Source organism: Polypterus senegalus, chromosome 9, assembly GCF_016835505.1.
Source record: "Polypterus senegalus isolate Bchr_013 chromosome 9, ASM1683550v1, whole genome shotgun sequence".
NCBI classification, from domain to species: domain Eukaryota; kingdom Metazoa; phylum Chordata; class Cladistia; order Polypteriformes; family Polypteridae; genus Polypterus; species Polypterus senegalus.
The window spans coordinates 160,230,144-160,341,983 of record NC_053162.1 but is presented as its reverse complement, the minus strand read 5'-3'; the positions used below and the strand labels follow the sequence as shown (position 1 = coordinate 160,341,983).

The 111,840-nt window shown below is 37.8% G+C and overlaps 2 protein-coding genes across 2 annotated transcripts; both read left to right on the top strand.

Moving 5' to 3' along the window:
* The first annotated feature begins 20,064 nt into the window (after window positions 1–20,064).
* LOC120534925 (sialic acid-binding Ig-like lectin 14) lies at window positions 20,065–44,157 on the top strand. The gene is made up of 8 exons (XM_039762429.1): window positions 20,065–20,107; window positions 23,056–23,358; window positions 23,919–24,209; window positions 25,828–26,139; window positions 30,504–30,581; window positions 39,808–39,883; window positions 42,635–42,826; window positions 44,028–44,157. Exons 1-8 carry the CDS (start codon window positions 20,065–20,067, stop codon window positions 44,155–44,157), a joined length of 1,425 nt encoding a protein of 474 aa, XP_039618363.1.
* Window positions 44,158–47,395: 3,238 nt separating this feature from the next.
* Window positions 47,396–99,104, top strand: LOC120535920 (sialic acid-binding Ig-like lectin 12). Its single transcript, XM_039764110.1, has 10 exons — window positions 47,396–47,674; window positions 53,432–53,734; window positions 55,181–55,486; window positions 57,212–57,529; window positions 67,517–67,609; window positions 68,645–68,660; window positions 74,614–74,648; window positions 92,165–92,224; window positions 95,522–95,610; window positions 98,040–99,104. Exons 1-10 carry the CDS (start codon window positions 47,602–47,604, stop codon window positions 98,154–98,156), a joined length of 1,410 nt encoding a protein of 469 aa, XP_039620044.1. The 5' UTR covers window positions 47,396–47,601; the 3' UTR covers window positions 98,157–99,104.
* Window positions 99,105–111,840: the final 12,736 nt, after the last annotated feature.

Sequence of the window (111,840 nt, the reverse complement as noted above, 5' to 3'; positions counted from 1 at the left end):
TAAAATACTCTCTAAAATCATAGCTAGAAGGATGGAGAAAGTGCTCCCTCAGTAATATCACAAGACCAAACTGGATTTATTAGGGGCCGACACTTATCTTCAAATCTTGACGCCTGTTTAATGTAATATACTCACCAACTAAATCAAACACCCCAGAAATATTATTATCATTGGATGCAGAAAAAGCATTCGACATGATTGAATGGAAATACCTTTTTACTATTTTGGAGAAGTTTGGGTTTGGCCCGAACATTTGTGCATGGATTAAATTACTGTATACTAACCCAGAAGCTTCAGTTTGCATCAATAACATTTGCTCAGACTACTTTAAACTAGAACGTGGCACAAGACAAGGATGCCCTTTGTCACCACTGCTGTTTGCAATTGCCATTGAACCACTGGCAATACATTGTCGAAATACTGATCAGATAAAGGGGATTAGCAGAGAAGGACTGGAACAGAAAATCTCATTATATGCAGATGACATGGTACTGTATATATCGGACCCAGAAAATTCTGTGCCTGCAGTCTTAGCAGCACTCACAGAATTTCAAAAGCTCTCTGGTCTCAGAATTAATCTGAATAAAAGTGTACTCTTTCCGGTGAATTCGCAAGCATATAATATTAGATTAGACACCCTTCCTTTTATCATTGCAGAACAGTTTAAATACCTCGGGGTAAACATCACAAGTAAACATAAAGCTCTTTATCAACAAAATTTATGTCTGTATGGAAAAAATTAAACAAGACTTGCATAGATGGTCAACCCTTCATCTCACACTAGCTGGAAGAATTAACACTGTTAAGATGAATATTCTTCCTAAGCTCCTTTTTATTTCAAAACATACCAATATACATTAATAAATCGTTCTTTAAGCAATTAGATTCAACAATAACCTCATTTATTTGGAATTCTAAACATCCACGCATCAAAAGAGCGACCCTACAAAGACAAAAGGCAGAAGGTGGCATGGCTCTACCTAACTTCCAGTTTTATTACTGGGCGCAAATATACAGTCGATAAGAACCTGGACACAAATAGAAGAACATACACAGGCATGGACCGCAATAGAAGTAAAATCCTGCAGTACTTCTTTGTATTCCTTGCTTTGTGCTCCAATAAACACACGTTATCGGCAATACACTAATAACCCAATTGTGCTCCACTCACTTAGAATCTGGAACCAATGTAGAAAGCATTTTAAGACGGAGAAGCTTCTTTCTGTGGCACCCTGCAAAAGAACCACCTCTTTCAACCCTCACAAACATATGCAGTTTTAATATCTGGAAAAATTTGGAATTAACTTGCTTAGAGATCTTTATATAGACAACGTCTTTGCATCCTATGAACAATTACATTCCAAATTTAACATTCCAGCTACAAATTTCTTTCACTATCTTCAAATCAGGAACTTTGTTAAACAGAACCTTCCAGATTTTCCTCATCTTGCACCCTCATCCACGCTGGAAAAATTATTGCTCAATTTCAAGGAGTTAGACTCCATCTCTACAATATATAAAATCCTTTTACAATCCCTTCCTTTCAAAGATCCAAGAGGACACTGGGAAAATGACCTCTCAATTAATATATCAGAAAAGGAGTGGAAAGTAGCAATGCAGAGAATTCACTCAAGCTCCATATGCGCAAAGCATACAATTATACAACTCAAAATTATATATCGAGCACATCTGTCTCGACTAAAACTCTCCAAAATGTTTCCAGGGCATGATCCAACCTGCGAACGTTGCAACCAAGCCCCAGCCTCACTAGGTCACATGTTCTGGGCCTGCTCCAAATTAACATTATTCTGGACAAAAATTTTTAATTACCTCTCAGACAGTCTTGGACTCACAATCCCTCCTAACCCATTAACAGCTGTGTTTGGGGTTCTTCCAGAGGGTCTTAAAGTGGAGAAAGACAAACAAATTGTGATTGCATTCACTACACTGTTGGCACGCAGACTTATTCTGATAAACTGGAAGAACCCAAACTCTCCTCTTTAAGTCAGTGGGAAACTGATGTGTTATATTATTTAAAATTGGAAAAAATCAAATACTCAGTTAGAGGATCTGTGCAGACTTTTTTCAAAACATGGCAGGATCTAATCAGTAATATTTTGAAATGATTTTATAAAGCACAGAGAATTTGTTGATTTAGGTATTTTTAAAAGCCTTAAATTTTACACCGTTTGGCTTGCTCTCTCTCTCAAGGGTGGGGATCGATCTGTTCTTAGCATAATTCTTTTTTTTGTAAAAACTTGATTGCTATGTATTGATTGTAATAAAATTAATAAATAAATATAAAAAAAAAAAATAAAAGTACAAGTCAAATATTTGAAACACATTTAAACATTGCACGCATCGTATAAGAATATATGCCATTGAGCATCTTCTCTCATGACAGTAAAGCAGAAATATTTATTGTTTAAGTTAAAGTTTATCTCTTGGCAAAGGTTAGTAACACATGCAAAATCTCCTGAGCAGATGGCGACCTGGGCACTTAATTTATAGGTTTATAGGATCAGTGTTGTCACAAATACCGAGTACAGTGAAATTCTTACTTGCATGTGCTAATCAGCATGCAATATATCTCCATACTGTTGTGATGTGATTAGTGAGATCCTATGAGTCAGTCTTATCATTTTTATAAGGGACCAAATGACTTTACTTCTTAAATATGTCATTAGGACAGTGGAAGTATTCTCAGTTCAGGGTTTAAAACTAACCTCCAGTCCTCAGTTGATAAGCTTGGAGAGGTGAGTGGAGCAAGGGCTTACCTACCTGAGAATAAGAGGAGGCCAAAAATAAAGGAGGAAGTTTAGAGATCTAAAAGAGAGGTGAAAATTAAGACATTGTCTATAGGAAAGACTGAGTTGCATAGTCAGGCCCTCAAGGGGAATAAAAGTTTCGTCACTTCAGCTTATTACTTTTTAGGTATCTCCTCACGTTATCCTTCTGTGCATTACTCTGGATCCCTCAATAAATCCCTCAATTATTATAGTATGTACAGGCAATAAAATGATATATAAGTAAATGCAATAAATACAAATAGCTGAGGAATGGCCTAATGTACATTTGCAAAACAGAACTGTACAGACATATAAACTGTATTAAACAGCAGCGGAAGAAAAATAAGGAAGGCAGTCATGTAACGTACAGTAGAATTAGACGAAAACTAGTGGGTGAGTACAGTATGGGGCAGGATAGATCAGGTTACTGGCAATTCAGTGACATTATGACCTGAAGGCAGAATGTTCTTGAAGTAGTTGGAGTGAGTGGTGAGGCTCTGGTAGTGTCTACCAGAAGGAGGAAGCAAAAATGGAATGAGATACTAGAGAGTGTACTATCCAGAAGATACTGGGTATAGTGAAATGAACTTGAAGAAAAAATAGAGAGAGTTTGGGGTTTGGGCAAACCAAAGGCATGACCACCTGGCCACTAGGTAGTAGCAGACTGAGGTCACAGAGGTCTGTCATCAGAACAGAGATGCTTCATCTGCTAGCCACAGCGCACAGCCAAGTACGGAGATTTTTTGTTTTTTCTGTAGAGACCAAGTTATTCAAGGTCTAAATAGGGTTCAGCGATGCAGAAACATCAAAACTGTTAGATGTAGTTCTAGACTAACCATTAGGACAATGAAGTGATTCCAGAAGGAGATGTACAGCTTTGATAAGTGACAATTCTACATCTAAGGGAGGGTTGGAATAAAGACTCACTGATGAGACAGGCATACCATGTGAGAGACAGAGAGAAATGTGAGGTGAGGACGTACAGTTTTGGCATGGTACCTGAGATTTGTGGAATTTAACATTTATTTAACAATGTACATTGTATCCATTGTTGAAACTTTCCACCCATCCATCCATTATCCAACCTGCTTTATCCTAACTACAGGGTCACGGTGGTCTGCTGGAGCCAATCCCAGCCAACACAGGGCGCAAGGCGGGAAACAAACCACGCCCACACACCAAGCACACAATGTACCTAACATGCATGTGTTTGGACTGTGGAGAGGAAACCGGAGCACCCGGTGGAAACCCACGCAGACACGGGGAGAATATGCAAACTCCATGTAGGGAGGACCCGGAAACAAACCCGGGTCTCTTAACTGCGAGGCAGCAGCGCTACCCACTGCGCCACCATGCCGCCCCTTGTTGAAACTATTTACTGTATAACCTGATCAGTCATACTGTTGTCAGTAGTATTTAGGAGATATTCAAACAATGTACTGTGTGCAGATGAAAATACATTTTAACTTGAAATTAGTCAAGTGTACAATTTAGGTATGGAAACATTACTAAAAATAAATAATTGTCTAATTGAATATATTAATTAACATTTTGTCCTAAATTAGACCAGCTCTGTCCAATTTAAACCCATTTAATTTTAGTCCATGTTCTCAAAGTGAAATAGTTTCATAGTTGCATCATCTCACAGTCAAATATATGTGGAGGACTAGCTAATGCTATTGGGCTCCAGTCAGATCTCTTCAAACATAATATTTAATGAAGGCACAAAGAATCCTAGATTGATCAAAGTTTTCTTTATTAAAAATGGGATTAATGGTATAGGAGCATGGCTGAAACCACTGCTGAATAATAAAAACATGAATGCTTACTTAAAGGTTTCCAAAACAAACTTAGAATACTATTCCAGAATATTTGTACATAATCTATGGTCAGATAAGTTAAATATGCAGCTTTTTGCCAACTCAAGGTCTTAATGAATGTGGAGAAAGCTAACATTGCATTCCACTGTAGGAACCTCTACTAATAATCAAACAGGATGGTTGTGATACTCACATGGTAATGGTTTATTAAATCAGAACCAGCTTAACTTGGTTTCATTGAAGGGACTGCGCATTCTCCTCTGAAACTATGGATTTTGCAGAGCAGTTTTAAGCCATGCATTCTCGATCTGGAACATCACTGGTTTATATCGCAGTACAATGATTTAAAAAATTAAAGCAAGTCACAAGCAGAATAATTAAAGAACAACCTACTAAACTATCCTTGCAGGATCTGAAATAAGCAATTGTAGAACTCACCAATACCACTGACATGAAGCTGTCGGTCAGAAATACTCCACAGTATATGAGAGAGAGAGTTCGAGAGACTGAACAGAAGTCATGAGGATACACTTATAACTGATAAAGGGGGTATAACCATTCAAACCTAAAGAGAAAACTTCATGCCTTTATAAATGGTGTTTAGCATTTTTATGATTTTTCTTTAATAAATAAATAAAGTATTAAAATTTGGTGGATTTTTTTAATTTATTCATTTACCTTATTTATTTATGTCACATTACTGTTTGGTTGAATATTACTTCACAATAATAGTAAAAATATGAAATAATGCATATAATTACACATGCAGTAAATTGTTTTTAACAGTTTGTAATATTACAGTTAATGCCTGAAATAACATGAAAGTAGAGCAAAAGACATTACAATGGTTATTGATCTGTGGTCCTGGAAAAGATCATTGCTCATACCATGAACTTGAAGATTGAAATGGACATGTCAGTTAGTTATAGACCTGATTACACCAGAGTGTACATTTCATTAATCTAGAGCCAAGTTAAAGCTCAATGTCACTTCAAGCAATAATATGAAAATTACTTCTACTTGAAGGACTTAAAAATTAATAAAGCAAATTGCCATGAATGAATAATATCATATGACATGCAGATCTGAAAGACATCAACACAAAAACACTTTGGACTACAAAAGGCTGTAAAACAGGAGATAACATCCTAATCAAAGTGTACTTACTAGAAGCTAGAAAAAAAGTAAGATTGGTTTTAGGCTAATAATTTTCACAATGCCGTGGATCTCTTCTTTTGTTTCTTCTCATCATTTAGACAAAGGTTACAATAAAATCTCAACTTTCTATTAAAACAGAAACTGGCCTGTCATTAAGAAATGAGAGGCTTGAATATTTCTTCTTGCTTTTGAAGATAGATACATAGATAATTTCTACACTGCTGTGAAAACTCTGCCCAGTGAGAAAATATCACTCATTTTGTTGGAACATGATGTAAAGGAGAGCGTTCAGGAAAGTGAACATCAAGAAGGCAGCAGGTTCAGATGGCATCCCAGGATGTGATTTTAAGAGCTGTGCCAATCAGTTTGCAACAGTGTTCATGGTAATATTTAATTTTTCTTGTAACACAGTCTATCGTACAAACATGTTTAATAAATTCACCATTATCCCTGCACCTAAAAGAAATCATATTCAACCTGACTGAATGACTACCATCCCATTGCATTAACACCTATAGCAATGCAGTGTTTGCAATGAAGTCCAGAATTATACTGTATATACTAAATATTTATCTTTGCTAAAGAATTAGATCCATTACATTTCACATATCAGTCTAGTAGATCCATGGATAATACTTTCACCTTGATCTTTAAAACAGTGCTGGGCCACCTGGACAAAAGGAGATGGAATTATGTTGCAAATGCTGTTTATAGGCTTTAGTTCAGTATTTAATGTAATAATAAACCCATTACAAGCTCATTACCAAGCTCAGGGACCTGAACACTTTGTTGTGCAGCTTTTTTTTTTTTACTTTTTCACAGACAGATCCCAGGTGGGAAGCCACACTTCATCATCCCCCATCCTCAATGCAGGGGCTCCACAGGGCTGTGTTCTGAGTCCTGTGCTGTACTTTCACTCAGTGTATGACTGCATGGCTGTCAAATGACTAACATCATTGTCAAGTTTGCTAATGACACAGCTGTGGTAGGCCTGATCTCTTAACAATAATGACAAGCTTTCCTAGGTAAAGTGGAGAGTCTGTCACAATGGTGTCAGGACAACAACCTTCCTTTGAATCTCATTAAGATAAAACGGTTGATTGTGGGGTTTAGGAGAAAACAGCAGAGGCACTACCACCCATGCAGTATTAAGAGCACTCAAGTGGACAGGGTGCTCAAATCACAAAGAACCTGACCTGGTCCATGCATATTGACACCTTGGTGAAGAAGTCATAACAAAGTCTTTACCACCTCAGATGCCTCAGGGGTTTTAGGCTGCCCTCCTAGATACTAAAGAGTTTGTATATATCCAGAAATTGTCCGGACAGTAAGTATTACCGCCTGGCTGCAAGGCTTCTGGTGGGGTGAGCAAAACATATCACTGGGTGTGCACTCCCCAGCTTCAAGGACATCTACGCCGAGCGGTGTTTGATCAGTGCAAAGCAAATTATCAGGGATACCAGCTATCTTGACAATGGCCTCTTCTCAGTGCTGCAGTCAAGAAAGCGCTATGGCTGCCTGAAGGCCAGTTCAGGGAGAATGAGGAGGAGCTCCTGTCTGCATCTTAAATGAGAACAGTTCCTCAGGCTACATGATGCCCTAGTGTTAATTCTCATATGTTGTGTTTGTATGCATATATTCATTTATTACATATTTTTACAATATTAATATAGTGCAGACTACAGCTGCCATTTCATGTAGCAATATTTGTAGAGCTGTGTATTGTTTATTGTCTTGTTATATTCTAATGCACAGTCTTGGAGTTAAGCAACTAATCATATTGTACTGTGTATGACTGTATGCCACAAATAAAATTTGATTTGAGACAGATTGACAGAAATTAATGTATTGGTCCCAAGGGCAAACTGATATTTTTTTTATTTAAGATAAATATAAAACAAAAACAACAACAACTCCTCTTAAACACAAGCTAGAATTACAAAAAAAGAAGAAGAAAAAAACTTCAGACTTTGCTAAAGATAATAAAGCAGTCAGAGCAAGGCATTATAAATGCCATCAGAATAAAGGAGCCCCAGTAATGTTTCTTGACACAGTTCTCCTGAATTATTTTTTGGCTAAAAGTCCACAATGTTAGTGTGTCCAAGGGAAGATGTGCAACCATTTTAATGATGGCCATCCATTTGTCCTCAATTACCTCTTCGCCATTACCTTTAATGGGTTGAGACTGCATCCGTTAAGTGACCTTCTCTTTTTAATCAGATTGTTAATTTGGTGGGTGTCTCTTGAAATGATGTTGCCAGTCCAACCCACCACAGTGTTGAAGATCACACTGACTACCACAGGGTTATAGAACATGTTAAGAATGTCACAACCCACATTAAAATAAAAAAAAGAGTCTGCTCTGCCCTCTCATACATTTCCTCTGTATTATGCAATAAGTCATTTTGTAAATTTCCAAGTACATGAGGAAGTGAACCACCTCCACATCCACTCCTTGAATAATGAAAATGCATAGACATGTTAATAACTCATACCTTGGTTTTGCTAATGTTGAGCTGCAGACAATATTCTTTGCACCAAGAGACAATCTGAGAATCTTTGCAGAAATAAATGCTCTTTTTGTACTTTTAAACAAATCTGACAGTACTTGTTAAATGCTCCCTCTTTTCGCAAGCTCTGCAACACTTCTCGCCATTTTGCCACCACATGTCAGGTGCTAAAGCCAATTTAACAACAGTTTGGTCACAAATTCTGCATCACTTGTATTGCAAATTGTGGTGTGCAGTTATAAATGTGATTAAATAAAATGCATTGCTTTTCTTTGACAGCACAACAGAATTATCTATTTGGATTTTTCTTTAGCGGAAGAACAAAGAAAAAAACAAAAAAAAAATCAGCGATGGGCAACTCATATGTCATATTTTCCATCCAATTACAAGTGGGCTTTGAGCAAGTGGTAAAAATATTTGCAGCCTCAATCATGTAAGACCTGTCAATAAACACTTTAAAAAATTATAATATTTTAACATTGCTAGTGGCATTTAAGCCTTAACCACTGATTGCAGGAGCTAAATTTAAGCATCAGTTTCTCTCATAGACATTGTGTGAGCAATCTGAAATGACCACCAAAACAATATCAATGGTCACTTTAACTCAAATTTAATGATATTATTTATTATAAAGCGGGGCTGTTCAATTGCAAATTCAGTTGGGCCAGATTTTCAAACCAAGAAATTTAGCTAGGCTGGTAGGCAGCAGGCAGCAATACAAATGAACATATTTAAAAACAAGTGATGTTTATTCATTATTTCCCTTTTAAATTTGGTCACATCTGCTGATTGTCGGTTTGAATCCCATAAACGCCAGAAGTGACTCTACTCCGCTGGGCCCTTGAGCAAGGCCCTTAACTTGCAATTGCTTCATCCTGGGTATGACGTTAACCGGAATCCAGCCTCGCAAGCAGGTCCTCCAACTTACAGGGAAAACTTGGGTGTTAGTGGCAGGACTGGCACTCCAGCCACCATAAAAAACTTCACACTGTTCCAGTGTGGTGCTGAGGTGTCACCCGCCACATTCGGATCCCATTCCAGGTTGTTCTTCATGTCTTGTGTGCGGCAACGTGCTGTAATCAGTGCACACTCCCAGCTTCACTCTGACACAGGCACATCAATAATGTATATAATAAATAAAGTATATACTGTATATACTAGGGGGCTGTGCAGCACGACGATCATTTAAAAGCCTGTACAGCAGTTGCTGCTGCTGTGCTGCATGATCTGCATGTCGCGCTGCGCGTTAATCATTTAAAAGCCTGTACAGCAGGTTTCCTACTACCTTTCGAAGTACTTCTGGTACTCAGTCTGTTGCCTCTAGGAAACTCTTTTGGGTTAAATAGGACCACTGGACCACAACTCCTATGCTGCCCTGCGGACATCCATAGCTGGGCCCACTAGAAGAGATGCTGCCACCCAGTGTATGGCGATATGATCTTTCCCATATTTTTGGCTTCCTGACCAGAAAAAAGACTGCCAACCAACCCGGCTGGGTTACTTCCCCAGCTGACATGTCCATCCGCAGATGGAAGTTAGCTCTAGTGCACCTGATGCCTCAGCATCCCTCCATGTCTACCTCTTGGCACAGAGGTGGAAGATTGCAGCTCCCTTCCTGACCATTCCTTATTTTAGTTTCCACCCCAGTTAAGGGAGCAGGGTCCAGGTTCATCACACAATACAGGGCCACACAGAACCAGAGCCTATCTCGACAACATTTTTCACAAAGCAGGAATCATACCTGGACAGAATTTACCTATAGTACATACATTAATGAGGGATTGTACAATGGTGCAGAGGGATGTGCTACTGCCTCGCAGATCTAGCCATTGTCGGTGTGGAATTTACACATTTTCCCAAAGTCCGGCTGGTTTTTCCTCTCACATTGCCAATGAGGTGTTTGTTAGGTTATTTAGCGATGATAAATTGGTTTTGAATGAGTGTAAGTGTGACTGTGTGTGTGCAAGTGGGCCTAGTTCCGGGTTAATTCATGCCTTGTGCCTGATGATGCCAGAATAGAATCTGCCAGCCCACAATCCTGAATTAGAGCTTTGAGAAATTTATAGTACAAATAACTTGTAAATTATTTTTCTCTATACTGTTAATAATAAAATTCATCCTCCCAGAAAAAGAATATTTGATTCTTAAGACCAAAACAATTAATATACCTTAGCATGTACAGTATATACAGTATAAAAAAAAAAGAAGCATAGAACGATACGTCTATCCATCCAACCTGCTATATCCTAACTACAAGGTCACAGGGGTCTGCTGGAGCCAATTCCAGCCAACACAGGGCAGGAAACAAACCCTGGGCATGGCACCAGCCCACGGCAAGGCACATACACACATACCCACACACCAAGCACACACTAGGGACAATCGCCAATGCACCTAAGCTGCATGTCTTTGGAAACTGGAGCACCCGGAGGAAACCTACGCAGACACGAGGAGAACATGCAAACTCCATGCAGGGAGGACCCAGGAAGCAAACCCAGGTCTCTTTACTGTGAGTCTGCAGCGCTACCACTGCACCACCGTGCCGCCCTACAACAATACAGGAATGCCAAAATCAGTAAGTAAGCAATAATTCTTTATTACATCTTGCCTGAAGAAGGAGCCTGAGTTGCCTCGAAAGCTTGCATATTGTAATCTTTTTAGTTACCCAATAAAAGGTGTCATTTTGCTTGGCTTTTCTCTATTATTGAAGATGGAATGGTGATATAAAACATGTTATTGTTTGATAAGAAAAGTTACTCTTTATAAAAAAAATGACATAGGATTACAATTTCAGAATCACACCCATGAAAAATTATAATTACTTTCATCCTACCACTCATTCATTTTCTTAATTGGGTTATTTAGAGCAGGGTTTCAGTGAAGCAGTACCCTATACCAGCAAATACAGGACACAAGGCAGGAACAGCCCCTGGAGAGTCAATTGCTTTCATTTGCTTTTTAATTTTTTATTATATTTTTGTAACCCACTTATTCAGAGCAGGGTCGTGAGGAAGCTGGTTCCTATCCCAGCAAGAATAGGGTGCAAGGCAGGAATAATCCCTGAACAAGGCTCCATCTCATCACAGGGTGAACAAACACATATAAATACATCAGGGGTCAATTTAGAATCACCATTAAGCTTAATGACCTTCAAGTAAATGAGGAAACTGGAACACCTAAATGAAACTATCACAGACAAAGGGAGAACATGAGGATACCCAAACTATCAACAATAATTTTTAGTCTCAGAAAAATACCTTCATTTGTACATTTCTTTTATGTCACTAAATATTAACCATGTTGTTAATACAGTACACAGGAGTGCATTTAACACATACTGCACTGAATTTTGATGTTGTCTAATTCATGCACACCAAACATGTATTAATATACACAGAGCTGCTGCTCTGCCACATTATTGACACCTGCCAAATTAATAGTTTTAAACTTGCTTTGGGGCATTTTATTTTATTGTCTATATATTCTGTATAAAGAATTCCTTCCCTTTTAAGCTTGATATAGTAAATGAGTTTCTAGAAAATGTCTCTGAAAACACATGCTTATATGATACAAAACAGTGGAAATCTTTCCACTTCCTTTTAAGAGCAAAGTCTCATACCATCATGTTGTCTCAACTTTTCACACTGCATTAACATCCTTCACTCAAAAGGTTCAGCCGTGGCCCTGTGTCTGTTTTCGTCACTGATTTTCCGATGTTGGTTCTTCAGTTGTGTTCATTTACAGGGCTGTGTCTTCATAAGCTTTGTTCACAGGTCCACAGTAGTGCTGAAAGGAAAAACAACATGTGAAGACATAAATGCAATAGCTTTTATTTCCTCTTTTCTAACCGATTGTTTGGTGGTTTCATAAGTAATTATCAGGTAAGTGCATTTTTACTTTAAACTGTAGTGTACATTTTTGACAAGGAGTCTGTCATAGAACCTTAACCACAGTTAATACTGAGCATACTGTGTAATTGTTTGTTTCAGTTTCTAAAATATTATATCAAGTGTTTATTAATGATTGTGAAGACAATTTGAGTTTGCATCAATGTACAAGTTTATTTATGTTTATTCCATAATTCTACAATAACAAAATGTAATACCATAGTGTTCCAGTTTAGAGTTATTTTTTTCTTTTACTGCAGAAGAAAGATAGAATGTGACACAGAATAGACATTCAAAATTCTCATTTTCGTTTCTTTATAATGCTAATAGTATAATAATAATGTTATCATCTGTGCAAGTTTAACATGTTATTTTCTATTTAAATTCTAATCCAATTTTTGGGAGACATTTACATGTATACTATGCATTTTGGTATGGCACGCTGGTGCAGTGGTAACACTGCTGTCTCGCAGTAAGGAGACCACGGTTCACATCCTGTGTTCTCGGTTTGTGAAGTTTGCATGTTCTCCCTGTATCCATATAGGTTCCTTTTGGGTGGTCCAGTTTCCTCCCACTGACCAACAACATGCAGGTTAGGGGAGTTGGTGGTGCTAAATTGGCACTAAGTGTGTGTGTGTGTGTGTGTGTGTGTGCTTGCCCTGCGATTGAATGACCATTTTATAATTTTGCAAAATGCACAAAATACTCACTGTATCATATCTAAAAAAATAACATAATACAGGATAATGTTTTTGCTGAATGCATGACATTTTTCATTTATTTAGCACAAGATGAATTGTGTAACTTGATATTTATATTTGGCTTTAACTGTTTAATAATAAACAATAAATATGTTCTCTAACAAGAATAATTTTAAACTAGACACATAGTACTGTCCAAAGGTCTTAGACCAGCCAAGAACATTATTTTTTAAGCAAAGTAACTGGGTAGTAAATGTTTATTTATTTGTGAAAACACTATATAACCTTATAATGAGCACAAATAAACATTGACTTCAAAACTTCAAAAAGTTTTGTTCTCCAAAATTTGTTTTACCGTAAGAGATGGACAGAACAAGGCAGGTTTGGTTCCTAAGCCTGTCCTCAACACATCCAAACCATTTATTCTCAAATTCCACCAACAGTACAACTGAGGTAGCAATTAGCTTACTCAGTTGTGCTAGTAATGCAATTTAATAAATAAATCACTGTACTAAATCTTAAGCTCTTATACTGAGGTGCTTACAAGAGATGATTTAAAACTGCTAGGCTAACACAGTTTGACAGATGTAAAATACAATGATAGTTTTGTATCAGCAAGGCTATAGTCAGCAAACAATAGCATACTAAACCAGATTTTCAAGATGTGGTGTTCCAACTGGCTTAAAGAAAGTTAAAACTGGGTAAACTGAAGACCAGAGATGTAGTGGGAAATCCAAAAGGTTGTTCGCTTCTAGTAAAGAGAACTTAAAAGGTTATTTCCTAAGTTTACAGAAGGGAATCCAGTGGTGCTTGTTCAGCATCTAACAGAGTCCTCTGGCACCAAAGTACACAGTTTGACCACACATAGACATCCTAAAATGGAATTGTTGTAATCTGGGTTAAACAAGAATTGGAGTCACAGTTAGTGCCAGGCATAGGTCCAAACTGAGAGATCAGGTATATAGAGAGAAAGCAACACATTGAAGTAAGCCAAAAATAAAAGTCAAAAATGGAAAGAAACAGAAACTAACCTAGCATTTGGCCTAATTGGAAAAGCATTTACCTGTGCTAAAGGTTTGAGTTTTATTCAACTGTTGTTCTGAATACACCACAGATGTGAAAACTGCAGTCACATGACCCATTACTCACGTTGCATATATGTCAGGGCAAGACAAAATAAAATAAATGTATCTTCTTCCTAAATGAGTTTCAAACAATAAAAACCTTTAAACATTAATGTGTGCTACTAGAGTACTATTTTTATTTGAACATCTTAAAACAGTTTTTTGTTATGATGACGACATCATCGTAATACTTTGTTTATCACATCCGCCACTATAATTTAGTTCTCCTTCATAGCCATGTCCATATTATTTGCAGCTGCTATGTCCACTGCCTGTCAGGCACAGGGCAGACAATAGCTCTGGGTAGAGTACCAGTCCACAGAAGGCCCTATTTATGCATACACTCTCAATACGACACTCACTTAAGGTCAGTTTAGAATTGCAGGTTCACCTACTCTGCTTATCATTGGGAATTTGACTGGAAATTGTAAGAAGATAGGGGAAACGAAAATTTTTTTATCTTTATATTAACTTAATACTCTTGGTTTAATGTTCTGTTTTCACCCATTTTACTCTATTGCTGCTTTGTTTCATTAGGCCTGATAATACAGTTCATGTTTTCTAAGAGGCTTGCTGTTACCTTAAGGTACAAAGTTTGGTAAAAGTTATTTCTTCATATTAATGTTATATTTTAATTTGTCACATAAAATTGTGTTGTAAAGTGTTCATTTTTTAATTATTAAAAAAGTAGCAAGCTCTTATAAAAACAAAAACCTTTAAACATGTTCAAGATGTCCACTTTGAAGCAGCAAAAATTTTCATTTAAGAAAACATGTCTGATATTACATGACTTTGGTTGTGTTAGTTTTGCCAACTGAAATGCCTACAGTATGTAATATTTACTGACTGAGTGCTGACATTCTAGAATGATCAAGCTCGCCTTTTTCTCTGTCAGCCAATCTGCATGTGGCTGACGAAGCAGGTACTGTATGAAGGGTTAAAAGGTATGGCAAATTCAGCTGCAGTCTCTATCCTATTGTTTCTGTTTTCCATTCTATAATGGTACATAACATGCAAGACATCAGACAGACAAGATTCTCTTCTGTTTGTGATGTTGGAAACATGTGCATTCTTTATGCTTCGTTATATTCATTGTACTTCCAGATGAGCATTCATTGGTTGTTAGTATTTATGCACACACAGCATGCCCTTATGACTGAAGACAAAATCAAACCTTTTATTTCAGTGTTGCAGATTATTTGGACTGAGTTGCTGGGCATGTTACATTCCTTGACCATTTACACAGGAGAAGCCAACTGCCCTGACTTGCTAAGATTTTAAAAATGAAGACTATAACTGAAAAATAATGCAACAACAAAAGTAAACTGGAAGTAATACATTTTGTCCCTGATTCTTGGTACTATTTACTTCAGGTAAGGATATGTTTCCTATTTGCTTGCCTGCTTGCAGTTTCCATCATGGACAGAGTTTTGACATTTCCCATGGGCACACCCCTAATAACTGAATCATATGGAAGCTTATTACCAACACTCCACGAACAATTGTGTTATTTTGCAAAGATATTGCCTGCTGTTGCTGTTATCATTGTGTATGTATGTGTTTTTGAAGTCTAGTGACATCTATTTAGAGAGAGGTTGTGCATGCACATACCATAGCATTCAATCAAGTGTCAAGATCTGAACAGACATTATAGGCATGCATTTAGTTATAATAAGGTTAAAGCTTTGTGAGTTAAGTGAATTTAGTAAAGATGTTTTAAGATAGGCAGAGTGGTAGTGCAGACATTCCTGCCTCACAGCACCAGGGTCTAAAAGGGGTTTGCAAGTTCTCTCTGTGAATCGACAGATTGATTGGAATCAGTCAGTGTGTATAACTGTGGAAGATTACCTGTTTTAACACTGAATACCAGAAATGTGTTAGTAACACACTTGTCAATTAGTAAAAAAGTTAACTCTAGATGTGCTGCGAAGCAAATTACATCAATCACCTTTTACACAGCTTGTCATATCTATAGAAGTGTAAAGACTATGAGTGACCATGTGCCTTTTTTAGTGATTATTATCTAGTTGTCATAGAACAGAGACAGAAATTCTCTTCTGTTTAGCAGCATTCAGTAATTTCAATTACAAAACCTGGGGATGATTATTTGTGATGAAAATATATATGAGTAGTTAAGTGAAACACACAGTCTTCTTTTAAAATGGATAAATCCCAGAAAACTGCTTTTCTTTTTGATTTTTCTTTCCTAAAATGACATTGGTATGCTGTATTGCAATATGTGTGTAACCTCAAGACACAGTTTTGAAAAAACTTCATTTTAAAGAGCAGTATCAGGCTAGGGATTAAGAAAATTATTAAAAATACTTTGTTTTAAAACATAGTTTCTTTTGGTTAATTAATATATACCATCATTATTAAGAAATAACTTGAACCTTTAGAAATGGTGAACTTATCCTTCAAGAAAAATGCAAGTGAAACATTTATTGTGAACTTAGAATGTCGATTTAGAATGAGTAGGGCTACTATTGAGCAGATGCAACAATGTCTAAGTAGGATACACTGGGATAAGCTTTTAAGTGCGGAGACAGTCGAGGAGCAGTGGAACAGGTTTAAAAATGTTTTAAATGTAATTCAGGACAGATACATACCTAAATTTAGAATTAATAGGAAATTAAAAAAACTCCAAGGTGGATTAATAAAAATTTAAAAAAGAAGTTGGAAAGGAAAAAAAGTGCTTTATAAGGCATATAAGACTAATAACTGCATAGAGCATATGAGAACATGAGGGCAACCATTAAGAAGGATATCAGGGAGGCTAAAAGACAGTTGGACAGTTGGAGTGGAATATAGCAGATAAGGCGAAAGAAGACCCTAAGAGATTCTTTCAGTATTTTAGTAGTAAAAAAACAGTCAAGGAGGAAGTGAAATGCATCAGAAATAATAAAGTGGAATTAAAAGATACAGACAATGAAATAGCAGATGCCCTAAACATGCATTTTTCTGAGGTGTTCACAAGTGAGCAAGTGAATAACTTCCCAGAGGTAAACGCGACTACTAAGGAGGTACTGAGGGATTTGGAAATTGTAGAGGGAGAAGTGCTGCTCAGATTAAATAAGCTGAAATCAAATAAATCACCATGACCAGATAATATTTATCCTCGAGTTCTTAAGGAGGCTAGTGAGTATATATATGAACCCTTGACACATATTTTTAGGAAGTCATTGTGCACTGGAGAGATTCCAAAGGACTGGAAAATGGCAAATATCATACCATTATATAAAAAGGGTGACAGGGCAGATCCAAGCAACTATAGGCCAGTAAGCTTAATATGCATCACTGGAAAATTAATGGAAGAAATTATTAAGGATAAGATTAAGCAACACCTGGCAAGGACAGGAGTTATTCTGAACAGTCAGCATGGGTTCAGAAGAGGGAGGTTGTGTTTTATTAACATGCCAGAATTCTATGAGGAGGCAACAAAAGGTTACAATCAAAGTGAAGCTTATGATATTATTTTTCTTGACTTTCAGAAAGCATTTGATAAGGTGCTACATGAGAGGTTGGGCATCAAACTAAAAGAAGTGGGAGTTCAGAGTGATGTTTTTAGATTGGTGCAGAATTGGCTCATACACAGGAAGCAGAGAGTGATGGTGTGAGGAACCTTATCAGAATTGGCCGATGTTAAGAGTGGTGTGCACAGGGGTCAATACTGGGGCTGCTGCTATTTCTAATATACAGTATATAAATGATTTAGATAGGAATATAAGTAACAAGCTGGTTAAGTTTGCAGATGATATCGTTATATCACTCCAGAAGGACTTGGATAGCATACAGGCAGATTTGTGGCAGATGAATGTCAGTAAATGTAAAGTATTACACATAGGAAGTAAAAATGTTAGGTTTGAATATACAATGGGTTGTCAGAAAATCGAGAGTACACCTTATGAGAAGGATTTCGGAGTCATAGTGGATTCTAAGCTATCGGCTTCCCTACAGTGTTCAGAAGCCATTAAGAAGGCTAACAGAATGTTAGGTTATATAACACGATGTGTGGAGTACAAGTCACAGGAGGTTATGCTCAACCTTTATAATGCACTGGTGATGCCTCATCTGGAGTACTGTGTGCAGTTTTGGTCTCCAGGCTACAAAAAGGACATAGCAGCGCTAGAAAAGGTCAGGGGAAGAGCAACAAGGGTGATTCCAGGGCTACAGAGGTTGAATTATGAGGAAAGATTAAAAGAGCTGAGCCTTTACAGTTCAAGCAAAAAGAAGAGGTGACATGATTGAAGTGTTTAAAATTATAAAGGGAATTAGTCCAGTGGATCGAGACTTTTATTTTAAAACGAGTTCATCAAGAACCCGGGGACACAGTTGAAAACTTGTTAAGGGTAAATTTCGCAAAAACAAGAGGACGTTTTTCTTTACACAAAGAACGATAGACACTTGGAATAAGCTATCAAGTAGTGTGGTAGACAATAAGATATTAGGGACTTTCAAAACTTGACTTGATGTTTTTTTGAAAGAAATAAGTGGATAGGACTAGCAAGCTTTGTTGGGTTTAACGGCATGTTCTTTTCTAGAGTGTTCTAATATGACATAGGGCTGCTTTTAACTGGTTCAGGTCATATTTAGCTGGTAGACACTTTTCAGTAACTTTTAATTCCTCTTTTTCATCTACTGCTCCTCTTAAATAATGTGTTCCTCAGGGATCCATTTTGTGTCCTATTTTATTCTCTATATACCTTCACCCTATTGGAGCGATTTTTAGGAAATTTAACATTTCTTTTCACTGCTATGCCGATGATACTCAGGTTTATATTCCTGTCTGCAACTCTGCAACAAATCAACTCCACAACTGTCTGTCTGAACTAAGATCCTGGATGGCTAAAAATTTTCTTGATCTAAATCAAAATAAAACGGAGGTGCTTATAGTGGGCCTATCAGCTAAAGCCCAAATTAGTCTTGGACTTCTCGGCTCTTTCTCTGTCTTTTCCAAACCTCAAGTCCGCAATCTTGGTGTTACTTTTGATAGTAACTTCTCTTCTGAGAAACAAGTAAATTCTATAGTCAAGAGTTGTTTTTTCCAACTTCATCTGTTAGGTAAGATAAAGCCTTTTTTATCGTCTAGGGATCTTGAGAAAGCTACTCATGCTTTTATTTTTTCCTGCCTCGATTACTGCAACTCGCTGTATTCTAGGATTAACAAATCTCTGATACACAGGTTACAGCTGGTCTAAAATGCTGCCCCTCGCTTTCTGGTTAGGGCAAGAAAGTCTGATTCTGTTTCTCCTATTTTAGCTTCTTTACACTGGCTGCCTGTCAGTTTTCAAATTGATGTTAAAATCTTGCTGCTAGTTTTTAAATCTTTACATGTACTTGCTTCTGCCTATTTAGCTGAATTGTGTGTCTTACACCAGCCATCCAGAATGCTTAGATCTTCTGGTCAGTTATCTCTGGTTGTCCCAAGTACCAAGTGTAAAACCAAGGGGGACAGGGCTTTTGCAGCTGCTGTGCCTCGTCTGTGGAACTCTTTACCTCATTATATAAAGGAGTCGTCTACAATTGAACTGTTCAAAATGAGATTAAAAACTCATTTCTATTCACTTCCGTGACCTGGCCTAATCAGTAATACTGATTGCTTCCTCTTTGTTATTATATAACATTATTTCTATTTATTATGTATCTTATTTTATGTCCATATATTTTACCTCAATTTATGTTTTTATGTTAATTGTTTTGTTTTTCCTTTTATTCTTTTATTGTAAAGCACTTTGGCCACAGCATTACTATGTTGTTTTAAATGTGCTATATAAATAAACTGACATTGACATTGACATATGGATGTGAATACTGTATGCCTTGCAATTGATTGGCATCCTTTCCAGATTTGGTCCCCACCTTGCTCCAGAAACTTCTGGTATAGTTTCCAGCATTCATGAACTTCAATGAATGCTGACTGTGAGTGTGGGTACATGAGTGGTGATCATGGAGCACAATATATCAGTATATTGATGCAACATTTAACTGGCATATCTCTCTCCCACAGAACTGATGTCCTTAGCTCCTGGTATGCAGTTCAGACCAGCTAGGTGTAGTTTTTCTATGATAACCAAAATGATGCTGTCACTTTTTTTTGGCAAATGTACAACTGATGCAGGTATGAAGCATGTGTCAAATAATATAAAAATGAAACAAAACAACTAGAAAATGTCTATGTCAGCATGTTTCTGCAAAAGGGATGTAATGCTTATGTATTATACTTGTTCTGATTTCTTTGAGTAAAGAAATTAATGTCCTAAAGGCCCTAAAAGGTCCAACCTAAAAGGTCCAACTTGTTGAAACTGGAATTGACAGCCTTTCATAGAAGGGAATAAGAGGATAGTCATTTGCTTAAAGTTAAAATATACCAAACAATTGCTAAACCAATAATCAAGGTTATAAAGAGAACAGAAGACTAAAATACAATTGTTATCCCTTTCCTGTCTAAACTAGATGTTGATGATTTTAGATTCTTCAGTCCAAAGACTGGATAAACTACTGACTGTACCTCCAAATTTTATTCATGAAATGTGCTGATATTTTAATGTTGAAACCTAAACTGAATAATGTCATGTACCATGTGACTAGCAGTGTGGGTATTGCTATAAGTAATATGTTTTTGCTTGTACAAGCAACTCATACAATGGCAGTGCCCACATAAAAAGAACCAAAAAAAAGGTGACACAATGAAGATATAAAAAGGAAAATGTTTAAAAAACAATAACACTTTCAACAATAGAACAAAATGACTTATGATGACATCATGTTCTTGCCAATAATTCCATGCTGAAAAATAAAAATTTAGAAAGGTTAAGTTTTACTTGTTAACCCACAGGTTTTTTTTTATTATTTTTGTTTTATTTATTTTCCACTTCAAAGGTTAAAAAATATCAGATACAAATAAATAGTGTTAATGAAAATGTTAACAAAGCCAGAGTGGTTAGTGCTGCTGCTTCACTGTTATGGAGTCCTGGTTTAAATATGGCCAGGTTGCTCTCTGTATGAAGTCTGCACCTTCTTTCAGTGTTTACATCAGTTTTACTCCTGATATTCCACTTTCCTTCTATATGCTAAAGATGTGTATTGGACACACAAACACGCATTCCCTGTCCAGAAGGGAGTAAGTCTGGATGTATGAGCGAGTCTTTCCAGTGATGAACTAGCTTCCGATATAAAGATGGGTTCTGACTTTCATCCATTGTTGCCAGGCTAAACTTCAGTACTCCATGAATCTGAACTGGACTAAGCATGACAATGGGATGATGGAAAAACAAATTAGTAAATGATATTGCTAAAGATAAAAGAGCAGTCACATAGAGGCATTGTAAATGTTTATTGCTGTAAGTAGTGTTACTTGACATGCATCTGCTGAAAAATTCTTTGGCTGTAAGTACTTAGTGCTACTGCGTCAGAGAGAGGGCATGCAGCATTGTTCATAACTAGCAACAGTTTGGTCTTTATTCTCTTCTCTGCTGCAAACTCCAACCAGTCAAGACTGTGTTCCATAACTGAGTCTGTCCCTTCAATTAGCTTGTTGATTTGGTGGGCCTCTCCTAAAATGATGTTACCAGCCCAGCACACCACAGAATAGAAAAGTGCACTGGCCACCACTGACTTAAAGAACGTGTAAAAGATGTCACTACCCATATTAACGGAATGTGGTCTACTAAGAAATAGGAGTTTGCTCTGCCTCTTTTTATATTGTTCCTCTCTGTTACTGATCAGTCCAGCCTGTCATCGATGCAGATCCCAAATACTGTACTTGTAGCAGTGCACAACCTCCTCATCTACTCCCTGAATACTCACTGGACATAAAGGCTCTTTGATAACAGCAAAAGTTGTTTGGTTTTGTTGATGTTGACTTGCAAGCAGTTCTCAAAGTTCTCCACATGACTCCTCTCCTTAGTTTCACCTTCTCTTGTCAATAAACCCCACTAGAGCTGAATAATCAGATAATTTCCGCAAGTGACATGACCTGGTGTTATACTTATAATTCGATGTATATAGGGTGTGGACGCTAGGTGGCACTGTTGCCCCTTTAAACCCAATAGATAGACACTCAGGGCACCAGGTAAAAGTACCAAGAAGTATTTTCATTCTCTTCTTCTTCTTAAACAGTGCCCTTGAAGCACCACAGCCACCACTAATGCAAGTAAATACAATAACAATAAACAAAATTATCTTTTATCTCCTTCACACCTCCCAGCCAGCTTTTTCCACCTCCACTCGACTCTAGCTTGCTTGCTGGGTTCCCAATAGTCCTTTAAATAGTGCCAGATTTGGGTCAGATGGAAAACTTGAATGTTCTTCAGCCCGGAAGTACTTCTGGGCTTTCATCCCCGTGACTTGGTAGTACTTCCGGGCTATGGCTGAGACATGACTCCCCAGGTTCTCTTGCAGTGTCCCCTGGCAGCACCCACGGTACCCAGCAGGGCTGTGATATTAAACTACATGTCCCGTAGTGCCCTGCAGGAATCTACAGTTCAGGGAATCTGCCATCTAACATCTTGGGGTAGGCAGTGTCCTGGAAAAGCTGCCTTCCCCCATCCTTCCATCTCTGGGGCATCCTGGCTGGGTTGGGCTGCCAGCCGTCTGTTACAAGGGTCAAGATTAAAAGAGGCAGGAGTGGTCCTTTGGTGCCCCAGTGTTGCTGACAGCCATATCAAAGACATAGTGATTGACCCTCACAGATGTAAATCTGCCCAACAGATCCACTTGCGTATCCCTGAACTCCTCCTTTAACAGGGATGGCTGGATGGTATAGAAGGAACTGGAGAAATAATTAAAACAAATAAAATCCTCACAGTGCTGGCAGCAGCTATAAGGTTCAATATTCATTTAAATAAAATCATTAAGCCACCAATTTGTTAAATCAGCAAAAAACAGTTTTAGGGTTGCAATATGCTGGACTCCTTCCTGGCAGCGTTAGATACAAGACAAGAAATCACCCTGGTTTGGTTACTGTTCATGAAATAAAATGCTATCTTCATTTTGAAATGAAATGCACTCATAAAATATGCATATTGTTTCTCAAGTTACAATTTCTTTTTTTCTCATCTTTGCTAGTTACTATACCAGTAATTCAACCAACTCACGTTTATGTGGAACTTGGAACAGCAGCTGTACTGCTTTGTTATTTTAACTGCTCATGTCCTGGTAAAGCATATGGAAGTTTCCAAACATCAAAGAGGAAAGAATATGCAAATATAACATGCATATCAGTGGGGCAAATAAGGACCTGTGAATCCAAAAGTATTATTGTCAATACCACATTGAATGATGAAAATGTTTATAGATGTCAAGTGAAAATACCAGGTGAAAATACTTCTTTTGAAGGTGAAGGATCAGGAACCAAGCTTATAATCTATGGTACAGTAGTTTAAGTTTATTATTTTGTTAACATTTCCTCAGATACTGTATTTTGTGGGCGGCACGGTGGCGCAGTGGGTAGCGCTGCTGCCTTGCAGTTAGGAGACCCGGGTTCGCTTCACAGGTCCTCTCTGCATGGAGTTTGCATGTTCTCCCCATGTAGCGTGGGTTTCCTCCCACAGTCCAAAGACATGCTGGTTAGGTTCATTGGCAATTCTAAATTGTCCCGTGTGTGTGTGCCCTGTGCTGGCTGGGATTGGCTCCAGCAGACCCCTGTGACCATGTAGTTAGGATATAGTGGGTTTGATAATGGATGGATGTATTTTGTAATTTCATAAAAAGTAACATTTATTTTACATTGTCAGAATTTAAAATATCAGTCTTAATGTAGAATAAAGTTGTTTCTGCATGAATGTAAAGATAAGCATGCATTATTTGTTTAGGTCTATGGTTTAAACTGTAGTTTTTCCTAACAAATTTTCCAACAGGAATGAACATTTGTATGTTTAAAATTATACTTTAAATGAAATTTTCTAGAATATGCATTGCTTATTTTTTAGCTGAGCCTTCGTCCTTGGAAATACAAGAAGCCAAGCCTCTAGTGGAAGGCACACCATCCAATCTTACTTGCCTTGTCAGAGGAAAGCATCTACCCAATGTCACATTCAGTTGGTTCAGGACCGAACCACGTGAGCTCACAAGCATACCGATTTTCACAAGCCTTAGTGAAATTCAAAGTGTATACAGCTTCACTCCAAGTATAAATGACCACAGGACTGCCTATTGGTGTCAGGTCTCTCACCCACTGTTTAAAAGGAGCATCATGCAGAAAATATCATTAGATGTCAAATGTAAGTTTAAAACTATTTATTTTTCACATTACTAATCATTTATTTATTATCTTTTGGCGTACTAATATTACATGACTCTAGGAGAAGCATGAACTGAAAGTTCCATTTCTACCTGTTTGTGTAATGTCTCAGTTCTGTTAAATCAGGTAAACATATTTCTGAATTCTCCCAATAGTGGATAACATATAAAATCTGCCACAAGAAGGCTCATATATGTTATGTCTGTCATGGCACTACAGTTTAAGTGCATTGGATTCAGAACGTGCTCAGACCCCTTCACTTTCTGCACACTTTTTTGTGATGTAGATTTCATTTTAAATGAATAAATAAGCCATTTTTGCAGAAATAATCTACATTCAATAACCTTTAATGAAAAAATGAAAACATGTTTTTGGAAAGGTTTGAACATTTATTAAAAATTAAAAACTGAAATTTCCCATTTCTATAAATATTGGCTGTGGCACTTCAAATTGTGATCAGTTGCATTCTGTTTGTTTAATTTGCTTTAATCCAAATCTACCTGTGGTAAACTAAATTGATTGGACATCACCTAGAAAGGCACACGTGTGTATATATAAGATCCCATACTTCACATTGCATGTCAGTACAAAAAACAAGCCCAAGGAGCATCTGTTGACATCTACGATCAAATTGTGCTGAGGCACAGATCAGGGCTAATGGTTTAAATCATTTTCTAAATTTTTCAGCATCAACAATTGTGAAATGCAAGAGGTTTGGAACCACCACGACTTGGCTATCAGGTAAAACTAAGTAACCAGGCAAGAAGGACCTTTTGGAGTTGACCAAAAACCCAACAGTCACTTTGATTGAGATTCATAAGTTCTCTGCAGAGATAGAAGATCTTGTTGGAATGAAAACTATCTCTGCAGCGATTCATTAATCAGGTATTTATGGTAGAGTGGCTAGGCGTAAGCCCCTATTGAGTTAAAGGCCTATGACAGCACACCTAAAATCTCAATGCATACAGAAAAAGATTCTCTAGTTTGATGGGTCAAAAAAAAAAACTCTTCAGGAAGAACTCTAAGCCCTGCTAATCACATGCCTAAAACCATACCTACAGTGAAGCCTGGGGGTGGCAGCCTCATGCTGTAGGGGTGCTTCTAAGCAGCAGGGACAGGGCAACTGGTCAGAATTGAGGGGAGGACGGATGCAGCCAAACATAGAGAGATCCTTGAAGAAAACCTGCTCCAGAATGCATGCCACTTCAGACTGGAACAACGGTTCACCTTTTAGCACAACGATAACCAGAAGCATAGAGTCAAGTCAATGCTGGATTGGCATTGGGACAAGTCCCTGGCAGTCCTTAAGTGGCCCAACCACTCCCCAGACTTCAAACATCTGTGGAGAGACTTGAAGATGGCAGTTTATAGTCACTTTCCCTCCATTCTAACAAAGCCTGCGAGGATCTGCCAGGAAGAATGGGATAAATTAGGGTGAAGAGGTCTGAAAACTTACTGAATCCATTGCATGATAAATCAGCCATTTAAATGAACAATATAAACAGAGAACCAGCAGTTTCAGTCATTCCAATACATCTGTTGTACCTAAGGGTTACCTTATTTATTAAGGTAAAATTTAATTTCCTTTTTTTTTTTAGATGGACCGCAGACTCTGAATGTGACATCTTTAAAAAGGTTTGGCAATCTAAATGACTCATGGAAATCCTTGGAGATTCCCAAACACTCCCACACTGAGTTGTTGTGCTCAGCCGATGGTAATCCTGAGCCTTCAGTTATGTGGTTTCATGAAAAAGAAGGCTATATAAACTCTACCAAGTCTCATGTGGGGAGTGATGGGCATATTTTGGTCATAGAACACATGACAAAAGAGAATGAAGGCTTCTACAGATGTGTCGCAAACAACAGTTATGGCACAATTAATGTGACTATCTACATACGGGCAGTTGAAGGTACAGATAAATTATTCATTTTTCAGAAAATTTGAAACAATTAAGAATTGTTAATGAATAGAGATATTCAAATTAAGCACATACTGATGCTGGTATGGATATCCCATTTTTGTTTTCTACTTTTTTCAATATGTTCAGGAGTGCAGAGTTTGTCAGTAACATATGAGCCAGTGGCATTCTGGTTTTGGTTGACTTCTTTTACATATTCATATTGTTTGGTGATATGCCAAGACATACTGTAGTTTCTGTATATCCCTTATGGTATCAAAATATTTATTGAAGAATATTGGAAAAAAATTAAAGTATAAAAAGAAGCCAGTAAAGTTAGTGTGTAAGTGTAGTGACCTGCTATTTCCTCTAGGAGTCTCTAGCTCCCTAGTTGGAATAAGTTCTTTTGTAATTTGTGCGTTTTAAGTAACCCAGATCTACTGTATATAGATATAATATTAAAAGGCGATACCTCTCCCATAGTGGTACAGTTATAAGAAATCACATTAGGGAAAATAACTTAGCTTTCTTTAATGACTTTTTACGCAGCATTACAGACGAGGAAGCCATAGCAAGACTTTTATCAAGGCGGGATCTCGATGTATACAGTCTGCCATTTTTCTTCGCTGCAATGGAAGGGTTTTCAGGACAGATGATGATAACTCCCATCCGTCCATCAGCTTCGAGGTGTTTGGCTGCTGTCCAAGTCTTTTATACTGTTTTCTCCACTTGCAGGCCCTTACTTAGGCAAACCATGCCATTCCAAACAAGGCAAGGAGATGATTCAATTTCATCTCTAACATACAGAAATAGTACAATGCCCATTTTCGTAGTTGTCTCTTTCTCTCTTCAAATGCTTGCCTAATAGTTCTAAATGCTGAGAGCCCCTGTGTGCTAACTTTGGCCTGCACATGTGAGTGGATTTATAAAATATTTTTTGTACAGAGCACAGTGACATTCAACTTAGATTCTGATTACACCTGCAAAGCCTGAACATAATTACACAGGGCATGAACCAAAGTTATTAGATTGGTAAAAGCACCCAGTAATGCCCACTTTCATTACAACGCCACATCAGCATAAGGAACTATAAATAATCAGTAGTAATGAGCTTATGCATTTATTTAATTATGAATTAATCAGTTTAAGATAGTAGATATTTAACAATTAATCTCCAGATTTATTAGGGTGAGCCACAACAGGATACCCCATGTAAATCTCATTTGATTAATCATAAAGTATTGACAGAATTGAAAATTCTGTAATTTATAACTAAAATGTAACCTGACACATGTTATTTGGATCTGAATCATAAAATAAAACAATGAAGTACTTTAAATCACTAATTTTTGCCCCAGTAAAAAGTAATTAATAAATCTAACATGTTAAGTGTATTGATAGTGGTCATTGGCGGACCATTATTAAACAGATCAAACAAAGATCAAAATGTTTTTAAGAACTCAAGTCTAATATAAGAGAAAAAACACTTCATCTGAGTATCATTCAATCTTGGTTTACATTTTGAAAAGCAAAATCAGTCAGCTGGCAGGTGCGACTCCAGTTAAATATGGGTTTCCTCAGAATATATTGCAGCAGCCAGTTATTCTTTTAGGTCAGTATGTAATTCTTATAGTATGTTATTAATTAACTGCTAAGATTAAACATTGGTTGAAATTACATTTCTTGACATCAAATACAGACTCTGTATCTTCAGAAATTCTTTGAAAATCATATTAACATGTGTAATTGCGTAATTCAAATCAGGATTGTGGATTCATGAGGTGATGGCAGGACACTGCCCATTGAAGTTATTTCATTGTGTGGTAATTTTGCAAATAGGAAGACATAATTGACAGCTTTTATACCAAAAGGCAAGAACTGCATTTGTTGCATTCCTCATTATGTAAAAGCAGCTGTCTTCAGCTTAGAAATGAAACAAAAATTAGGGTAGATTCTAAAAATGCAATTTGCTGAAGAACTTGAAGGAGATTTGGTATAAGTAATGCTTTAGTGTGAAGCTGTTCAAATCATATAACTAATCTACAGTTATTTCAAAGTACAGCAGCAAGGTTGACATCCAGGACCAGCATGTAGTATTATGTAATCCCAGTCCTAAAAGAGCTATGGTGTCTTTTAATTTAGTTTAGAGACAGTTTTGAAATTCTGAGATATGAAGTTTTAAATGGCTTACACCACCTTTTTGACCATATGCAGAAGATTAATTTAATTTACCTACTGTATATTCAAACACATATTCTAGACTTCATCTAAGTAATGGGTAAAAACATTAACAAATTTACTGTGTTTTTTTTTATTTAATGTTTTGGGTTATACTCTAGTTATCCATGATGTCTGTCTTTTTGAGCATCTAGACATATTTGAACATACCATTTTTTTAGAAATTGGAACTCAGTTAATCTGAGCAATGTTATAACAGCAAACTTTGGTGATTCAGTTTAGTATTATCCTATTCATACAACTTTCAAGCTGGTTCTAAGCTGTAAAAGGTAACTTTTCTTTATTTTGAACATTTTTTCTCCCATTATTTAATGTCATGTATGGTTACTGTTGCTTTCTTTTCACTTTGGATTACTTTACAGAACAATACAGCCTTAAGGTAAAATCTTGTAATTTACAAAGAACACTAGATTTCAGGGAATATTTAATCTCTAGAAAACTTAAAAATATCTTTACTTATCAATAGCACTGTTCTAGACTAGCTTTTCTTTAATCTACTAGATAAAAGTTTATTACTGTATAATCTCATAAATCTCCAGTGGTCTTTGAACAGTAAGGGTTACAGAGCTAAGCACTCTGAAAGAATCATGGTATCAATGTGTATATGGTTTCTATATCAGTCCTTTATCTATATTATACATTTGTAATTACAATTACAAGTTATTTTTGTATTGCGCTGTTGTCTGAGTGCGGGCGCATAGCACTGTGAACAACATTATACTAATTTCTAAATACAGAACTAGTATATATAAAAATACAGATTTGCTAAAACACACAGAGAATAAAGAAGAAATAGATTAAACAGAAATGGCAACCAACAATATCTGTTCATTAATTAATTGATGATCTACAGCCAGTTGACAATGGAAGGAGTTCAAATTGTAAAAAACAAAGTCAAAAACAAAGTCAGACATAATAAGAGTGAAGTTCTTGGCCCACTATCTGCCTACCCTCTCCTGGGCACTCTATAGTGAAGTCTGTGCTGGGCTGCATAATTTAATGAGAGAAGATTTCCATCCAGTGATTCCAATGCTCCTTTATACAAGATGACTTTTTCATAGACTGGCGAGCCGCCTGGGAGTAGAGCAGTGGCACCACACGCCACATCCAGATACGAGAAGAGAAACAGAATAGAGGAGGGTTAGTAAACGTTTATAAATATTGTATTACTTATACACATTATAACCAGAGATATGTATAGGAAGCATCTATTCCTAAAATAGCCAGATTAATTAAAATGGCTTTTAGTTATTAGACAACCATACTGCCCTTTCAGTTAATTTATTACATCAAAAATGAAGACCCGTTTTCTTAGCATAGCATAGTGCCGGTCTTATTTTATATTTTGTAATTATAGAAACCATTATCATTAACTGTGTCAAAATTGTCCCTATTTACTTTCTTTTCTTACTGTCCCTTCATGGCATTTCACATTGCTACCATTGTGTTTAATCTAATCACCAAGTGTTTGTAACATGAGTCTATAAAATCATTTACTGCATTTTACACTGTAGAATAATTGTAGAATACTGAATATTAAAAGAGGGCACAGATCACCATTTTGACTGGTCTTTTTTCTTAAGAATTTATTTTTTTTCAGATATGCTTTAAAAATGTGTTCTCTCTTTCCATGTCACTATACTTATAACTTATTAATATCTGGGTTATTTTCAAGATTCACCTCCTGAGTCCTTGCTGCATGGAGTTTGCATGTTCTTCCCGTGTTCTAGTGGGTGTTCTCCTGGTGCTTCAGTTTCCTCCTACAGTCCAAAGACATACTGGTTAGGTAAATTGGCAAAATGGATTTAGGCTAAATTGGCCCTAGTGTGTGGTTGGTGTGTGTGTGTTTACCCTCTGATGGACTGGAGCCCTGTCCAGGGTTTTTCTTGCCTTGAACCCTACGCTAGCTGGGATAGACTCTAGCAGACTCCCACAATGCTGTTCTGTACTAAACGGTTTTGAAAATGACTCAGTATTGTTATTTTGTATTTTAGTTTTCTGTATTTAGATAGAACATTATTTGTCCCCAGGGGGAAAATTGTGAGTATATACAACAATATGGGATATACAACACTGGCATATAAAAATGAGAGAATACAATTTAATATTATTAATTATATTTTTTTCTCTTTCCACAGGTAACCATTCACTTGCAATTTGTTTGATTATCATTGCCATTTCCAGTGTGCTTCAGATTATGGCCTTTATGTTTGTATGTTTGTATCTAAAGTGAAAAAGGTATGGCTAGATTATGCTTAGAAAAATTTAAAAAAAAAGTTGATTGGTTAAGTGACACTTAATGTACTACTAATAATATAATAGTAAGTGTCTTGTATTAACTGGAACAATACACATTTGGGATAAAGAATGAAAAAAAAAAGTGGCATTGGACATTATGTACCACAGGTGCTCAAAATCGGGTTTGTTTTATTATGCAAGCAAAAACTCATAGAAAGCCTGAACCTTCCTCATCCCGTAAATGACCATGACACTTACACAGACTCTGTGCCACCTCAATTAATATCAGCTTCATGGCTTTGCAGTGCTTTCTGTAATGATGGAATCTTATTTTGTCACTAACAATCATCATTAACAATCTTATATCATGTGATGCGGTTTCATTTAATCAACCTACATTGAACCTCTGAGAGTAATGCTTGTAAGTTTATTTATTGCTTATAAGAGTTGTGTAATATTTTGGCAGTATCATTATCAATGTTAAAACATTGTTATATCTTTATTTACTGTATAATAGAAAACAAATTAAAAGTAAAGGCTATGTCACATTACACAACTTTTCCAGGTTGTAGACTTCGCTTCCATAATTGTAGCGAGCCGGAGTGCATGCTGCCATGACTACCAGTCATGTAGTGTAACATACCCAATGACTCAGTCCAAGTAGTCTGTGATTCGCACTGCCAATGTCAAAAAGGTTTGATTTTGTCTTAAGTCATAGGGAGCACGCTCTGTGTGAATAAGAGCTGACAACCAACGAGTGCTCACCTGGAAGTTCTATGCGTATAATACACCCATGAAGAATAAGGAAGGTAGATGTTTTGAATGATTTTATGACAGATTTGCTTCTGCAGTGCATTCCATAGAGTTCTCTTTTCTATTTTAAGGCAGATAACAGTGCCACTCAATAATATCTAGCAGCAGTTGCAACTCTTCCTGACTAGGAACATTTTTAAATGGTTTAGATACTGAAGATCATTAGTTTGACTTTTCTCTAATCTGCTATATACGTATCTAAATATTTATCCTCTGCTAATCACGAGGCTGAAGTTGACTACTATTTCACAGCTCTTTATTTGACTGGCTATTTATTTGCTTCCAGACAGCTATTTATTCACAAACCTTGTGCAAAGCAATTACATATTCAGCGTTAACAGAAAGATAGTTGCTTTTGATGGATAACAGTTGAGTTTTGCTAGGCCCAATGTGAGTAATGACTGAGATTTACTATGATGTTTAAATGACACTTGTAAAAGGAACAGACTTGACACACGTAAAAAAAAAGTTTGGGGCAGCCACCCATATAATATTCCTAGCTGCAAAGGATTCTTTAAGTTTCAACAGTCTTGTTGATAGTACAGAGTCCAAGACAGAACTGATGAAGGTTGGAAAAGATGGCGATTTTAAGTGGTCAGACAGGAAGTGATGTAGGGTCATCGGAAGTGATGTTTTCCTGCCATCTGCTTGGGCGCCAGAACCAGAAGTGACGTTCTTCTTGGCGCCAGAACCAGAAGTGACATTCTTGGTTCAGATAAGTTTTTCCGCAGCTGGTCTGAAGAGATAACAGGAGAAGGTTTAGTGCACCCCGCCCTCCCCTAGCCTGGCATGGAATTACCTTTACTTGGTCCACACAATGTCCCCCTACTCGCAGTGTGACACACTATAATGAGTTAAATGTCATTGGGCCACCCAAATTTTAACAGTTTCAAGAAAAGTAAGATGCCTTTGTTAAGTTGCAGTTCAATTTTGTCCAGCTCAACAAGAAACGGTCTGGCAAAGGTGGCACAGTAATATCTAATGAATGAGATTTATTTTGATGATTGTGGGCACTGTAGAGGGTGTAAGATGCTAGAGGTCACTGTTGCCTCTTTCAACCCAACAGACAGACACATTGAACACAGGGTAAAATCATCAAGAAGGTATTTAATTATTTTCCTGCTGTTTTCTGTGCCCAGAAGTACCTCCACCAGCATAAACAGGCAAGTAACAATAATAATAATAACAAAAACAATACAATAAAGCACACAAATCTCTCTTCCACTCCTCCCAGCAAGCTCTATCCTACTACCTTCCAACTCCGGCTCTCTTGCTGGGTCTCTAACAGGTTGAACCGCCGGCCGTCCATCACAAGGGTTAAAAAGCAAAAATTCCACAATTTCTGCAAATTCAAGAAAGAGAGATGCATTTGTTAATTTTCACTTGAGATTTGTCTAGCCCAGGGTGGCGAACTCCAGGTCTTGAGTGCTGCAGTGGCTGCAGGTTTTCATTCTTACCATCTTCTTAATTAGTGACCAGTTTTTGCTGCTGATTACTTCTTTTAATTAACTTGACTCAGGCCCCATAGTTATTTCTTTTTCTTTAATTAGCAGCCAAACAATAATGAGACCCAAAATAAGCCACCACATGACCAGCTCCCCTGTGCCTATTACGCAATATTTGAAATTTAAGATGGTGATGGTCTTGGTAAGGTTGATCTCTCAGGTCACCAAAACATTTTGGTTTCTGCTCTTAGAAAGGAGAGAAAAACAGCAGTTTTTGAAATGTGTGCTGGGGCAGAATGAGAGCAGCAACAAGCCATGGAATTAAATAATGGGTTTAATTAACAGCAAGAATTGGCTTCTCATTAAGAAAGTGATTGGATTGAAATTGGTTGGAGTTTGAAGCCCCAGTTGAGCTGATCATCTGTTAGCTCGTTTCACATCTCATTTCTGATTGGCTGTCATTTAATGAAGAAAAGGAATCAATTCAGAGGGCTGAATCTCTTCTAACAGGAATAATAAAGTGATGGGGGGAAAATTAATTAGCAGTGAAAACTGGTCACTGATTAGGAAAAGGGTTAGAATAAAAACCTGTAGCCACAGTGGCACTCCAGGCCTGGAGTGTGACACCCCTGTTCTAGCCCAATGTAGGCAACTGACTCAAAAGTACTGACAAAGTTGTCACACTATAATATATAATGAAAGAGATTTCCTGTGATGTTTAAGGGTCACTACAAAGGGCTAAATACTATTGGACCACCAACATTTTCACAGTTTTTGAGAAAAAAGGAAACCTTTAATTAATAGTAGGTGCAGTCAAAGAATGATGCAGTCCTGTTGCCCAACTGATCGTTAAACTTTCTTTTGCCACATTTGTCTATTTTGCTAAGCCAATTTGATCATTATTTACTGCATTGTGACACAGTGGCAGTGCTACTTCCTTGCAGTAAGAATACTAGGGTTTGTGTCCTGGGTCCCGTGTGCATGGCCTGTGTGCATGTTTTCCCCGTTTCTGCATTAGTTTTCTCCTGCTTCTACAGTTTCCTCCCTCAGTCCAAAAGGCATGCAGGTTAGGTGGATTGGCGACACTGAATTTGTCATAGTGTGTGTGTGTGTGCCCTATACAGTGTGTATTCCTGCCTTGTGCCCTATGCTATCTGGGATGGTCTCCAGCAACCTCAATGACCCTGTTTAGGACTAAGTGAGTTAGAATTTAAAACCCATTAATTACATATGAAAGTATGCCAAATTTGCCAGTCCATTTGTCCAATATACCCACATTGGGCTGGGCAACTGCAGTTTAACAAAGGCACATTTTTTTTTTCAAAACTGTGAAATATTGGGGGGTTAAAATTCTTTTAACCCTTTACAGTGCTTGACAAAAAACAGAGGTAATCCCCTTTATTAGATAGGATACCATGCCATCTTTTCCTATCCATTTAACCCATAAACCCATGTTGGCCTGGTCAAAACCTAACTGCATTTTTAAACAAAGGCATCAGTGGTTTTGTCAAAACTGTAAAAAACGAAGTTGGCTCAATGGCATTCTACCCTTTACTGTGCACATTAAACATCACAATAAAATTCCATTCCTTACATATGAAGGAATGCCAACTTTGCAAATCCATTTGACTAACATACTTGCATTGTGCCAAGCAAGACCCAATTGAGGTTTAACAAAGGCATTCATGTTTTGTCAAAACTGTGAGATTAGGTGGCCCAATGGCATTTAACCCTTTACAATGCTCAATAACCATCAGAGGTAACCCATTCATCATTAGAAAGGAGAGTATGCTAACTTTGCCAGTCCATTTGACTAATATACCTCCATCGGCTATGCAAAACCCAACTACCCAACTGCAGTTTAACAAAGTCTTGTCATCCCTCTATTATAAAAAAAATCCCGGAGAGAAACACTAGGGTGTCGAGACGTGATCTTCATGTTAAGAACATGGAAGACACTTAAGAGAAACCGCAAGATGAAAGAGACTGGCCACAGAGCATCTCACAGGGACCTTAAACATTTAGACTTTGTGCCAAGAGATTGACCCAGGACCGTCTCGCGATGATATGGAACATGCAAGACATGCCCTACTTACAATCAATATCAAATAAGACAACGGGCAGCAAAACACTCAGTCGTGTAAAGGATTTGAGCACACACAGATCCAGTGCTCTCAGCGCATATAAAGCGTATAAGGGCAATACGTTATAAATGAAACATCGACGACTAAGCGAAGAAGAAAGCAGTGCAGAGAAAAGAGACTTAAAAGCATTGGAGATAAAAAGAGCAAAAAAAAAGAATAATCTAGGTGCAAATTCAGAAAATAAGGAAAGTAATTATCAGCCTGGAACAAATGGAATTGAAAAAAAAGCACGTCCAATCGGGCTCAGAATTAAAAGACAAAGTAGAACTTCATAAAGACATTCACAAATGTTGGCGCTAAACACATGCAGAACAGGTTAGGGATTATGAAAGCAGTGGAATTCGAAAGGCTCAAAAAAAAAAAACCTTGGCGCGATACAAATGCAGAGAAAGTTAAAGAATATGAAAGTAGGAAAATTAGAAAGTATAAAAAAAAGAAAGTAAAAATCACAGTATCGCAAACAAATGGAAATTATTACTCGAAAAAGGGAAAATAATTACCACGGACCAGGTGTCATTGAAAAAAAAGCAGGACAAAGTGAGGTCAGAAATAAAAGACAAAGAGTAGACAACAAAGTAAAACGTCATAAAGAGGTTAAAAAACAAGGGGCCAAACATGCAGAACAGGTTAGAGATAATGAAAACTGGACCTCAAAAAAAATGTAGGTGTGAAACACATGCAGAGCAAGATACAGAATATGAAAGCAGAAAAAAACGACAGTGTCAAAACAAAGAAAGTAAACATCACATTAGTGCAAAAAAAGAGAAATTATTATTTGTAGAATTAAAGAAAAGGTGAATAGAGATCGAATATATGGACATAGGTGATATGTCAGAAGTATGTAAATATTGTAAGGCTTTTAAGTTTAAGTCAAGGGAATTTCAAAAATGGAGTTTACCTCACATGCATTTATTGGTTACTTTGCAAAAAAAATTATTAACTGCTGATGCTGTAGATTGTTTTGTCTGTGCTGAAATTCCAAACAGAGAAACCTCCTGAATTATGGTACAAAGTCATTAAACACACGTCTCACTGACCTCATTAAAAAGATTCAGCATGTTGGGACTTAAAAGATTCCAAATATTGTTTTTACAGAAGTTCTGAAATAAAAGAGAAACTTAAACTTGAAATAGCAACAATTGAAAGAAAAAAAAAATCTGAAAAGTGTGTATCCGGAAAACCAAACACAGGGGTTGGCGAGTGAAGCAAGCAGGGGGCGAAGCCCCCTAGTAACTGTAAAAAATATGTTGGCACAATGGCATTTAACCGTTTATGGTGCCCATGAAACATCACTGCAAATCTCATTCATTACATATGAAACTATGCCAGCTTTGCCAATCCTTTTGATCTACTGTATATACTGGCATTGGTCTGGGCAAAACCCACCAGTAATTAAACAAAGGTATTTTTATTTTCTCGAAAACTGTGAAAAGTAGGATGGCCCAATGTCATTTAACCCTTCAAGGTAAATCTCATTTATTAGGTATAACAGTGTGTCAAATTTGCCAGTACTTTTTACTCAGCCACATTGAGTTGGGCAAATCTCAACTGCAAATTAACAAAGGCATTTTTCTTTTATTAAACTGTTAAAATAGGGGTGGCCCACTGACATTTAACCTGTTATAGTGCCACTTAAACATCATTGTAAATCTAATTCATTATCCACGTTGTGCCGGGTAAAACTGCTGTTCATCAAAGGCATCTGTCTTTCTTTTAACATTGAATAAGTAACTGCTTTGTGCAATGTATGTGACTAAGTAGAGGGCTGGAAGCGAATAACTATCTGCCGAATAAGGAACTACAAAGAGATGCAGGTTAGGTGCATTGGTGATCCTAAATTGTCCCTATTGTGTGCTTGGTGTGTGTGCGTGGGTGTGTGTGTGTGTGCCCTACGGTGGGCTGGCACCCTACCCGGGGTTTGTTCCTGCCTTGTGCCCTGTGTATGCTGGGATTGGCTCCAGCAGACCCCTGTGAAACCTGTGTTAGGATATAGCGGGTTGGACAATGACTGACAGACTGACTGACTGACTAATAAGTAGCCATCTTCAACCTTGTCTGCTAATCTAAACTAGCATTTATATTTAGAGCATTTCTCTTCCCTTTAAATTTACCTTGGGGATGACACAAAAAGTAATTTCATTGTGTTACACAATGACAATAAAGTGCTTGAACTTGAGCATTTCTTAAAGAGTTTCTAACCACAGTTTCATCTTGCTTCACCAAATCAGCCAGCAGATGGCATAAGTGTTCTTCTCAGGTGAAAGAATACTTCATAATGTCCTCTAGGTAAGCAGCAATATAGGGAGTTTGGCCTAAATAGTCTCTCCACTAGATGTTGAAATGTCACCAAAGTTCACTTAGGCCCATGGACATGTCCACTGGTAGTGCTCAATGTGGTTTTCTTCATTGCACTGTCTAATAAAGGAATTTCCCAATACACTTTTTGTAATATCTAGTGTAGTTAGAAAGCATAGTCCATGAAGACACTTGATAGGCTCATCTACTTGAGTAAATATAACAGGCTTCAAAACTAGAGACATAGTTGATTTGTTGGAAATCATTACAGAAACATCTGGACCTGTCAGACTTGAGCACAAAGTCAATTGAACTGGACCCCAGACATGGGCTTTCTTCACTATCTTGTTAGTCAATCCTCTTCTGTATTTCAAACTTGATTTTCAAATGCTTTGCCTATGAAGACAATAAGGCTCCTCACTAACAATGTGCAAAATCAGATGGGTTAGACCTGGATTATACAGTATTATATGGAGTCAGTTACCTTTTATAATATACTGAGAAACTGGTAACAAGTTTGTGAAAGTGGAGTCATAGGTGGAATACCCTCAGACGTAGAGGTGTCTCTTGTTAACCAGGTCTTTGATAGAGTAATAAATGTCTGTTCCTTGATGTCACCACTCCTGAGCCCTTCGTCTGCCTAATTAGGCCAGAGCAGAGAAGGCTCAGATTAGGAGATCATTGTACTTGTATTGAGAGTTGTGATAATTGCTGTTTTTCTTTGAATTTTCTGACTTTTGTCCACTTCTTGTTTCTGTTTTGAGGATTCTGATTTCTGGAATGTGTGCCGGAGTTGTTTGATGCAGGATTAAATTTTGGAAGCTCAATTTTGTCTCTTTTTGTCCTTTTCAGCATTGTTCTCTTATGTTCAAATTTCTGTCAAGCAAAAAGATTTTATTTATAAAGATTCTTTGTTATATATTCCATCTACAAGCCAGGGATTTATGGTCATCCTCTCCTTCCTCTTGTGATGCTTCAGCTATATTTTGGGATATTTTTAATTTGGCCAGCTCTCCTTGTTTAAAAGTTTGCAGATAGCAATACGGAATAAGATGGACTAAATGAACCTATTCTGGGCTAGTGATAGCCCAGGTCTGCTTCATGATCCTTTCAGAGGCGTGTAACCCATTTCTACATGTTTGTGACTCCTAATCACAACACCTTCCAGTATGTTTAGGGTTTGTCCTGGGTCTTCTTTCAGTGAACTGTGCCTTGTATGCCAACCATGGGGGTGTTTCGGTATTTGGTCCCATAAACTAAAAAAAAAGGCTGGAACTGTAGAACAGGCTCTGATAAATAAAGTTAGACATGGCCCTAAATCTCAAAAGTGGGCCTGTGACCTGCACACAACAAAATAGGGCAAGACTATAAATCTCAAAAAGGAAAGTGGAACCATATACTGTAATCCCCTGATCTAAAGAACAAAGCAGAGTTTCTTGTAATAATGGCAGTTTATTAAAAAAGGGATTAAAAACAATGAAGTAATTTTAAAAGAGATAGAGAAAATGCTAAATGTTAATTCAAGGAGTCAACTGAAATATGAAAAATTAAAATCACAAATAACAAAAACAACATCATTAGCCAAAGATAGAGTAGAAACATCCAAAATACAGAAGAATTAAAAAAAACAAAACTTACAATAGAAATAATCTGTGAGACTCTCCAAAAATAAGGGCCCGAAAAAATGAGAAGGTTAATACCTTGACTTTGGATTAGGACATGTCAACAAACAGGCCAAAAGCAGTCACAGTTGCAGCGTTTTATCATTGAGTTCAAAATAAAATTACCAAGAAAAAAAACAAGAACAATTAAAACTTAATGAATATTCTTCAAAAATTCACAATGATGCAAAAATAAGGAAACACAAAATATAAAAAAATAAATATTTTACAAAACCTAAGAAAAATAATGGCATGGGAAAATAACAAAAACAGTCAAGTCAAGTCAAGTGGACACAGAGCAAGGTTGAAGCCCTGATTAAACCCAAACATGGCCTTTATTATGCACATTCCATGACAATTACACAAATCCAGTGTCAGTTTACCACTCAGATTCAGATCAGGTATGTCATGTCTTTTGATCATTAACCTTCAAGTATCTCCTTCACTCTCTACATATCCTGTATAAGCATATAAGGCTCCCAGTAGAATCCAATGTTCCTAAAAAGGCAGAATACTCTGAACAGTTATTTATTGCAACCACACAAACAACATCCCATGTGTTATTCTCTGCAACTCAATGTCACATTGCAGCATTCCTCTCATCTACAGAAACAAACTCCAGTTGTACAAATTCGGTCCAGGGCATTTCAATTTCTTTACACCTACCAGAGGCACTTCCCCATTGAGCCAGAGTAAGAGAGAGGCTTGGTTCAAGAGGACATGCTATGCATACAGGTGAGATTAGCTGTATGTCTCTGGTATCTTTCAACCTACCACTCAAGTTACAGCTCCTTCCGTTCCAGATAAGTTATCTCCTATGTCTCAAATGCCACTTTCTATTTCCAGCATCTACAGTAGTATGCATTTCACCCTTGCCTGTTACTAGACTGACATCTGACTGTTACCCTTCATCTAGTGAATGGTGAGCCCACATGGTGACTCCATGTTAGCTTTTTCAGGTTGAGTCTAAATAGGCTATATGGGTCACCTGACCCCCAGTCACTCATTGGATATCACTGTTTTAGGTGAGGTCCTCTTCAATTTTATTTGTTCATTTATGAAAATCAGTATTGGATTGTTATTTGTCTGTCCTGTCCCCTTGGACCAGTTTGGCATGGGTAAAGCCAATGACTTCTAATCAGAGGGGATATCAAACTTGAAAACTGCAAACCCCAAGTATTTCAGTTTACACATCTAAAATTCTTTGTCGATTTCAAATTATATGACTGTGTAACAATTTTCCGGCACACTGTCACATTTCCAACATATCTCAAGCTCACCCATTTGTTAATAGCCAATAACAGGCTGCCCGATGGATGTAGTGGCTGTGTGAAGGGTTTATAGATACACAGCAAGTTCACTCACAACTTCTGCCTTTTTTTTCTGTTCTTTTGTGGCACGTAAAATGTGAGACATCAGACAGATGAGCCTTTCCTCTGTTTGTGAGGTCCAAAACACCAGTGTTCCTTTTTCCTTGTAGCTTCATTATAAATGAGCATTTACTGGTTGTCAGCTCTCATGCACACAGAGTTTGCCCCTAAGAATTGACAAGTCGCAAACTAGATGAACTGAATCACTGGGTATGTCACACTACATGACTAGAGGATATGGGCATTCACCACAACTGCCCCCTTACATGTATGTAAATGAGGTCTATAACTAAAAATTGCTGGGAAAATCATGCAATGTAATTTGGTCTGAACCTTAACAGTGGGACATATCTTCAGAAAAGAGAGCGCTAAAAAATGAATGAAACACACAAGGTGACAACAATTTTGTCTCTCTATAGAAGCCTGGTAGCACTTAACACTCTGGTATCTTGTGTTGAAAACAACTTTAAAACAATCTGATCTCGAGAAATATTTTATTGTAGTGGTGGTTTCATATTTCACTTAATACAGCAACTCAATTAACTGCTTGGAAAAAGGAGCTATTTCTGCTGTAATAGAAGCGTACATGTGTAATATATTCATCAGCATCCTACTTTAAGTACTGGTGACTTGATCATCATTAGCAGTTAAACAAAAGAAAGAAAGAAAGAAAGAAAGAAAGAAAACACACATCACAGATGCCCTTTGACAAACTGTGACAATTTTAACAGTTACATTTTGCACCTTGAAAAAAAAATCTTAGAATTGCATTGTTTTTTTACATTACTGATGTCTTTTAAGACTAAAATAGTAACTTCAGAGGCTTGTATTCAATAAGTCAGATGCTTTTAAAAACAGTGCATATAACAAGTTACAGAATACACATCAAGACAGGAAGTTTGAATTGACTGTTAATACAAGGTGTTAGGTCACTTACAGCGAAAGATACAGATACAGATACAGATAAGGTGCTAAAAATACTGAATTTCATGGCAATATCTGTCTTTTATAACATTTTGTTATTTTTCTATTTTTATGAAGAGTTTGCACATTGTGAGTGAGGAGTTTGCATCTTCTTTCCATGTCTGTAAGAGTTTTATTCTGGATACACTCTGTTTTCTCGTAAAGCCCTCTAAGTAGTCTATGAAATTCCAAACTGGCCCAGTATGAGTGAGTGTGGGTGTGCGGATGTGTGGATGAGTGGACCCTCTGGCTCCGTGAATTTGCCGGTTTGATATTTTGCACTCAATGCTGTCAGGACTGCCCTGGAATGTCTTAAATGAGTTTGAAAATGATATGTTAAGTTTATACATTTTACAGTGTTTTAGTTTATCTCGTTAGTTATACTTTATTTATGAAGTGTATTTGTGTTCCTGACATCATGCCTTATGCCACAAGCCATTGGCTCACTGGAAGTACCATGCTCATTCCCATTATCACTGAGGGGGCTTGGAGTGCTACATCTTTAATTTCTGATATACAGTACTTCTCCCACATCTACACCTTCTCTAACTGTCTTGGAGAGGGATGTTAATATGGTGTTCAAGAGGCAGAACTCCTGTAAAGCATTCATTGCCAAACTAAGTTTCCTCCTCCATATTAAAGTACCATGTTTAAATGGACTTAACAACTGTAGACCTGTGGCCCTGACTTTGGTGGTATTGAAAACATTTGATCATCTCATGGTTCCCTCTCTTGGGTCATTTGAGGGGATGTGCTTGCTAACGGCCTCACCTCTTTTTCTGGCCACACCTCCGAGAAGACACTCAGTGAGGACAACTGACTCCACCCCTTCTGCTCAGAGGACTATAAATGTGAAGTGCTCCTGGAAGGTGTTGTCTCATTTGAACGTAAATCCACCATAGGGGAGAGCTCTACCCCAGTCTGACTGCTCAGATGAGCATCTGTTTTCTATATGAGACACTGCTGCCTTATCATTTTTTGATCAAATCCACGGCAATGAACACTATTGCTTTTGTTTTCAAGACCATTATTAAAAAGGGTGACCCAGCTGGAGCCCCATCATTTATTCTTTGGACTTGTGTTGTACCTTACTTGACTGCTGTCTGTCACTAATTCACTTCAGGTCCCTCTTCAGTTTGCCTACAGAGTGAACAGGTCAATGCCCTTAATATGGCACTCCACTTCAGCCCTCAGCACTTGAATTCCCTTGGTAACTATGCCAGGGTCTTGTTTACAGATTTCAGCTCTGCATTTAATATTGTACTTCTAGGTTTGTTTCAGAACAGGCTGAATGTACCTGTTTCCATCTGTCATGGGATCACAAACATTCTGTCTAACAGGAGGCAACAGGTGAAGCTGAAGAGACATATCTCTGACCATTTGACTGTCAGCAATGGCTCCTTTGAAGTCTGTGTGCTGTCTCCACTGCTCTTCCAGTATATCAACGACTGCACCTCTGCCCATCAGTCTGTAAAACTCATGGAGTTTGAAAATGACACAGCCCTCATTGGGCTTATCTCTAATCGAGATGAGTCACCTCGGAGTACTGCATCCTCCAACCATCCTTCTGCCGATACCAGCATAGGTGAGACATCCCCACCCACAATTACAGCAGCCCATGTGAGCAGAGCTGAAAAGAATTTGTGCCAGCAAAGCAGCGGGTCCAGATGGCGTATCGCCACGACTGCTGAAGGCCTGTGCGTTGGAACTGGGGAGTCCTCTACAGCGCATCTTCAACCTGAGCCTGGAACAGGGGAGAGTCCCAAGGCTTTGGAAAACATCTTGTATCCTGTCGACATTTATCTAACTCTATATTTATTGTTCTAGTATCAGAATGTAGTTTAAGTTAATTTTTTTTTGGTTTCAACAGATGTTTTTTTTCATATTTTTGATTCTTGTTTTCTTTTTTTCACATTTTCGTGCCCCCCTTTTGTTACTTCACAGCCCGCCCCACAGGTTGAGAACCACTGGTTTAGGACACTTCCAGCAAGAGAATGACTTCTAGCATGACAAAAAACCTCATACCACAAGAACAGCTCTTTCTCTGCTGCAATATTTCATATATGTGTGTGTCCTGTAGAGTTGTTTATTCACTCATAGTGTTTAACGGATGTTTATTCTTACTTATTTTTTATGTATCTAACATCAAGTGCACCAAGTCAAATTGTATTTGGCTAATAAAGTCCAATTCCGATTTACCTTTTACAGTGTCTAACATATTTTTAGTTTCTATACTCAACACATTTTCTCAGAACTAACCAGGTTTTGTAAAATAAATGAATTCATTGAAATGTTCATAAGTAATACAACAACATTGATGTGCGCTGTTGAAGTGTTTTAAAGTACAGCAGTTAGTGAGTTCTAAAAGTAGTCCAGTGGTCAGCAGAAACTTATATTTTCAGATTACAGAGATTTTCTTTTTTTAGAGGAGATCAAGTATTCTGTACTAATTATACACTAGTCATAACACAGAAGACATTATTTTTTATCTTTAATAAAAACAGATTTTATGAGACAATAGGGTATGTACTGTATCCGGCCAGTTAACCACATAAATGCTATAAATACTCTGTACATTCTTTTTCCGCAGGTATGTTTTTTTCACCGTGTTAAATATAATGTTGGTTTTTTTGAACCTTCTATTTGACTCACTGTGTAGGTGACCATATCACTTCTCCTTTAAGTGTGTTTTTCAAAATGATTGTTTTCTGACCTTCTTAATCAAATTTTCAGCTGCAAGTGGAGGCAGAAGTCTATTCCAGAAGCATCAAATGTAAGGAGGGAATTGACACTGGATGGATCTCTAGGCAGTACAGAAAATGCAAGAAATATTAAAGAAAGCAAAAGCAATTTAGAAAAGTAAAATTGATCAATAAATAGGTATAATTATCAGATATAAACATGCAAAAAGTGTCAAACAGTTAAAGCTGCATTTAGAAGGTACAAGTAAATGGGGTATGAGGACAGCCTTATCATTGGAGCAGCCATAAAACTGCACCTCAAACCAGATAATTCATCTAAAGCTAAGTATGCTTGGACCTGGCCAGTACTTGGATGGGAGATAAACCGGGGAAGCTGTGGAAAGAAGTGCTGATAAGGCCAGCAGACAGTGCTTACCAAGTGGTCTGTGTACATATCCTAATGCACCAGTGCAGTGATGGTGACACTGTGGTGAAAAAAGGTTCCATACTTCAGATGAGAGATGAAACTAAAGAAATGACACATTTTGGTTATAAAAGATTCTTGGGCATCCCTTGTAAAAAGTAGGTTGTACCCTGATGTCCCAGCTAAATTGCCCATCAGAGCCTCACCAGTTATGATCCCCTCATCATCTCCTGTCTCTAATTATCTGTCTCTCTTGTGGCAGAAATTAAATTTATGTAAATAATCGCCCCAAAGAAACAGCCAGGAGGGAGCCTGTTATCTGTCCTTATTTATTTTTGTGAAAAGGGAGAACCCTGAAGCAAACAGATTAACAGAAGGAATGGTCACTAAAAAGAGGGTGAAGCCCTTATTTGCACTCTCAGCTTACATAACAGCTTTCCATCCATCCATTTCCTAACCCGCTGAATCCGAATAGGGTCACGGGGGTCTGCTGGAGCCAATCCCAGCCAACACAGGGCACAAGGCAGGAACCAATCCCGGGCAGGGTGCCAACCCATCGCAGGACACACACAAACACACCCACACACCAAGCCCAATTTAGAATCGCCAATCCACCTAACCGGCATGTCTTTGGATTGTGGGAGGAAACCGGAGCGCCCGGAGGAAACCCACGAAGACACGGGAGAACATGCAAACTCCACGCAGGGAGGACCCGGGAAGTGAACCCGGGTCTCCTAACTGCGAGGCAGCAGCGCTACCACTGCGCCACCGTGCCGCCCTCATAACAGCTTTGCATATCTCAATTATAATATAAAAAAATACATCTTATGGCTACAAAAATAAGGCACCTTGATAATACTTCACTGATTTGTTTTACTACAAAAGTCACACACTATACACTTCATCTTCTTTATTCTAACTGGTTAAAGTCCATTCCCCATACAGGGCCCTCAAACCTTCACAGTAGGTACATGCACAGCTGCTCACTTTCTCTTGTCAGCTTGAGGTCTGTGTGTATGAAATGTACAGCCTACCCCTTCTCCAGAACTGTTTAAATGAACCATTCCTCCACTCATATCTTGTGTACATGCTTTAAACGTGAACCATTCTTCACCTTACAGCTATAGCCCTTCTACTAAGAAGACAGTTTTCTAAGCAAAGGCTTAAGTCATTTTCAGATTTTTAACCATTTAACTCTTTAGCACCCACACCCCTTTCCCACCTAATAGCTAATTTGTGGTGGGTGTTCGGGTGCAAAATGGCTGCCATTGCATCATCTATGGCAGAGGTACTCAGTTACACTCCTCAGTTGACTGCAGGTTTTCACTTTATCCAATATCTTAATTTGAATCATTCACTTACTAATAAAACAACATTTTGGATGTTTAATTTTAGTTAACTTGCTTATTAAAATTTAGAACCCTTCATTGCCTGTTCAGCTATATTTAGGTTTTTATTGTTGCCTATTTTCTTACCAGCATCAGTTTATAATAAGTTGCAAATGGCAAAGGAATGACCAGCTCTCCAGCGAACATGCCTTCATGTAAACCTGTGTACATGCTTCTTGAAGTATTTGTGTTAATACAATGTTTTGAAATAGCTAAGAGAAAAAGGAAGGACCACAAAGTTCTCAGAAAATAAAAAATATACAATTTTTACCTTGGAAGAATGAAACCACTTACAAGCCATGTAACTGACTACTGTATCAAATTCCATTATCTGTTAAGTCTGGCTTCCAATTACAAAAAAGTTTGGAATGAAAACCTGCAGCCACTGCAGACTTTTGGAACTGTAATTGAGTACTGCTAGAATCTAGGTGGATGTTGCACATTGGCGATGGTTCAGGTGGTTCTCTCTGTCTATGAGAAGTTTTTTGAGTGTCAATAAAATCACCATATCTATCTATCTATCTATCTATCTATCTATCTATCTATCTATCTATCTATCTATCTATCTATCTATCTATATTAGTGAATACAAATTGATGCCATAAAGGAGTCTTGAAACAGGACGAGGAGATGATTACAGTTTACATACAAACTGCAAGTCTTCTGGCATGGATGTTGGAAAACAAGTTGTTATTAGGGTGTTTGGGTCTGAGATTATGGGAAAGGGTTTCTTCAGAATCTCTTGCGAGTTGGATGGATGCGTGGCTCTGGTGATTAACTGGTCTAGTGTAACCATCCTTGTAGTCAACAGTACAGCTGCCATATTGTCATACCAGCCTGTCATGTTGTTAGGAATGCTCTCCACTATGCCTATGTAGGAGAAAATGAGAATCCAGGAGCAATGATTCTAACTTGCTTTAAATAATGTTCACTATCTTTCCATCTACTGAATCCATTAATTCCAAACGAAGGTTAAATGAATGCTGAAGTCTATCAAGGCATGACAGCATTACATACAGTACAAGACAAGAACGAATCCTGGATAGGATCGATCTAATAAATAGATAATTGGTTAATGTTGATCTCTTATGCTCTGTCCAATTTTCCTACCCAGCAGAATAAAACTGCATTAATGTATTCTTATAAAGCCCACAATATTTTTTTGACTACTTGCATAGCTGGTTAGAGGAAAAGTAACAATCCATCTCTAAGTAATGATATATTTCCATTATTCCGTTTAATGTTAACAGAATAAATGTGCACTGTGAAGTTATTAATGCCATATACCTAATAAATATTGGGTTGAAGTTGTTGTTATTGTGGGAGTACTTGCTTGTTTAAGCCATGTGTGTACTGTAGACCACAATCACAATTTTTTATTCCTGATATCTGCAAAAGTCACCAAATTTACATTTGCTTTGGTCAACACTTTTGCACTTCACGTTATCTTTTTGTATTCTTATCCTCTTCTTGTATTCTTAGTCTTACTGTAGTTTGCAGATTTCCAGAAAATGTTTCTGAAAGTACAAATGATATGCAAAGTTATAGGCCTTCCCCTTCCTTTTAAGAAACAAGGGCTGGTCCTCTCAGATTGTCTCATTTTTCTGATTGCACTGACATCCTCTCTGCTGTTCATTGAGAAACGTCTCTCATGTGGGGATACTCCTTATTTCTCTTAGTGATCTTCCAAACTGCATTTTCCAAGAGTCTGCATTCACAGTGGTCCCACTGCCACAAGCTTTATTTCTATTCTTTTTTTTTAAACTGAAGTACACTGGTGCAGGAAAGTGATCAGACAAACAGCATATGCAGAAATGATGACTACAGCATCTTTCATTGTTGTTTCCTTCTACCTGCTTGTTTGGCTGTTCAGTAAGCATTTAGCGAGTAAGTACTTTTTTACTTGAAGGTGCTCTGCTACTTTTTTGTAATGAGATATTTTTTTTATTAGTTTATTAGAGAGCCTTAACCAGAATAACATTATATTGTATATTTGAAAGTGTCCTCCAATATTGAATTTGGGGCAAGTGTTAAATGCTGCACTCTAGGTTTCTTTAACGTTTCTTTACAATAATTATAAACATTTGTCATAAGGCATAAACATGTAAAATTAAAAAAAAATGTATGTAGTGCATTTTATTTAATAATTAAAAATTATTTTCAAAAAATATTAAGACCTGCATATACAATAGGTAGACAGACAGAAATATCGAGCTTTTGTAAAGTATATGGTAAAACTGCTCACCTGTGCCATTACAGTATTTTTGATTTCTATTTCAGTTCTGTTTAACTTTGATATTATTCTTGGTCTGACCTTCTTTTCTTTTTGCATTATTTTTAAGTAAACAGTATTTCAAAAGGTAACTCTTTTGCTTATTTTATACTTCTGCTTATTTAGAGAAAAGCTTTTAAAGAATAGACCAGTATTTTAGTTTAAATTCTTGAATAAAAATGTCATAAACATTTATATCTTGCAAAGTTATTTTGGTTCAGACATACTGTATTTATGAATTTGCCACGTCTGTATGTAATATTTATAATTTATATAGTAGATTAATAAATTCAGTATATGCAGATTTCACAAAAATATGATTGTCTGTAGTGAAGGCAAATAGTGCGGCATAGAAGTTTAGGCTTTAGACTTCAAATCCCGCTTCTGACACCGTGTAATCACGAGCAGGTCACTTCAGTACTGCCTGTGCCCCAACTGGAAAAACAAAAGAAATGTAACCACTTGTATCTCTAAAATGTTGTAGGTCACCCTGGAAAAAGGTATCAAAGAATACTGTAAATGTTGTTTTATTGGTTAGATGATATTCACTGTGGCTCTTGAGAAGCGGTTGACAACCCAAATAATTCTATTTGCTTAGAAGGTTTACAGTCACTCAACTTTACTGATAAATAGCACGATTCTGTTTACAAATTCAGAACAGTATGAACAATAAAATAAAAAAAATAAAAAAATAGAAAAAGTTGAATGAAAAACATCATTCAGAACTTGATGGATTTGCATAATATAGATAAAAACTAGAATAATGCTGGTCAGTGGATTATTCTAACCTGAGTCACAATAAAAGGTATTTGAATAAAGAAAATTACAGTTAAAACACATTTATATCGATGGAAAATATAAACACAACAAATTTAGAAATAAAAAATATGTTGTTATTTCTCTGCCATCTGAGCAAAAAGGTGGAAATGAGGCATTTCAAACTGGTAAACACACAAAAGCTTGTCTTCTACACTCCAATTTAAAATGGCCCAAGTGCAATAATACTTCAGCAGGTCACCTTTGAAATGGCCGTAATTCGTAAGACAAAAGCCACACTCATTGCATTCTATAATTACTGAAATGCCACAAGATGTAAGGGAGAAGGCCATTGACCTGCCATGTGGCAGTGCTGCCAGACACTCTAGATTAAGCTCCACTGTGTTCTGACTGCAGCAAAGATTTTGGCACACCAGCAGAACACCTAACTGTCCAAGATCTGGTCATCCCCAGACTGACTACACAAAATCAGGACCAACACATCACATTGGTACATCTGACAGATGGTTTCACATCTGCCAGCCATATAGCTGGTAGACACAAAGTTAGCATTAATGACAGGAGGATGAGGGACAGGCCCCATGCTGCTGTCCTTAGAGCATGATGACTTGTCTGGGTCCCTCTGCTTATATCTACAGCAGGACAAAGCCAGCCATACATGCACACACACACAATGCTATTGATGCAAGTGTCTCAGAGGAATGAATAGTATTGTGTTCAGGTGCTACTTGCCCTTTTCTCCTGACCTTTTGGACTACCTGAATTACAGCATCTGGAGAAATGTCCCTCTGTCTGCCACTGCCCAGCCACTTCACCAGAGACTTTCTACAAAATGAGATAACTTAGTTTGACACTGAAAAAAAATAACGAAGCACTGCAAAATGACTGTTGTTAATTGTCACAGTTGGTATTGGCATTCCTGTTGTTTTTATTTCTGCATGGTCCTATTTTTCTTAAATTCTCATTTATTTATTATTATCATTGTAGTAATGAAGGTTCTAATTTCAGTCTAACAACTAGTGTTGCATTTTTTTCTGTCAATAGATTTTTTCATCAGTCTATGCGTGATAAAAAAAAATTCCCTAGTCAGAGTATTATCAGCCCCCATAAATAAAAAAGACCATTTACCACAATTTGATAAGATTTCATCATGTAACACATTTACTATACTTCCTTTCAACGTATTGAATACATCATAATGTAGATTATCAGTTATCAAGAAGACAAATTTTGCAACTTGACGATCAAACATATTGTAAGCTCACAGATGTAAGCATTATGCTGCTATATAACTTTTGAATTTTCAGAGAAATTAAGATGGGACTAGTAGCGGATTTTCATCAAATGATCATATTAAAAATTTGCTGTGTGTTGCTAATTATCTTTGTAGTTTCGTGCTAATCACTCAAATGTTTATGAATATATTATACTGCATTATATTATAATCTCTCAAATATATATTAATATAGATTGTATTGTATTATATGATGGTATGTATTTGTGAATATTTGTTATTATTATTTTTATTTCTCTTTATTGGTCTTTCAGGCCAACAGCATTATGTTTAAATCCCAGAACTGGCTATTGATTGTGCTCATATTGTCCATGTGAGGGCTTTGCATATCAATTCCAATTTCTTCCCACATTCTATGTAGGATTGTTAACATTTATTTGTCTTAGTATGAGGGAGAAATGTGTCCTGATCTGGACGTGCATCCTGGCTCCGCACTCAAAGCTGCCGAGATAGGTTCGGCCTCCTTTTTGCCATACAGCCTAAAACACATACACATCCAGACATGAAATCCATTACATTTTATGGTAGTTTTCTTTTTCATATATAGTACATAGTTTAGTGAATCACAATCTATCAGGTTAAAGAAACAAGTTCTTATGGGGTCGATTTATTCTCACAACGTTGATGTTCTTTCTGAAAGGTGTACACTTAGTCTATTATCACGTTTTGTTTGTCATGGTAATGTTTTACTTCAGTCTAGTTCTTTCCTAATGTGAGATGTTGTGTGTCAAATCACTAAAGTTATTCTTTCCATATTCAAAAATTTAATATTGAAAAATCTTTTACTTTATTTAAAACTAAAAGATTCCTACCTTAAACCTGGCAAAAGAATTGCTTATCACATCCAGTTTTTTGAGAGATAAAGGTTTAAAATGAACAAACACTATTTTAAAGACAAAACATATTTTCAAATTAATTATTTATACATGAAAATGATGAACTACACCGGTAATTGTATTGTATATAATGTTTACTTAAAAAAGTATTAATTTGGTAGTTATTATAATCCTCTGAAATCCTCCATGGATGTCTGCTAACAAAGGCTCATAATGTTGCTCCATTTCAGACGTGTCCTGCCTGAAACGCTTCCCATGTTCTCAGGAAAAAAAGTCTAAATGAAAGTGTAGGAAATGGATGCTTGATGATGTGTTGCACCCAAGTGCTTGGTAGGTAGCACTAGTTCCTTGAAGTTTTCCCAAGAAAATTGCGGTCACATTTTCAGTAGAGGAAGGCTTTGTATTCTTTTACCCTTTTCTTACCTGTTACCTGTTTAAGACAATGTATGGATCAAATTGACCTTGCATGCTTCTGTAAAGACCTTTTACATGACAGTTTTCTGTCTTGGGGTTAATAAAAAGGTATTCTGAAGGAATAAGAATAGAGAAAAACAAATACTGATTGAGAGCAAAACACGTTTAGCAAATACTTGATTTTAAGCCATTTCCACCTGAACTAATGTTAAGACAGAGGAAGATGGCCATTTTTCAGTACAAAATACATTTCAAATAATATTCTAAACATGAAAAAGACGTATGCCATGGAGCAAATGTAACTTACTTAAAAAAAAAAAGCAACTTTTTTTTCAAAATGGTTTTTAACACTGAATCTAAGAACTTATGGAAATGGTTTATGGAAGAGAAATTCCAGTTTCAGGAATGGATTTAGCACAACAACTATAAATCTATAATGTACAAAGGTATTTTTTTTACATGGGATGAGGGTGGTGCAGACCATTGTAATGAGTTTTTTTTAATCATTAAGACAAATTTAACAACAGTATGGAACAATGCAAATACAATGAATTCACACAATAACATTACTTAAGCATTTTCTTATACTCTGTACATATCTGGACAGTATTTACAGTATTTTCAGGTGTTACACTGTGGTACAGTGTATTGTATTAATGGGATGCCAGGTGAAAAGCCCATATTGACAAATGGAAAAGGGGCAAGCTTCACACCAACAGTGAAAAAATATTGAGTAACTTATGTATTTGTCATGTCATGTCATTTTCAATCCCACCTAACAGCATAGGGTGCAAGGCAGGTACAAACCCCTGATAAGGCGCCAGACCATCACAAGGCAAGCACACACCCCCACAACAAACACACACCTGGGTCAAGTTTGTGTCTTCAATCACCTAACCTACATATGTTAGTACTGTGGGAGAAAACTGGAGCACTCAGAGGAAACCCACGCAGGCACATGAAGAACATGCTAACTCTGCAGAGGCAGGACTCAGAATGTGAACTCTGGTCTGCTTACACTTTGCCACCTTGTGTTTTCTTTTTCTTTTTTTTTTAAGTATGACAAAATTAAATAGTTTGTGGCAGAAGCACTTGGTTGGCTCCAACCCGGCACAGACTGACAATGGAGGCACATATAAGAATAAACAAAAAGATTTTATTTTTTGTCTTCAGCCGTGGGGCACGTCTTTCCTGTGTCCCACAGGCCCTACTCAGTCCCAAAAACACCAAAATGAAAACACCCAAAACACACTCTTCTTTCACCTCCACTCCGCCCAGGCAGCTTTGTCCTCCTCCTCCTGACTGGCGTCTCGAGTAGTGGCTTTAGGCTCCTCTTATAGCCCACCCGGAAGTGCTTCAGGTGGTAATTAACCTAATTCAGGCTGCACTTCCGGGTGTGGATGCATTCCAGTCCACACAGGCTCGTTAAGCCATGCAGCTCCTCCTGGTGGAGGCCACGGAGCCCAACAGAGCTGAGCTCTGGTATTCCAAGACAGTGGCCACAATGCAACCCAGGGGGCTGCCACCAAGTCTTCCAGGGGACTTAGTTTGCATCCCATGGCTGCTCCCCCGGATCCAGTGTCAATGGGGCATCCGGACCGGATATGGGACCTGGCCATCCGCCACAAGTTTCACTAAGTTTCTTTTGGGAAACTGAAATTTAACTTTGTGTTTCTACATGACAGATGACTCAATGCCAAAATCAAACACTTTAAACTGTTTATTGTATCTGTGACTCTGGGAAGATTGTAACAGGACACATATCAATGCCTTTTCAATGTATTATCCTGTAACTTAAATATTAAATATTCAGTTTGACTTTTGTTAATTGAAGAAAAAAATACATTTTATATACTGTGGCACATAATTTCCATAATCTTGGAAATCAATTCTGGAAGCATTAAGTGCAGGATAGGAACCAGTACTCAACTACCTGCTGCTTACTTATATTATATAAAATGTTAATTGAAATGTTTTAAAGTTAGTAAACTTGTAAAAATGTATTGTTTCTTAATATATTGTCTTTGGTTCTTTTCTGTGATCCTTGCTAGCTCATATACCAGTAAGTCAGCCACCTGAGGTTATTGCCGCTCTGGGAACACCAGTCAAACTGCTTTGTTTCTTCAACTGCTCATGCCCTGGAAGAGCATATGGAAGTTTCAACTCTTCAAATAGGAAAGTGTTTGGAAATGTAACATGCACAACTGTGGATCAAGAAAGGGTCTGTGAATCCAAAAGTGTAATTGTCAATACCACACTGGATGATGAAAATATTTTTATATGCAAAGTGAAAATACCTGGTGAAAACATTTCCTTTGAGGGTGAAGGATCAGGAACCAAGCTGATACTCTATGGTATGAAAGATTTGATTTGTACTTTTGTTCAGATCAAATGCATCTCTTGTATAAGTTAGACTTGTTTTATTTATTTTTATGTAAATTGCTGGCATAATAATGAGGTGTTTATTTTACTTAATCAGATGCTACAATTCTAATCTTAAAATGACTTACAGTTGCTCCTGTGAAGACTCTAATGATGTATATATTATGGCTTCACAAGGAAAACCAAGGGACAAAATCCTGTAAAAAAGTTTGTACTCCAGAGCACCTGAAAAAGATAAATTAATATGTCATGTTAGCAAAGAGCTCTTGTCTTATTTGTTCATCTAATTCAGGGTTACAGTGGAAGCCAGAGCCTATCTTGACCGCACTGGGCTCAAGTCAGGGCCCATTACATGGCCTATTGTGACACATTTCAGTGGAAAATTGGGAGCTACAAGTTAACCGGACCTACACGTCTTTGGGGATGTAGGTGAAAAACCCAAGCAGACATAAAGCGAATGTGCAAGCTCCACATTGATAACATTCAGGTGTGGAATTCATACCCAGGACATTGGATCCACATGGCATTCACTTGGTATTTACTGTACCACAGTGCTACCCTAGCAAAGACTTTCCATTTTCTAAATTATTTAAAAGCTGAATGTCAAATGATTACAGCATTGAATCTCTCTACTTAAAGTCTTTCCTCAGATCTCCACTGAAGAGAGTAATATATTCAATGGAGGTTTGTCTCGGGCAGTTTCAGTGCTTGTTAATTTTTTCAGGCAAACTGCCCTTTCATTATTCATTCTCCATTTTAGCATGAGTTATGTGACCAATTTCTGCTTTTCTAACCTCATTTTAACAGGTTAAGCACCATTTCTTATTTGTTGTGATGCCCTCTCCCTCAGTATATATATCTTATCCTGTGTCTTTTCTTAACTCTTTAAACAGAAGCAGAAATAACTTCTGCAGTTCTCAGTTCCCTTTCTTATGGTTTCCATAATACTTTCAGCTCATTTCTCCCAGGGAGAATTTGACAAAGTATTTGAGTAGTTTTGACCTGACACTTCCTTATTGATACATCCATCCATCCATCATCCAACCCGCTATATCCTAACTACAGGGTCACGGGGGTATGCTGGAGCCAATCCTAGCCAGCAGGGTGCACACACACACACACACACACTCACACCCACACACCAAGCACAATTTAGGATCGCCAATGCACCTAACCTGCATGTTTTTGGACTGTGGGAGAAACCGGAGTAACCGGAGGAAACCCCCACAGACACGGGGAGAACATGCAAACTCCACGCAGGGAGGACCCGGGAAGCCACTGTGCCGAACCCTTATTGATACAGTTTGAATAATATCTTTATAGTCCATTTTGTTTAAAGAATATCTTACCGTTATATTTTAAAGATAAATAATTCCAGTATTATGAGATGTTGATTTGTGCCATTTCTCAAATTTCAGCTGAACCTTCATCTGTTGAAATCAAAGAAGTCAACCCTGTAGTGGAAGGCAGATCAGCCAATCTCACTTGCACGGTCAGAGGAATGTATCCACAAAACATCATACTCAGCTGGTTCCGTAATGATCTTTTCAGTGCTTTACCAAGTGAACTCACAAGTACACGAATTCTCACAAGCTCTGGAGAAATTCAAAGTGTTCTCAGCTTTACTCCAAATATAAATGACCATGGAACTTCTTATTGGTGTCAGGCCTCTCACCCACTGTGGCGAAGAAATGTTACACAGCATAAATTACTAGATGTCAAAAGTAAGTTTTAAGTTACTTTTATTTCAGTATAATTAATTCATTTTTGTTATTATTTTCTGGACTAAAGTACACATATAACTTTATGTTCAAGGTTCAATGCTGTCAATAAAGTGCTATACATATTACAGCAGATTTCAGAGTTGTCATTCATGGTGTCACAAATCCCCAATTGGCTTTGTTTATGTTCATTGCCTGTTGGGGATTTGGGAGAAACTACTTTACTGTTGTTTTACCACTCACTACATTTACAAAACAATTAGAATTGGTCTCTTTTTGTTTGTGAAAATGAATGCATTAAACCAACATACCAACATTCCAAGTACTCAGTGCCTGCAAAATACTGTATTCATGTTTTCTGACCTAATAGCTATATATGACTAAATGAGATGTGAGTTGAATCGTTCCTTCCTCTTCATTCTAGGCATCCTACCACTTCCATTTCCTATTTTTTCTAATTGTAGCTGAGGTCTCTGCTCAGGACATGTTGACCTCCTCTCACTTCCCCTCTTCCAGTTCATCCCCAGTACTCATTTGTACAGTACTCATCCTCTATGTCATCTTTGCCCTCTTTAAGTCCTTAGCACCTTTTTCCATATTTTCTAATAATGTTCTCCAGCTGTGGCTCCCTGGCACTATGTGGCCCAATCCCTCTCCACCATTCTTTCTCTCACTATTTCTTTGTCCCCTTAACTTCTTCTCTCTTAAACCTTTCTTCTGTTTCCTCACTTTTTCTCACCCAATGGATGTTTTTAATGACTGAAACCATTACAGTTAAGTTGATTTTAGTCTTTCACTGGAATCCTGCTCTTGTCCCCCCCAGCAATCTTGAAGACAATTTTCTGATCTTACCCTTTTTTGAACTTTCTGCATCTTTGATCAACTACTTTTCCAGCTCTACTATCTAGAAAAAGCTTCATGTTTTTCATTTAGTAAAGACCTGGCTGGGGGTTGCTCCCTGAGGCAGTCCTTTCTACATTTCCTTCTTTTTTATTTTTTTTTCCTTACTTTGCCACTTGCTCCTGCATGTCATGGGTGTATGTGTGTGCGTGTGTGTGTGTGTGTGTTTGCCAGTTTAATTTGTCATTCTTTTTATTGATTTTCTGCTTAACTCAACTATATATTTCTGTAGCCTGAAGCTTCTACCCTGGAGCTCCTAGGGTAGAGCTCCAGGGTAGAGGCTCCACCCAATTACACAATTCCTCCAGAGCTCCACCCAATTACACAATTACACTGTGGTTAACATTAGGTTTGTGTGAGGGTTATCTGATTCAAGTAAGGATGACTATCCATTAAGTCAAATCCAAGTACTCTGAACTTCAGGGAGGAGGCGCCTGGCTGCAGACACACCACACTGTGGTATGTCTGAGTGCAAGCATGGGGTGCTTTTATTTGTTCTTACATAGCTTAAGTTATTGTTGGTTTCCCTATATTGTACTCATTTTTCATTTTATCAATAAAAAATTGGATCACACAAAAAAATGAGATGTGATTTCAAGGTGATATGACAATTTTGCAAAATAAAGCAACAAAATTATTTCACATTTTCCACATTATAGATACCACTCAGACATGACTGGAAACTTAATTTTGCAGGACCTGACTAATTTAAAGATTTATAGTGTATACAGTACAGAACCAGCAAGTTCAGCCAGTCAAAAAAGCTTGTTTTTACCTAATGCTAAACCTGCTTTATTATACTGTACAATTTTCCAATTTTATTTTTAGGTGGACCTCGAGCACTGAATGTGACAATTTTAAAAGGGCTTGAAACTCTAAATGATTTATCAGAATTTTTGGTGATCCCAAAACACACGTACATTGAGTTATCTTGTTCAGCTGATGGCAATCCTAAACCTTTAATTATGTGGATTCATGAGAAAGAAGACTATAAAAACTCCACTGATTCTTCTCTTGTGATTCACAAGCACATTTTAGTCATTAAAAAGATGACAAAAGAGAGTGAAGGCCTCTACACATGTGTCGCAAACAACAGTTATGGCATGATAAACGTGACTGTCTCCATAAGTGCCACTGAAGGAACAGGTATGTTCATTTTTTCATAGAAAAATTACAAAATGTAGTACTTTTAGTAGATGGGGGTATTTAAATTCAGCACAAACCTATAAATGCAAGGATCACCCGTTTCTATTTTATTTTAACACTGGGGTTATAAAACACTTAATAAATTAATGTAGCTGATCTATTAAAGTATCTTTTTGGAGTATTTTTTTAAATATTCAGTTTTAAGCAGTCCATTTTAATAAGTACTATCTTTCTAATTTGTGATATTGTGTTATCCTGACTTGACAAATACAGAATATTTTATCAATGCAGCAGCATTCTTTTCTGAACTGAAGGTCTTGAGTAATGCATTGTTTGTTGGGCAAGGTTGGCTGTTGCTCACCCAATCAAAAATTGATAGAAGACGCATTCATTCCTTTCTGATTGGTCTGAAGATGGAACGGTCCAGAAGGAAGCTCAGTGTGACTTCGATTAGTTGGACCATCAATATTTAGCAGTAATGACTTTAACAGTGATACACCACTTCAACCCATCTTAAATGCTGACCCTAAGCAAATATTCAGTGAACACACTAGGTCATTCAGTCTGATACAAGTTCCACCCTTGGCCAGACTAACTATTCAGTTAAGTAGGATGCTTTTTGTTTTTGATTTCCCTACCACTGTAGTGAAAAATTCAGAATTCATCTCTCATCTCTCACTGACACATTTGAAAGTTCATAAAGTAAAGGAGGGGCGGCACGGTGGTGCAGTGGGTAGCGCTGCTGCCTCGCAGTTAGGAGACCCAGGTTTGCTTCCCGGGTCCTCCCTGCGTGGAGTTTGCATGTTCTCCCCGTGTCTGCGTGGGTTTGCTCCGAGTACTCCAGTTTCCTCCCACAGTCCAAAGACATGCAGGTTAGGTGCTTTGACGATCCTAAATTGTCCCTAGTGTGTGTACTGTGTGTGTCCTGCGGTGGGCTGGCACCCTGCCTGGGGTTTGTTTCCTGCCTTGCGCCCTGTGTTGGCTGGGATTGGCTCCAGCAGACCCCTGTGACCCTGTAGTTAAGATATAGCGGGTTGGATAATGGATGGATAAAATAAAGGAAAAATTTGACTTCCATGGTGATCCTGATTTTGGCGTTTCACATTATTTGGACGCATTCAAAAAACATGGTTTTACAAGTTGGAAACTGGCACTGTAACGTGACAGAGGGTTTCAGAAACATGCTAATAGCCAGTGCCATTTGCAGAGTACTGCAGTCTGGACAGAATGTAGATATACATAAAAAACAGAAAGAAATAGATATTATGTAATTGTTATACAGTTTATATGCAGTTTATATCTATAAACAAACGTTAATTTCAGGAATATCATGATAGAAGTCAGAAGAATGTGGTTTATTACCAGAGATGTGCAATTTGCAATAAACAAATTTAAAATACCTTATCTCTAAAATGATTCTGATAATTATTCTGTTGAAGATTCAAGCTGATTTTAAAAACTGTTTAAATTTCATATATCCTAAGTCTGACTGACTGATATACTAACTAAGCTCCTTTTTGTTACTAGACATATGTTTTATTTTCATTGAATAAATAAAACTGAACAACATTTGGAATTTGGCTCTGGTATTTAAGTCTATATCCTTGATTTGAATTCTAACTGCACCCTGGTGAAATTAAAGAAATAGCAATAATTGTAGTTTTCTTTAGCAAATGATTTTTTATAGGTTTCCCTTTAAAATATACTTTAGATATATACTGTATCTTTCGTTATGAAAAACAATTCATGTGGCTTTTCCGATGTTTACATACAATATTTTGACAAACAGAGCACCAGAATATTCAGAATGACACAAAGTGTAAATGATGAGGACTGAAACTGTGTTTTTAGGTAATTGTTCTTAACTCTTCAATAATTTGTCAAAACATACTGTAGTGTCTACTACATTATCAAGCATGTGGTCATGTTTTAAGAATGTCAGATTTTTTAATCACAATATTATGTGAAATAGAATAAGAAAGCTTTGAGTAGAGGTTGAGGATTCTTCTAGTTTTTACTTCAAACAGATACTAACAACCCCTTAAATAAAATGTAAGCTCATGTATTTCTTTAGTTATAAAGTGGAAAGTTTAAGATTGAATATTCATCAAGTACAGTAGTTTCCTGATCTAGTACTGCTGCACTACAACAGGACATCCCATGTGCATTAAATGTTAGTAAATTTAACATTTTGATAAAACAGGAAATTTGGTGATTCATTTCTGAAACAAAACCTACCACCAGCCCCTTAAATACACAGTAGCTGTAACTAGGGCATTGTTCCACTTCCCATCCACATTGCTTGCATTTTGACAAACAAAAGCCAATATCAAGAGTTTGTACACAGTGAGTGACTATTATAGAAGGTGCAGTTAGTAGGTCAGTGTTTTATACTCTACATTTAGTTATAGTGTTCTATTTGAGTTAATTGCAGGAGTTATTTCACTGCTTTTTTTAAAATGTTTCCTTTAATTAATACAAATCGAAAACACAATGCTCCTTTTTATGCTAGCTGTTAAAGATAAATGATTCTTCTTTGACTACTGTTTATCATTAAATGACTGGCATAAAATAGATAATACTGAAAACATCCATCCATCCATTTTCCAACCCGCTGAATCCGAACACAGGACCACGGGGGTCTGCTGGAGCCAATCCCAGCCAACACAGGGCACAAGGCAGGAACCAATCCTGGGCAGGGTGTCAACCCACCGCAGGACATACACAAACACACCCACACGCTAAGGCCAATTTAGAATCGCCAATCCACCTAACCAGCATGTCTTTGGACTGTGGAAGGAAACCGGAGCGCCTGGAGGAAACCCACGCAGACACGGGGAGAACATGCAAACTCCACGCAGGGAAGACCCGGGAAGCAAACCCAGGTCCCCTAACTACCACTGTGCCACCATGCCACCCTCTGAAAACATTTAAGTTCAAAAAATCATAAACTTTAGTTTGTCAGAACAGAACATGTAGGTGTTATCCTTTGATAATGATCTTCCATTTAAATGTTACCTTTCCACACTAAAATCTGCTTAGTCCATCTTAATAATATGACAAAATTAAACTGGCTTCTTAATGCTGAATAGATTCTTCTCTAATACAACTGATTAAAGCAATGCACGTGAAGCTTGATAAATCCGACCAGGTGGCTGAGTTCCCCATGACTAGAACTACGTCTGACTTTCTCTGTTATAAGACCATGGACTGCCAAGAGGTTTATTTTTACCACGGATACTGCTGACTGGAGTTTTTGTTTTCCTCCCCACCTTTGTCAACTGGCCAAAGTTTAACAAATGTGTTAATGGTAATGATATTGCTAGGTTAAATTTATCTGTTTTGAACTGCTTTGTTTTTCAGTCTTTTTAAACAAATATGTGTCTTTGTATGTATTTGGTAGTTTGTACATTTTGTAATTGCATTTGCCTGTGAACATGTTACAGTGCTCTGAGCCTGCCATAAGTGAAGAGCGTTTTACAAAAGTAAACTAAATTGAACTCAGTCAGTCATTATGTTAGCTGCTAAGTCCTGAACAGGATTGTGGGGGTCTGCTAGAGCCTCTCCCAGCTAGCATAGTGTGTAAAGCAGGAACAAGCCTTGGACAGGGTGCCAGTCCATCACAGGGCAAAAACACACCTCAGCCACACACTAGGCTCAGCTTAGGATCGCCAATTCACCTAACCTGCATGTCTTTGAAATGTGGGAGGAGACAGAAGCACCCAGAAGAAACTCATACCGACAAAGGGAGAACATGCATACTCCACACAGGGAGCACCCAAAATGTGAACCTTAGTCTTCTTACTGCAAGACAGCAGCACTACCACTGTACCACCATGCCACCCCTGAATTGATCTCAATTAAAAAATCAGTTACCATTATTTTCCTGATGTTTGAAAGCACAGCTGCAAGAATAATAACCAGAATTTCCAAGTATTTTCATGTATCTCCAGTTATCAGATAGATGTGCTGGCTTCTGAAAAAAGCCACTTTTAAATATAAATATAAATGCATAAATGGTTTAACCAACTAAAATAATATTCCAGTTTTTTTCTAGGATATATTCTAGGCCTTGGCTGTGTCCATACTACTATACATTTTCTTTTTAAAAATGTATACATTTATCATCCACACTACTCAAGGATTTTCAGGTCAGGTCAGGTCAGTTTGGCAAACATACACTGATACAGCATGTTGCCACACACACCACACGACAAAACAGCTCGGGATCCCAGTTGGTAACTCCCCAGGCAGACACGCGGTCTAGTCCCACCCTCTGGAAATGACCCTCTGTCTGATGCAGCCAGGTTTTACTTGGGCATCCCCTTGGCTTGGTCTTGCCACTTGCGTCCTCAGCAATGAGGATCCTGTTAGCCAGATCACCCTCTGGGAATCGTGTCACATGGCTGTAGTGCCATAGCTGATGCTCCCTCACAATGCAGGTAATGTGCCTTATTTGGGACTCTATGAGCAACCGCTCATTTGACACAAAGTCAAACCAGCGGTACCCAAGAATTCTCCAAAGAAACACAGTGATGAATGAGTCCAGTCCATCTCAGGTGACTGGATAGTATCCATGTCTCAAAGCCCTATAGACAAGCAGGGAGCACCAGGACTCTAAAGACTTGGACCTTTGTCCTTTTGAAGAGATAACAGGAGCACCACACACTCCTTTCCAGCGACCTCATGATCCCCCATGCTCTCCCAGTCTGTCTATTTCCTTCATATGATGAGTCACCAGAGACAGACACACTACTGATGGCTGTTCCAAGAGGTCATTAAAGGCCTGGATCTTGGTTTTTATCCAGAATACTCACAAGCCCAGACACTCAGACTCCTCACTTAGTCTCTCGAGAGCACTGATCAGAGCCTTCATTAAATCGACAAAGATCACAGCATTGTCCACAAAATCAAGATCAATGAATCTCTCTTCACGAACAGTTGCCCCACAGCTGCTGGCCCCCACGACCCTGCCCAACACCCAATCCATGCAAGCACTGAACAAAATAGGAACAAGAACACACCCCTGATGAACCCCAGAAGCAACTGGGGAAAATGTAAAGGTTCTGCCTCCTCTCTCTACAGCACTCACAGTACCAGTATATAGGCCTTGATGATATCCAGCAACTTTGGGGGGATACTGCAAAGTCTCAGGATGTCTCAAAGGGAAGTTTGATTGACTGAGTGGAAAGTTTTACGAAAATCGACAAAGACTGAAAAGAATCTCTGGACCTGGCCAAACTCCAAGATCACACTGTTTGTAATCAGTCTCCAAACATTTTGTGTGAGTAACTTGCAGACTTAGGTGCGACTGCCGATCCTAATGTGATGCAGGAGACCTTCTGTGACTAGACCCTGAAGGTGGCTGAGGGCTGTGTTGGTGTTGGTGGTGTTCCCAGAAGGAGGTATTTCATCTTGCATGGCTCCCTGGATATCATTGAGAGAAGTTACTATGCATGGCTTGATGGCAACTCCGGTCTGTACCGGGAACAGTGAAAGATAGCTGCAAGAGATCTGAGGGCAGATAAGAAGGTATTTATTTGAGGAATCAGTGAGCAAGTGACACACCATCTACGGTCTAACGACCCACATCCTGTTCACAGAGGAATCAAAGCATTACACACATGCAAATCTGTTCCTCGGGGAGTCACATTCAGGGAGGCTGATGGAACGATCCTTACGGATGACACAGCAGTTATAACTCACTGTGCTGGTTACTTTGAGCAGCCGTTTAAAGCTCATCCTCTGGCTAGGACAGTGGTTCTCAACCTGTGGGGCAGGCCCCCCTAGAGGGGCATGAAGTAACAAAAAGGGGGGCGCCAAGATGTTAAAAAAAGAAAACAAGAATCAGAAATATGACAAAAACATCTGTTGAAACCAAAACAAATTAACTTAAACTACATTCTGATACTAGAACAATAAATATAGAGTTAGATAAATGTCGACAAAAGTTAAGTAGGTATAATAAAATATGCATCTACATTTTAAAAAAATGTTAGGGGGGACGCGATTAAAACTGTTATGACACCTCGGGTCGCAAACACTGGGCTAGGACGTTTGACATCTCTGGGTCAATGGTTCTTAAGGTTCATCTTCTAATTATCTGTAAACCACCCAATCTCACTGAGATTGCACAGGTGGTGAACCAGCTGAGGTTAGGGAAGGCTGCAGGGATCTGTAGTGTATGAGGTGAACTTCTCCATGCTGGTGGTAAGGCTGTCCTCCAGACATTGCAAGCAATCTTTGTTTCCATTTGGGAGGCGGGCATAATCCCAACTGACTGGAAAAGGGGACTTTTTGTGCCTCTCTGGAAAGGGAAAGGTGATCGCCTGGACTGTGACAATTACAAGAGGATATTACTGCTCTTGGCACCTGGTAAGGTCCTTGGTAGGGTCATCCTCAATAGGATCTGTGATGACTTGCTCATCTACCAGTGAAAAGAGCAGTCTGGTGTTACACCTAAGAAGTCTATCATCAACCATATCCTGCCACTAAGGGTTCTCATCGAATGCAAACATGAAAGGGTTTTCAAATCAAGGAAACAAGTACTTCTAAAAAACGCTTTCCTGACCCTAATTAATGCTTTTTAAAAACTCTGGTGCAGCTTTTCAAAGAGGACGGGCAAAAATGAAGATTTCTAAAAAACACAGACTCCAATGTTATCTTGTTGGTTTGTGCTTATTAAGTAGCTCTTCCCTAACTGGATCCTACACATTACAACATCTCATTTTCTGATTAATCACCCTTCATGGAAAGACAACATATTCCGACATAGTGGGCATAAAAGAGTTGCTTTCAATGGCACTTGTTGTTCTGCTTACTTGTATGTGTCTAAATTGAATTTTGTGCGATTTTAGAAATCATGATCAAGCGACGACTCACACTGCATGCTAGAGTTGCCAGTCACACATGTGCTTAAAATGCACAATCAAGTTAGCAAACTGATATGCTACAATGTGGGTGCTCGGACTACACATGTACATTGCAGTCGCTGCACAACGAATGTTGGAAAAAAATGATGCAGACATTAGAGAATCAGCTGATGAGACTTCAAATACTACAAGACAACTGTCTGAAATTTCTGACATAATAGAAATTCTTTCAATCATGTAACAACCCAGTTGTAAGATGCAAACAGGCATTACAGCACCTGCTTGTGAAACAATTCTGTTCAACACAGAAAGTTAGTCAATATCTGCAAAATTCGCACAATATATGCCCGGTTAAAGGTGATTTCCAGAGTAGGTGCATTTCTGTTGGGACACTTTCTTGGGCATTTATGTTGGGGTTGTAATCAGGCATGGATAACTGGAAAAAGACTCAGAGCAGTCACAGGACACAATGGAGGGGTTACACCTCTCCTTTTGTTTGAGAGCATCCAAAAATTCCCCAGGCACAGATGAGGCTGGCTCCCCATTCCAGTTTGGTATGTCACCATCATCATCCCCATTAGGTAAAGTAGAGTGAAAATGAATGAATGAATTATAGTAATGCTGGCTTCTATGGTGTCAGTTTTTTGTCATTTTTTCTTGCTCCCCTTTTTGGAATAGTCCATAGTTTTGCTCTAAGAAATTTTACACACACCACCTTGATGATCTAAACAACAAAAAATCACCTAATTTACATTTTTGATACTTACACTTACAATTAGCACACTTACAGAGAAATGTTGAATTTACTGTAGAAGCATGAAGTTGTTTTTTGCTCAATAATAGCAGTGTCCTAGACTACTGTCAGTCATTTTAATCTGATACTGGTTTTTATTTCTGTAAGAACACATACATTTCTGTGCTACCAGGAAACCCTACATATATAACTCTTGATCTCCATACAGTATGTACTGCTTCATTTATCTCTTTTTTATCAATATTATCTAGATAATACCTATTTATACATAAAAACATCTGCATGTCTTCCACCCACCACCTTCAGATTAAATAAAACAGTGGTAAACCCAAAGTATTGCTAGAGTTTACTAAATTGTGCCTTTTGGCTGTCTTGTGTAGAACACTGCGGCAGCTATATATATTATTTGAACCACAAGTGTTAAATCTGGTGACAATAATATTCTTTTATTTGAAGTATGCAGCTTTTTCAGATCTTTTATATCTTTAGTGGACAGTGGACATAAAATTGGATTATTGTAATATCCTATTGTATAGGCTTTCAAAGGCAGTTTTAAATAATTTACTAATGGTTTTCCTGGAAGAGTAAAGAGGAGAAGAGAAGAGTGGTAGAGAGATGTATTGTTGTAGGTATAAAGGAGCCTCAGTAGTATTTATATTAAATTTGGAAAATATTACACCAATAATAAAAAAAACTGTTCCCTATGAAAGCTAAATTAAATATTCTATACCAAATAATTTTGGAATGCTTCAAAGGCATTGCATAATTTTTAACCACTGTATCTTTCCAGTTTTCTCCAGTTAACCTTTGTGGCAAATGTCTGGGGCTGCTGCCCAGCCGGGACGCCCAAGAGGATCGGAGGAGGGCTTGCACCTCCTCCAGTCCATGAGGCGGTGGCTGCCCTGGTTGCTTTGGGGTTGCTCAACCCTGTAGGGGCCCATGGTCACCACCAGGGGGCACCCCGCTGCCTTTGGAGCCCTGGACCTCAGCACTTCCGCTACACCCGGAAGTGCTGAGGGGAAAAGGACCTGGGACACCCAGAGTGCTTCCGGGTGTGCAGCTGGCACTTCCGCCACACCTTGAGCATATCCGGGTGACTATAAAAGGGGCCGCCTCCCTTCATTCAGGGCTGGAGTCGGGTGAGGAGAGGACAAGAGCTTGGAGAAGAGAGTGGAGGTGACCTGAAGAGTAAGGCAGAATGTATGAGGCCTGAACCTTGGGGGAGTATTTTGGGGTTTAGTGTGGCACTTGTGACTGTGACTGTAAATAAACGTGTGGTGGTGATTAAACATGTCTACCTGTTTGTGTCTGGGGCTAGTTCAAAACCTTCTTCTTCTGAATGGATTCCTTTAAGGCTATGATATAGTACACACATTGCTTTATTCACAATCTCTGGAGCAGTTTTGTGACATAATCTTTATAACTGCCTTTGCAAACTTGAATCTTTACCTACTTTTAAAAGTAGGCTTAAAACAGATTTACTGTGATTTTTTTGTTCTGTGCATTATTGTAAATAATTATCGCAGACATTTTTAATATCTACATTCCCTACAATACAATGCATTCACGCAACGTAAGTCTTCGTAAAATATCTGGGATGAATAAAATTACTTTGAAAGCAAACATTTTAGGTGTTGGACCTCCAAAAAGTATCAATATTAGAAATTCCTCTCCAGATTCAGCATTGTTATTTTACCATAGCCTTTTCCTGGTGTATTTACTAATAATGTCAATTGTTCAGGTAGGGTGTTTCAGAGTTTTCCCATTTGCTTTGTGTTCTCAGTCCTGCTGGTAGTACATGCGATGATCAAATGATCCTTCCTGCCTAATCACTAAAATAACTGACAGTAACATACACCGTAGTAAAACCGAGGAATGTTGATGAAGGAACTAAGTAGATGGTACCCTACTGGATTTTGATCTGCCTATTTCCTAATGACCCAAACACTTCCTTTTGTTAAAATGTATTTTGTACTGGAATTTAGCATTTCGCTTCTTCCTTACCAGCTGATGTAACTAATCCATAAGTTGCCATACATTAGCATATTTGCGTGTATGTGTCCTTTTGCTTCTAAATGTTGCATGTTTTGATGTTCTTTGATTCTATCACTGAATTTAATTAACTATTAGTACATCGTTAATGTCTCAAAAATTAAGGAATAAAATAAATTCAACACATTATGTGTATATTTTAGTTGGTGTTTTGTGTTCAGTGTGCTGTTTTTTGTTTTACTGTTTCGTGTTATATTTTCATTTTTACTTTTATTAGTAAGTGTGTTAAGCACTATCAACTTAAATATAACAGTGGACTAAGTAAAAATATGTTAACTTAATTTAATTATCTTTTTTTTCTTTCTGCAGGAATTATTTTAATTTATTTCACTATTATTGCCATTTGCAATGTTCTTTTGATGATGGCCTGCTTGGGATTTTGTTTGTTAGTGAAGCAGAAAGGTATGGTGGCATTATACTTTGCAAAATATTAGAAGTTTAAGTTTTCCAAGAATCTTTTAATGTAACAAGTTAAATATTTTAAACAAAGAATGCTGTAATCTATATTCCTTAAAATGTATGTTCTCTATAGGATTTGTTACGTTTAAATAAACCAATTGGTGACAAAGACCACAAACTAGTGTTGTCAGCTAAATGTAATTGGAGCTGATTGATTCCACATTACACCTTTGTTTGCCATTCACTATAATAGCAGGGCAAGTGTTATGCGTTGAGTTTTTAAAAATTTACCACTTAACTTTTAAAATTTGGCGATGGACTAGCGCCCTGTCCAGGGTTTGTTCTTGCCTTGCGCCCTATGCTGGCTGGGATAGGCAGGACGAAGTGGTTTAGAAATCGGCTGTTTTTGTATTTTATAGATTTGTATTGATCATTTTAATTCTCCTTTAATGATTAAAGACATGTTTCCTGTTTCAACAGGATTTTTTACACATAGAATAATTAAAATTCTGAAAGTGTGGTAGGTGCACTGTATTATTCCATGAAGCAAACATTCATAAAGATACATTTATAGCGAAAACATATTTCCACATTATGTTTGACTGTTTGACTTGAAAAATAATATGTAAAGAAAATAAATGAAATATATATAGAAAAATAATACATAAAGAAAATCAATTAAATACATATTTTCAGTCACAAAGTAGTTAATCTGACATTTATCTGTCCATCCCTGAATTAGATTAATTCATTTCAGTATCGTACAGGCTGAAGCCTTTCCCAGCAACATCATTTGCAAGCTTGACATTCATGTTGAAATTCACAGCACTGCTAAGATGTTGGATGACATAAAAATGCATAAAATATAACTGATAATTAGATATTCACATTCTCAAGCATGCACAAAAAGTATATCTTTTAAGGTAAATATTCTTCATTTAATCAACTAACTTTGTACTTGGCAATATAGAAGAAACTATTAATGCAAAAAAAGTTTTGATATTTGAATTTCTAATATATATATCACATTTTTTGCAGGAAACAAAACTAAAAGGTAAATATATTGTATATTTTATGAATATCTATATATCCATTTTGAGCGGTGAAGTGTGCAGTTAATACAAATCAATACAATTTGCTAAACTTTTACATTTTTTGAACATCACTTTTTAATTATGCCCTGTTTTCACTCAATGTTTGTTTTAAAGTTTTACATTAGCAAATAACAAATTTCATCCTTGCTCATGTACAGTATGTTCTAAATGACAATAATTTAATATCTGGTGTTATCTCATGGTTAAATTATAAAAGTTCATCACTGCCACAATTTCATGCTAACTTTTGAAAGTCTACACTGTAAAAAATGTCAGTAAATTTAATGGTAAAAATACTGTAAGTGGTGAAAGTAAAATACCTTTTCTGAAAAAAAGGAAAGTTACCTTATGTTTTTCTGAAAATTACCTGTATATCTTAAGCAATACATTTCATTATTTGTTACAGCTAAGTTCTGTTAAATCAATATTTTTCTGCCTTCAGAATATGCTACAATGCCGTTTACTGATACATTACAATTACACTGAAAAAATCTCTTAATTTTACAGTGTAAAACTGTTAAATAGAAAAAGCAAACAACTGTAAAATGTAAAACAGTAAAGTGCTGTTTCAGTAACACTGAAGTTATGATATTTGCATAAGGAAACGCCCCCTTTTACCATATTGTTCCTGGTGAACCACATACCTCTGAACAATAGAGAAAAAAACTTAAATAAAGTTAGAAGACTTATTTTTCCCTGCATGCTGAAGGTTTTTTTTGGTTATGGAAGCTGATTTGTGGTGGGTTGTATTCGATAAGCTGGCACACCTATAGGACACCATACACCACAAAAGCAAAGTTTTCTTTTCCACCAGACAATGTGCTGTAACATCCTTAAACACTGAGTTGTTTTCAATGTGTATAATTAAATGGTGCATGTTTGATATTGTCGTTGTTACTGTGTACTAGGGTTTTATCCTGACAATACTTTCTAATGGTTTATTGTTTGGTATATTATTACAGTGCATGTATTTCTGATTATGGCTAAACATTTCCTTCTGCTGGAGTTTTTTGTAAAGAAAGGTATAATTCTGGCAACTCAGCTGTCAGTACATTACCATAAATTTAACTTTTTTTTTTTACAGTGTAGGCATCCCAACATGTGTTACAAAGAAGTGAAGAAAGCAATAAAAACACAATGAAAAAGAACTGTAGACTCCAAATCTGTTATTGTAGAGTGTAAAGATACCATCTGTCAGAAATTTATGTTAGATTTAAATAGATAATAAATGTTGCCACATACAACACACATTTTCTATCCAACTAACTATTTTAGATTAAATATGTTATAATGTATCTGAATAAATACACTGTGATCTTAGTCCCACAAGCTCCCACATACACAGGAGTATAGTAACTTCATACTTAGCTCACAAATGATTGAAGTTTCCTTGAAAATAACAGACGTCTTCCCTTGAGTTGCTCCATTGCTAATTCTTATTTTAGTTTACATGTAGTGTCAGTCAGATTTATCCGTAAATGCAGTATAAACATAGACAAAAAAGTACAAGCAGACATCAGGACAAGGGAACTGCATAATTGCTGCCAAGTGCTCTTTTGCAATTTATGGAAATGGATATTTTATCAATATTGTGCATATACACATTCACAAGTTTCACGATTAATATATAAAAAAGACAGACTTGTCCATGTCAAAACAGATGCTAGAAATTATATATTCAAGTTGCCACCATCCAGACGGTGGACTAGATACCTATGTACTGCAAAAGTAACTTAAACAGAATCGATTGCAAACCAAAATGCCACAAGAATGAGTGTGCAGTGGCATTGAAGCTGTTGTGCTTTAGACACACTATGTATTCCACAGAAACTCATGGGTTTTATTTGTTCACGTGCAATAGGAAAATAATCAAGAGATTTGTTGTTTAGGTTTTTTATATACAGTATATTATATTGAGAGGCATAGGTGAAATTTCTTTTGGATTTGCATCCATTTTCCTTTTAATACCATGATTAATGATAGTTAAACTTGGCATTGAATCTGCAAAATAATCAAATAAGTCCACATTTACAAAATGACCTCTACACTGGTACAAGCATCTAGCAGACAAAAGGGAGGCAAGAACTCCACCTTTATAAACCAAACTACTTAAGGAAGGAGGAATGTAAAGCACACCTAATACATTTTGAGTTTAAGTGATGGAGCTAGTTCACTTGAAGTCACACCAAGCACTCCCCTCTAGATTTTCCATCCCCGTCTCTCTCTCTTGTCTCCATCTCCTTGTTCTCTGACACCATCTATCTTTCACAAACCAATTCACCTTATTCCACAAATGTTTCTCCAGGATTACAGACTCAATTTCATCATGAGTCAGGTTCAGAACCCCTGTGGGATTGATTAGGAAATTAAATTAAAGTCACCAGTCTACAGTGCACTTTGGAAACCCCTGATTCTTTGTAGCCTTGAAAAAGCTGCTCATTTAGGCAGACCTTGAGTTTACCTTACTTTAATGACAACACAATCTCTCTCTTTTTGCTCCAGAACTGTGTTCTACATTTGATGAGCTAAAAACAAACATAATCCTCCCAGATCTGACGTTTAAAGTCACCCCAGGAGCCTTACTCTTTTTCATCATGAGAAGCTCTGGGCTTGATGCTTTTGTAGAAGGAGTAGCTAAGCGTGGATGGAGTAGCAAAGCGTTCCAGTTCTCTCCTGGTTGTCTGGTGTTATAAGTCAGATATTGGTTAAATGCATCAGGCATAATTTTTTTTCAAGGTTATTCTTTATCATTTTCTGAGACTTGGAATATTTTAAAATAATTTTATATAATTCTTTTTGTCATTTTAAACTTCTGAAATTATGTACTGTATATACTACCTGTTCTACCCATTTAAGGTGACCTCAGCATTAACATTTCTGGTGCACCATGTAACAATGCATATGCGTCTATTATATCCTTCCATCCATTGTCCACCCATTATATCCAAACACAGGGTCACGGGGGTCTGCTGGAGCAATGCCATTTGGTAAAAGCAGTGCTAATGTTGGTGCTGCGCCATCTATTGGACTGACAAATGCAATGTAGTATATTGCTAAAAATGTTTGTGATGCTTTGTCTTTTGGAATGACAGAGATATGGCAACCAGACGGGCACCCAGACAGACACAGAAACACTATAATCTAAACAAAACAACAATCAAATAGATAACCTTCCAAACCTGCTTATAATTAAAAATAATTTCAATTTAAGACTTTTTGAATTATTCTCTATCCTTTTTCATCTTACATGCCCAACTAATCACAATAAACACAAGCAATTTGGTAATGTGCCATAAGTGATGCCTTTAGCATTATGTTGACTCATATTCACAAGAATGATACCAGGTGTCAAATTTAATGAACCTCGCCGCCTGTGCAGTTGGATGTAATTGGTTATGATTAATTTGTAAACTAGAAATTAAATATGCATAAAATCTTGATTTATGACTTCTTTTTTAAAGCAATACCATGAAGCTTTATGTAACTAATGTTACACTATTTTACATTATTCGTTAGGTATCTTAAATAAGAAATCTACATTAATAGTATAATTTTACATGACATATCTGTGCTTAATTATGCTGCATGCATGGAAGATCATACTGTACAATCTAGCACAACAGCCCACTTGCACAAAGAACAGACCACACGGCAATGTCTGAAGGAAGCATTATCACAGAATGTGGCCGTCGAGCACTGAGGATATATTTTACTTCAACTAACTTATCTGATAAGCAGACATTGCCGTGTGTTACAATACACTTCCTGTGATGTGCATTTTTTCAGTACTTTGTTAAAGTGCAAATACGTGGAGGCAAAATTAAGGTCAATTTTACAGGTACTGCCTTAAAGCACTCTAACATGTTTTTACGCATCCATGATATTTACAGACAAATTGTGTAATTTCAGTTATTTGCTAAATATGGAGACACACATGCTGTATACACACACTTGCATACTTTAGAGATATTATATAGTAAACCACATCACATGTGTCTGTGAAAGAGAATGGAGAAACCTGGAATCATATTATAAATGTGTGAGATTTAATGTGGTATAAGGAGAGCAAAAAGTATTATTAATTATTCAGACCCCTTCAATTTTTTCACATTGTTATGTTGCAGACTTATGCTACTATCATTTGAATTCATTTTCCCCTCTTTAAGCAACGCTAAACATCCCAGAATGACAAAGTGAAAACAAGATTTTAGAACTTTTTGTGAAAACATATATCAAATTGAAACAAGCATTCAGACATTTTTACTCAGTATTTGGTTGAAGCACCTTTGGCAGCGATTCCAGTCAGGACCAAGACCATCAGAAGACAGCTGTTTTTAGGTCTCTCCAGAGATTTTCAATTTGGCTCAAGTGTGAGCTCAGGCTGGGTCAGTCAGGAACATTCCCAGAGTTGTCCCTAAGCCAACCCTGTGATGTCTTTGTTTTGTGTTTGGGGTCTTTGTCAAGGTGGAAAGTGAACTTTGGCCAACACTTAGGTCCAGGGTGCTCTAAAGTAGGATTTCAATGAGGATGTCTCTGTGTTTTGCTCTATTAAACTTCCTCTCAATCCTTTCTAGTCTCCTGTTTCCTGACACTGAAAAACAACCTCACAGCATGATGTTGCCACCATCACGCTTCACCGTTAAATTGGTATTGCACAGATGATGAGCAGTGTCTGGTTTTCTCCAGGCATAACACTTAGAATTAAGGCAAAATAGTTCAATCTTGGTTTCAACAAACAAGAGAGTCTTGTTTCTCCTAGTCTGAAAGTCCTTTAGGTGCCTTTTTGCAATCTCCAGGTGGACTTTGTGTCATCTAACCATCTTGCCATAAAGCCCAGATAAGTGGAATGTTGCAGATGTGCTTGTCCTTCTGGAAATTTCTTCACACAGGATCTCTGGTGCTCAGCCAGACTGACCATCAGGATCTTGGTCAACCCCTCTTTCCACAGCCATCTCTCCCATTCCCTCTGTATTGCCAGTCAGCCAACTCTAGGAAGAATCATGGTTGTTCGAAACTTCATATATTTAGAAATTAAGGAGGCCGCTGTACTCTTGGGAACCTTCAGTACTGCAGGAATGTTTTATCAGCATACCCAGATCAGTGTTTCAACACAATCCGGTCTCAAAGTTCTGTAAGAAGTTCTTTCAACCTGATGGTTTGGTTTTTGCTCTGATTCATATTGTCAACCATGGGACCTTCTATTCAGATATGTATCTTTTCTAATCACGTCAAGTCAATTGAGTTAACCACAGGTGGACTCTAAACAAGATGGAGAAACATTTCAACAGTCTGAATATATGTGTCAATGTGATATTTCAGTTTTTACTTTTAAAAATTTGCAAAAAATGTTTAAATCCTGTTTTCGCTGTATTATTATGGGCTACCAAGTGTTGCCTGATGAGCGAATAAATTAATTAAAATGATTTTGGCTCAAGGCTGCAAAACAGCAAAATGTGAAAAAAGTGAAGGTGTCTGAATACTAAAAGCATTTTATCGCATGCACGTTTATACCCTTTTCAGAATAATATTCTCTTATTTAAAATATATTTGTTGATAAGCTCTATTATGACATAGAAGAAGATGTAAACTAATTTTAGTGCAATTGGTTAAGGATCCAGAATGATGGTGCATGTCCCAAATACTGTAATAAGAAATAATGCCAGATTGATAATATGGTGATTTTTTTCTTACATTTCAAGTAATCTGTCACTGATACAAATAAGAAGAAAGTAATCTAAGTAACTGAAGAGCGTTTGACATCTGCGTACCAACATCCAACTTTTACCTATGATGATGTCCTGATTAAATAGTCTTATCTCAACTCTAACACATTTTAAGTAATTGTCAAAAATATACAGTAGAAGTTTGAAGTCATTAATCTTTAAATTATGTTTCTCATTTTTACTTCTTCAGCCCAAAAGAAAGCAGGACTGCCACAGAGAGTGAAGGTACAATATTATTTTTACTATAATTGAAAAAATGTTTATACTGCCTTATATCAAAAGTATGCTAGTCTTACTCTTACAACTTTGTCCTGCATTTATAATGCACAAATATCCATTTCCAAAACTTATTCATTACTCAAGGAAAGAAGTAACCAATCTCAGTTACACAAAATGTTGAGCACCGCAAATTTGCACATTTTTTTCGGTTTTACGGGAAGCATCTACTTTGCTAAATCAGTTGATTTATTGAACAATATGATCATGCACTGTGTACATTTACTGTATTGGTTCCCAGTTTTGAACTTCTGGGTTGTTTTTTTTACATGTGGAATTCTTTAGGTTTCAGTAGTTTACTGTTGATTGATTAAGTTATTGCCAGCAATTCAGACACATAGTTCTCTGTTTGAAGAAAAACTTTGCAATGCTTTCATAAAATCTATCCTTAAAATGTCCATGTTCTTATTGAAGAATCTATTATAAAGTAACAACCATGATCCACTATATTAATTCCCTTCCAAATTTAAAAAATGTCAATCATTTCACTTCTTAATATCGCTTGTCATAAACTGAAAAGGGTGTAACTCCTGAAAATCTTTGCTCATAGATCACGTGTTACAGTCCTGAAATTAGTTTAGTTGCTCTTCTCTGGACTTTCTCTAGTGCTGTTATGCCTTTGTTTGTACTATGGAGAGCAAAACTGCACAGAGTACAGTACCTCAGCTGAGACCTTGCATGTATATTACAAGGGTTAAGCATAAACTCCCTTGGTTTGTGCTCCACTCACTGAAATAGATAACCTCATATTCTGTTAATCTTCTTAATTGTTTCTGTAAACTGGATTTAAAAAGCAAAGAGATCACTGTGACTTCTAGGTCCTTCTCAAGCCTTGTAAATTCATGTTTCAAACCTCCCATTGTTTATTCAGATCTTTACATTTATTAACATTACATCTGCCTCTAATCAGCCCAAGTCAGTATTCATTCTAGGTCCCTGTGTAATCTTTATTGTGATTCTACATTATCTGTCATTCCACCTGGTTTAGTATTGACTACAAAATTAATTGTTTTGTTGTACAGTATATATTCTTATAAATGTGATTTATGTGTAGTGCAAGCACTTATCTCTGGGGAACATCACTTATAGTGTCAGATAATTCGGAGAGAACTTTCTACACCATTGTCCTTTGCTTCCAGTATTTAAGCCAAATTTGCATCCATCTACTCACTGCACCTTGACTTCCCACGTCTTATAGTTTGATCATTAGTCTTTCACTTAGGAGCTTATCAAAAATTGTCTGAAAATCAAGACAAACAAATCAACCTCTCCATTCAAATCCTTTAGTTGTTTCCTCATAGAATTCCTTCATATTTAAAAAACAAGCTAATGGCTCACAAATATACCTGTCCTTGACAAGATGATGTTCTACCTTTTCTGTAATAATTGTTTTCATTAATCTACCCATGGTACATGTTAAGCTTATTGACCTATAGTTACTTGGGTCAGCCCAATCACCTTTTCATATAATGAGTTAATATTTATTAGCTTCTAATTTAATCTAAGTGGCAATTCTTCCTCTCTCTCCAATTTTCAAATCACTAAATACCTCCTTGTTAGTTTTTGTAACTGCTGAGAATTTAACAACTTCCATACACATCAAAACATCAAAAAAATTCAAATTTAGGGCATTTCTTATGTCACCATTAGTATATGTTTGTTTGCTCTTTCCATTTGTAATTAACTTCACCTCCTCCTTTACCGTCGTTTTACTACTAAAGTATTGAGCAAATCTTTTCTGGGGCATCTATAACATTTTCTTGAATAATTTTCTCTAATTGCCTTCAGGTGTTTATAATTTCCATTTTAACCAATGCCCTCATGCTCTCATAAGTAGTTATAGGCAGGCTACTGTCAAAATCGCAATTAGAGCTGTCAATCATAATGATTAATGACTTTTAAGCCCGCCCCTCTGACGTCACACGGAAGTGCCGCCCCGCTGACGCAAGACCGGAAGTCCCGCCCCGTCGCCTCCTGATGACGTCACGTCGGAATTCCCCGCCCCTCCACGTGACCTCTCTCCGCCCGTTGGTGCCGCCTCCCGGTGTCGGATTGGTGTAAGGCCTCCCGTCCCCTCCCCGACTCCTCCTTGAACCCTCCCTCGGCCCCTGATTGGTTCCATAAACTGTCAAGGGTCCGTTTGACGGAGGCCTGACCGCTGTTTGAACCCGGATTGCACCTGCCGGGCGAAATAAACTGTCAAGGGTCCGTGTGATGGATGTCTGCCCCTGTTTGAACCGCTCCCACCCCACACCCACCTGCCTGCCCAGGAAACTGTCAAGGGCAGTTTGATGGATGTCTACCCCCTCCTTGAACTCCCCACGCCCCCTCTCCTGAAAGACAAGCCCGGGCATGTTACAGCCTTTACCTCGACAAGCTCGGGCATGCCCGGGGCCTGTCCTGACCAGCTCAGACATGCCCGGGGGATGCCTCGGCCCCCGCCCTTTCTCCGGCACAAGCCCAGACAGGCCCTGGGGTCTGTCCTGACCGGCTCAGACCAGCCTAAAGTCGCCCCAGCACCGACCGAGGATGATGGGCGGCCTCCCACACTGCCCGGTCCCCCCAGAATTCCCAGTCCCCCCATACTTACCGGCCAGTTCTGAAAGGCCATATAAAAAGCTAAGCATTTTGTTCTATCTACGATTTTAAGACATGAAAATATCTCATCTTGGCTTCAAAACCTGCATTTTCCAGCTCACACACACAGATAACAAACTGTCAGATCAAAGACACGGTCTGAGTCAGGCCGCATTTAACCATAGGCCCCACACTTCCCGGTCCCCACACCTCCCAGTCCCCACATTTCCCTGCTGAAAGCCTAAAAGCTAAGCATTTTGTTCTATCTACGATTTTAAGATGAGCACACCATTAAAACATCTCATCTTTGCTTCAAACTAAGTCAAGCTGCTTTTTTTTCCATCTCGCACACAGATAACAAATTGTGAGATCAAAGACACGGTCTGAGTCAGTCAGCGTGATCGCACCCTGTTTCTGGGCCCCCCGGGGCTCCCCACCACTTCCCAGCCACTTCTGAAAGTGCTGTATAAAAAAGCAAAGCATTTTCTTCGGTTCTATCTATGATTTTAATATGAACACGCCATTAAAATATCTATCTCATCTTTGCTTTATCACTTACAGGTCCATCCTTTTCCATCTCACAGAAATTCCTCAACCAACATTGAGTCAGGTTCCCAGTGACAGACTCCCAGCAATGGAGCCGGTTTCTCAAAAGAAATCAAGCAGCCCCGCTTTTAGCAGACCCCCCTTGCAATCAGGCCTGTGTGCTCTGTCTCTCTCTCTCTCTCTCTCTGAGCGCAGACACGGGCTCGAGACCGCGCAGACCCTCTGCCCATGACGGATGGATCTTTTAAAGTTAAGGGATTTTTAAAGATTAGCTTGTAAAGCTTGAGATAACTGCTAGTTCAGCCCTTTAAAAATCACACCTAGTTAAATAATATGCCGCAGTTCCCTTTTTAATCACGTTTGAGACGTCTAAAAATCTAGCCTGGGCTGATTGGTGGCTGATATCAAAAATGTTCTCTTATATACAGAGCTTAACCTTAGGGTCCCTCTCCATTGAGAATATTCAGGAGTGGCTTTAAAGCGCAGGCCGGTGGTGCAGTAACTCTGACCTAATAAAAGTATTCTGAACTACTTGCAGAAGGGACCCGCTTGTGAAATGCCTACTCTTTCGAAACGGCCTCTCTCTGTACGGCCGCCTGTTTTTAAAAGGTTGAGATAACAAAACATTTTTGCTTTATAAACTCTCATTTGGACAGCCGGTTAGAGACAGACTCCAGGAACTTACTGTAACGGTGTTTTCATTCATTCATTTCGCTAAATGTAATTATTTTAATACAGGATAGTAACCCAAAATCCGGGTGATTTTAGACGTGTGAGTAATATAATGAAGTTATTTTTAAAAGTAACCCCACACCGCACAAGAGAGACAGATTCCACGTGTGTTTTAGGATTTGCTGCGGTCAGTGATGAATTTTATTTTTTTTTTTTGCTCAGCTCATTTCTATCACCTAGGAGCCTTTTGACAAAAGAAACCTCTCTAAATACACTTGTGCATTTAAGCGGAGGTTTATAAGGAAGCAGGTTTTCTACCTTATCCCAGTTTTGTACATGCATGTAAAAGCACTTACTGTTACACTAGCACAAAATTTTGATATTTTCTGTCTACTCAAAAAAACTGAAATTATTTCTATTAACACAGATGATAATTAGAAATCATTTTACTATTTTTAATTAAAAGTTAAAACAGAAAAGCCCAATTATGATTTTTGTTTTGTCATGGGAGGGCCCTAGGGTGACACTTTTCCCCTTTATACTCTTACTTATGTAGACCTTAAAACATATTCTTACCAAAATAGTTCATCACTTCCCAATTCCTGTAACTTCAGGTAATTAGACAGAGCTCCATGACAGGCAAGAGAAGATTATAGGTCAAATACACAGTGTCATAAAATAAAATAAAGTGTGAACACCGCGCAGACCCTCTGCCCATGACGGATGGATTTTTTAAAGTTAAGGGATTTTTAAAGATTAGCTTGTAAAGCTTGAGATAACTACTAGTTCAGCCCTTTAAAAATCACACCTAGTTAAATAATATACCGTAGTTCCCTTTTAAATCACTTTTGAGACGTCTAAAAAATCTAGCCTGGGCTGTATAATTTGTAATTATAATACTTAATATAATTTGTATAACAATCGATCTAAAACAAGCCCTTTTTCTCTTCAAACTCACCCCACATTTTAAATACAGGTATCTTCAGCTGACCCTAAGGAAACATCTTGTGGAAGCAAGCGGCCCGCATGGCTCAGGGAGGGGCTGATGGTTCCAGCAGGGGCCGTTTCACACTTCCGCTAAATCAGGTTTCCCAGTGACAGACTCTGCAGTAAAAAACAGTTTTAGCAATGAAGCTGATTTCCCAGAGAGAAAGACCAAGTGGCAGACCCTGTCAGCTTTTAGCCGACCCCCTGCGATCAGCCCCTGCTCTCTCTACACACAGAAAGTAAAGTCAGGCTCTGCAAGCACCCCAATCGGGGGAAGGACTCTGCGAGTTCGCTTGCAAACAACTGAGCCCGCCCGTTTCGAGCACCCACCCCCCGCTGGGTGACCCTCGGAGAGCTCACCGGCTGCTAGTCTCAGGAATTTGTTAGGATTATGTCATGTACAAACCTAAACTTTGATTTATTACCTTTAAAGACATGGAGCAGTCTCGTGCTACAAACGCCTTGTGTCTCTTTTTAACACTTCTGCCTGTAAAAGCTCTCTATTCCTTCTGTGGCCTCAGGTTTAATAGGGGCTTGCACCCAGGCTAATGAACAAGGTCCTGTACATGTCGAGATGCCGGCCCATGCCTGTCGTCCCTTACACTATATAACATGTTTGGTTATTCATTTTGTAAGTATAATATAATGAAGATATTTTTAAAAGTAACCCCACAACGCACAAGAGAGACAGATTCCACGTGTGTTTTAGGATTTGCTGCGATCAGTGATTTTTAGTGTTTTGCTGAGCTCATTTCTATCACCTAGGAGCCTTTGGACAAAGGAAAACTCTGTAAATACACTTGTGCGTTTAAACGGAGATTTATAAGAATGCACAGGAGGCCGTAGTGAGGTGTGCTGGTTTAACTATAGTCAGGGGATGTAAGTAGCCCTTTTTTGCCCCTCCGAAGTTCATAGAACTAAAATCATGTTTTTAAAATCAGCAGCTTTAGCTCATGCTAGTGACCTCGTAAATGGGAGCCAACCGCTCAGCACGCTTGTATAGCTCACAAAATAGCAGAGCTAATTACTCTTTCTTCTTAAACTAATGATCAGATATTCGGGTAATTCTTAATGAAACACTAAAGTGCTAGTGAACAAAATACATGTTCAGTAGCCAAGTAAAAGGACCGGTTGCTTTAACATGAAAATAAAGCATCTTTAGAAAATAAAGCATCTAAAAGCATCTTTATAAAGTCCGATTTTAAAACGTTATAAGAAAAAGCCTTGTTTCCAAAGAGTTCTTTGGAACCATCAGTGCCTTTCTGATCACATCCACCCCAAACATAGCATAGAACTTAATTTCTGTACTCCTTTTAAATGAGAATAGCCAGTATAAAGTCCCTAAAGGAACGGAGACATCTGATATCTTTTACCCTATATGTTTTCTTGCCGCCCAAGTCATTCAGATTCTGCTTACAACACAAATGTACGATTATTTTTTCTCAAATGGCCAGTTCTTTGGCCTGCTAATCATGAAAAAAATCATATTTTATTCTCCTGACACTTTATTTGCATATTTTATTATACCTACTTGTATCGACATTTATCTATCTCTATATTTATTTTTCTGTATCAGAAGGTAGTTTAAGTCAATTTGTTTTGGGTTCAATAGATGTATTTTTCATATTTTCGATTCTTGTTTTCTTTTTTCACATCTTGAGTCCCCTTTTTGTTACTTCGCGCCCCCTAGCGTGGTCAGCCCAGAGTTTGAGAACCACTGTTGTAGGGTTTTATTGGTAAAACACTCTGCGGCATTTCAAGCTAAGTTAGATTCCCTTGTTTATTCAGCCGTCCATCGGTGTTCCATTTTTGTTATAAATTGTATTTAGTCTCTCTTTATTTACTAAGCATTTTATATGATGATTAGAAAACAGTTATCTTGTTCAGGCTTTACTTTAAATCAGCATTTTCATCAACAGGTTATAAACACTTTGGTACTCAGGGTCTTTGTATAATACAGCGTTTTAGAAATTCTGTGAATGCTTGGTAATAGCCTTCCATTTTACAGCAGTTATGAGACCCTGAAAATAAGAACGGTTATAGGAGGTTATAGGAACACTGTAGGGCTGACTTTGGACAGGCCAATCAGGATGGAAAATGTTTTTAGTGAATAGTTACATTATATCTATTATAGGCGTTAGCACAAGGATTAAAATTTTACTAAAACTATGAGGATTTATTCTTTCTTTTAGGTAGTCCAGGTGACATAGGACGGGTTATGGAAAACTGCTTTTCCCCTCTGTTTGTGAAAAAGCATCCTTGGTTTTAGTAGCATTCAGGGTCAAGGGACGTAAGTTTGAACTGTGATTCCAAGAGTCAACAAGTGTCTGCAATCTTCTTGAATACGAGTCACAGGACCTGGGTTTGCGCAGGGATCATAGTCAGGGGCAGAGTTACGCTAGACATTATTATTCCAAAATGAAACATTGACTCGCCCCTATCACAAAGATAAGACAGTACAAACTAAAATGTACAAATACTAAGTGACAGAGGAGATTAAAAACATCTTAAGACCGGATCACCCCAAGCTCACACACTACAACAGAACCTACGTGTTCTGCGGTATATTATCAGCTAAATGGTCATCTATGTAGGCAGTTCCACGGGATGGCAAAGAGTTGGGGAAAACATTATTGAACATCTGCTAGTATGAGGCTGATTAACATGAGCCGGTTATTGTTAGAATCTTATCTGGCACTAAAAGTCAGGCTTGTGTTCCTCCTGATTCAGGAAGAACATTAAATATTGGAGTTTAGAATATGAACTAGACTGATAAGGACATGTGTGCCAAAATGAATAAATAAAGTAAATAACCACATGAAAAAGTGGAGTGATTACAATTTGAAAAACTGCCGTGATGTATCAAAACATTTGAAATAAATAATAAGCTTTTTGACATGCAGTCCGGAATAGTCTGAATGTGTCTTAAAGAGTTCATTTTTAAATAAAACTTAAAAGGCAAATTAAAAATATTAAATCTGAATAAAACACAGAAGTATCATTTAATGATATCAATTAGGGTTAAGTATTATCAAGCACGGGATCTATTTATCAGGTTTATTTAATTTAGTTATAAACAAAATGATTGTTGGCATTTTGCTTTGAAATGAACAATAGTCTGATAGAGCTTTAAGAATTAGAATGTAAGACAAACCTCTACACTCTATAACAAAATGTTGCTGTTCCAATAGGAATATCTCGGATCTCTGTTTTATTTTAACCTTTTGACAAGAATCCCCTGGTCTTGGAAATATACCACCTATGTTGAATATGAACAGTGCCGACATGCTAACTAAATAGATATAATCTAAGATATTTTAGAATATGACCCTAGGCGCTAACCCCATGATTCTGACCAACTAAAGGGTCTTCACTTCATTGTCCAACTTCCTGCGGGTGCTATGGATCTTGTAATGGAGACTGCAAAAGATTCTCTAATCTTTACTCTGTAATGGTCCATATGATGGAGATCTAGCGCCTGGGTCCAGGGGTTAACCGGTCATAGGACATGATGTTCAAAATTCAACTCGGGTTTTTCAAATGAGATAGGACGAGTGCGGCGTGTGTTCTGTATTCACTATTCACAACGACCATAACCCCGAGACCTTAGGTTTTTTATGCCGAAGTACCTTTCACTGACCCAAATAAGAGACATCCATCAAAAGACTCTTGACAGTTTCCTGAACCAATCAGGCCGGTGGGGCGGGAGTCGCTTTTCAAAGAGTATAAAAAACGTTTTCAACGACGTGTTTTGAACGGTTAACAATCAGCATCTCTCCAGCTATGTTCCTGATCAGCCACGACGGTCTACGGACCAGACGGCCTCCTACAATGGCCTGTTTTGACCTGAGGCTATCGTGCCCGACTCCGAGTACTCTGCGCCTAACAGCTAGCCTGCAGACCAGCCTTCTCGGCCGGACCATCTTATGCCTTCAACTGCCCAGATCTAGGGGCCTGAGCCTCAGGTATCTGCCCCTGGTGATCTATATTGGTCGGATAGTTTCCTGGAGAACCGCGCAGTACCTGACATTTTTGTACCTGCTCATGATGTTCCGGGGTTCCTAGCAGGGTCTGAGGAGATAGCCATTCAGGCCGTGCAACAAGAAGAGGCCGTGGCCGACCCTACAGAGGCTCCGGCCGATTGGACCCTATCAACCAAGGATGGGATTATGCGGGCATGGCCCTTGAACAAACTGACGGACCCTGGGTGAAACATTTCGAAAGGCACTGAAGCTGGGCAAGTGTTGGATGGCGGCTCTGCCGGATAGAATAATGGATCGGTACCTAAAAAGTACCGGCAGGGATGTTGTACAGACTGACCCTGCCAGACACAGCCTACGGGTCTGTTTGAGACTGCTCGGCTCAGCAGCAACAGCGACTATCTGTTTTCCACAAACCTTGGCTCAGGAGCCCGGTCATCAAGACTCTGGGCGGTTTCCACATCTTTCTGCCATTTCACCAGCTTTTTACAAAATGCTGTTGACCAGAAAAATGAACATTCTATTCAGGAGTCGATTGTATAAGCCTTTTATCACACGGACGCTGACTCTTACTCAAAAATACGTGAAATTGCCAGGCTTTCTCTAAATGCCATTTTCTGGACCTGATAGGTTTGATGGACCTTAGGGGTATACGAACTGGAAAATCAGATGAAGTGTCTGAACTGAATGTTTCGGTGAGATCACATGTTTTTTGTCGGCTTTTAATCACGCTGTTTAGTTGTAATGTTTTGAAGTGGTTGGTAAAACCTCTCTGAATTTTTAGATTGTTTTTGAAAATGACCAATAAAGGACCAGTTGATTTTTAAACCCTAATTTCTTTCACCGTCGAGGATAGTGGGTCGTTGAAAACGTTAGAAAACGAAAGCGCTAGATTTCCATCATATGGACCATTACAGAGTAAAGATTAGAGAATCTTTTGCAGTCTCCATTACAAGATCCATAACACCCGCAGGAAGTTGGACAATGAAGTGAAGACCCTTTAGTTGGTCAGAATCATGGGGGTTAGCGCCTAGGGTCATATTCTAAAATATCTTCGATTATATCTATTTAGTTAGCATGTCGGCACTGTTCATTTTCAACATCGGTGGTATATTTCCAAGACCAGGGGATTCTTGTCAAAAGGTTAAAATAAAACAGAGATCCGAGATATTCCTATTGGAACAGCAACATTTTGTTATAGAGTGTAGAGGTTTGTCTTACATTCTAATTCTTAAAGCTCTATCAGACTATTGTTCATTTCAAAGCAAAATGCCAACAATCATTTTGTTTATAACTAAATTAAATAAACCTGATAAATAGATCCCGGTGCTTGATAATACTTAACCCTAATTGATATCATTAAATGATACTTCTGTGTTTTATTCAGATTTAATATTTTTAATTTGCCTTTTTAAGTTTTATTTAAAAAATGAACTCTTTAAGACACATTCAGACTATTCCGGACTGCGCATGTCAAAAAAAGCTTATTATTTATTTCAAATGTTTTGATACATCATGACAGTTTTTCAAATTGTAATCACTCCACTTTTTCATGTGGTTATTTACTTTATTTATTCATTTTGGCACACATGTCCTTATCAGTCTAGTTCATATTCTAAACTCCAATATTTAATGTTCTTCCTGAATCAGGAGGAACACAAGCCTGACTTTTAGTGCCAGATAAGATTCTAACAATAACCGGCTCATGTTAATCAGCCTCATACTAGCAGATGTTCAATAATGTTTTCCCCAACTCTTTGCCATCCCGTGGAACTGCCTACATAGATGACCATTTAGCTGATAATATACCGCAGAACACGTAGGTTCTGTTGTAGTGTGGTGAGCTTGGGGTGATCCGGTCTTAAGATGTTTTTTAATCTCCTCTGTCACTTAGTATTTGTACATTTTAGTTTGTACTGTCTTATCTTTGTGATAGGGGCGAGTCAATGTTTCATTTTGGAATAATAATGTCTAGCGTAACTCTGCCCCTGACTATGATCCCTGCAAACCCAGGTCCTTGGACTCGTATTCAAGAAGATTGCAGACACTTGTTGACTCTTGGAATCACAGTTCAAACTTATGTCCCTTGACCCTGAATGCTACTAAAACCAAGGATGCTTTTTCACAAACAGAGGGGAAAAGCAGTTTTCCATAACCCCCGTCCTATGTCACCTGGACTACCTAAAAGAAAGAATAAATCCTCATAGTTTTAGTAAAATTTTAATCCTTGTGCTAACGCCTATAATAGATATAATGTAACTATTCACTAAAAACATTTTCCATCCTGATTGGCCTGTAGTGTACAGGTTCCTATAACCTCCTATAACCGTTCTTATTTTCAGGGTCTCATAACTGCTGTAAAATGGAAGGCTATTACCAAGCATTCACAGAATTTCTAAAACGCTGTATTATACAAAGACCCTGAGTACCAAAGTGTTTATAACCTGTTGATGAAAATGCTGATTTAAAGTAAAGCCTGAACAAGATAACTGTTTTCTAATCATCATATAAAATGCTTAGTAAATAAAGAGAGACTAAATACAATTTATAACAAAAATGGAACACCGACGGACGGCTGAATAAACAAGGGAATCTAACTTAGCTTGAAATGCCGCAGAGTGTTTTACCAATAAAACCCTACAACAGTGGTTCTCAAACTCTGGGCTGACCACGCTAGGGCGCAAGTAACAAAAGGGGACTCGAAGATGTGAAAAAAGAAAACAAGAATCGAAAATATGAAAAATACATCTATTGAACCCAAAACAAATTGACTTAAACTACCTTCTGATACAGAAAAATAAATATAGAGATAGATAAATGTCGATACAAGTAGGTATAATAAAATATGCAAATAAAATGTCAGGAGAATAAAATATGATTTTTTTCATGATTAGCAGGCCAAAGAACTGGCCATTTGAGAATAAATAATCGCACATTTGTGTTGTAAGCAGAATCTGCATGACTTGGGCCGGCAAGAAAACATATAGGGTAAAAGATATCAGATGTCTCCGGTTCCTTTAGGGACATTATACTGGCTATTCTCATTTAAAAGGAGTACAGAAATTAAGTTCTATGCTATGTTTGGGGTGGATGTGATCAGAAAGGCACTGATGGTTCCAAAGAACTCTTTGGGAAACAAGGCTTTTCTTATAACGTTTTAAAATCGGACCTTTACAAAGATGCTTTTAGACGCTTTATTTTCTAAAGATGCTTTATTTTCATGTTAAAGCAACCGGTCCTTTTACTTGGCTACTGAACATGTATTTTTGTTCACTAGCACTTTAGTGTTTCATTAAGAATTACCCGAATATCTGATCATTAGTTTAAGAAGAAAGAGTAATTAGCTCTGCTATTTTGTGAGCTATACAAGCGTGCTGAGCGGTTGGCTCCCATTTACGAGGTCACTAGCACGAGCTAAAGCTGCCGATTTTAAAAACATGATTTTAGTTCTATGAACTTCGGAGGGGCAAAAAAGGGCTACTTACATCCCCTGACTATAGTAAACCATCATACCTCACTACGGCCTCCTGTGCATTCTTATAAATCTCCGTTTAAACGCACAAGTGTATTTACAGAGTTTTCCTTTGTCCAAAGGCTCCTAGGTGATAGAAATGAGCTCAGCAAAACACTAAAAATCACTGATCGCAGCAAATCCTAAAACACACGTGGAATCTGTCTCTCTTGTGCGTTGTGGGGTTACTTTTAAAAATATCTTCATTATATTATACTTACAAAATGAATAACCAAACATGTTATATAGTGTAAGGGACGACAGGCATGGGCCGGCATCTCGACATGTACAGGACCTTGTTCATTAGCCTGGGTGCAAGCCCCTATTAAACCTGAGGCCGCGGAAGGAATAGAGAGCTTTTACAGGCAGAAGTGTTAAAAAGAGACACAAGGCTTTTGTAGCACGAGACTGCTCCATGTCTTTAAAGGTAATAAATCAAAGTTTAGGTTTGTACATGACATAATCCTAACAAATTCCTGAGACTAGCAGCCGGTGAGCTCTCCGAGGGTCACCCAGCGGGGGGTGGGTGCTCGAAACGGGCGGGCTCAGTTGTTTGCAAGCGAACTCACAGAGTCCTTCCTCCGATTGGGATGCTTACAGAACCTGACTTTACTTTCTGTGTGTAGAAAGAGAGCAGGGGTTGATCGCAGGGAGGTCGGCTAAAAGCTGACAGAGTCTGCCACTTGGTCTTTCTCTCTGGGAAATCAGCTTCATTGCTAAAACTGTTTTTTACTCAGAGTCCGTCACTGGGAAACCTGATTTAGCGGAAGTATGAAAACGGCCCCTGCTGGAACCGTCACCCCCTCCCTCATGTGGGCCGCTTGCTTCCACAAGATGTTTCCGTAGGGTCGGCTGAAGATACCTGTATTTAAAATGTGGGGTGAGTTTGAAGAGAAAAAGGGCTTGTTTTAGATCGATTGTTATACAAATTATATTAAGTATTATAATTACAAATTATACAGCCCAGGCTAGATTTTTTAGACGTCTCAAAAGTGATTTAAAAGGGAACTACGGTATATTATTTAACTAGGTGTGATTTTTAAAGGGCTGAACTAGTAGTTATCTCAAGCTTTACAAGCTAATCTTTAAAAATCCCTTAACTTTAAAAAATCCATCCGTCATGGGCAGAGGGTCTGCGCGGTGTTCACACTTTATTTTATTTTATGACACTGTGTATTTGACCTATAATCTTCTCTTGCCTGTCATGGAGCTCTGTCTAATTACCTGAAGTTACAGGAATTGGGAAGTGATGAACTATTTTGGTAAGAATATGTTTTAAGGTCTACATAAGTAAGAGTATAAAGGGGAAAAGTGTCACCCTAGGGCCCTACCATGACAAAACAAAAATCATAATTGGGCTTTTCTGTTTTAACTTTTAATTAAAAATAGTAAAATGATTTCTAATTATCATCTGTGTTAATAGAAATAATTTCAGTTTTTTTTTGAGTAGACAGAAAATATCAAAATTTTGTGCTAGTGTAACAGTAAGTGCTTTTACATGCATGTACAAAACTGGGATAAGGTAGAAAACCTGCTTCCTTATAAACCTCCGTTTAAATGCACAAGTGTATTTAGAGAGGTTTCTTTTGTCAAAAGGCTCCTAGGTGATAGAAATGAGCTGAGCAAAAAAAAAAAAATAAAATTCATCACTGACCGCAGCAAATCCTAAAACACACGTGGAATCTGTCTCTCTTGTGCGGTGTGGGGTTACTTTTAAAAATAACTTCATTATATTACTCACACGTCTAAAATCACCCGGATTTTGGGTTACTATCCTGTATTAAAATAATTACATTTAGCGAAATGAATGAATGAAAACACCATTACAGTAAGTTCCTGGAGTCTGTCTCTAACCGGCTGTCCAAATGAGAGTTTATAAAGCAAAAATGTTTTGTTATCTCAACCTTTTAAAAACAGGCGGCTCCGTACAGAGAGAGGCCGTTTCGAAAGAGTAGGCATTTCACAAGCGGGTCCCTTCTGCAAGTAGTTCAGAATACTTTTATTAGGTCAGAGTTACTGCACCACCGGCCTGCGCTTTAAAGCCACTCCTGAATATTCTCAATGGAGAGGGACCCTAAGGTTAAGCTCTGTATATAAGAGAACATTTTGATATCAGCCACCAATCAGCCCAGGCTAGACGTCTCAAACGTGATTAAAAAGGGAACTGCGGCATATTATTTAACTAGGTGTGATTTTTAAAGGGCTGAACTAGCAGTTATCTCAAGCTTTACAAGCTAATCTTTAAAAATCCCTTAACTTTAAAAGATCCATCCGTCATGGGCAGAGGGTCTGCGCGGTCTCGAGCCCGTGTCTGCGCTCAGAGAGAGAGAGAGAGAGAGACAGAGCACACAGGCCTGATTGCAAGGGGGGTCTGCTAAAAGCGGGGCTGCTTGATTTCTTTTTGAGAAACCGGCTCCATTGCTGGGAGTCTGTCACTGGGAACCTGACTCAATGTTGGTTGAGGAATTTCTGTGAGATGGAAAAGGATGGACCTGTAAGTGATAAAGCAAAGATGAGATAGATATTTTAATGGCGTGTTCATATTAAAATCATAGATAGAACCGAAGAAAATGCTTTGCTTTTTTATACAGCACTTTCAGAAGTGGCTGGGAAGTGGTGGGGAGCCCCGGGGGGCCCAGAAACAGGGTGCGATCACGCTGACTGACTCAGACCGTGTCTTTGATCTTACAATTTGTTATCTGTGTGCGAGATGGAAAAAAAAAAGCAACTTGACTTAGTTTGAAGCAAAGATGAGATGTTTTAATGGTGTGCTCATCTTAAAATCGTAGATAGAACAAAATGCTTAGCTTTTTAGGCTTTCAGCAGGGAAATGTGGGGGACTGGGAGGTGTGGGGGACCGGGAAGTGTGGGGCGCCTATGGTTAAATGCGGCCTGACTCAGACCGTGTCTTTGATCTGACAGTTTGTTATCTGTGTGTGTGAGCTGGAAAAATGCAGGTTTTTGAAGCCAAGATGAGATATTTTCATGTCTTAAAATCGTAGATAGAACAAAATGCTTAGCTTTTTATATGGCCTTTCAGAAATGGCCGGTAAGTATGCGGGGACTGGGAATTCTGGGGGGACCGGGCAGTGTGGGGAGGCCGTCCATCATCCTCGGGTCGGTGCTGGGGCGACTTTAGGCTGGTCTGAGCGGTCAGGACAGACCCCAGGGCCTGTCTGGGCTTGTGCCGGAGAAAGGGCGGGGGCCGAGGCATCCCCCGGGCATGTCTGAGCTGGTCAGGACAGGCCCCGGGCATGCCCGAGCTTGTCGAGGTAAAGGCTGTAACATGCCCGGGCTTGTCTTTCAGGAGAGGGGGGCGGTGGGGAGTTCAAGGAGGGGGTAGACATCCATCAAACTGCCCTTGACAGTTTCCTGGGCAGGCAGGTGGGTGTGGGGTGGGAGCGGGTTCAAACAGGGGGCAGACATCCATCACACGGACCCTTGACAGTTTATTTCGCCCGGCAGGTGCAATCCGGGTTCAAACAGCGGTCAGGCCTCCGTCAAACGGACCCTTGACAGTTTATGGAACCAATCAGGGGCCAGGGGAGGGTTCAAGGAGGAGTCAGGGAGGGGACGGGAGGCCTTACACCAATCCGACACCGGGAGGCGGCACCAACGGGGCGGAGAGAGGTCACGTGGAGGGGCGGGGGAATTCCGACGTGACGTCATCAGGATGCGACGGGGCGGGACTTCCAGTCTTGCGTCAGCGGGGCGGCACTTCCGGTGTGACGTCAGAGGGGGTGGGGCTTAAAAGTCATTAATCATTATGATTGACAGCTCTAATTGCGATTTTGACAGTAGCCGCCTGCCTATAACTACTCAGAATACATCAAAAAGACACACACGAGCCCCGCAAGCCTGATGGTGACCCTTACGAGAATGGATGCTATAACAAAAATCAGCAGTTTCTCACAAGCTGCACACTTTTTGTAGTACACTTGTAACAATCGCCCGATACGGGACGTGATTACTGCACTTCACCACCCGAGAGGGAAGTGGACGATATTTGAAGGATTAAATATCATTAACATATTTAGTCCTCGGCCCCTCTTCTCCCCTATACACGCCCTTAAATAACTGGCAAAAAATCAGAAGGATGTGGGACTGGTAAATATACTAAAATCCAATTAATACATTTACTTGCCCAGTGCCTGAGTGCTCATTTGTGAATCCCTTTCCCCAGATGTCCTCTCCAGCGGCCAATCCTGAACGCCCAGTTTGAAACAGACATAAAAAGAAAAAGAAAACAACAGATCTCAGAGGAAACAAAAAGAAAGATTTAATGTAGTCCATAAACATGGTGAAGAAACCTGCTGTACTGTTGCTACTATAGGATGGAGTGAGGAAAACAAAAACAGTCCTCCAGCGAAAATGGCTTCCTGGCTGGCTATACCAAAGAAACTCAATCACAAGTCTGACTCAGCAAATGGGAGCACCCAGAGAACACCAGCCTCTGGCCTCTTCTTGAGGATTCGTCACACTCATTCAACTTTGGGGTGGCCACCCACAAATAGCAAACGTCCCTGGGTGAAGTCTGATTCTGACGATTCTTAATGCACAGATAGTCGCCACCTTTCCTTCTGCCTTTTCCTTTTTTCCTCCTCTCCTCGATCCGCCATTCCCCTTATAAAGAAAAGCTTCCCGCCGAAACATTCTTTCCCTGCTTGGTTGTTACAGTAACATGACATTGGCAACTGGCAGCTGGAATATTTACTGGGCAGGATCCTCCCAGCACTTGGTCATCCACAAAAGTGCCTGAAGGTCTATTCATAGACACCCCCAGCCACATTATATAGTGACGGACAGACCAGAAGGCCAACCCACCTGACAAATTATGTAGCCTTGCTACATACTATGTGGTAGGAAAGGTTCCTTAAGAGGCTAAAACACCAATTCAACGGGGCTAAGAGATGAACATATTGGCAATCTCCACATTTCACCACTTAATAGAGAGTGCATGCTGAGCATAATGGTGCAAGAATGGCTGCCTTTGCATGATCTGGATGGATCCTGAACATTGGTGGTGTCTGAAGTGGCTTCCCCATCTCTAAGTAAAGCACTTTAAGTAGTGAGAAAAATGCTGTATAAATGTAATGTCTTCTTATTCTTCTTCTACCTGGCCATAGATTGTTAATTTTATTCTGCAGCAGACATTGCCTCCAACTTTGTCATATTTTTTGTACTTAATTCAGAAGCAGATATTTATGCTGTGCCACAAAAGAAAAGGACCAGAACATTGGATTCAGTCGTTGGTAAGTGATAAGCAAAACTCTGATAGTTTTTCTATGTCAATGTGTGTGTGTAAAAGAGTTCATTTTGAATATATTTTAGTTACAATATACTTGAAATTAATACATACTTGTCTGTACTCATGGAAGCAATTTTATTAAGTGTGAATAAAAAATGTAGTCTGTTTCATTTTAAAACACAAGTTTATGTCCACAGTGGGTTTCAGTTTCTTTCATGATACTGTGTTTGCATTTAATGTCAACATAAAAAAATTAAAAAATTTAAAAAAACATTTTAGAGCAGGGAGCTGTATTGGCCTGATGTATGTTAAGGAAAACAATCTTCATCCTGGATTCTTCTTCTCAATCCCTGGTTCATTTCAGTACCAGTGTACAAATGCTCTTGGGACTTCAGCAAGTATATACAAAATTTATTAACTATGACATCTAAGGAGCAAGTCATGAAAGAAGTTAGTCCTTCGCTGCATTCACAGCTAAGCTAACAATGCTTCGTTCAATCTAAGCTTTTATAGATGCGACTATAGAAGAGCATCTTTATCATGTAGTGGATAGCATGGAAATCTTAAGCAAGCACATGTTATTAAAAGGTAAAGTAGGATGATCTACAACTTAGTAATGTGAACTATTCCTAGTACTTAGACTCAATGTCAGAGACTGGCTCCTACAGAAGTGTCTGCATACTTTAAAGCAGATAGAACAATGTCAGTCAAAGGCACCTTTGGTATATCGTATTCTCATGGCACTCTGGTTATGTTCAGACTAGCTTCATCCTTTAGAATAATATTTGCTTATGTAATACAATTTAACTAATCTTGTGAGTATTAGATTCTAAGATGCTAAAGTGTCATAAAAAGATTTTCTCTAGCATATGCAATCCATGTTTACTCTCTATATTATTCTCAGTGCTACCAGGACAGATTCCAGAACTTTGTGACCCTGAAATGGAAAAAGCTAATTTAAAATGAATAGCTTAGATGGAGAGACGTCCAACCTTATTCAGTCATTTCAAAAACCATAGCATTTTAAAAATTTCAAGATTCAATAAAGTAGAAGTTTCTTTTGTAGTTTTAGCTGTGCTCTTGTGTTTCTATTGAATAATTGCTTACATCAACTGTGTTTATTCTTTAACAATACACACATATTATTTGAATATAAAGCTACATATATTTAAAATAAGCCTAGTCTTTTTAATCCATTGCCTGTTCCATAAAGACCAAGAACTCATCATCTTTTTACAATTTATTAAATACTAGCAGTTGTACCCAGGGCTGATCAGAGCAGGGCACTAACTGGGCGTTGCCAGGGTTTGGACACCAAATAAATTTTAAAACAGAACATAGTGTGTGAATTTCCCCCGTACAGAAAGTAAATCTGTGCAGAATTTGGTGATGATGTGGTCAAACATTGTGAATTTGCATACCCGACAAACACACATTGGTTTTTATATTAAATTTGACTTTCTCTGCTGGTTATATGACCATACCATACCAGTGTTTACAGAGTGCTTTTCTAAGAGGTCACATTTTATACCTCTTTATATTGAACAGAATTCATTCAAATGTAATCTTAAATTGCAAGTAACAGTTTACTTCTTGTTTTATTATACTGTCCTAAGGATACACATATAAATTTAGTGATCATTATCAGTGAGTGAATCAAGACTTCAAGCTTTATCTGTGCCATTAAGTATACAGTACGTCTTTCATGGATTTGAGAAAACTAATATCATGGCTATATGAGAAACTGGACACAAAGGAAGGAGAAAAGCACTTGTACTTACTGGCCAGGCAGAGGGACTTAGCAGGTAAGGATGTGCTGCAGGTCAGGGTGATAAAGATAGAAATTTGCTTATAATTAGAAAGAGTGTGTTGAAAAGGTGTAAGAAGTACTTTGAAGAACTTATGAATATAGAAAATACAAAATAGTGTAAGTTAGATGAAGTGGAGATAGTTAATCACGAAATTCTGTGGATCAGCACGGCTAAAATGAAATAAGCTATGAAGAGGATGATAAGTGGAATATCAGTTGACCTGGACAATATACAGTGGAGGCATGGAGATGTTTAAATGAGACGGCTGTAGAGTTTCTAACTAGTTTGCTTAGCAAAATCTTAAAAAGCGAGAGGGTGCCTGAAGAGTGAAGTATAATAGAACCAATTTTCAAGAATAAGGTAGGTGCACAGAGCTGCAGTAACTACAGGGGTATAAAGTTGATCAGTCACACCATGAAGATATAGGAAAGAGTGATGGATGCTACGCTGAAAGGAGAGGTGGAGATCTGTGAGCAGCAATATGGTTTCATGCCAGGAAAAAGTGCTACAGATGCAATGTTTGCCTGTTGATAGAGGAGTACAGAGTATGTCAGAAAGAATTGCATTGCGTGTTTGTGGACCTAGTGAAAATATATGACAGGGTGCCAAGAAAGGAGTTATGCTACTATATAAGTAAATTGGGAGTAGCAGAATAGAATGTGAGAGTGGTGAAGGATATGTATAAGGACAGTGTGGCTTTGGTCAGGTGTGCAGTAGGAATAACGGCTTGGTTCAAGGTGAGAGTGGGATTACATCAAAGATCAGCTCTGAGCCCTTTCCTGTTTGCAATGGTGATGGACAGGCAGACAGATGAGGTCAGACAGGAGTTTCCATGGACTATGATATTCACTAATAACATTGTAATCTATAGTTAGAGTAGAGAGCAGGTTGAGGCAAACCTGTAGAGGTGAAGGTAGAGATTGTTGAGGATGGAATCGGCAGGGAAGAAGTAAAGCAGAAGGCCAAAAAGGAGGTTTATGGATGCAGTGAGGGAAGACATAAAGGCAGTTGGTGTGGCAGAAAATGATGTGAAAGACAGGGATAGATAGAGACTGATGATTCTCTGCGGCAGCCCCTAATTGGCAGAAGCCAAAGAAGAAAAACAAGAAGAATACCATAGGTAAAGTATTTTCAGAATGGCCTCAAGAATTCTTCCATACACAATTCTCTGTTCAAGTGCATAACCTGTGCTATAAGCTTTCAGTCGTTTTTTAGACCTCAGAGTTTCATCTCCAGTTTGAAGCTACTGTGCATATGTTTTGCATAATAGTGATCTGTTTTTCATTTTGAAAGTGTACTGTAGTATATCCACCTAAACACCATCTCTTGGATTTATCCATATGTCTGTTGTTATTTGCTTATTGTAATAATGATTCTGTCTATACTACTACAGCTCATTTAGTTTATTTTTTATACTTCGAGTTACATTTGATAGTAAAGTATGTCAAAACCACACAGTAATTTATATATTTATTTATTTGTTTTACCAGAATCTGTCTCTTATGTGGAACAGCCTCAGTTGACCTATGCAGACATCACATTCAAGAGGGAACCCAGGAACAGCAATCTGACAAACAAAGTAAATATTAAGATTAAAAGTGGTAGATTTAGTTATATTTACTTGAGACAACAAAAGGAAACATAAAATTTACCAGCTTTGTAAACATAAAAAATAGATGAATATATACTGTATATACAGTGGATTCAGAAAGTATTCAGACTCCTTTCACATTCTGCAAGCTTTATTGTGTTGTAGATTTAATTTTAAATGAATAAATTTGACATTTTTGCCTATCTGCCCAGATACAATGACCCATAATAGCAACGTGAAAACATGCTTTCAAAACAGTTTCCAGCTTTATTAAAAATCAAATCTGAACCCTTATCATTCATAGAAGTATTCATACCCTTTACTGTGCCACTCCAAATTGTGGTCAGGTCTATCTTGTTTGCTTTAGTTATCACTGAGATGTGTCTACTGTAGAACTTGATAGGAGTCCATCTGTGGCAAAAATAAATTGACTGGACATGTTTAGAAAAGAACAGACCTGTGTATGTAAGTTCCATAATTCACACTGTATATCAGGACAAAAACCAAGCCATAAAGTTCAAAGAACTCTCTGTTGACATCCATAGCTAAACTTTGGTGAAGCATAGATAAGGGCAAGGGTGTAAAAAGATGCATAGCTCCCAGCAGCATAATGGCCTCAACAGCTGTGATATGCAAAAAAAGTTTGTAACTATCAGGACTCATCCTAGAGTTAGTGGTCCAGACAGACTGAATAATTAGAAGGGCTTTGGTCAGGAAGAACTCAATGGTCACTGCTACTAAGCTTCAGAAGTGCCCTTCTGAGATGAGAGAACCTGCCTGAAGGTCAACCATCTCAGCAGAACTCAATCAAGCAGACACATATGACAGTTCACTAGTTTAACAATATGGCATTTAAATGACTCCAAGAGAGAGAAGAGAAAATGATTCTCTGGTCCGATGAGACAAAGATTGAACTCTTTGGCCAGAACTCCAAGCACATTGTCTGGTGACGACCAAACACTTCTCATCACTTACCTATTGCTATCTGTGCGTTGAAGCATGGTGGTAGCATCATCATGCTATGGGATGCTCTCCAATGGCAGTGAAAGAAAGACTGGACAGAAGTGAGTGAAGAATTAATGCAGCCAAATACACAAAGACCTTTGAATAAAATCTCCTCCAGAGTGCATGTGACCTCTGACTGGGGTGATTCACTGGGAGTTCATTTTTCAGCACGATAATAGTATAAAGCATACAGTCAAAACAGCTCTGGTGTGGTTTCAAGACAAGCCTCTGACTGTACCTGAGGGGCCCAGCTCAATCCCAGGCTTAAACCTCATACAACATAGATTTGTAGAGAGACCTAAAGTTGGCACTTCACAGACACTTCCTATCCAAAGGAGCTTGAAAGGATCTGCTAAAGCAAATAGGATAAACTGCTCAAATCCAAGTGGGTGAAACCTGTAGAAATGTAACCTGAGAAGAACTTAAAGCTGGTTTTGCTGCCAAAGGAGCTTCTACAAAGTGCTCAATTAAGGGTCCAGATACTTATATGTGTGTATATAGTTTTTGATTTTTAATAAACCTTTGTCCTCATGGGTTATTGAGTGAAGATTGATGGGCAAAATGGCAAATTTCTGTGTTTAAAATGAAATCTACAACACAAAAAAGTGTTTAGAAAGTAAAAGGGTATACATATTTCCTTAATCTACTGTGTATATATATATATATATATATATATAATTCATAATCAAAGACAAAAGCTGCACACAGGAGAAGTGCTCTAGTGTTCAATAATACTGAAACAGAAAATCAGCATGGTCAAATATCCAATAATAATTACTTTGCTTGTATTGTTTTCTTGTGACCACAAAAAGAGGATTGTGCATCAAGTTTACCACAAAAAAAAGTAATAGATAAAACATAAAGTCAGAGTAACCAAATGACTGTTGGGCAGCTTGCTCAGTACACCAGGAATAACTTGTCAATATGTTCATCAGCTGTTCAAGTGAGTTGGACTGTGGCTGAATCATTGGTCTACGTAACAGCCAGTAGTCAGTTTGATGTACCCTGGAACCTTTATTTATTTATTTATAAAGGTGTTAAAGCAGGAAGATGCTGTTGACCATATGGTACTACAACTCTCAGACCTGTCAGTAAAGGTCTGGAAGACCCAGAGAAACAACACCATGAAAGAACCAGGAAATAGTGCATCATTTTGCATTCTGTTCGCATGTTCCACCATTTGGTGTCCCAAACAATTCCTGGATGCCACAGGTGGTTCATCAATTGCTCTATTCTGAAACATTGCATGATATTCTGTCTTTAGTTTTGGCATTGTTTCAGTGTAAATTAGAGCATTTGGTACAATGTACTTTTTTGTTTCATAAGGGAACATTGTCATCTTGAAAACTGAAAAATATAGTTAAATCCTTAATCCATATTTGAAATGTAATATACTGTACTTCTATTTCTAGGAAACTTTGATCTATCAGGAATTACAATCAACAGAAGACTCCATTTTATACAGATATACTGAACCAGATGAGCCTGTGTCCACCATTTACAGTGTTGCCAGAATGCCATCACAGTAGAGCAATACAACAATGAAAAACACGGATGTTTCTCTAATGAGATGAATTTCTGTGTAACTGGTTAATAGAATTGGAAAAACTGAAGTATTTAAAAATGGACATCTTGACGAATGAACATAAACTACTTCATGGTGGTCTTGTTTTAGATGGGCTTGAAAAGTAGCTGAAACCTTTAAATGATAAAATGAGAACACAGTTAACTAAGGATGTCAGTTGCTTGTTGTAGAGAGTAAAGACTGCAGAGAGACATTGTTTGATATCCTAGATATCTCATATTGTTTAAATGTCTGCGCTTAACTTTTATTAAACATTTGTCAAGTACTGAAATGTTATAAATCTAGTCAACTTGGTTAACGTCTGTGAAAACAAATTATCTACTCTTTCTTTTTTAACCCTTTTTTCAATACAGGAATGTAGGAAATGTAATTACAGGCACAATGTAGGAAACCATGCTAAATGGGATGTAATTAAAAACTAACCTATACAATTTTAGAAGAATGGTAAATATATATATATATTTTATTGTGCATTAGATGGTCATATAAGCCGCCACAGAAGAAAAACTGCTTGAATCCTAATATCTTTATAAAGTCATTTTTCAAACTAACCCCCAACAGCCCAGCATTGGAAAAATAATTCACCTAACCAGCAGCATTGGGAACAAGATATAAATGACACCCATGTGGCAGGGCACACTCACATGCACATCCACACCAGCCCACTTTACAGTGAGCAAATAACCTAAAATACAAATCATGTTAACACAGCGAGTATGTTAAAGGTCTACACTAACCCTAACCCTAACCCCTACCTGGTATTAGAGCCAAAGTTTCTAGAACAGGGGTGCCCAATGCGTCGATCACAATCGACCCGTAGATTGCAAAGATAGTGCAGGTAGATCGCGTTGCATTCAAAAAAATTTTTTTTAAACATTAGTCTATCATAAATCCTCCCTATGGCATTTGCCACTTGATTGACATACAGGGCGGCCAGTCTGAGATCTCTTTTCTTCTAAAACACTGGTCATCCCGCACGCACGATCAAACCCGTGAGCTACTGCAAAACTCCGGCTGTGATTTAAAAAAAAAATTGTTTGGGGAGGGTTTGGGCTGGATGTGGAATTGGAAGAGGATTTTTTTCTCACAATGTCACAATCAAAGTGCTTTTGTCTGATCTGTCAATCTATCATTGCTATTCCAAAGAAGGAAAATGTGGAAAGGCACTTTCAAACTGTTCATAAAAACTACGAAACTGACATCCTTACAAAAAGCGATCTGAGAAAGAGAAAGGAGAGGGAACTAAAATCGCAGTTAATCGGACAGCCGTCATTTTTCACTTGGCTGAATTCAAAAGCTCCTTGACTGCATTATTCGGCTCTACTTATTTATGCGAGTCAGCCTTTTCCCACATGACGATTATTAAATTCAAATACTGTAGTGACCATAAATGTATTGAATTGTTATTGTGCCATAAAGGTTATTCAGTTATGTAAAGTACGACAACATACATTTTATGTATAAAGTATACTCAGTATATATATATATATATATATAAAGCATTTTTAAGGTAGGTAGATCATTTCGACCTGGTCATTTTAAAAGTAACTCGCAAGCCGAAAAAGTGTGGACACCCCTGTTCTAGAACTATGAGTTAGGGGCACTAATCAGTATATCATGGTCCAACTCTGAATTCTAATTCTAAAAATAGTTTAACATAAATATAAATAAATTATATTTTAATTCCCAAATGTACATTACATTTATGAGGAGGACAATCTTTGAAACACCAATAAAGAATGAATACTTAGAAAAGACGCCATCAAAACAAGGTAGACTTGAATTATGGGTGTCTTCCAAATTTCAGAATTGCCTCTTACATACATTTTTTGTTTTGATGGAGGAAAGAACAGTAATTTAAAGGCTGGAGACTGGATAAGCAGGTTAGAGAATTGGCTTGTTTCAAAACTTGCTTTCCAGTCTACAATTAGCACACAAAATGCTTACTATTTGCAAGCAGTAATGGTGGGCTATGGTGCATAGAGAAAAACTCTTCACTTTCCTTCTTTGTTCTTATTTTCTCACATATTTAGATGTCTTGCTGTTTTAAAAGATGAAATGCATGTTTAAGGTATAAATTATATTTATCAAACCTCCATGAATAGAGAACCCACTGGGTTGCTGACTTTTTTTTACTTTGCACGCACGTACATTTCTTTTTTATGCCTTGGTTTTTATGACCACATATGCCCTTGATCAGCCAGGGTGAATACATAGTAGAAAGTGTGAATGTGTCAACCACATGGCTGCCTAACAGTAAGACTTATTGAAATTCAACTGAGAGTGCAGTTCTTTGTTTTTCTTTTCTTTTTTTTTAAACTTTATTACATTAATCAGACAGTTCTCATACAGTACATGCCAGACCATATTACAAAAATAAAACATGTTTAGATAAGAATGTGGTTTTGAGGTGCAAAAGGAATAGATCATAAAAATAAAAAACAATTTTTTGTATGTTAGATATAAGGCCTGACTTGAGTCATTTGTGGTTTGCGCCCGCCTGCAGTTCTCTTGAAAACCTAACCTCCTATACTCTGACTAACATGCAAATGACATTTTATAAAAATTTCTTTTAATATGATGCATTAAAATTGTTTAAATGGCCTGGAATGGGGATCATATGGCTAGTGGAAATTAAGGAAAATGTATTAAGGACTGAAGTCAGGAAGCACTTCTTTGCGCAAAGAGTTGTGAGAATCTGGATCAAACTACTGAGCCATATAGTTGAGGCAGAAACCTTCACGACCTTTAAGAAGTATCAGGTTGGGACAGCTTAGCTATGAGCTAAACACATGAGCCTGATGGTTTGAATGTCCCCTTCTTAATTGTCACATTACTTATGTTCTTAAAACTTCCCATTACTTGGCATTTTCAAACATCTAAAAGATTGACAGTGAAGATTATTGGTGTCTCTTGGCCTTGAATGAATGAGCAAAAGTGTGCATTGCAAATGAACGGCACCACATCCAGAGCTGGCTTCTGTCTTACAACTGTTGCTGCAAGGACACCGTGTTGCTTATAGTGAAAAGTCAGTTGCAGTAAATTAAAGAGACTCAGAGTGCTAAAATGTACACATCATAAAATGTTCAGTATTTATCTCTGCATTTTTCTTTCATCTGATAACATTTCATTCTCAGTTTGTTTTATTTTCTTTACTATGCATGCAATTCTAAATAAAAATTAAAAATTTAGATACATGGACCCTTTAGTGGGACGGTGGTTTGTACTATTGTTTCACAAACAAATTTAATATGGGTCAAGTCACTACTTCACTAGAGATGACATTATTGTTAGGTTCATCTGATAGGCTCTGGACTCACAGGACTCTACTGGAATAAAAAGATTAGACAAATAAATAACTTAATAAGTGGGATAGTGGTAATTACGGCTGCCTTACCAGTAAAAAGATATAGACTTGAAATCCACCCAAGTCACTGTCAGAATGTTGAGTTGTCCTATTCTTCATTTGTTCAATATGTGAATATTCTGGTTTTCTCCTTCATCTAAATCACTGGGAGTTACAGTTAACTTTTATTTGCTTAGCAGAAGCTTTTATCTATAACAGCTTACAAAAGAGGTCAACATAATCGAGTAAACATCAGTCTGGGGGAGCTGTTTAGGATGAAGTGTTACACCACAAGGTTATAAAATTCATCATCGTAAGTAAAGAGTTCAGAGCAAAATACACACGCGATACAATTCTTATGTTACACAAACCTAACAGCTATTAGATGAACCAAAAAGTTCAAAAGTTTTTTAAATGCATTGATGGACCCCCAAGTTTGAATGGAGATAATCAATTTGTTCAACCAGCTAGGAACTACATGAGAAAACAGTCCAGATTGAGATTAAATGCCCCGCAGATTTATTATCAGCAGATGCTGGAAATCAAAAGACGTGAGTGGTTGAGAAGGAGCATAGGCACTTACCAGTGTCTCCATATGTACAGTCTGACATGTACATTACCTTTGTATGAGTGACTGAGGCTGAATGTGAAGTGTGTCTCCTGTTCAGGATTAGTTTTTCTTGTGCATATGGTGCTGCTGAGGATAGCTTCTGCTGCCCCACAGCTTTTTCTTGGAAATGAGTGCTTGATTAGCACAGTAGAGAGTACAGCTACATAACTGCTTTGGAGACCTGCATTAAAATTCTAGCTTATTCATCATACCTATGGAGTTTCTGGATTTGTATTTATATATTTTTTCACCTTGCATCATTCAATTTCCTTTCACAACCTGCATGATAGGTAAACTGACAGCTCAAAACTGGCCAAATCTTATAAATGTGGGTGAATGCACACCACACTAGATGGTCATCCTGGTTGGTTTCTATCGTGTACTTAAAGCTGACAGGATTGGCTTCATATACTGTAATAGCATTAATTTCCCCCTGAAATTAGATGGATAGAAAGATGTCATTTTTAAGTAAATATCAAACCATTGAAACGTACAAGCTATTGCAAATTTTTATGCAATTTTTTATGAAACATGAATATTTTTTTGTGAGGTGATAATAAAGATACGTGTAGAATGTTACATATGTTTGTTGTTTTTGTCCTAGCATCAAAAATTGATATTGTTTCTTTTTTCAGGTTCTTTAATTGTTTTCTTATTGTGTCTTAAATTTTGATTAAAGGATCGCTTTTGGTAAGATATTAAGAATCTAGTAATAAGAATGTGCAGCACTGAACCTGTAGTAATGAAAGGCCCACTTTTACACACACCATACTAATTCCTCTCATAATTCTGAAAACATCTCTCATATCATCATCTTCTTTTTTATTAAATTTTATATAAAGACAATAACATTCTATACAATCATGTTGAACTTATACAGCAAATGACTTCATAGACAAACTAGAAAAAATAGAAAAGATGAAAATCAAAACAAAACAAAAGAAAGCAGAATCAAAAAGAGACAAAATCTAACAAAACAGAATCCAACTCCCACCTAATACGTTATGTCACCTTCTAATACCCATTGTCTTATATTTAAAAGGATTGACTGTTTCAGTTTTTGCAGCCTTGAAGTCATTCTCTTTTTTTCTTACTGGACTTTCATTTCTGTGTGTTTTTTATGTTGGAACTGAGAGACTGGTAAGGTCCCCAAAGTCCCACTGGCAACCTACTCTTTGGTAATTTATACCACTGACTTCGCTCACCAACCCCTTTCTCCTAGCCTGCACTTTGCGCTGTACGCTCCCTCGAAACCTTCCTTAAACGGTGATACAATGGGATACAAATAATTTTTTTAACTCCTCATTGCTCGATCAGCTGTTGGCTTGCAGCTGCTGTTTTTGCCACATGATCTGAACTTCACTCGTCTACCCCTTAGCGCTATGCTCCATTGCGAAGACTATGGCTGAATGCACACCAAGGTGACGCGGTCGCTCCTCTGAAACCCCTCTTAAAAGGTGATACATTGGGAAACAAGTAACAGTTGGTTTTTTTTTTCCTCCTCTTTGCTCAATCAGCTGCTGGCTTGCTGCTAACTTTCTGCTGCTTCCGTTCCTTGGGATTGGCATTTCAGACGGCGCTTCAAACGTTTAAAAGCCTGTGAAGCACCTGTCCTCTTGTCCTGAAACACTATGTGATCTCTTTTCGCTTTTCCGTTATTTCACTGAGTAATATTTTCTGTTTGTTTGTGCTAATGTGATCTTTTCACTCATTTTTTTGAGATTTTCAAATTTTCCTACTTCCATTATCTCTAAACTGTTCTGCATGTGTATCAAGGGACTTGCCTACAAAGGTCGTAAGTATGATGTGACTTGACCGTCTCGCGGATTGTGAAAGTGTCTCTTTGTCTCTCTTCAAATGATCGCATCTTGTGGCCGGAAAAAAGTCTCCTCCCAAGATTTTTTTATATAATAGAGAGATATATCTGTGGTTCTATGTTAAACAAAAGCTTTTTGACATTTGTGTGAAATTTTGCATTAACTTTCTACATGTGTCTTTGTATTTTTTTGTTAAAGAACTTATTTCAATGGAAGAGCTGGCTGCAGTAGTTAGGTGAATAGAAAATGTTAAGCTATTTTTACCTGTTCTTGTTCTGATGATTTTGTTATCATCAATTAATCAAACCAACCTAACTTTAAAGATATTTACAGAAAGCTGAAATATCTGGAAGAAAACCCACAAAGATATTTGGAGAACCTGAAAACTCCACATGCAGTGATCATCAATATCTAAAGCATGTGATAGGTAATGGGACAACACACTGGCACAATGATTCAAGCAGTTGCCTCCAAAACAATGCAGTTATTGAATGTATGCAGATTGCATGTTCTCTCTGTGCACTTTGGTTTTCCTCTCATGTTGTAATGACGTACAGGTAGTTTAACTGTTAGCAATTCTTGAAGTGGAAATAAATAATGTCAGCATGCACCATTTTAATTGGCTTCCTGTTTGTCCTCATGATGCTGTGTAAATGGAATAATGGCTTACAAGCACTTCAAGCACTGAGATAGATAGATAGATAGATAGATAGATAGATAGATAGATAGATAGATAGATAGATAGATAGATAGATAGATAGATAGATTGAGCTAATGTTCTAACATTAAATAATATTAACTTTTGATAAGCTGCCACCATCTCCAGAATTGGTTTCCATACCCAGAGCTCATGTGATAGGTTTCCAGGAGTATTTCTGTAATAGGTAATAAGTTCAAGAAATGACTGGGTGAACTGTGAATATAGTGTATACTTATAATTTATACATTGGACTGAGCAACACGAGACAGCCATTGTTTTTGTTTTTTCTGTCCACCCTGGCCATCGGACCTTACTTATTATATGTTAATTAATGTTGACTTATTTTGTTTTCTTACTGTGTCTTTTATTTTTCATTTTGTAAAGCACTTTGAGCTACATTTTTTGTATGAAAATGTGCTATATAAATAAATGTTGTTTTTGTTGTAAAACTCTTTGCACACTCACTCTATAACCCTAACCTGACTGTTCTTTTATAATGCAAACTGTGTGACTTGAAAATTAATACAATCATCAACTAAGTAAATGAAATATATGAGCTCAATAATATTTCAAACAGGAAACCTGCAGTATATGAAAATGTGTGTTCTACTAATTGTACAAAAAACAGCAAATGTCCCATCATCCAAAACAAAGACAGCCTCTATTCAATGTTCTTGACTTGCTTGTGCTTCTGAAGGAACAGGCTGTGGCAGTCAATGACCACAAAATAAAAGAAATGGTTTAAGAAAATGGATGAATAACTACTGTGTGTTTGTGCTCAAACTATCACTGAGTCACCTCTCCAGACAGTAAACACCTACAGAGATTGCTGTCCATGCAAGAAAAACCTCAGGCCAATCAAAAGATGTCACTGCTCTTTGTGGTTAATATCTTCACACACAAAGTTCACCTTTCAGCTGGTCTCTAATGGTTTAAAAGAGTGCTGTTAATTTACAGTCTCAAATGTACACATCCAAACATTCATTCTTGCAAACTGAAATGATGACTGTACTAGAGGCCGGAGATCTGTGGGCAGAATGCAGTTTCTGATGCACACCTAGAGCAGTGGTGCACTTTAAATGGCATTTCCTCTTTCCTCCGTGCATAGCTTTATTCAGTTAGTCATATGCAAAAATTGAGGTCAGAATAATGCACAACTGAGTTTTATGGTATTGAAATTACATTCCGTCAGCACTTCAATAAGCAATCAAAAAGAATGACAGCTTGTAAGGTTCAGCATAAACAGCAGGAATTGGCCAAAAAGCAGAAGGGGGACAGGGACAACATTAACTTTGTGGTTGAATCTCTATACCAACATAAGAAGCTAATTGTTTAGATTTCAAATGAGTTTCAATTATCATTTTAATTTAAAGTTTAATTTTAATAATATGCAGTGTCATTAAAGCACCACTGAAAACTATCATTCTTGGCTGTAATCTGGCTGACTGAAGTTTTGAACAAAGATGAGTGAGAGTACACAGTTGTCTATCGTCAAGACATGGCATCCTCATGAGGGACTCCTCTCTCTGTATGTTCTTATACTTGTTTTGCACATTCAATACATTTTTCAGTAAAACATGAAATACATACAAATGTAATGATGTCTAACTGATTCATATTTTTGTTTGCTGGCATGTGTCCTTCATACAAATTATTAATACAAAATATAAAGGAAGAATTATTTATTTTAGGAGAAACATCAAGCACCTGCAAAAGACAATTATCAATGACCGAAAAAATTGTTGAAACATTTAATGATTTTTTTTTATAGAATCACAGACTCCAAACCTTCCTCTAAATCACAACAGAGAATCTGGGTGCAAAACATAAAATGTTAAGTTGCAAAATGTCAATTTCTGCTAACCTTCTTTGTGTCTGAGTCTCTTTCAATGTATATTGTGCACACTTGGTTTCAAGCTTTTAATGTTAGCAACAACAACAGGAATAATCAAGTTGTGAAATTAAGTAATTAAGGTCTAAAAGGAAAAGCATGACAGAACAGTATAATGAGCAAGAGATGCAGAAAGCAGGATGGAGTCACTTAGATGGGGTTCATCTGTTCAAATTTCCAGTTGTAGCCATCAGATCTAAGGTTCCAGATAAAAAGCGACCAGTTAAAGCATTCTGTGATTTTAACTACAATTAAGCTTTCCAATAATTTCATTTCAATAGGCATCTGCAGGCTTAACTTGTGGTCTTTAAAACTTTCATTATTATTAATGACTGGTTCAATCTTAATGATGCTTTAGTTTTTTATAAGTATTACAACATTGTATCATATACTGTATAGTATGTTCACCACTGTTTTATTGTACCATGTCCATTCTATATTTGATGGTTAAATATTTTTTTCCGTTGACTTCTAATGTAATTTCCTGGACTCTTTAACATAATCCAACAGACAAAATGCCCCAATTGGAATAATAAAGGTATGATTTGAATTGAAGTGAAGTGAATGTCCAGTATATTTGTATATGTATGAATGTATGTCTGCCTTTTCATCTTTATATATTATGTGCAATATTATATATATATATATATATATATATATATATATATATATATATATATATATATATATATATATATATATATATATATTGCAATTCACCTTGATCCACATCCTGCACATTTAAGATGTCAGCAGTCTGTTGAAGTTGATAAACCACAGCGACATTCTGTGGCTTACCAGGCTGTTCTTCTGTTAATACCAAAAGCAGCAAACTCCATAAATGCACATAAGGGAAAGGTACTAAAAACGTGCACCAGACAATAGTAGCTCTATGTATGAAACTAGTTTTTTACATCTTTGAGATAAATTTCTAGAAACTAGTGGAGTTTTCAGTCACTTTTAATACAAGGAGATGTACTGTATTACATTTGGCAGTTGATTCAAAATCAGCTTCAACCAGAGACGAGCTCATAAGTAAAATTAAAAGATCTAGGATCTCAGAAGGATGATCAGTGCTGCTGCTTCATTGCTCTAGAGTCTCTGGGATCAAAAGAGACATCCCAAGTATGTGTTGATTAGGTTAATAGGCGAATCTAATGCCAGACTTCACTAGTGGCCGAAGAGCTGTTTCTCCAAGCTTTTCCTGTTACAGGTGGGATTGCAAAAGAAGATGTTGCATATTGATTACATCTAACCTGGGCAACAGGCTTTAGGGTACTTACCCAGAAGGAACATACAGATCAAATTTTTGCCGCAGCAAATTCTATGTTTACTAATACTGCTTTCTTATAATCCATTAAATGTTTACTTTTGCTTGCATTCTAATTACTAGAGGATGTTAGTGAAGTGGCACATCAAGTCACCACACAGTGGTGGGTCTGAGTACTGTATGTGACACAACCTGTGCAGCATTTCCACCTCCTCTCAAGAGCTGCATGCGAGAGTGGCGTTTGGGAGGGTGAAGTGGGGTGACCCCCCTAGGCCCCGTGCCTAGCAGGACCATGCTTTTGAAGTCTGTGTGTCCCATTCAAACAGATTTGTCAAGTTATATTCTCCAGTATAGATTAACCATGTCTCAAGACAGGCTTTGCGGTCTGGCAATCCTGTCCTGTCCTATCCTACAGAAAAAGACATTGCATCCAGATTAGACTATAAAGATGTCTTCAACAACTTTTCCAATCTGAAGGCAAGAAAAGTGGATTTTCGTCTCTGAACCTGGAAACTGGTAAGAGATTTCATGACGACACCTCTAAGTTCATTTCACACTTCCTGTCAAAACACTGAAACTCACATTTTATTTGTAGGCCATAAACATGTCCAAATATTAATGCACAACAACATATCGCTAATGATAACTGGCTGACAAGACATTAAAATGAGTTATGACTATGACATCCTGCATATGGAGACTCAGAGTACACTTGCTATTTGGTTACTTTTCTAGAAGATGCCCTGCTAATTACCCCATGACACCGCATCGCATTTTGCCATGAATTATGATTTGCACTTTTTTAATAGATCATATCATTATATTTTGATAAAGTCTGTGTGTTATCTTGCAAACATGTAACTGAATACTTTAATGTGAAAATCCGATGTATGTTAACATTATTTTAATTAAATTTGCACGCTAGTTTATACAATCCACACATACCGGTAACAGTGTTTGACGTAACCGGCCCCATGTGGGGTTGGTCAGCCCTAGGCCCTGCACACCCCTATGACCACCTCTGGCTGCATGGCTTTTCTCTGGGTCCTCTGGTTTTCTCCTCATATTTTAAAGATGTGTGCAGCAGGTTATTTGGGAATCCATATGAGTGATTCTTAGCATGTGTGTGGGTGAACTAATAATGGACTGGTGACACTTCAGTGTTAGCATTTAGCTTCTTCCTGATGCTGATGATGGGACCTCCCTGCGTGGAGTTTGCATGTTGTCCCTGTGTCTGCGTGGGTTTCCTCCGGATGCTCCAGTTTCCTTCCACAGTCCGAAGACATGCAGGTTAAGTGCATTGGCGGTCCTAAATTGTGATTCGTGTGTGCCTTGCTGTGGTCTGGCATCCTGTGCTGGCTGGGATTGGCTCCAGCAGACCACCGTGACCCTGTGTTAGGATATAGAGGGTTGGGTAATGACTGACTGAAATTGGCTTATAATATATTTTAAGATTAGAACAATTTTGACAAGAACAGATCATTCAATGAAGCTTATCAATCATATTTACCTGATTTCTCTAAAACTACATCAAGTCAGCTTTTAAAGGTAACTCAAGGATTACAATCTGCCATACGTCTTGATTGATTTTTTTCTTGTGTCTATAGTTCTCTCTGGGAAGAAAAATCTTTTTACATTTACATTTAACAAATTTCCATCTGTGCCTCCATGGTCATGTTGAAGAACTAATTTTAGCATAAGAACTTAGATGTGTTGTACTAATTCCCTGCATAGTTTTGAATGCCTACCTCTTAATCTCTATTGGCTTAAACGTAAAGTATCCTGCATTCCCAGAATCAGACTAGTTGCTCTTCTCCGGACTTTATGTAGAGCTGCAAGGCTTTTTTTGCAATAGAAACATCAAAATAGCACACAACACTCCAGACGACTCCTCGCTAGTGCATTAAGCATAAGCTTCACTTGACTTGCCCTCCATATGTTCAGCTATAAAACCTAACATCCTATTAGCCTTCTCAAATTCTGCTGTACACTGTACATGGTCTAAACAGTGACCAGTCCACTACAACTCCCAGGTTCTTCTTATAAGGTAACCTTTCAAGTTTCAAATGCTCATTATGTATTTAAATCTAACATTATTTTCTTCCTATTTACAATAGTTTATATTTAATTATTTTAAATTTTGGGTGGCATGGTGGCGCAGTGGGTAGTGTTGCTGCCTCGCAGTTAGGAGACCAGGGTTCGCTTCCTGGGTCCTCCCGGCATGGAGTTTGCATGTTCTCCCCGTGTCTGCGTGGGTTTCCTCCCACAGTCCAAAGACATGCAGGTTAGGTGCATTGGCAATTCTAAATTGTCCCTAGTGTGTGCTTGGTATGTGTGTGTGTGTGTGTGTGTGTGCCTTGCGGTGGGCTGGCACCTTGCCTGGGGCTTGTTTCCTGCCTTGCGCCCTGTGTTGGCTGGGATTGGCTCCAGCAGACCCTCGTGACCCTGTAGTTAGGATGTAGTGGGTTGGATAATAGATGGATAGATTTTAAATTTCATTTGCCACACATTTTCCCAAATCTGCATTCTGTCCAGGTACTTCTATAATTTTTCGGCTAATTTTAGATAATCTTCCCATCCACCTACTAAGGTATGATCAGCAAACTTAACTAGCTAATTATTTATATTGTTATCAAGATTATTTATGTGTAGTAAAAAGAGCAGTGGTACCAGCACTGATCCCTGAGGGAGATAATTTTGTCATCACCCAATTCAGAGAGCAGTCATTGCACCATGACCATTTCTTCTTGTGTTTAAGCTGAATTTGGCACCCATCTACACAGTGCACCTTAAACTACCACTGGTAGATTTGAATAACGCAATACGATCATTCTTATCATTGTCCATCGTTATTATACATTTTGAAAGTAATATCTGTACTATAAAATTACGCTTGATATTAGAAAGCCGTCTATCTTTAAAATATACAATGTATTGTGTACCTAGAGTTTGCTGTTAGCACCACCTAGTGGGAAAAATATATAGCGCTGACTTCAAAGTCTGAGCAATCACTGAATTCATTTGTGTAATACCGTATGCTGTACAATTTTAATTCACGTAGGGTTTTTGAAATTTGATGGATCACTTCATTTATATTTCGCTTGAGAATGCGCTAAAGCAACAGGACATAAAGGCTGGTCTATGTGATGAAAGGCAACATCGCTACAACTGCGCCACCTACAGTCAAACCTATTTATTTTACAAATCAGTTTAGTCGGAGAGGGAGTGGTGTGTCTGTTGGAGTGTTACGGAAGATGTTTGATATATTTGATCACCGTCCTGTTACCGCAGTTACTGGTTGTGGTATTTTATATGTATTCAGTTCAGTTCGGTGGTAATGTTATTGTTGATTTATTCATTGCTGTGCAATGTAAATGCCGTCCTCCACTTCTCCAGAATGGAAGGATTATATACTCGTTATGTAGGTATAGAATAATATACTCGTTATATATTTAAAGGCAGCCATCTGCGTCCTGCAGAGAGGATCGTCATTTTTATTTTGACTGGTTGTGATTTGAGTGAAGCTGTTAAGAAAGTTGTGCTTGCACGCAGTGCACCACACTGAATGCAGCCTTTTTCCATCTAAACCTGGAATGGATTAGAGGATTCTGGAATAAGACATTGATACAACAGATACAGTGTACTAATACTAGCTGTAGTAACTGTCTGAAACGAGATGAACTCCAAATAATCAAAGTACACCTTAGCGTTACAGCTTGCAGCGCACCATGCATGTATCTGTTACATGTCATTTGGTATGGGATTGGCAAATGCAGTGTTTTAATGTTTATGATGAGCCACCTCTTGAAATTACAAAAGCAATGCATTTTATTACTAAAAATGTTTCAGACGCGACATCTTTTCGAATGGTCGACGCATAGCAACATAACAAACACAAAGACGTATAGATACTTATCCATTTATTAAGGTGGATTTTTATTTAATCAAAGCTAGAAAATACTTTCTGCGAATCACCTGTCCTGAAAAGAGAGCG

Excerpts from the sequence above, each read along its gene's own strand:
- LOC120534925 (XM_039762429.1), top strand. The coding sequence starts at position 20,065 with ATGATGCTGTCACTTTTTTTTGGCAAATGTACAACTGATGCAG. Across the intron at positions 20,108-23,055 it reads CAAATGTACAACTGATGCAG|TTACTATACCAGTAATTCAA; the intron begins GTATGAAGCATG and ends CATCTTTGCTAG. Across the intron at positions 39,884-42,634 it reads TACCCTTCATCTAGTGAATG|GAGGCAACAGGTGAAGCTGA; the intron begins GTGAGCCCACAT and ends TCTGTCTAACAG.
- LOC120535920 (XM_039764110.1), top strand. The coding sequence starts at position 47,602 with ATGATGACTACAGCATCTTTCATTGTTGTTTCCTTCTACCTGCTTGTT. Across the intron at positions 53,735-55,180 it reads AACCAAGCTGATACTCTATG|CTGAACCTTCATCTGTTGAA; the intron begins GTATGAAAGATT and ends CTCAAATTTCAG. Across the intron at positions 92,225-95,521 it reads AACATTGGATTCAGTCGTTG|AATCTGTCTCTTATGTGGAA; the intron begins GTAAGTGATAAG and ends TTGTTTTACCAG.